The 144,179-nt window shown below is 32.5% G+C and overlaps 5 long non-coding RNA genes across 16 annotated transcripts; 1 reads left to right on the top strand and 4 right to left on the bottom strand.

Annotated features, from left to right (window-relative positions):
- Positions 1-727: 727 nt before the first annotated feature.
- On the bottom strand, positions 728-5,816 carry LOC148781235 (uncharacterized). 4 transcript variants are annotated; one of them, XR_016059141.1, is made up of 3 exons: positions 5,666-5,760; positions 5,260-5,598; positions 728-1,053 (listed from the first exon to the last, which is right to left on the bottom strand). It is a non-coding gene; the product is annotated as an uncharacterized LOC148781235 (long non-coding RNA). The 4 variants fall into 4 exon arrangements; XR_016059143.1 differs by lacking the exon at positions 728-1,053 and adding an exon at positions 2,838-3,992; XR_016059142.1 differs by lacking the exon at positions 728-1,053 and adding an exon at positions 4,012-4,116.
- Positions 5,817-25,472: 19,656 nt separating this feature from the next.
- Positions 25,473-28,451, bottom strand: LOC148781236 (uncharacterized). 4 transcript variants are annotated; one of them, XR_016058756.1, is made up of 3 exons: positions 28,301-28,395; positions 27,895-28,233; positions 25,473-26,627 (listed from the first exon to the last, which is right to left on the bottom strand). It is a non-coding gene; the product is annotated as an uncharacterized LOC148781236 (long non-coding RNA). The 4 variants fall into 4 exon arrangements; XR_016058757.1 differs by lacking the exon at positions 25,473-26,627 and adding an exon at positions 26,637-26,751; XR_016058758.1 differs by lacking the exon at positions 25,473-26,627 and having other exon boundaries at positions 27,235-27,959; positions 28,037-28,233.
- A 6,290-nt stretch (positions 28,452-34,741) lies between these two features.
- On the bottom strand, positions 34,742-88,457 carry LOC148781237 (uncharacterized). Of its 5 annotated transcripts, none has more exons than XR_016059148.1 (3): positions 88,363-88,457; positions 87,957-88,295; positions 34,742-35,160 (listed from the first exon to the last, which is right to left on the bottom strand). It is a non-coding gene; the product is annotated as an uncharacterized LOC148781237 (long non-coding RNA). The 5 variants fall into 5 exon arrangements; XR_016059144.1 differs by lacking the exon at positions 34,742-35,160 and adding an exon at positions 83,280-83,605; XR_016059145.1 differs by lacking the exon at positions 34,742-35,160 and adding an exon at positions 84,363-86,086.
- LOC148781238 (uncharacterized) lies at positions 69,336-71,084 on the top strand. Its single transcript, XR_016059749.1, has 2 exons — positions 69,336-69,415; positions 70,842-71,084. It is a non-coding gene; the product is annotated as an uncharacterized LOC148781238 (long non-coding RNA).
- A 17,557-nt stretch (positions 88,458-106,014) lies between the features above and the next one.
- On the bottom strand, positions 106,015-107,879 carry LOC148781239 (uncharacterized). Of its 2 annotated transcripts, XR_016058910.1 has the most exons (3): positions 107,729-107,823; positions 107,323-107,661; positions 106,015-106,179 (listed from the first exon to the last, which is right to left on the bottom strand). It is a non-coding gene; the product is annotated as an uncharacterized LOC148781239 (long non-coding RNA). The 2 variants fall into 2 exon arrangements; XR_016058909.1 differs by lacking the exon at positions 106,015-106,179 and having other exon boundaries at positions 106,910-107,661; positions 107,729-107,879.
- Between the last annotated feature and the right edge of the window lie 36,300 nt (positions 107,880-144,179).

The following is a 144,179-nucleotide window of genomic DNA, read 5'->3' on the forward strand; positions in this document are numbered from 1 at the left end:
AACACTAACTAATAGAGTTAGTCTCCTTTTTTAACACTAACTAATAGAGTTACTCTTAGTCGTGCATGAAATACGGTATACCATAGGAACCATTTTGTCTTTAGACGTTTGTCATCCGTGAGACCTGATATAGTAATATGTTTTTGAACAGAATAGAAGGAAAAAGTAATTAAAGAGAATTTTATAAGATTGAAAATGGTTGAGGTTTGTATCAGGTAACAACCTCAAACAACCAACATAAAGTGTCTCAAAGTCTAGTTGAATGTATCTCAAAGTCTAGTTGAAGGACAAATATGTAGTGTCAAAGACCTGCTTTAAAATCTATTTTCAACTCTAATTATGAAATTTAGAGCTCATAGAATAGCGTAGATCCAGTAGATTGATAAATATTTCAAATTTTGTAAAATGGAGTGCCTAAACAATTTTTGTAGGATACACATTTTTAGGACTTGAAATCTTTTTTTTTTTAAATCTATATATCGTGAGATTGAGATGATCAATTGTAAAGCTTTTCAACATCGAAACAACTTTTGTTTTTGGATTTTTGAATTGCACCTTACTTCTACACTCTAAAGTTGTTACCGAGCCCTTCACCCCATATTGTTTATGCTGATTTTGTGGTTACGGTCGCAGGATGGGGAATTGGAAAAGACAGCGGAAGCAGTGAAGTGTGTGTCCTGATACACATTATCATCAACTATCCAATCAAGCTGCATCTACAATACAATTTCAACAATACCGAGTTGCAATTCACATTCTCGGAAACATCTAATTACGACCGTCATGGACTATTCTTTATCACTGTAGTCCACACATTCTACCATTTTTGACATTAACAGATAGACGTAACTACTCATTGTTAACATCAGGTTCTTGGAACAGAGTTTATAACCAGCAGGTTGTTGCCTCACAGCTGGATCGAACAGTCCAAATATCTCGGAACAAAGTTTATTAGAACAAAGTCCATGACCGTACATTGTTGCCTCACCATTGGACCGAACAGTCCAGATATCTTAGAACATAGTTTATGATCAACAAGTTGTTGCCTCAATGCTGGACCATGTTATTTTGCCTTCTCACTGTGTTTCTTTTATATTTTGCCTTCTTATTTCATTATGATTATCACATATAATTTGTCTTTATTTTCTGTTTTTAACCATGTTATTTCCAAATATTTTAAATTTTGTTTATACACCTTCATGAATTTAAAGTACTGTTTGACATTTTGACATTGGAACACAAGCCATAACTTGAAGGTAGAACTTTTAGTTTGATTACTAGAAAGTGTGCTTCTCCATGGATCCTTGTGGAAGCACGAGCTTCCTACGAATTGAGAAGGCCGCATTTTGAAAATACCCCATGGATTTTAGGGCATATTTTTTGAATTACTTGTTATTTCCCTTTACTCCCTAAAATATAATTTTTAAATTGCCAATGAAAGAATTTATATATATATATATATATATATATATATATATATATTTCAAAGTACAACTTTCAAACCAGCCAAAATATATGTTTGGGCGTATCCAATGTCAAAAAATATATATATATATATATATATATATATTTCAAAAGTACAACTTTCAAACCAGCCAAAATATATGTTTGGGCGTATCCAATGTCGAAATTTCAAACGGTCTAAAATACCAAAGAATAAGAGAACAACAAAAAAAATGAAATGTTAAACATTAAAAAATTACAATTTTCAAGACTCCCAAATAACATTTGTTGGGTGTGCACTGTACCATAACTCCCTCAGCCATATCTGATGATTTAACAGTCGATAGAACTCCAATCAAGAGGAGGAAATTGGGGCAGCCGGTCCCCTAGTCTTAGTGTAAGATATTAAATAAGAAGAGTGATTTCATGCAACGGTGGTATAATAATGTAATGAAACGATTTCTGAAAACTTTGTTAGGGCTATTTATTTGTCTTTTTTAAATATACACTCATTTAATTTCAATGAACAATTACAAAAAAAGAAAATTCGAAAACACTCTCTAGGTGTTTTTTTAGCCCAATTAATATAAGCTATCCATTTTAATGAGATAATTAGATCTATGCCCTATAAAAACTTTTTTACTTTCAAAATTTTTTATAATTAGACAATCAATACTAAAAAAATTTGATTTTTAATTTGTAAAGGCCTGGATCTTGAAATTCATCAAATGGATGGTCAAGATTGATTAAAAAATACAGAACCAAGTTCAAGAATCAATGCTATTGAGCTAACCCACATCCTATAAGCTAGAACTTGAACAATCCAATTCCAAATTATAAGGCCATTTTGGAAGGAGTGCAATGCCACATCCGAAGGTTATGAACCCTGCCAAACTTATTCTGAGCCCTTTTTGATTAAAGCAGGTTTAAACTTTCACATATGAATGACCAAAAATTGGGAAAGGGGCTAAGGTGATGGTGCAGCACACCTCATACCTCAGTGGCACGTTCTTCCTTTGAATTCCATTAAAAGCTTAAAAAACCAATTATTTGAAGAAACGGGTAGGAACCTATCATTTATACTGAATTACCCTCAAAAAAAAAAAAGAAAAAAAAAAAGCAAAAAGACCAAAAAAAGTTCCAAAATAAGTTGCGGGCATTTAAGGACTAAATGAAAATGATTTTTGCTTTATCAATGCAATAATTCATAAGTTCTAACCTCTTCTATCCAAGTTCCTCATCACCCAATCCGCCATTTTTCTCTCTCTAGTTTCATTAATAACAAGGTTGATTATCAAAAAAAGAAAAGAAAAAGAAAGACAAACACATCTCTTGCAATTGTTCACCCCTAGTTTACCTAAATCATCTGCCTCCCTATTATGTTCCTAAAATACATAGGTAAGCGAGATTTTAATCCTTTCACATAAATCCATTACATAAAACCTACCAGACCTTAATTTCGTGGTTCGACACTGCTCTGCACTATATCTTGTATAAAGCCCACCATTTCTCCCTAGCCAAAGCTCAGCTATAAACTCCAATATTCCTCCTAAGCCAAAGCTCAGCCAGTAGGTCACGCCAACACCCTCCTTTCAGAAAATTAAGAATACAACCCGTTCTTGGTAGTTCTAAACAAAGTGGGACGAATTATTTTGTTTGTTCGACATTCATGACAAGGTATTATCATCTTACCAGTACATACCAATGGCATCGGTATTGTCATCTTACGTGTATATGTAGATAACATAGTGACTACTACTGACTCTTTCCTTCAACACATTAGGCAATTGCATAGGAAAGATATGCTGCAATTGATACCACAGTTACCAAGAGCTGGAGCGGGAACAATTCCGGTTCTGGGAGTGGAAGCATCGGAGCAATGTCTGCCCAAAGCTCTGGAGCTCGAGGAGTGCGTTCCAGTGAGGGTAAAAGTAGCAGATCGAGATCCCGTATGTACAGAGAGTGATTCCCAATACATCAGGATCGAGATCCTTATTTAATAGGAACGCTTTCCATGTCAAATGGGATCGTGTTCCCATATTCATTAGGATCATGCTCCCATCAACAATAGGATCGCGCCCCCATCTAAGAATGACCGCATTCCTATTTGGAAAGGATCGAGCTCCATTCAAGGAAGATCGCATTTTATGCATGATTAGTCCACTCCGAGCTCCCATCCCAGAACTTCACTTTTATGAAAATTTGGTTTAAAATATAATTATTTTATTTTAAAAATTAATTTTATTTAAGAAGCTTCTTTTAGGATGTTTTGGGAAAATAGGGATGGAGTTACAAATACGAATGGAGTTAAAAATATGTAGGGATGGCGCTCCTAAAATTCAGGGAGTGGGGATCTATTTTATTCAGGAACAAGATCCTAAAATTTTAGGAATGCGCTCCATGCAGTATCGGGAGCGAGCTCCATTGTGAATAGGATCGAGCATCCTAAAAATTGTAACGAGATCCCAAAAAGAAGGGAATAGGTTCCGAGTGAGATCTCGACTCCAGAACGCCGGAGCAAGATTCTGAAGCGAGAGTGCCATCCTAGCCTTGTACACAACAAAACAAACCCCATCTAATAAGTATCTTAATAAAAAAATGGAAGCTATTCCAATTAACTACATTCTCAATTACATATGAAATCAATGACAGGAAATACGTAGACATTTAACCCTGCCATGTTTAGATTCACAGGTAATATTAGCATTAAGCACTAAAAGTATAAAGGAAAACCAATTAAAAAAGGAGTGTGGTTTGCGTAAGGTTGCAACCTTAATAAATCCAATTAAGACGCACCTCAAAATTTTATCATAAATGTAATTTCGATATAAAATATTCTTAAGATGTCTCAAGAATCAATTTTCATCGCTAATTATAAAAGTTTAAACTCTAAAAATGGTTCAAATCAAGTAGATCTATAAACACATGAAAATCTTGAAAATAGACCGTCCAGATAACATGTTGCAAGATATGTTATTTCACATTATTTCACGGAGTTAGAAATCATTTTTTTCTTTTCATATTCATAATTCCAACATCCAAACAAACCTTTTATAATGGATTTTTGAGGTGCAATTCACTCTACATTTTAAGGTTAGAACTTATATAAACTTTTTTCTTTATAAATTAGAAACGAAAAGACCAGGGTAGGCTCAATTTGTTGAATGACAAAACAACATTACCGTTTATTTTCTTCTCTTAGTACTCAACTAAAATTTTCTAAAATTAGACATATTTCTTGCAGCAAGATATCACCTCACCCGTTACGTCTCTCTCTCTCCTTTATCAAAGATCAATTGATCCTCGAAAATTAAAACAAATGGAAATTGGTAAAAATGGCAGTAATCTCTCTTTCATAATTTATATGAATGAGAACCCAGTACCACTAGCCCTCCTATTTCCCTTTTTCAATGGTAAAAGACCACTGTCCCACCCTTCCGGTAACTCAGTGTCACGAGAATATTCCATATTCATGAGAAGTTTGGTAAAATTTTATTTTGGCGGCCTACCTAACACAACACATCTTCTTTTTTGGCGTTTGGGACGAGTGAAGAGAAACTCTAACTTTTTTTATTTTTTGTAACTTTTTCATTTTACTGGATTTTGTTCAATCCAATAAAATAAAAAAGTTAAAAAAAAGTAATAAATAAATAAATAAAATTAATGGATTAACAGGGAAATTCAAAGAAAAAAAAGTGCAAATTTTCAAATCATCTTAAAAATTATCACAATCATCGAAAAGCTTAATTCTAACTAATATAATAGTGTTCGCCATATTTGTTTTTATGTATTTTTCTGTTTTATAATATTTTTTACCTCAAAGCTCACAGCTGGCTGAGGAGGCTGAGTTACACGCGAGCTCAAGTAAACTTGGCCGAGTCCTGTACCATTGCACATCCATTACCACTTCATGGGGAACTGTAAAACCAATGAGGTAGTGGCACCACTGAGCAAATACCTTCAAATAATCAACCCGAAAAATAAGAACGGATGCCGTTCTTATGACATCGCCTTCGAACCCGCCATGCTGCGTTATGTTTGTTTTTATGATTTTTTTCATGTTTGTCCACAGCTTTCTTAAACCTGTTACTCGACATTGCTTCTCTGACAACCAACCTCGAAGAAGATCCGTATGAATACCATGTTCAAGAAAGCCTGTGGAAAGCATGAAAACATCAAACCTTCGATCGTCGTCTGAAATTTCTAAGTGAAAAACACTTACAATGTTGAGAACAAAAAGAGGGAGCAAGAGACGAGAATGGTGATATGGAGAGAGCACATGGAATCCCTTTTTCTAGAGGTCCGGGTTAGAGTTAACCACCCCACTTCTCACGGTTGACCCGGGCTACCTAACTGAATCATTCCAAGTCGGGCGGCATTTTTGCCAAGTGCCCAAACTAGTGTGGGAAAAGACGAGTCGGGCCGACTACTCCGCCCATGCCCTAACCACTCATCCGAATCTGAGTAATTGTAGTTAGAAAAAATTCAAAATAGAATTTTAAAAAACACAGCTAATTGTGGTTAAAAAATAGCAAAAACTAAATTTTAAAACATGAGTATGTGATTGGAAGAATTCTTAATTTTTTTTAAAAAGGGCGCAAGATATTTTAAATTAATTATTCACAGTCAAAATATTTTTCAATCTCCGACAAAATGATAGAAAACATAAATAAACATCTTACAACTATATTTTTTATTTTTTAAAATTTCTTTTTAAAATTTTTTTAAGATCTCCAAGTTGGACATCCAACTCGACACAACTCGGGCTTGGCAAGGGCCCGAGCCTGAGTAACTCGGCCAAGTAGAAACTAATGGATGGACTTTTCAAATGCTGACTCAAACTAACTGACGCTTTACAATCTCAACAATAGGAGAAGCGGTTATGATATAAGGAAATGTATATGATTAGACCATTTACTTTTAATACAAGGTCACAATTAATTGTCAACCATTGGATGTGAAATCAGATGGATGGTGATGTGTTAGACACAAAGCCTGAAATAAATTTTCTTGAAAGTTGTTAGTCTTTCAGTTTAAACAAGATTGAACAAAAAAGGAAATGGTGGAAGGTCGATTTTCAAATGGACATAGTTTGTTATTTTAACTTGAGATAGAAAACAATCGATTTCTCCCTCATTGTTTCATCTAGTGTTTTAAAAATCAAATCGGTAGGGCTGATCATTCACCCATAGATCCATGTCGGATAATTGGATCAGTGATCCCAGGTGTGGATTGATATATATATATATATATAAAAAGCTGACTAGCTCATATGAACATATGACCCCAACGACTCAAATTGAATCTGGGCCCACAATCACAGATGTCCTGTAGTGTTGAATTTTTTATTTTTTTTCTACAAATCCAAATCACTTGAAATTATAGACGTGTATTCATTAAAAACAGGAATATTCTAAACTTCACAACCCTTCAAATTACAAATGTTCAAGATAGATAGAGTTGTGAATGGTGGATTTATTAATTTTGTTGTCTATTTTTTAAAAAAAGTTACTTTTACAAGGAAAATTTGTAAATATTACTACAAAACAAAGGGTATTTTTGTTATCTCTATAAGGGGTAAAATTGAAGTTTTAACTAAAAGACAATGACACTCTACAAAATAAAGTTTAAGGACACTAACTTCCAAAATGCCATTGTATTTTTGTGAAAATTTCAAATTTGTCATTGCTTAATAGTAAAGTTACCTATTTAAATAAGTTTTTAATGAAAAAATAATGATTGTTTTGATAATATACTCATTACAACCCTTTTTAACTTGAACCTTTGTATTTTGAGGAGTTGTTAACTCAAGACAATCCCATATATATATATATATATATATATGAGTGTGTGTGTGTGTGTGAAAATGAACAATATTTTCGCCCATAGGCTCGGCACCGTTCGATTTTTTCAAACGGCATGGATTAAAAGATCACCATGGACATAGAGTGTTTTTAAGGCAAAACTGCAACCGCTTTACAAAAGCTGTTGCGGGGTGAAATACAATTCAAATTCGTCCATAAGCATTCGATCTTTCAATTCTTTTTTAAAGATTAGTTCCTTCGATCTTTGAATTCTTTTTGTTTGAAATTCTAAGAAATTGTCGCAAAGGTTGGCTTTTATATCCATTTTTTAAGAAAGTGCCTTCAATCTTTGAGTATTTTTTTTTTTTGAAGTTCCAAGAAAGTATCACAAAGGTTGGTTTTTGTATCATTTTTAAATTTTATATGAGGTCAGTGAAATATCCTATTAGTGATTTTGAAGTTTGGTTCGATTTGTGTAATAATATTTTTGGAATATTATAAGTACATTCATACATAGTTTAAATGTAGTAAAATGTATAGGATATATGACATTGGCAAATCTTTTACGTTGGCTTTTAATATGGAATTACATGCTTTTAATAGGATAAGATGTTGGAATAACATATTTTTATTATGATAAATTTTTATTTTTGCTCTTTTTTTTGGTAATATAAAAGCTTTTACAGTATCTCTATATAACTTTAAGCTAATTTGTGAGGCTAAATTAAAAAACTAGAGAAAAGCCAAAAGTTTGTTTAACGAAATATAAAGTTGGCTGATGGAACAAAATAGGTTAGAATATTGGAAGAGACTAAAGAGGTATATTAATTTTAAGTGATTTTTAAATTAGTATCATATTGTGTTTATCTTGTGTAGTTTTTTGTGTTTATTTTATTTATATTTATTTTTTATTTTTTATTTTAAATTAAAATTAATATTTTATAAAAGGATGCGGTTTCTATAAGGTTGCAACCTTAAACAATCCAATTAAGGCGCACTTCCAAATTTTATCATAACATGCAATTTTGTTGTAAAAAATTCATAGGGTTATCTTAAAACCTATTTTCATATCTAATTAGAAAATTATAAACTCTAAAAATAGTTAAAATCAAGGAGATCTATAAACATATGAAAATCTTAAAAATGGATAGCCTAGACAATGTGTTGCAAGATGCACTATTTCTAATACTCAAAATCTTTTTTTTTTATATTCATACATCTCGATGTCGAATGATCAAATAGAGGGTTTTTCAAAATTAAAATAACCTTTCCGATAGATTTTTAAGATGCATATGTAATTCTATATTTTAAGGGTGCAACCTTATATAAACTTTTCCCTTTATAAAAACTTTTTATGGTTAATATATTTAGGGAAAAGTTTTAATAAGGTTGGAACCTTAAAATGTAGAATCACAGATGCACCTCAAAAATCTATTAATATATTTAGGGAAAAGTTTTAATAAGGTTGGAACCTTAAAATGTAGAATCACAGATGCACCTCAAAAATCTATCGGAAATGTTGTTTTAATGTTGAAAAAACTCTCTAATCATCTTGACATCAAGATGTATGAATATGAAAAAAAAAAGAAAAAAAATTTGAGTCCCGAAAATAGTGCACCTTCTAACACATTATCTAGATAGTTCATTTTCAAGAGTTTCATATATTTATAAATCTACTTGATTTTAACTATTTTTGGATTTTAAAATTTTCTAATTAGGTATAAAAATAGATTTTAAGATAATACTAAGGATTTTTTACAATAAAATTACATATTATGATTACAATTTTAAGGTACACCATAATTGAATCGTTTAAGGTTGCAACTTTATAGAAACCGCTCCCATACATTTAATACATATTCAAAACACATGCACGCGATTAGCCTTCTTAAAGGCGAAATTCAAACGCTGCAATACCCCTTTTGTCTCCCCTTCTTAATCTACATCCATCTCTCCATTCCAATAACCTCAAACCCCTCCTCACTATCTTTGCAAAACTCTTTTCCTCTCTCTCCAATTTTATTTATTCTATTTCTCTAATTAATTTGATAAACTTCGAAACCCATTAAATATCCCTTCTCTTTCTCTAATTAATTTTATAAACTTCAAACCCATTAAAAAAACAAGGGTATAATCTGTATAAAGTTGTAACCTTAAACAATCAAATTAAGGTGAATCTCTAAATATTATCATAAATATAATTTTGGTATCAAAATTTTTTAGAATGGTTTGAGAATATATTTTCATCTCTAATTATAAATTTTAAACTCTAAACATGGTTCAACTCAAGTATAACTATAAATATTTAAAAATAGATAGTCCAATAATGTGTTGTAAAATACACAATTTTTAGGACTCGAAAGCTTTTTTTTCCTTTTCATATTAATACATCTCAACGCCTTGAGATGATCAATTAGAGGGTTTTCCAATATCAAATCAATAATTTTTAAAGTGCACTTTAATTTTACATTTTAAAATTACAAGTTTAGGTAAACCTTTTCCAATAAATAAAACAAATGTCCAAATCAAACCCCAAAATATCAACCGGGTATCCCTCTCTCACTCTACCTTCAAGCTCAACTATTTTCTGTACGCCATCGACAGTACAGCATCTAACGGATGAGCCAAGCTCCCTCTTTAAAGTCTTACTTCTCTTCCTACTCCGTTATCTCCCACTCAACCTCTCCCTCTCTCTCTCCTTCTACTTTTCTCTCTCTGATCGTTCTTATCGTCCTCCATATACAATCAGAGCACGACCTCTCTCTGTCTTCCCTTTTTTTAGTCTAGGTTCGTCACGTATCATTTATGAAGCTTAAAACTTTATAAATAAATATAAAATTATATTTTAATGCTATCACAAAGATTTTCAATATTGAAACCACATTTCTCGACACTATTTGAAAGTAGGTTAAAAATTGATTGTTTAGAGCCTCGGCTCTATACAAACCACTCCCTTATATTTAAATCTATTTTAGTTGAAATATTCTTTATAGCATGCGTTTTTGTGGCAAAGAAGAGATTATTTGATTATGATCAGTATTTGCGGGACTAGGCCACGAAATTAGGGTCTAGGCCGGGCTCGGCCTAGTTAGCTTTTCTTATTTTTCCTTTTTCTTAATATGTCAGGCACGCTTAGTCAGCTTTCCTTATTTTAGTTTTTTTCTTTATCTACTATGCCCTTTCCTGACCAGGCTAGGGATCTAGGCCAAGTCCCCTTTTGGCCCGGATTTATAACAACAATGGCAAAGTCCAAGCCCAGCTATAGCTTATGTTGCCCGACATTTTTTAATCACTTAGACGGTTATAATTTATGTTGGTCCTATGATTTTGTCCTTTAAGACATAGTAAGCAAAAGGATAACAAGGGAAAAAATAAGTAAAAGGATAACATTTCTTAAGAAAGGGGATTAATTAAAAATAAATTGCTAAAATTAGCATTTACAGTGAAAATATTATATGTTATCTATAAAAAAAGGGAAAACTTTCTATATGCCACTAAGCATAGGGAATTCATATATGCCACTATCCTCCCGTTGTTAGATTTGAATGAATAATTGGGATACCTTCAGCCATAATGTCATAAGTACGCCTTTCACCGCTTATTTTATTGTAAATTTATTGTTTATTATTATTATTATTATTATTATTATTAACAAACCACGTTAATGTGAAATTTGGCAGTGTCATTACGTCAATGGGGCACACCTAAAAAAATAAAAATAAATTCAAAAAATTAACGACTAGATTGCCCCTAAAACTTTTAGGGATATTTTTGCTATTTTATTTTATCATAAATATTTTTAATAGTTTTCATAGGTGCGACATATGAAAGGATGATATACCCAAAATTTAGTTGTTAATATGATTTGTAAAAAAAATAAAAAAAATAAAAAAGTGCAACATTTTTATTTTTAAGTCACCAAAATTTAATTATGCGCTCATATTCTTCTCTAATAAAGTTAATTATACGCTTAGATTCTTTTCTTTTTCGTTTCGAGTAACATTGTTCTTAATCAAGTGTTTTTGAAAGATAAACTTCGGAAAAGGAAGTTGAGATGGTGCAGAGTGAAGATGAGAATAAAGGGCAAGGTCACCTAGTTTGGCTTCTCTCTAAATTCATATTATGCCTGATTTGCTTTTCCCGAGTAGTCATGGATGGCGAGATTTAAAATGCTTTCTTTTTATTATTGTGTCAAAATCTACACTTCATTGTCCAACTTAGATTGAGCTCATAGTAATCAAAATTAGAGGATGACTCGGTTTCGCATGTGCTATAGTTAAGTCGTGTCCAAAGTGAAAACTAAATTTGCTTGAAAAATTTACCTGAGCCAATGTTTGAGTAGTTTTAACTGGTTGGATCTACTGGTTTCGAGAATCGTGCTTGCTTATTTATTTGCCCAAATTTAACCGCTTTCATTGATTTTGCCTAAATTTAATAGCATTCATCGATTCTGAACAGTGAGGGTGGTGCTTGCTTATTTATTTGCCCAAATTTAACAGCATTCATCGATTCTGAATAGTACTCACCCTACTTATGTATTATGGGAATTTGCCTATGCCAAAACCAGCGAAGTCGTTAAAAACTAGTAATAAGAATATTAAGTAATAAGAAGATTCAAAACTAGCGAAAAACCTAGAATTGTTTTGAGACATGCATCCTATGAGGAATAAAACTTATTTTGATGAATATGAAGAGCCACAATTCGTACAAGCTTTCTCTCAATTCAAGTTCAGCTCCCAAGAGAGAAACTTGGCATTTTTTTGAAAGTTTGAGACAGGCATTTTTTTAAAGCATAGTGTATATAGTTTTTAATTTTTTTAATATTAACTGAATAGAACACTTATAATAGTTCAAATACAATTAATCAACTAAATAATGAACAAAAAAACAATTATAAAAAGGTTTTCACTTGCTGCCACTAACAAAACTTCTCGTGTTCCATCAACAAAAAATCACATAATACATATGCACAAGAAGAATCTACCTGCCCTCTTTCTATACCCACCCTCTCTCTATTCGTCTCTCTGTCAATAGCTAAACACTCTCTGTCTATCTCTCGCTAAACACTCTTTGTCTATGAGTTTGTTTCTCTGTCAATGGCTAAACACTCTTTTCTGTCCTAATAAGATTATCTCATATCAAGAACTCACGAGTCTTTAGAGTAATCGGTATTTGTCAAGACTAACCAGACATTATCCATCCCACTTTTCAAGCTTTCATCAATAATATTGGCTGCATTAGAGGAAATGTTCTCCTTCTCTTTGACTGTATGGAAATCCTTGTTGACATGCACATTTTTCCTGCAATAATCCTTGTTGTCACGTATATCAGTATTTTTTGTTCATGCCTAGGGTGTATAATTGTTGTTTAAAAGACAAACGATTGGCGAGAGAGTTTGTGATACATCGTGATAAGACCCATACGAATAAGGGAGTGAGGACAACAAAATTATAACATGATCCTCATCATCTATCTTAACACCAATGCTCAATAATTTATAAATAATTTTATTACATTGATTCAGATGCTCATGAATATTCACACCTTCATACATGCGCAAGGTGTATAGTTGTTGTTTCAAAAATAGTTGATTTTGAGGGACTTTGTTATTTACAGACTCCCATGCTTTGACAAAAGATGTTGTTGAATCCTCATTGATGATGTTCAACAACACTTCACTTGATATGAATAATCGAATAGTGCTTATAGCCCTCATATGGACTATTTATCCTTGAAATATTGGAGTAATCCCTCAACACCTAGTGGGTTTCTTGGTGGGCATGTCTTTAATGCACCGTCCGTCAATAATTCCATTAATTTGGGGCAATCCCTCAACACCTAGTCGGTTTCTTGGTGGGTATGTACTTACTGCACTGTCCTTCAAGAATTCTATTAATTTAATGAATATAACCATTAGTTTTGTTGTTAGCTCGCGCTTTCTTCCACCATCAATATTCATGCATTTAATTGTTTGGAAAAAGTTTATCTAAGGATGCAACTTTAAAATGTAGAATTACATATGCATCTCAAAAATCAACCTTATAGAAACTGCACCCTTTATGTTTTAGCGTATGCTTTCTCTCATCATCACCGTGAGAGAAATGTTGAAGCTTAGATGGATAACCATGGCTAGGACTCAGAAGCCCATTGATGCCATTCCTACTTTGCACATGCATGCTATAAATGGAGTTTTCATATTGTGTGATGGGAAAGTGTTGGGTTTGGTGATAGCTAAATCACCATGCTCATATTTTCTTCTAAAGATTAGGGTATTATGGAAAATAAAAATTTGACTTTTTTGAGAAGCAAGAAAGTGATATTTTTATAAGAGAGTGAATGATGACATAGTACCCCTCCTTTGAGAGTCACCCCTCTGGGGGTTACGGGAATGGATCTCCAATATGAAGATGGGTCTTCAAGAGAGAGAGAGACATAGCCTTTGGGAAAGAAGCAGTATTCCTATGAGTTTTGAGTTGGTTAACTTCAACTTCTAGAGAGAGAAAATCTTTATGTTGATCGCTAAGTTATCTTTTCAGTAGCGGTATTGTGGTGGGAAAGAGGATGTTGATCGATGGTGTTGCTCGGTCGTAAGAGCGGGTTTAGAAAGAAAGATCAGTGATGGTTTTTTACCGATGTTTAAAAATAGGTATTATCTCTTGTAACCCAAAACTGTAATCTTCATTGTGATAGTGAATTTCTAGTGGTCGAAGCTGTGGATGTAGCCTTATGGGGTCGTGTCTTGTTGCGGTGTGCTTTTTATGTTTGCTTTATTTCTTGCACTCGATTTATAATTCTAGTCATCTACTTCGCGTGATCTTGGGTCGAATCCTGGTGTTTGGGATTCCCCGTTTCGCAATATAAGGGATTCTCGAGAACCTTATAATTGGTATCAGAGCATAAAGTGTTTACGGGGGGCTAAGGCTTGCATTAAAAAAATGATGAATGGTGGAGTTTGATGGATACATGGTTTGAGGTGAAGAAATATAGAGGGAAAGTGTTTGTTAAAATTGAACAATGGAGGTAAGTGAGAAGAAATCAAGATATATCCATGATTTGAGGTAGAGAAATATGAAGGGAAAGTGTTTGTCAAAATTCCACAATAGAGGCCAGTATGAAGAAATCAAGAACTCTATTCAATAAAGATTGTCAAGGAAATTATGATGATTTTGCTATCAAGGTGAAGATTGTTGGGTTTGATGATAGCTAAATCACCATACACATATTTCTTCTAAAGATTAGGGTATTATGGAAAAGAGAAATTTGACTTTCTTGATAAGCAAGAAAGTGATATCTTTATAAGAGAGTGAATGAGAACATAATAACCATCCTTTGAGGGTCACCCCTTTGGGGGTTATAGGAATGGATCTCCAATACGGAGACGAGTCTTTAAGAAAGAGAGACATGGCCTCCGATAGAGAGACAATATTCCCATGAGTTTTGGGTTGGTTAACTTCCATTTCTAGCTAGAGAAAATCTCTATGTTATTCTCGAGGTTATCTTTTCAGTAGCGGTATTGCGGTAGGAAAGAAGATGTTGATTGACAGTGTTACGTGGTCGGGAGAGTGAGTTTAGAAGGGAAGATCGGTGATGGTCTTTTATTGATGTTTACATATAGGTATTATATCTTGTAACCTAAAACTGTAATTTTCATTGTAATAGTAGATTTCTAGTTGCCGAGGCCGTAGATGTAGCCCTACGGGGTGAACCATGTAAATCGTGTGTTGTTGTAGTGTGTTTTTTATGTTTGTTTTATTTTTCCCAGTCGATTTATAGTTGTATTTATCTGCTTCACGTTTAGTCAATCATGTACACGATCTTAGTTGGGATCCCGATGTTGGGATTTCGGTTTCGCAATATAAGGGATTCTCGAGAACCCTACATAAAGGTTGCAATATTTAGATCTATATCTAACGTGTCAAAGTTTTTTTTATTTTTAATATTTTTCTACAAACTATATGAATATGAAATTTAGTAAATGCCATCATCTCAATGGACACACGTAAGAAAAAATAGTAAAAAAAATATTTTCGATAACATACAATGATCAAAATACCTTTGAAACTTTCAAGAGCATTTTAATTATTTTATTTTGTTGACAATAATTTTTTTTTATATTTTTTACAATTACGAGTTAAGAGAGGAGTGACCCCTAAAAGTTCGTGCCAAAATAATTTGTAAAAAAAATTAAAAATAAAATGATTTAGAGATGTGACATTGTAATTGGGACCATCTCAACTGTCCATTATGAACTGTTGGATAGAGGCAAATATATAAGTTTTATGCAAAGCTTGCCCTTGTGGGATACAGGCAACTCCGTCTGCCTGCATGATAAGTTTTTTAAAGCCACTATACCTGCACTAAAATGAGGGAGAGCAATGCCAAAGATGTCCTCCTCACCTATGCAATAAGGTTGGTTACATTATAAGTACCAGCGAGGGACACCTGCTACACCATGCATTGAGTATGTTCTTTAGATATTATAAGTTGGAAAAAAGTTTATATAAAGTTGCAATCTTAAAATGTAAAATTAAAGATGCATCTCAAAAATCCGTCGAAAAAAGTTGTTTTAATGTTAAAAACCCTCTAATTGATCATCTCAATATCGAGATATGAATACAAAAACAAAAATTGAGTCCCATAAATAGTGCATCTTGCAACAAATTATCTAGGCTGTTTATTTTCAAGATTTTCATATGTTAATAGATCTATTATTGTGAGGCCCCAATTTTGGACTGGAAGGGACACTAAAGAGAACTTCCTTCTGCCCTTCAATCCCTTGGATAGATAGAAAGGTACTTGATTACAACTATTTTTTTAATTTAAAATTTTATAATTTGATGTGAAAATAGATTTTCAGATGATCATAAGAAGTTTTCACATTTCACACTAAAATTGCATGTCATGATAAAATTTGGAAATGCATCTCAATTGGATTGTATATGGTTGCAACCTCATATAAACCACACCCTTTGAGTTTTCATGTTTAACATTATGTGATGCATTCATATACACCATATTATATAAGAAATGTTGTAGTAGGAATTTTAGTCCATTTCATATGAACTTTGCAATTTGTAATTTTAATTGTGTGTTCCTACAAGTTTACAATGTACAATTGCCTACTCAAATAAACAACATATTTATACAATGAGTATAGTTGAAATGAGGATGTTGAGATGGATGAGTGGTAAAACAATAAAGAATATAATTCAAATAAAATACATTTGAGACATGATCGCTCATGTTACAATACCCTGCTAAGATGTTGGTAGATTTTGAATCTTTTTTTAATAGCATTTTTTGGTATAATTTGGAGTGTCCCCTCGTTTTATTGGCATGCACCTAGAAAAAATAAAATTGGTTACGATGAAAATAAGTGATTAAAAAGCTCCTTCATGTTTCAAGGATATTTTAATATTTTTCATCATCAAACCTATTGGTTATTATTTTTATCGTGCACATTCCCATGAGATGTGTAGATGCACTAAATAGTGAAAGCTAAAAATAAAATACTTTGAGCCGTTTAATAAACATCTAACATTTAGGGGTTGTTTGGATACCTGGAAATATATTGTTTATAAAATATATTACTGACATAATACATTACTGCATGATGCATTACTTTAAATGGATTGTTATTGTTTAGGTAGCATTTAGATGCAACCTGGCAAATACATTGTTATTGTTTGGCTATGTCTGGAGGAAATATAGAAAATGCATTACTAACATTTTACCAGCACGTGCTTGTAAACTATCATTTCTTTCTTTTTTGTCACAAAATTCCTCTAAAATACATAATTTTCAGTTCCTTCTTTTTTGTCACAAAATTCCACTAAAATACTGAATTAAAATCATCATCACACGATTTCAAAAAGATTTCTAATAAAAACATTATCACCATTTCAAAAAGATTTTCCAATAATAACTTGTATCATTTTACAGTTATGACACTATTTCCTACTTATTTTAAGTGCCTTGGTAAATCACATGTTTTCGAACATGACAGTGGTTTCAACATGATAAGTCATTGGAACAATATAATTGGAATAACTTGATTTTATTATGATAAGCCATATTTTTATTTATTTTTTATAGAAGTCTTTCAAATGTCTCTCTGTATAATTTCAAATAAACAATAAATTTATGATACTAAATTCAAAATTTGTAGGGTACGAGTTAAAAAATGGGAAGAAGTTTGATTAGTAAACTAGAAGGTTTGGTAATTGCAGTATAAAATTTTGAGGTATTGGAGAAGGCTAAAGCGGTATGTTATTTCAATTGAGATTTTAGTAATCTCTTATGAGGATGGTGTTGTGTGAAATTTTTTATTATGATTGTGTTGTGTAATTTATCATTGATTATTGATTTTTATTTTTATTACTTTTGTTTTTATATGACATTGATGCCAGGGGAGGAGCTTAAAAAGGGAGGGCTAACATTATGCTATGTGAAACGTTTTATTATAATTGTGTTGTGTAATTTATCATTAATTACTGATTTTTATTTTTATTATTTTTGTTTTTATATGACAGCTAATCCCTTCAAATAATGGGACGAGCTTAAAAAGGGATCACCTAGTTATTATGAAGAGAGAGGGAGAGAAGATTTTTTTAACCGTGTAATCTCTTTCCATTTCGTTAGGATTAAGTGTACCTTCTTTACTATAAAGTGCACCCAAAATTTTTCTAGGTACCTAAACGGCCCCTTAAGAGCCAAATTATGACATTGTGACTCAAGTCATCCCAAAGCAGGGTCACATATGCTTTATAGTTTGAGTGGCGCCGCATATAAAACTACCCCTTAAAAAAATTGGTAATTAAACGCACATGCATAATTTACTTTTTCTAAATTTTATCAAAGAATTTTCATTTCTAACTTAATACTGTTTTCACAAAAAAATTTAAAAAATCAAATTGCCCATATTTTTGGATCTTTAAGATGAAAATATTATATTATCATATTTTATTTGTTAATTAAAATTTTAGATTTTCAAAGCCCACAAATCTGAAAAATTAGGTTTCACCTTTTCGGGATATTAAAAATTCAAAATTTAAAATTAGGTTATTCAAAATATTAATTAATTATATGACTCAATCATAATTTTTTATTTCTAATTATAAATTTAGTTTCACTTTGTTTTATTACTTTTTTTATCAATTTAGTCTCAATTTTTTTATTTATTACTTTTTTATGAATTTGATCGTTTAAAATTATGCTTATAGAATAGACCGATCGAAATTTAGTTGGAGAATTAATGTTTTGAGATGGATATTTGGACTTAATTTTTAAGCATATATAATCTCTAAAATGAAGATCATGAATATGTATAAATAAATAAAATTTTAAAACTAGAAATAATAATTTCATTAAGAAAATATTGGAACATCAGATTCCATTGTTTTTTGATGGACCACGTACTTACTTTCATCGTTAAGATGGATGCTTTACACTACTTGACAGCATATGTAAAAATGTGGTCCAACCCGTGTGAAACAAAGGAAATTATTAAAAAAATTAGCATATAAAACTAAGAAATGCACCGAACTTTCATGCGGAATTCTATTTGTTTGAAACGTGAGTTTGGAAGGAAACTGACGCTATACTTATTGAAGATATGCTTCTCTCACACCGTTGTGATCTGGAGGACTTTGCAATTTATTACCGAGCATTGAGGTTAGGTACACCAAGAAATCCATGAGTTATTGTTTGAGTCACCGGTAATAGTTTTCATCTTTAGTTTCACTAAAATAAAGTAGTACATAAACAAACCCCCCTCTCTCTCTCTCTTTTTATTGTATGAAGATAGATCTCTCTTCTTTCTCTCTCTCCCTCTCTCTCTCATAATAAAACTCTCTCTTGTATGAAGATGGATCTCTCTCCCCCTCATTATAAAACTAAAATGGAATTGTATACAATGAGACTATCTTTATTATAAGGAAGCCACAATCACTCATACTCATTAGATGTCAAATTTGATGGCTTAGGGCTAGTCAGAGGATTTTTTTTTTTTTTATTTTAAGTCATTTCAATGATACTCTTACAGCCTCCTATTTTGAAATCCAAAGATTAAAAATGCTTGTGACTTTCTTGTACAAAAAGTAAATAATTATTTTGTATATTTGCTCAAACTAAATAATTGATGATGAGACAAGTGTGGGGTCTCTCTCTGTTTTTCCAAAGTAGCACATAAGAACATGCTCCTTTTATGGGCGAGCATGCTTAAATCATAGGTGGGAAGTCTAGTAATAATAATATGTCGGCAAACTAACATATCATTAATAAATTGATTTTGCAAAAACAAAAAGTCAGAAACAAGGATTGGAAAAATTTAGGTAAGTCAAAGTATAATGAATATTTCAAATTTTATTAAAAAAGACAGAGAAACAATCAGATATGTGAAGATAATATAGGATAAGATTACATTCTTCTTTGATGTATTAAAACTATTGAATAATAATTTTATCTCCTTACCTAATATCATAAGGGTAATACTCAACAATTTTGTCTGAATTTTCAATAAATACATGAACAATACTTACTCTATTGTCATGACACAAAAACATAAGATAGATCTATTGCGAGCACATAATGAATCAACAATACTAGCACAAGAACTGTAATCCAATGCATATTATTATTGTTAGAAGTAAAAAAAAAAACAAAAGACCCTTAGTATATGATTGTAGTTAAAAAAAACCAGTACAAAAGCTCAAAAATTAAAATAGTGGTCCATCCAAAAAAAAATTTGATTCATGCGGCCTGGACCACATTTCCACATATGTGGTACAGAAAGGGCAAAGCATCCATCTTAAAGATGGATGCAAGTAGGTATTCTCATATAAAAACAATGAAAACTAACGTTTCAAATGTTTTCTTACTAGAATTATTATTTTTAATTTTTAAAACTATATATTTTTTCATATTCATGATCTCCATGTTAGAGATTACATGTCCTTAAAAATTAAGTCTTAAAATCTATCTCAAAAATAGATTTATTAAGAGGCCCACATTTTTACATATGAGCCGCATAGAAACCGGGTCCCATCCAAAATGCTTTGTTTTATATCAATGAAGCAATAAAAAAATTTCAAAAAGTAAAACTAATCAAACTTCTGTATTTAAAAGCAACAAAATGCTTAAGTAGATCCAATAATCGAATCTCACCCTGAATTTTTAACTACCTAAACTTTTAGCTGTCGATAATCTCCCCTACTCTTTATATGGATGATTTGTGTTAGAGAAAAAGAGATTTTTCACTGCTCCTCAAACTCTACCTATATTTTAAGATATGAGGTTGATAGATTATCTTTTTCGGAATGTATTGCTCTTGTCTTTTTAATAAGCAAATTTTTATGGAAATCCCTAAACCAAAATTTAAGACATTAAATCAATGCAGAAAATAAAAATTTCGATAAAGATATGTTGAAGTAGAATTTTTAATTTTTTTTTTTAATTATAGATTTATATCGAATCAAATTAAAAATTCAATTTTTTGAAGATCTTCTGCAAAAACTAGGAGCTCTTTAGGTGATTTAAAAAAATTAAAGATCGTTTGAAATCTTGGTCAGTTTGAAAGGATTTGCGCATGGCCGACTAAATACTAGTGTTGGAGACTCAGACAAGTGAGAACCTTTAAAGGTTTGTGCATTTTCTTCGTTCAAATGTGGTCGGTATACCTTTCCAATAAATGGAGCAGGCAGCTCATTAACACAACTAGTACGGGGTACGATATCATGGAGAGGAGGGACCATGTTATCAACTCATACTATTTTTGTAGGACTCTTTTGTTCTTTTCTTTTTTTTTTTGGGTGAATAAGTGGGGATGTCGGCCCCCTACCCGTTTTATTAAAGAATCAAAAGATATTACATGAACAGTTCTTATACAATCATTGGCATAAGAACACTAGCAGATAAAATGAAAAACATTACAAAATGAGGAAGAAGAATTAAAAGAGATATTACATGAATAGTTCTTATACATCGTTGGCATAAGAACACTAGCAGATAAAATAAAAAGTACTACAAAATTAGGAAGACAAGCGCACCATACAGTAGTTTCATTCAGCTGTATGGTGTGCTTGCCCTCTATGCTTAGGAGTAATATATAAATAATGTCGAAATTTGACATGGAGAAAGAAAGAATAGATGCTTATAGACATTATTCGTGCATCTCTCAAGATATTATATAGGATATTTCTCTCATGCTCTTGCATAAAAAAATTACTAAAATCAGTTGTGTTTGGAGCTAATCCTTTTTGTAGCTCCTTCTCTGTCTCCTAGTAAGAAGTTGATCTGAATTCTCTTATGCATAAGAAAATTTCTAAAATCAGTTGTGTTGGAGTCAATTCTTTTGATAGTTTTTTCTTTGTCTCCTCACACACTAGTAAAAAGTTGATCTGAATTCTCTTAAAACAAAGGTTCTCTCTCTCCCCGAATAGTTGCAGCTTACAAGTTATGGGGTGGACATATATTGCAAGAATCAAGGCAGACCCTATTCTTATAATGGTTGTAGGTACATGAATTTTAAGTAAAGTAGTTCAAAGTATCTAGCTCTCTTTTTATTTCTCTATCTCCATTTCCTTTTGTTTTTTTATTTGGCTTTTGCATATAGAATATTAGATCGACATGTCAATATTTCTTCCCACATTTAAGTGAGATATTTTAAATTAGATAAAGATTCTTGGAAATATTTTAGGTTAAATATTATAAAAAGTAATTTTGAAGTTAGATAAATGTTGTAAGAAATTGAAAGGAAGGGAGAGGGAGTGAGAGAGAGGAAGAGAAAATCTTTCTACTTTGGTTATTATCACCCTCAACCCATCCTCTTTCATTTCATGATTTCTCTCTTCTTCTTCTTTTTTCTAATGAACATTTTCAGACTCTAATTCATACATTGGAGTCTCTCCCTCTATGCTTAGAAATTTTATTAATAATAAATATTTAAGAAATTCAACATGGAGAAAGAAAGAAGAGATGCTTACAAATATGAACACCTCTTAAGATCTTATATAGGCTGCTTCTCTCAAGCATTTGCATAAATTTTGATGATGTAACCTCCTTTATGTAACCCTTTTTCTTTTAATAAAATTACATAACTTTGTCAAAAAAAAAAAAAAAACCAAATTTAGCTACATTGGAGTTATCTCTTCTTTTGATGTCCACCTTATCTAAACGCCAGAAGTTGATTTGAATTCTCTTAAAAAGAGTATACTCATTATGTGTATATGTGTGAGTGTGTATATGTGTGGGGGTATGTGTATTCAAATAATTGCATGCTAGAGTTAACTCTCATTTTAGTTCCTTCTTTGTCTGTCCACCCTCTGTAGAAGCCAGAAGTAGATTTGAATTCTCTTGAAAAGGGTATACTATGTGTGCGCGTGCGCATGCTGGCGTTGAAATAATGCATACTGACAAGTTTATAATAGGTTATAGACCGTTCAAAAAAAAAGTTTATAATAGATTAACACTAATTAATAGAGTTAGTCTCCTTTTTTAACACTAACTAATAGAGTTACTCTTAGTCGTGCATGAAATACGGTATACCATAGGAACCATTTTGTCTTTAGACGTTTGTCATCCGTGAGACCTGATATAGTAATATGTTTTTGAACAGAATAGAAGGAAAAAGTAATTAAAGAGAATCTTATAAGATTGAAAATGGTTGAGGTTTGTATCAGGTAACAACCTCAAACAACCAACATAAAGTGTCTCAAAGTCTAGTTGAATGTATCTCAAAGTCTAGTTGAAGGACAAATATGTAGTGTCAAAGACCTGCTTTAAAATCTATTTTCAACTCTAATTATGAAATTTAGAGCTCATAGAATAGCGTAGATCCAGTAGATTGATAAATATTTCAAATTTTGTAAAATGGAGTGCCTAAACAATTTTTGTAGGATACACATTTTTAGGACTTGAAATCTTTTTTTTTTTAAATCTATATATCGTGAGATTGAGATGATCAATTGTAAAGCTTTTCAACATCGAAACAACTTTTGTTTTTGGATTTTTGAATTGCACCTTACTTCTACACTCTAAAGTTGTTACCGAGCCCTTCACCCCATATTGTTTATGCTGATTTTGTGGTTACGGTCGCAGGATGGGGAATTGGAAAAGACAGCGGAAGCAGTGAAGTGTGTGTCCTGATACACATTATCATCAACTATCCAATCAAGCTGCATCTACAATACAATTTCAACAATACCGAGTTGCAATTCACATTCTCGGAAACATCTAATTACGACCGTCATGGACTATTCTTTATCACTGTAGTCCACACATTCTACCATTTTTGACATTAACAGATAGACGTAACTACTCATTGTTAACATCAGGTTCTTGGAACAGAGTTTATAACCAGCAGGTTGTTGCCTCACAGCTGGATCGAACAGTCCAAATATCTCGGAACAAAGTTTATTAGAACAAAGTCCATGACCGTACATTGTTGCCTCACCATTGGACCGAACAGTCCAGATATCTTAGAACATAGTTTATGATCAACAAGTTGTTGCCTCAATGCTGGACCATGTTATTTTGCCTTCTCACTGTGTTTCTTTTATATTTTGCCTTCTTATTTCATTATGATTATCACATATAATTTGTCTTTATTTTCTGTTTTTAACCATGTTATTTCCAAATATTTTAAATTTTGTTTATACACCTTCATGAATTTAAAGTACTGTTTGACATTTTGACATTGGAACACAAGCCATAACTTGAAGGTAGAACTTTTACTTTGATTACTAGAAAGTGTGCTTCTCCATGGATCCTTGTGGAAGCACGAGCTTCCTACGAATTGAGAAGGCCGCATTTTGAAAATACCCCATGGATTTTAGGGCATATTTTTTGAATTACTTGTTATTCCCCTTTACTCCCTAAAATATAATTTTTAAATTGCTAATGAAAGAATTTATATATATATATATATATATATATATATATATATATATATATATATATATTTCAAAAGTACAACTTTCAAACCAGCCAAAATATATGTTTGGGCGTATCCAATGTCAAAATTTCAAACGGTCTAAAATACCAAAGAATAAGCGAACAACAAAAAAAATGAAATGTTAAACATTCAAAAAATACAATTTTCAAGACTCCCAAATAACATTTGTTGGGTGTGCCTTGTACCATAACTCCCTCAGCCATATCTGATGATTTAACAGTCGATAGAACTCCAATCAAGAGGAGGAAATTGGGGCAGCCGGTCCCCTAGTCTTAGTGTAAGATATTAAATAAGAAGAGTGATTTCATGCAACGGTGGTATAATAATGTAATGAAACGATTTCTAAAAACTATGTTAGGGCTATTTATTTGTCTTTTTTAAATATACACTCATTTAATTTCAATGAACAATTACAAAAAAAGAAAATTCGAAAACACTCTCTAGTTGTTTTTTTAGCCCAATTAATATAAGCTATCCATTTTAATGAGATAATTAGATCTATGCCCTATAAAAACTTTTTTACTTTCAAAAATTTTTATAATTAGACAATCAATACTAAAAAAATTTGATTTTGAATTTGTAAAGGCCTGGATCTTGAAATTCATCAAATGGATGGTCAAGATTGATTAAAAAATACAGAACCAAGTTCAAGAATCAATGCTATTGAGCTAACCCACATCCTATAAGCTAGAACTTGAACAATCCAATTCCAAATTATAAGGCCATTTTGGAAGGAGTGCAATGCCACATCCGAAGGTTATGAACCCTGCCAAACTTATTCTGAGCCCTTTTTGATTAAAGCAGGTTTAAACTTTCACATATGAATGACCAAAAATTGGGAAAGGGGCTGAGGTGATGGTGCAGCACACCTCGTACCTCAGTGGCACGTTCTTCCTTTGAATTCCATTAAAAGCTTAAAAAACCAATTATTTGAAGAAACGGGTAGGAACCTATCATTTATACTGAATTACCCTCAAAAAAAAAAAAGAAAAAAAAAAAGCAAAAAGACCAAAAAAAGTTCCAAAATAAGTTGCGGGCATTTAAGGACTAAATGAAAATGATTTTTGCTTTATCAATGCAATAATTCATAAGTTCTAACCTCTTCTATCCAAGTTCCTCATCACCCAATCCGCCATTTTTCTCTCTCTAGTTTCATTAATAACAAGGTTGATTATCAAAAAAAGAAAAGAAAAAGAAAGACAAACACATCTCTTGCAATTGTTCACCCCTAGTTTACCTAAATCATCTGCCTCCCTATTATGTTCCTAAAATACATAGGTAAGCGAGATTTTAATCCTTTCACATAAATCCATTACATAAAACCTACCAGACCTTAATTTCGTGGTTCGACACTGCTCTGCACTATATCTTGTATAAAGCCCACCATTTCTCCCTAGCCAAAGCTCAGCTATAAACTCCAATATTCCTCCTAAGCCAAAGCTCAGCCAGTAGGTCACGCCAACACCCTCCTTTCAGAAAATTAAGAATACAACCCGTTCTTGGTAGTTCTAAACAAAGTGGGACGAATTATTTTGTTTGTTCGACATTCATGACAAGGTATTATCATCTTACCAGTACATACCAATGGCATCGGTATTGTCATCTTACGTGTATATGTAGATAACATAGTGACTACTACTGACTCTTTCCTTCAACACATTAGGCAATTGCATAGGAAAGATATGCTGCAATTGATACCACAGTTACCAAGAGCTGGAGCGGGAACAATTCCGGTTCTGGGAGTGGAAGCATCGGAGCAATGTCTGCCCAAAGCTCTGGAGCTCGAGGAGTGCGTTCCAGTGAGGGTAAAAGTAGCAGATCGAGATCCCGTATGTACAGAGAGTGATTCCCAATACATCAGGATCGAGATCCTTATTTAATAGGAACGCTTTCCATGTCAAATGGGATCGTGTTCCCATATTCATTAGGATCATGCTCCCATCAACAATAGGATCGCGCCCCCATCTAAGAATGACCGCATTCCTATTTGGAAAGGATCGAGCTCCATTCAAGGAAGATCGCATTTTATGCATGATTAGTCCACTCCGAGCTCCCATCCCAGAACTTCACTTTTATGAAAATTTGGTTTAAAATATAATAATTTTATTTTAAAAATTAATTTTATTTAAGAAGCTTCTTTTAGGATGTTTTGGGAAAATAGGGATGGAGTTACAAATACGAATGGAGTTAAAAATATGTAGGGATGGCGCTCCTAAAATTCAGGGAGTGGGGATCTATTTTATTCAAGAACAAGATCCTAAAATTTTAGGAATGCGCTCCATGCAGTATCGGGAGCGAGCTCCATTGTGAATAGGATCGAGCATCCTAAAAATTGTAACGAGATCCCAAAAAGAAGGGAATAGGTTCCGAGTGAGATCTCGACTCCAGAACGCCGGAGCAAGATTCTGAAGCGAGAGTGCCATCCTAGCCTTGTACACAACAAAACAAACCCCATCTAATAAGTATCTTAATAAAAAAATGGAAGCTATTCCAATTAACTACATTCTCAATTACATATGAAATCAATGACAGGAAATACGTAGACATTTAACCCTGCCATGTTTAGATTCACAGGTAATATTAGCATTAAGCACTAAAAGTATAAAGGAAAACCAATTAAAAAAGGAGTGTGGTTTGCGTAAGGTTGCAACCTTAATAAATCCAATTAAGACGCACCTCAAAATTTTATCATAAATGTAATTTCGATATAAAATATTCTTAAGATGTCTCAAGAATCAATTTTCATCGCTAATTATAAAAGTTTAAACTCTAAAAATGGTTCAAATCAAGTAGATCTATAAACACATGAAAATCTTGAAAATAGACCGTCCAGATAACATGTTGCAAGATATGTTATTTCACATTATTTCACGGAGTTAGAAATCATTTTTTTCTTTTCATATTCATAATTCCAACATCCAAACAAACCTTTTATAATGGATTTTTGAGGTGCAATTCACTCTACATTTTAAGGTTAGAACTTATATAAACTTTTTTCTTTATAAATTAGAAACGAAAAGACCAGGGTAGGCTCAATTTGTTGAATGACAAAACAACATTACCGTTTATTTTCTTCTCTTAGTACTCAACTAAAATTTTCTAAAATTAGACATATTTCTTGCAGCAAGATATCACCTCACCCGTTACGTCTCTCTCTCTCCTTTATCAAAGATCAATTGATCCTCGAAAATTAAAACAAATGGAAATTGGTAAAAATGGCAGTAATCTCTCTTTCATAATTTATATGAATGAGAACCCAGTGCCACTAGCCCTCCTATTTCCCTTTTTCAATGGTAAAAGACCACTGTCCCACCCTTCCGGTAACTCAGTGTCACGAGAATATTCCATATTCATGAGAAGTTTGGTAAAATTTTATTTTGGCGGCCTACCTAACACAACACATCTTCTTTTTTGGCATTTGGGCCGAGTGAAGGGAAACTCTAACTTTTTTTATTTTTTGTAACTTTTTCATTTTACTGGATTTTGTTCAATCCAATAAAATAAAAAAGTTAAAAAAAAGTAATAAATAAATAAATAAAATTAATGGATTAACAGGGAAATTCAAAGAAAAAAAAGTGCAAATTTTCAAATCATCTTAAAAATTATCACAATCATCGAAAAGCTTAATTCTAACTAATATAATAGTGTTCTCCATATTTGTTTTTATGTATTTTTCTGTTTTATATTATTTTTTACCTCAAAACCCACAGCTGGCTGAAGAGGCTGAGTTACACGCGAGCTCAAGTAAACTTGGCCGAGTCCTGTACCATTGCACATCCATTACCACTTCATGGGGAACTGTAAAACCAATGAGGTAGTGGCACCACTGAGCAAATACCTTCAAATAATCAACCCGAAAAATAAGAACGGATGCCATTCTTATGACATCGCCTTCGAACCCGCCATGCTGCGTTATGTTTGTTTTTATGATTTTTTTCATGTTTGTCCACAGCTTTCTTAAACCTGTTACTCGACATTGCTTCTCTGACAACCAACCTCGAAGAAGATCCGTATGAATACCATGTTCAAGAAAGCCTGTGGAAAGCATGAAAACATCAAACCTTCGATCGTCGTCTGAAATTTCTAAGTGAAAAACACTTACAATGTTGAGAACAAAAAGAGGGAGCAAGAGACGAGAATGGTGATATGGAGAGAGCACATGGAATCCCTTTTTCTAGAGGTCCGGGTTAGAGTTAACCACCCCACTTCTCACGGTTGACCCGGGCTACCTAACTGAATCATTCCAAGTCGGGCGGCATTTTTGCCAAGTGCCCAAACTAGTGTGGGAAAAGACGAGTCGGGCCGACTACTCCGCCCATGCCCTAACCACTCATCCGAATCTGAGTAATTGTAGTTAGAAAAAATTCAAAATAGAATTTTAAAAAACACAGCTAATTGTGGTTAAAAAATAGCAAAAACTAAATTTTAAAACATGAGTATGTGATTGGAAGAATTCTTAATTTTTTTTAAAAAGGGCGCAAGATATTTTAAATTAATTATTCACAGTCAAAGTATTTTTCAATCTCCGACAAAATGATAGAAAACATAAATAAACATCCTACAACTATATTTTTTATTTTTTAAAATTTCTTTTTAAAATTTTTTTAAGATCTCCAAGTTGGACATCCAACTCGACACAACTCGGGCTTGGCAAGGGCCCGAGCCTGAGTAACTCGGCCAAGTAGAAACTAATGGATGGACTTTTCAAATGCTGACTCAAACTAACTGACGCTTTACAATCTCAACAATAGGAGAAGCGGTTATGATATAAGGAAATGTATATGATTAGACCATTTACTTTTAATACAAGGTCACAATTAATTGTCAACCATTGGATGTGAAATCAGATGGATGGTGATGTGTTAGACACAAAGCCTGAAATAAATTTTCTTGAAAGTTGTTAGTCTTTCAGTTTAAACAAGATTGAACAAAAAAGGAAATGGTGGAAGGTCGATTTTCAAATGGACATAGTTTGTTATTTTAACTTGAGATAGAAAACAATCGATTTCTCCCTCATTGTTTCATCTAGTGTTTTAAAAATCAAATCGGTAGGGCTGATCATTCACCCATAGATCCATGTCGGATAATTGGATCAGTGATCCCAGGTGTGGATTGATATATATATATATATATATAAAGCTGACTAGCTCATATGAACATATGACCCCAACGACTCAAATTGAATCTGGGCCCACAATCACAGATGTCCTGTAGTGTTGAATTTTTTTTTTTTTTTTCTACAAATCCAAATCACTTGAAATTATAGACGTGTATTCATTAAAAATAGGGATATTCTAAACTTCACAACCCTTCAAATTACAAATGTTCAAGATAGATAGAGCTGTGAATGGTGGATTTATTAATTTTGTTGTCTATTTTTTTAAAAAAGTTACTTTTGCAGAGAAAATTTGTAAATATTACTAAAAAATAAAGGGTATTTTTGTTATCTCTATAAGGGGTAAAATTGAAGTTTTAACTAAAAGACAATGACACTCTACAAAATAAAGTTTAAGGACACTAACTTCCAAAATGCCATTGTATTTTTGTGAAAATTTCAAATTTGTCATTGCTTAATAGTAAAGTTACCTATTTAAATAAGTTTTTAATGAAAAAATAATGATTGTTTTGATAATATACTTATTACAACCCTTTTTAACTTGAACCTTTGTATTTTGAGGAGTTGTTAACTCAAGACAATCCCATATATATATATATATATATATATATATATACATATATATATATATATATATATATATATATATATATATATGAGTGTGTGTCTGTGTGTGAAAATGAACAATATTTTCGCCCATAGGCTCGGCACCGTTCGATTTTTTCAAACGGCATGGATTAAAAGACCACCATGGACATAACGTGTTTTTAAGGCAAAACTGCAACCGCTTTACAAAAGTTGTTGCGGGGTGAAACACAATTCAAATTCGTCCATAAGCATTCGATCTTTCAATTCTTTTTTAAAGATTAGTTCCTACGATCTTTGAATTCTTTTTGTTTGAAATTCTAAGAAAGTGTCGCAAAGGTTGGCTTTTATATCCATTTTTTAAGAAAGTGCCTTCAATCTTTGAGTATTTTTTTTTTTTGAAGTTCCAAGAAAGTATCACAAAGGTTGGTTTTTGTATCATTTTTAAATTTTATATGAGGTCAGTGAAATATCCTATTAGTGATTTTGAAGTTTGGTTCGATTTGTGTAGTAATATTTTTGGAATATTATAACTACATTCATACATAGTTTAAATGTAGTAAAATGTATAGGATATATGACATTGGCAAATTTTTTACGTTGGCTTTTAATATGGAATTACATGCTTTTAATAGAATAAGATGTTCGAATAACATATTTTTATTATGATAAATTTTTATTTTTGCTCTTTTTTTTGGTAATATAAAAGCTTTTACAGTATCTCTATATAACTTTAAGCTAATTTGTGAGGCTAAATTAAAAAACTAGAGAAAAGCCAAAAGTTTGTTTAACGAAATATAAAGTTGGCTGATGGAACAAAATAGGTTAGAATATTGGAAGAGACTAAAGAGGTATATTAATTTTAAGTGATTTTTAAATTAGTATCATATTGTGTTTATCTTGTGTAGTTTTTTGTGTTTATTTTATTTATAATTATTTTTTATTTTTTATTTTAAATTAAAATTAATATTTTATAAAAGGATGCGGTTTCTATAAGGTTGCAACCTTAAACAATCCAATTAAGGCGCACTTCCAAATTTTATCATAACATGCAATTTTGTTGGAAAAAATTCATAGGGTTATCTTAAAACCTATTTTCATATCTAATTAGAAAATTATAAACTCTAAAAATAGTTAAAATCAAGGAGATCTATAAACATATGAAAATCTTAAAAATGGATAGCCTAGACAATGTGTTGCAAGATGCACTATTTCTAATACTCAAAATCTTTTTTTTTTATATTCATACATCTCGATGTCGAATGATCAAATAGAGGGTTTTTCAAAATTAAAATAACCTTTCCGATAGATTTTTAAGATGCATATGTAATTCTATATTTTAAGGGTGCAACTTTATATAAACTTTTCCCTTTATAAAAACTTTTTATGGTTAATATATTTAGGGAAAAGTTTTAATAAGGTTGGAACCTTAAAATGTAGAATCACAGATGCACCTCAAAAATCTATCGGAAATGTTGTTTTAATGTTGAAAAAACTCTCTAATCATCTTGACATCAAGATGTATGAATATGAAAAAAAAAAGAAAAAAAATTTGAGTCCCGAAAATAGTGCACCTTCTAACACATTATCTAGATAGTTCATCTTCAAGAGTTTCATATATTTATAAATCTACTTGATTTTAACTATTTTTGGATTTTAAAATTTTCTAATTAGGTATAAAAATAGATTTTAAGATAATACTAAGCATTTTTTACAATAAAGTTACATATTATGATTACAATTTTAAGGTACACCATAATTGAATCGTTTAAGGTTGCAACTTTATAGAAACCGCTCCCATACATTTAATACATATTCAAAACACATGCACGCGATTAGCCTTCTTAAAGGCGAAATTCAAACGCTGCAGTACCCCTTTTGTCTCCCCTTCTTAATCTACATCCATCTCTCCATTCCAATAACCTCAAACCCCTCCTCACTATCTTTGCAAAACTCTTTTCCTCTCTCTCCAATTTTATTTATTCTATTTCTCTAATTAATTTGATAAACTTCGAAACCCATTAAATATCCCTTCTCTTTCTCTAATTAATTTTATAAACTTCAAACCCATTAAAAAAACAAGGGTATAATCTGTATAAAGTTGCAACCTTAAACAATCAAATTAAGGTGAATCTCTAAATATTATCATAAATATAATTTTGGTATCAAAATTTTTTAGAATGGTTTGAGAATATATTTTCATCTCTAATTATAAATTTTAAACTCTAAACATGGTTCAACTCAAGTATAACTATAAATATTTAAAAATAGATAGTCCAATAATGTGTTGTAAAATACACAATTTTTAGGACTCGAAAGCTTTTTTTTCCTTTTCATATTAATACATCTCAACGCCTTGAGATGATCAATTAGAGGGTTTTCCAATATCAAATCAATAATTTTTAAAGTGCACTTTAATTTTACATTTTAAAATTACAACTTTAGGTAAACCTTTTCCAATAAATAAAACAAATGTCCAAATCAAACCCCAAAATATCAACCGGGTATCCCTCCCTCACTCTACCTTCAAGCTCAACTATTTTCTGTACGCCATCGACAGTACAGCATCTAACGGATGAGCCAAGCTCCCTCTTTAAAGTCTTACTTCTCTTCCTACTCCGTTATCTCCCACTCAACCTCTCCCTCTCTCTCTCCTTCTACTTTTCTCTCTCTGATCGTTCTTATCGTCCTCCATATACAATCAGAGCACGACCTCTCTCTGTCTTCCCTTTTTTTAGTCTAGGTTCGTCACGTATCATTTATGAAGCTTAAAACTTTATAAATAAATATAAAAGTATATTTTAATGCTATCACAAAGATTTTCAATATTAAAACCACATTTCTCGACACTATTTGAAAGTAGGTTAAAAATTGATTGTTTAGAGCCTCGGCTCTATACAAACCACTCCCTTATATTTAAATCTATTTTAGTTGAAATATTCTTTATAGCATGCGTTTTTGTGGCAAAGAAGAGATTATTTGATTATGATCAGTATTTGCGGGACTAGGCCACGAAATTAGGGTCTAGGCCGGGCTCGGCCTAGTTAGCTTTTCTTATTTTTCCTTTTGCTTAATATGTCAGGCACGCTTAGTCAGCTTTCCTTATTTTAGTTTTTTTCTTTATCTACTATGCCCTTTCCTGACCAGGCTAGGGATCTAGGCCAAGTCCCCTTTTGGCCCGGATTTATAACAACAATGGCAAAGTCCAAGCCCAGCTATAGCTTATGTTGCCCGACATTTTTTAATCACTTAGACGGTTATAATTTATGTTGGTCCTATGATTTTGTCCTTTAAGACATAGTAAGCAAAAGGATAACAAGGGAAAAAATAAGTAAAAGGATAACATTTCTTAAGAAAGGGGATTAATTAAAAATAAATTGCTAAAATTAGCATTTACAGTGAAAATATTATATGTTATCTATAAAAAAAGGGAAAACTTTCTATATGCCACTAAGCATAGGGAATTCATATATGCCACTATCCTCCCGTTGTTAGATTTGAATGAATAATTGGGATACCTTCAGCCATAATGTCATAAGTACGCCTTTCACCGCTTATTTTATTGTAAATTTATTGTTATTATTATTATTATTATTATTATTATTATTATTAACAAACCACGTTAATGTGAAATTTGGCAGTGTCATTACGTCAATGGGGCACACCTAAAAAAATAAAAATAAATTCAAAAAATTAACGACTAGATTGCCCCTAAAACTTTTAGGGATATTTTTGCTATTTTATTTTATCATAAATATTTTTTATAGTTTTCATAGGTGCGACATATGAAAGGATGATATGCCCAAAATTTAGTTGTTAATATGATTTGTAAAAAAAATAAAAAAAATAAAAAAGTGCAACATTTTTATTTTTAAGTCACCAAAATTTAATTATGCGCTCATATTCTTCTCTAATAAAGTTAATTATACGCTTAGATTCTTTTCTTTTTCGTTTCGAGTAACATTGTTCTTAATCAAGTGTTTTTGAAAGATAAACTTCGGAAAAGGAAGTTGAGATGGTGCAGAGTGAAGATGAGAATAAAGGGCAAGGTCACCTAGTTTGGCTTCTCTCTAAATTCATATTATGCCTGATTTGCTTTTCCCGAGTAGTCATGGATGGCGAGATTTAAAATGCTTTCTTTTTATTATTGTGTCAAAATCTACACTTCATTGTCCAACTTAGATTGAGCTCATAGTAATCAAAATTAGAGGATGACTCGGTTTCGCATGTGCTATAGTTAAGTCGTGTCCAAAGTGAAAACTAAATTTGCTTGAAAAATTTACCTGAGCCAATGTTTGAGTAGTTTTAACTGGTTGGATCTACTGGTTTCGAGAATCGTGCTTGCTTATTTATTTGCCCAAATTTAACCGCTTTCATTGATTTTGCCTAAATTTAATAGCATTCATCGATTCTGAACAGTGAGGGTGGTGCTTGCTTATTTATTTGCCCAAATTTAACAGCATTCATCGATTCTGAATAGTACTCACCCTACTTATGTATTATGGGAATTTGCCTATGCCAAAACCAGCGAAGTCGTTAAAAACTAGTAATAAGAATATTAAGTAATAAGAAGATTCAAAACTAGCGAAAAACCTAGAATTGTTTTGAGACATGCATCCTATGAGGAATAAAACTTATTTTGATGAATATGAAGAGCCACAATTCGTACAAGCTTTCTCTCAATTCAAGTTCAGCTCCCAAGAGAGAAACTTGGCATTTTTTTGAAAGTTTGAGACAGGCATTTTTTTAAAGCATAGTGTATATAGTTTTTAATTTTTTTAATATTAACTGAATAGAACACTTATAATAGTTCAAATACAATTAATCAACTAAATAATGAACAAAAAAACAATTATAAAAAGGTTTTCACTTGCTGCCACTAACAAAACTTCTCGTGTTCCATCAACAAAAAATCACATAATACATATGCACAAGAAGAATCTACCTGCCCTCTTTCTATACCCACCCTCTCTCTATTCGTCTCTCTGTCAATAGCTAAACACTCTCTGTCTATCTCTCGCTAAACACTCTTTGTCTATGAGTTTGTTTCTCTGTCAATGGCTAAACACTCTTTTCTGTCCTAATAAGATTATCTCATATCAAGAACTCACGAGTCTTTAGAGTAATCGGTATTTGTCAAGACTAACCAGACATTATCCATCCCACTTTTCAAGCTTTCATCAATAATATTGGCTGCATTAGAGGAAATGTTCTCCTTCTCTTTGACTGTATGGAAATCCTTGTTGACATGCACATTTTTCCTGCAATAATCCTTGTTGTCACGTATATCAGTATTTTTTGTTCATGCCTAGGGTGTATAATTGTTGTTTAAAAGACAAACGATTGGTGAGAGAGTTTGTGATACATCGTGATAAGACCCATACGAATAAGGGAGTGAGGACAACAAAATTATAACATGATCCTCATCATCTATCTTAACACCAATGCTCAATAATTTATAAATAATTTTATTACATTGATTCAGATGCTCATGAATATTCACACCTTCATACATGCGCAAGGTGTATAGTTGTTGTTTCAAAAATAGTTGATTTTGAGGGACTTTGTTATTTACAGACTCCCATGCTTTGACAAAAGATGTTGTTGAATCCTCATTGATGATGTTCAACAACACTTCACTTGATATGAATAATCGAATAGTGCTTATAGCCCTCATATGGACTATTTATCCTTGAAATATTGGAGTAATCCCTCAACACCTAGTGGGTTTCTTGGTGGGCATGTCTTTAATGCACCGTCCGTCAATAATTCCATTAATTTGGGGCAATCCCTCAACACCTAGTCGGTTTCTTGGTGGGTATGTACTTACTGCACTGTCCTTCAAGAATTCTATTAATTTAATGAATATAACCATTAGTTTTGTTGTTAGCTCGCGCTTTCTTCCACCATCAATATTCATGCATTTAATTGTTTGGAAAAAGTTTATCTAAGGATGCAACTTTAAAATGTAGAATTACATATGCATCTCAAAAATCAACCTTATAGAAACTGCACCCTTTATGTTTTAGCGTATGCTTTCTCTCATCATCACCGTGAGAGAAATGTTGAAGCTTAGATGGATAACCATGGCTAGGACTCAGAAGCCCATTGATGCCATTCCTACTTTGCACATGCATGCTATAAATGGAGTTTTCATATTGTGTGATGGGAAAGTGTTGGGTTTGGTGATAGCTAAATCACCATGCTCATATTTTCTTCTAAAGATTAGGGTATTATGGAAAATAAAAATTTGACTTTTTTGAGAAGCAAGAAAGTGATATTTTTATAAGAGAGTGAATGATGACATAGTACCCCTCCTTTGAGAGTCACCCCTCTGGGGGTTACGGGAATGGATCTCCAATATGAAGATGGGTCTTCAAGAGAGAGAGAGACATAGCCTTTGGGAAAGAAGCAGTATTCCTATGAGTTTTGAGTTGGTTAACTTCAACTTCTAGAGAGAGAAAATCTTTATGTTGATCGCTAAGTTATCTTTTCAGTAGCGGTATTGTGGTGGGAAAGAGGATGTTGATCGATGGTGTTGCTCGGTCGTAAGAGCGGGTTTAGAAAGAAAGATCAGTGATGGTTTTTTACCGATGTTTAAAAATAGGTATTATCTCTTGTAACCCAAAACTGTAATCTTCATTGTGATAGTGAATTTCTAGTGGTCGAAGCTGTGGATGTAGCCCTATGGGGTCGTGTCTTGTTGCGGTGTGCTTTTTATGTTTGCTTTATTTCTTGCACTCGATTTATAATTGTAGTCATCTACTTCGCGTGATCTTGGGTCGAATCCTGGTGTTTGGGATTCCCCGTTTCGCAATATAAGGGATTCTCGAGAACCTTATAATTGGTATCAGAGCATAAAGTGTTTACGGGGGGCTAAGGCTTGCATTAAAAAAATGATGAATGGTGGAGTTTGATGGATACATGGTTTGAGGTGAAGAAATATAGAGGGAAAGTGTTTGTTAAAATTGAACAATGGAGGTAAGTGAGAAGAAATCAAGATATATCCATGATTTGAGGTAGAGAAATATGAAGGGAAAGTGTTTGTCAAAATTCCACAATAGAGGCCAGTATGAAGAAATCAAGAACTCTATTCAATAAAGATTGTCAAGGAAATTATGATGATTTTGCTATCAAGGTGAAGATTGTTGGGTTTGATGATAGCTAAATCACCATACACATATTTCTTCTAAAGATTAGGGTATTATGGAAAAGAGAAATTTGACTTTCTTGATAAGCAAGAAAGTGATATCTTTATAAGAGAGTGAATGAGAACATAATAACCATCCTTTGAGGGTCACCCCTTTGGGGGTTATAGGAATGGATCTCCAATACGGAGACGAGTCTTTAAGAAAGAGAGACATGGCCTCCGATAGAGAGACAATATTCCCATGAGTTTTGGGTTGGTTAACTTCCATTTCTAGCTAGAGAAAATCTCTATGTTATTCTCGAGGTTATCTTTTCAGTAGCGGTATTGCGGTAGGAAAGAAGATGTTGATTGACAGTGTTACGTGGTCGGGAGAGTGAGTTTAGAAGGGAAGATCGGTGATGGTCTTTTATTGATGTTTACATATAGGTATTATATCTTGTGACCTAAAACTGTAATTTTCATTGTAATAGTAGATTTCTAGTTGCCGAGGCCGTAGATGTAGCCCTACGGGGTGAACAATGTAAATCGTGTGTTGTTGTAGTGTGTTTTTTATGTTTGTTTTATTTTTCCCACTCGATTTATAGTTGTATTTATCTGCTTCACGTTTAGTCAATCATGTACACGATCTTAGTTGGGATCCCGATGTTGGGATTTCGGTTCCGCAATATAAGGGATTCTCGAGAACCCTACATAAAGGTTGCAATATTTAGATCTATATCTAACGTGTCAAAGTTTTTTTTATTTTTAATATTTTTCTACAAACTATATGAATATGAAATTTAGTAAATGCCATCATCTCAATGGACACACGTAAGAAAAAATAGTAAAAAAAATATTTTCGATAACATACAATGATCAAAATACCTTTGAAACTTTCAAGAGCATTTTAATTATTTTATTTTGTTGACAATAATTTTTTTTTATATTTTTTACAATTACGAGTTAAGAGAGGAGTGACCCCTAAAAGTTTGTGCCAAAATAATTTGTAAAAAAAATTAAAAATAAAATGATTTAGAGATGTGACATTGTAATTGGGACCATCTCAACTGTCCATTATGAACGGTTGGATAGAGGCAAATATATAAGTTTTATGCAAAGCTTGCCCTTGTGGGATACAGGCAACTCCGTCTGCCTGCATGATAAGTTTTTTAAAGCCACTATACCTGCACTAAAATGAGGGAGAGCAATGCCAAAGATGTCCTCCTCACCTATGCAATAAGGTTGGTTACATTATAAGTACCAGCGAGGGACACCTGCTACACCATGCATTGAGTATGCTCTTTAGATATTATAAGTTGGAAAAAAGTTTATATAAAGTTGCAATCTTAAAATGTAAAATTAAAGATGCATCTCAAAAATCCGTCGAAAAAAGTTGTTTTAATGTTAAAAACCCTCTAATTGATCATCTAAATATCGAGATATGAATACAAAAACAAAAATTGAGTCCCATAAATAGTGCATCTTGCAACAAATTATCTAGGCTGTTTATTTTCAAGATTTTCACATGTTAATAGATCTATTATTGTGAGGCCCCAATTTTGGACTGGAAGGGACACTAAAGAGAACTTCCTTCTGCCCTTCAATCCCTTGGATAGATAGAAAGGTACTTGATTACAACTATTTTTTTAATTTAAAATTTTATAATTTGATGTGAAAATAGATTTTCAGATGATCATAAGAAGTTTTCACATTTCACACTAAAATTGCATGTCATGATAAAATTTGGAAATGCATCTCAATTGGATTGTATATGGTTGCAACCTCATATAAACCACACCCTTTGAGTTTTCATGTTTAACATTATGTGATGCATTCATATACACCATATTATATAAGAAATGTTGTAGTAGGAATTTTAGTCCATTTCATATGAACTTTGCAATTTGTAATTTTAATTGTGTGTTCCTACAAGTTTACAATGTACAATTGCCTACTCAAATAAACAACATATTTATACAATGAGTATAGTTGAAATGAGGATGTTGAGATGGATGAGTGGTAAAACAATAAAGAATATAATTCAAATAAAATACATTTGAGACATGATTGCTCATGTTACAATACCCTGCTAAGATGTTGGTAGATTTTGAATCTTTTTTTAATAGCATTTTTTGGTATAATTTGGAGTGTCCCCTCGTTTTATTGGCATGCACCTAGAAAAAATAAAATTGGTTACGATGAAAATAAGTGATTAAAAAGCTCCTTCATGTTTCAAGGATATTTTAATATTTTTCATCATCAAACCTATTGGTTATTATTTTTATCGTGCACATTCCCATGAGATGTGTAGATGCACTAAATAGTGAAAGCTAAAAATAAAATACTTTGAGCCGTTTAATAAACATCTAACATTTAGGGGTTGTTTGGATACCTGGAAATATATTGTCTATAAAATATATTACTGACATAATACATTACTGCATAATACATTACTTTAAATGGATTGTTATTGTTTAGGTAGCATTTAGATGCAACCTGGCAAATACATTGTTATTGTTTGGCTATGTCTGGAAGAAATATAGAAAATGCATTACTAACATTTTACCAGCACGTGCTTGTAAACTATCATTTCTTTCTTTTTTGTCACAAAATTCCTCTAAAATACATAATTTTCAGTTCCTTCTTTTTTGTCACAAAATTCCACTAAAATACTGAATTAAAATCATCATCACACGATTTCAAAAAGATTTCTAATAAAAACATTATCACCATTTCAAAAAGATTTTCCAATAATAACTTGTATCATTTTACAGTTATGACACTATTTCCTACTTATTTTAAGTGCCTTGGTAAATCACATGTTTTCGAACATGACAGTGGTTTCAACATGATAAGTCATTGGAACAATATAATTGGAATAACTTGATTTTATTATGATAAGCCATATTTTTATTTATTTTTTATAGAAGTCTTTCAAATGTCTCTCTGTATAATTTCAAATAAACAATAAATTTATGATACTAAATTCAAAATTTGTAGGGTACGAGTTAAAAAATGGGAAGAAGTTTGATTAGTAAACTAGAAGGTTTGGTAATTGCAGTATAAAATTTTGAGGTATTGGAGAAGGCTAAAGAGGTATGTTATTTCAATTGAGATTTTAGTAATCTCTTATGAGGATGGTGTTGTGTGAAATTTTTTATTATGATTGTGTTGTGTAATTTATCATTGATTATTGATTTTTATTTTTATTACTTTTGTTTTTATATGACATTGATGCCAGGGGAGGAGCTCAAAAAGGGAGGGATGACATTATGCTATGTGAAACGTTTTATTATAATTGTGTTGTGTAATTTATCATTAATTACTGATTTTTATTTTTATTATTTTTGTTTTTATATGACAGCTAATCCCTTCAAATAATGGGACGAGCTTAAAAAGGGATCACCTAGTTATTATGAAGAGAGAGGGAGAGAAGATTTTTTTAACCGTGTAATCTCTTTCCATTTCGTTAGGATTAAGTGTACCTTCTTTACTATAAAGTGCACCCAAACAATTTCTAGGTACCTAAACGGCCCCTTAAGAGCCAAATTATGACATTGTGACTCAAGTCATCCCAAAGCAGGGTCACATATGCTTTATAGTTTGAGTGGCGCCGCATATAAAACTACCCCTTAAAAAAATTGGTAATTAAACACACATGCATAATTTACTTTTTCTAAATTTTATCAAAGAATTTTCATTTCTAACTTAATACTGTTTTCACAAAAAAATTTAAAAAATCAAATTGCCCATATTTTTGGATCTTTAAGATGAAAATATTATATTATCATATTTTATTTGTTAATTAAAATTTTAGATTTTCAAAGCCCACAAATCTGAAAAATTAGGTTTCACCTTTTCGGGATATTAAAAATTCAAAATTTAAAATTAGGTTATTCAAAATATTAATTAATTATATGACTCAATCATAATTTTTTATTTCTAATTATAAATTTAGTTTCACTTTGTTTTATTACTTTTTTTATCAATTTAGTCTCAATTTTTTTATTTATTACTTTTTTATGAATTTGATCGTTTAAAATTATGCTTATAGAATAGACCGATCGAAATTTAGTTGGAGAATTAATGTTTTGAGATGGATATTTGGACTTAATTTTTAAGCATATATAATCTCTAAAATGAAGATCATGAATATGTATAAATAAATAAAATTTTAAAACTAGAAATAATAATTTCATTAAGAAAATATTGGAACATCAGATTCCATTGTTTTTTGATGGACCACGTACTTACTTTCATCGTTAAGATGGATGCTTTACACTACTTGACAGCATATGTAAAAATGTGGTCCAACCCGTGTGAAACAAAGGAAATTATTAAAAAAATTAGCATATAAAACTAAGAAATGCACCGAACCTTCATGCGGAATTCTATTTGTTTGAAACGTGAGTTTGGAAGGAAACTGACGCTATACTTATTGAAGATATGCTTCTCTCACACCGTTGTGATCTGGAGGACTTTGCAATTTATTACCGAGCATTGAGGTTAGGTACACCAAGAAATCCATGAGTTATTGTTTGAGTCACCGGTAATAGTTTTCATCTTTAGTTTCACTAAAATAAAGTAGTACATAAACAAACCCCCCTCTCTCTCTCTCTTTTTATTGTATGAAGATAGATCTCTCTTCTTTCTCTCTCTCCCTCTCTCTCTCGTAATAAAACTCTCTCTTGTATGAAGATGGATCTCTCTCCCCCTCATTATAAAACTAAAATGGAATTGTATACAATGAGACTATCTTTATTATAAGGAAGCCACAATCACTCATACTCATTAGATGTCAAATTTGATGGCTTAGGGCTAGTCAGAGGATTTTTTTTTTTTTAATTTTAAGTCATTTCAATGATACTCTTACAGCCGCCTATTTTGAAATCCAAAGATTAAAAATGCTTGTGACTTTCTTGTACAAAAAGTAAATAATTATTTTGTATATTTGCTCAAACTAAATAATTGATGATGAGACAAGTGTGGGGTCTCTCTCTGTTTTTCCAAAGTAGCACATAAGAACATGCTCCTTTTATGGGCGAGCATGCTTAAATCATAGGTGGGAAGTCTAGTAATAATAATATGTCGGCAAACTAACATATCATTAATAAATTGATTTTGCAAAAACAAAAAGTCAGAAACAAGGATTGGAAAAATTTAGGTAAGTCAAAGTATAATGAATATTTCAAATTTTATTAAAAAAGACAGAGAAACAATCAGATATGTGAAGATAATATAGGATAAGATTACATTCTTCTTTGATGTATTAAAACTATTGAATAATAATTTTATCTCCTTACCTAATATCATAAGGGTAATACTCAACAATTTTGTCTGAATTTTCAATAAATACATGAACAATACTTACTCTATTGTCATGACACAAAAACATAAGATAGATCTATTGCGAGCACATAATGAATCAACAATACTAGCACAAGAACTGTAATCCAATGCATATTATTATTGTTAGAAGTAAAAAAAAAAACAAAAGACCCTTAGTATATGATTGTAGTTAAAAAAAACCAGTACAAAAGCTCAAAAATTAAAATAGTGGTCCATCCAAAAAAAAATTTGATTCATGCGGCCTGGACCACATTTCCACATATGTGGTACAGAAAGGGCAAAGCATCCATCTTAAAGATGGATGCAAGTAGGTATTCTCATATAAAAACAATGAAAACTAACGTTTCAAATGTTTTCTTACTAGAATTATTATTTTTAATTTTTAAAACTATATATTTTTTCATATTCATGATCTCCATGTTAGAGATTACATGTCCTTAAAAATTAAGTCTTAAAATCTATCTCAAAAATAGATTTATTAAGAGGCCCACATTTTTACATATGAGCCGCATAGAAACCGGGTCCCATCCAAAATGCTTTGTTTTATATCAATGAAGCAATAAAAAAATTTCAAAAAGTAAAACTAATCAAACTTCTGTATTTAAAAGCAACAAAATGCTTAAGTAGATCCAATAATCGAATCTCACCCTGAATTTTTAACTACCTAAACTTTTAGCTGTCGATAATCTCCCCTACTCTTTATATGGATGATTTGTGTTAGAGAAAAAGAGATTTTTCACTGCTCCTCAAACTCTACCTATATTTTAAGATATGAGGTTGATAGATTATCTTTTTCGGAATGTATTGCTCTTGTCTTTTTAATAAGCAAATTTTTATGGAAATCCCTAAACCAAAATTTAAGACATTAAATCAATGCAGAAAATAAAAATTTCGATAAAGATATGTTGAAGTAGAATTTTTAATTTTTTTTTTTAATTATAGATTTATATCGAATCAAATTAAAAATTCAATTTTTTGAAGATCTTCTGCAAAAACTAGGAGCTCTTTAGGTGATTTAAAAAAATTAAAGATCGTTTGAAATCTTGGTCAGTTTGAAAGGATTTGCGCATGGCCGACTAAATACTAGTGTTGGAGACTCAGACAAGTGAGAACCTTTAAAGGTTTGTGCATTTTCTTCGTTCAAATGTGGTCGGTATACCTTTCCAATAAATGGAGCAGGCAGCTCATTAACACAACTAGTACGGGGTACGATATCATGGAGAGGAGGGACCATGTTATCAACTCATACTATTTTTGTAGGACTCTTTTGTTCTTTTCTTTTTTTTTTTGGGTGAATAAGTGGGGATGTCGGCCCCCTACCCGTTTTATTAAAGAATCAAAAGATATTACATGAACAGTTCTTATACAATCATTGGCATAAGAACACTAGCAGATAAAATGAAAAACATTACAAAATGAGGAAGAAGAATTAAAAGAGATATTACATGAATAGTTCTTATACATCGTTGGCATAAGAACACTAGCAGATAAAATAAAAAGTACTACAAAATTAGGAAGACAAGCGCACCATACAGTAGTTTCATTCAGCTGTATGGTGTGCTTGCCCTCTATGCTTAGGAGTAATATATAAATAATGTCGAAATTTGACATGGAGAAAGAAAGAATAGATGCTTATAGACATTATTCGTGCATCTCTCAAGATATTATATAGGATATTTCTCTCATGCTCTTGCATAAAAAAATTAGTAAAATCAGTTGTGTTTGGAGCTAATCCTTTTTGTAGCTCCTTCTCTGTCTCCTAGTAAGAAGTTGATCTGAATTCTCTTATGCATAAGAAAATTTCTAAAATCAGTTGTGTTGGAGTCAATTCTTTTGATAGTTTTTTCTTTGTCTCCTCACACACTAGTAAAAAGTTGATCTGAATTCTCTTAAAACAAAGGTTCTCTCTCTCCCCGAATAGTTGCAGCTTACAAGTTATGGGGTGGACATATATTGCAAGAATCAAGGCAGACCCTATTCTTATAATGGTTGTAGGTACATGAATTTTAAGTAAAGTAGTTCAAAGTATCTAGCTCTCTTTTTATTTCTCTATCTCCATTTCCTTTTGTTTTTTTATTTGGCTTTTGCATATAGAATATTAGATCGACATGTCAATATTTCTTCCCACATTTAAGTGAGATATTTTAAATTAGATAAAGATTCTTGGAAATATTTTAGGTTAAATATTATAAAAAGTAATTTTGAAGTTAGATAAATGTTGTAAGAAATTGAAAGGAAGGGAGAGGGAGTGAGAGAGAGGAAGAGAAAATCTTTCTACTTTGGTTATTATCACCCTCAACCCATCCTCTTTCATTTCATGATTTCTCTCTTCTTCTTCTTTTTTCTAATGAACATTTTCAGACTCTAATTCATACATTGGAGTCTCTCCCTCTATGCTTAGAAATTTTATTAATAATAAATATTTAAGAAATTCAACATGGAGAAAGAAAGAAGAGATGCTTACAAATATGAACACCTCTTAAGATCTTATATAGGCTGCTTCTCTCAAGCATTTGCATAAATTTTGATGATGTAACCTCCTTTATGTAACCCTTTTTCTTTTAATAAAATTACATAACTTTGTCAAAAAAAAAAAAAAAAACCAAATTTAGCTACATTGGAGTTATCTCTTCTTTTGATGTCCACCTTATCTAAAAGCCAGAAGTTGATTTGAATTCTCTTAAAAAGAGTATACTCATTATGTGTATGTGTGTGAGTGTGTATATGTGTGGGGGTATGTGTATTCAAATAATTGCATGCTAGAGTTAACTCTCATTTTAGTTCCTTCTTTGTCTGTCCACCCTCTGTAGAAGCCAGAAGTAGATTTGAATTCTCTTGAAAAGGGTATACTATGTGTGCGCGTGCGCATGCGGGCGTTGAAATAATGCATACTGACAAGTTTATAATAGGTTATAGACCGTTCAAAAAAAAGTTTATAATAGATTAACACTAATTAATAGAGTTAGTCTCCTTTTTTAACACTAACTAATAGAGTTACTCTTAGTCGTGCATGAAATACGGTATACCATAGGAACCATTTTGTCTTTAGACGTTTGTCATCCGTGAGACCTGATATAGTAATATGTTTTTGAACAGAATAGAAGGAAAAAGTAATTAAAGAGAATCTTATAAGATTGAAAATGGTTGAGGTTTGTATCAGGTAACAACCTCAAACAACCAACATAAAGTGTCTCAAAGTCTAGTTGAATGTATCTCAAAGTCTAGTTGAAGGACAAATATGTAGTGTCAAAGACCTGCTTTAAAATCTATTTTCAACTCTAATTATGAAATTTAGAGCTCATAGAATAGCGTAGATCCAGTAGATTGATAAATATTTCAAATTTTGTAAAATGGAGTGCCTAAACAATTTTTGTAGGATACACATTTTTAGGACTTGAAATCTTTTTTTTTTTAAATCTATATATCGTGAGATTGAGATGATCAATTGTAAAGCTTTTCAACATCGAAACAACTTTTGTTTTTGGATTTTTGAATTGCACCTTACTTCTACACTCTAAAGTTGTTACCGAGCCCTTCACCCCATATTGTTTATGCTGATTTTGTGGTTACGGTCGCAGGATGGGGAATTGGAAAAGACAGCGGAAGCAGTGAAGTGTGTGTCCTGATACACATTATCATCAACTATCCAATCAAGCTGCATCTACAATACAATTTCAACAATACCGAGTTGCAATTCACATTCTCGGAAACATCTAATTACGACCGTCATGGACTATTCTTTATCACTGTAGTCCACACATTCTACCATTTTTGACATTAACAGATAGACGTAACTACTCATTGTTAACATCAGGTTCTTGGAACAGAGTTTATAACCAGCAGGTTGTTGCCTCACAGCTGGATCGAACAGTCCAAATATCTCGGAACAAAGTTTATTAGAACAAAGTCCATGACCGTACATTGTTGCCTCACCATTGGACCGAACAGTCCAGATATCTTAGAACATAGTTTATGATCAACAAGTTGTTGCCTCAATGCTGGACCATGTTATTTTGCCTTCTCACTGTGTTTCTTTTATATTTTGCCTTCTTATTTCATTATGATTATCACATATAATTTGTCTTTATTTTCTGTTTTTAACCATGTTATTTCCAAATATTTTAAATTTTGTTTATACACCTTCATGAATTTAAAGTACTGTTTGACATTTTGACATTGGAACACAAGCCATAACTTGAAGGTAGAACTTTTAGTTTGATTACTAGAAAGTGTGCTTCTCCATGGATCCTTGTGGAAGCACGAGCTTCCTACGAATTGAGAAGGCCGCATTTTGAAAATACCCCATGGATTTTAGGGCATATTTTTTGAATTACTTGTTATTCCCCTTTACTCCCTAAAATATAATTTTTAAATTGCTAATGAAAGAATTTATATATATATATATATATATATATATATATATATATATATATATATATATATATTTCAAAAGTACAACTTTCAAACCAGCCAAAATATATGTTTGGGCATATCCAATGTCAAAATTTCAAACGGTCTAAAATACCAAAGAATAAGCGAACAACAAAAAAAATGAAATGTTAAACATTCAAAAAATACAATTTTCAAGACTCCCAAATAACATTTGTTGGGTGTGCACTGTACCATAACTCCCTCAGCCATATCTGATGATTTAACAGTCGATAGAACTCCAATCAAGAGGAGGAAATTGGGGCAGCCGGTCCCCTAGTCTTAGTGTAAGATATTAAATAAGAAGAGTGATTTCATGCAACGGTGGTATAATAATGTAATGAAACGATTTCTGAACCGATGTTAGGGCTATTTATTTGTCTTTTTTAAATATACACTCATTTAATTTCAATGAACAATTACAAAAAAAGAAAATTCGAAAACACTCTCTAGGTGTTTTTTTAGCCCAATTAATATAAGCTATCCATTTTAATGAGATAATTAGATCTATGCCCTATAAAAACTTTTTTACTTTCAAAATTTTTTATAATTAGACAATCAATACTAAAAAAATTTGATTTTGAATTTGTAAAGGCCTGGATCTTGAAATTCATCAAATGGATGGTCAAGATTGATTAAAAAATACAGAACCAAGTTCAAGAATCAATGCTATTGAGCTAACCCACATCCTATAAGCTAGAACTTGAACAATCCAATTCCAAATTATAAGGCCATTTTGGAAGGAGTGCAATGCCACATCCGAAGGTTATGAACCCTGCCAAACTTATTCTGAGCCCTTTTTGATTAAAGCAGGTTTAAACTTTCACATATGAATGACCAAAAATTGGGAAAGGGGCTGAGGTGATGGTGCAGCACACCTCATACCTCAGTGGCACGTTCTTCCTTTGAATTCCATTAAAAGCTTAAAAAACCAATTATTTGAAGAAACGGGTAGGAACCTATCATTCATACTGAATTACCCTCAAAAAAAAAAGAAAAAAAAAAAGCAAAAAGACCAAAAAAAGATCCAAAATAAGTTGCGGGCATTTAAGGACTAAATGAAAATGATTTTTGCTTTATCAATGCAATAATTCATAGGTTCTAACCTCTTCTATCCAAGTTCCTCATCACCCAATCCGCCATTTTTCTCTCTCTAGTTTCATTAATAACAAGGTTGATTATCAAAAAATGAAAAGAAAAAGAAAGACAAACACATCTCTTGCAATTGTTCACCCCTAGTTTACCTAAATCATCTGCCTCCCTATTATGTTCCTAAAATACATAGGTAAGCGAGATTTTAATCCTTTCACATAAATCCATTACATAAAACCTACCAGACCTTAATTTCGTGGTTCGACACTGCTCTACACTATATCTTGTATAAAGCCCACCATTTCTCCCTAGCCAAAGCTCAGCTATAAACTCCAATATTCCTCCTAAGCCAAAGCTCAGCCAGTAGGTCACGCCAACACCCTCCTTTCAGAAAATTAAGAATACAACCCGTTCTTGGTAGTTCTAAACAAAGTGGGACGAATTATTTTGTTTGTTCGACATTCATGACAAGGTATTATCATCTTACCAGTACATACCAATGGCATCGGTATTGTCATCTTACGTGTATATGTAGATAACATTGTGACTACTACTGACTCTTTCCTTCAACACATTAGGCAATTGCATAGGAAAGATATGCTGCAATTGATACCACAGTTACCAAGAGCTGGAGCGGGAACAATTCCGGTTCTGGGAGTGGAAGCATCGGAGCAATGTCTGCCCAAAGCTCTGGAGCTCGAGGAGTGCGTTCCAGTGAGGGTAAAAGTAGCAGATCGAGATCCCGTATGAACAGAGAGTGATTCCCAATACATCAGGATCGAGATCCTTATTTAATAGGAACGCTTTCCATGTCAAATGGGATCGTGTTCCCATATTCATTAGGATCATGCTCCCATCAACAATAGGATCGCGCCCCCATCTAAGAATGACCGCATTCCTATTTGGAAAGGATCGAGCTCCATTCAAGGAAGGATCGCATTTTATGCATGATTAGTCCACTCCGCGCTCCCATCCCAGAACTTCACTTTTATGAAAATTTGGTTTAAAATATAATTATTTTATTTTAAAAATTAATTTTATTTAAGAAGCTTCTTTTAGGATGTTTTGGGAAAATAGGGATGGAGTTACAAATACGAATGGAGTTAAAAATATGTAGGGATGGCGCTCCTAAAATTCAGGGAGTGGGGATCTATTTTATTCAGGAACAAGATCCTAAAATTTTAGGAATGCGCTCCATGCAGTATCGGGAGCGAGCTCCATTGTGAATAGGATCGAGCATCTTAAAAATTGTAACGAGATCCCAAAAAAAAGGAAATAGGTTCCGAGTGAGATCTCGACTCCAGAACGCCGGAGCAAGATTCTGGAGCGAGAGTGCCATCCTAGCCTTGTACACAACAAAGTAATGGATAGCGCATTTGAATTGAATGTTAATTTTCCCGAACTGACACCCAGTGAGACCTCAAATCACTTAATATACAAAAATTAAATGTGCCAATTAATTGAGAAAAAGTCAATATTTAATACACTCTTTCACCCTAAGGTGTCGTCTTCTCGTGACTTCTTCCTATGTTGATGGGTTGAATGTGTTGATGCTCCATATAGACTAACTGGATATAAAACGGGCAAGGGCCTGTCCTCCCCACTAATTCACCCAAAAATAAATAAAATAAAAGGCAATGCCACCACTAACAAAAACACCTTAAAATCATCAACCCAAAAATTAAGAACGGAGTTCTTTTAAAATAGCCTTCGAACCAGCGATGGACTGTTATGTTTGTTTTTATGATTGTTTCCATGTTTGTCCACAGCTTTTTTAAACCTGTTACTCAACATTGCTTCTCCGGCAACCAAACTAGAAGAAGATCCGTGTGAATACCATGTTCAAGAAAGCCTGTGGAAAGCATGAATACATCAAATCTTCGATCTTCTGAAATTTCAAGCGAAAAAAACTTATAACGGTGAGAGCAAAAAGTCCCAACAAGACATACAAGGAAAAAAAAAGACAAAAAAAAAAAAAAAACAATGAGAACAAAAAGAGGGGAGAAAGAGATGCGAATGGTTATATGGAGAGAGCACATGAAATCCCTTTTTATAGAGGTCCAGGTTCGAGTTAACCACCCCACTTCTCACGGATGACCCGGGCTACCTAACTGAATAGTTCCCATTCGGCCAAATTAACTGCCTCTTTACGACTATGATAATATGAGATGATATAACACAAGTCTTTTTAGAGCAAGTTCGTTTGGTCGTGAGGATTACCCGGAATACTAAGGGGATAGCCATAACACATATGGATGCTTGTTTATAATACACGGCCCCACTCTACTTGCTATTAACCTTTAAGTTTAAACAACATTGAAGAGAATTGCAAATGGTGGGAAGGTTAATTTCGTATGGGTATGGTTTATATAGCGTCAACCTTAAACAATCCAATTAAGACCCACCTCTAAATTATGCCCAATTAAGACCCACCTCTAAATTATACTAAAGGATGTAATTTTGGTGCCATAGAACTTTTTAATCGCTTAAAAAAAACCATTGCATCCTAATCGTGAAATTTAAAGTTCTAAAAATGATGTAGATTGAGTAGATCTATAATACTTGAAAAGTTTGAATATGGACGAACTATAAAAATGATGTAAATTGAGTAGATCTATAAACACTTGAAAAGTTTGAATATGGACAAACCAAAATATGCTTTACAAGATCAAATATTTTCAAGACTTCAAATAAATTTCTTTTCCATATAGTTTAAATTTATAAGTATATAAGGCATATGAACTTGAAAAATCTTTTACGTGTCTTTGACTCTTGATAAAGAATCACATGTGTTTAATAGGATAAGACTTTGCAATAACGTATTTTTATTGTGATAAGTTTTTTTTTTTTTTCATTTTTTCATGCTATAAAAGCCCTTCAAGCATCTCTTTATATAACTTCCAGCTAACTTCCAACGAATTTGATTTAGAGCGAAAATTTGTCTAGTGAAATAGAAAGCTTGGTGATCTACATTGTGGAACAAAATATATTAGAATATTGGAGGAGACTAAAAAAATATAATAATTTTTAAGTGAATTTAAATTAGTACCATGTTTAGCTTATATAGCTTTTTGTATTTATCATTTATAATTTTTATTTTGAATATATTATATTATTTATTGTTGAATATTATTATATTTCTTTGCTCTGCTGTTTAAGTGAATTTAAAGTTAGCGAAGATATATATTTAAAGAGAAATCACAAATTTAATTTTTTGAAATCAATTTACGTTATCATATTTTATCACATCATCACGGAGCAAAACCAAGGCTAATTAGACATGGCGAACTAACAACCATAAGGCAGAAACCTGGTAAGTATTTCATCGACATAGTCGCCTCAACTTCTCATCTCATCAAGTGTCCATTCTTTGATCTGCAATTGTCATAAAAAATGCCACCTCCAAGTATAAGCTCTTTTTAGCCAAATCCTCGTTCTAAACCAAGATAACAGTGGTAGAGTCCTCATTTTCATTATCAAACCTTTTTCCCAACTAATTGGGGTCGGTTTGAGAGTAATAGAGCCCTCTAAATCCAAAATGGATCCCAGCTCCCAACTCATGCCCTGCACTAGGCATCCAAGTAGAGCAACACCCCTAGTCAAACAAAGGGTAGGACACACACATTTTTTTTTTTTTTTTTTTTGAAAATTAACTACGAATTTCATTATCTCAAGGGTAGATTACAAAAAGGATGAGATCGCCAACAATGATTGATGCACTCACCCTTGTGCATTGAGAACATAAAATAGAGCTTCGATCAAAGAACGGCAAAACCCACAAATATCTTGCTCGTCTTCTTTTGTTTTCATCGATTGCATGTTTTAAGACTTCTACTTTCTTTCAGATTATTTTATATTGAATTTAATGAAACCTAGTCTTCATCGATTGCATGTTTTAAGACTTCTACTTTCTTTCAGATTATTTTATATTGAATTTAATGAATCCTAGATGAGGCGATTAGTAGTTCATGGAAATGAGGTCTTGTAGACGGATTTTATGGGAACCATAATTTGAGGAAACCCCATTTTTTATAATTCATTTTTAAACTAAATTTATTTAGGCACAAACCATAGCAGAGATGTATGTATTCCCTCCCAATTTTGCCTCTAAATAGAGGTGGACTCTATACAAATTATTTAAAAAGTTAAAATAAAATCATATGATCAAGATACCCTTGAAATAATTAGAGTATTTTGGTGAATTTTTTATTTAAAATATCCTTTTTAATTCAAATTTTTTATTTGAATTTTTTTTAGATTTTTATCAAGTATAGTACACCTCATTTTGATAACTATAGAGCTCAAATTTCATGTGGATGAAATTTAAATTAGAATACAATGCAGGTCACCCAGTGAGGCAATTTCAATTTGGGACATTGGGTGGTCTACCTCATGTTTCTGAGTTGTTTGGGTTAGGTTTGAAGTTCTTGGAATGGATATCTTTGAAAGAGCTTTTTGTGGTGTTTACTTGGGGTCATGGATAGTTGGTGTTGTAGGATCCTCTGAGAGTAGTAGGATACACGAGTTATTTCCAAATGCATAAATTCATGGAATCATTTTTTTCGATCTTGAGTGACCAATTCCTTTATAGATCCTTAGCAGCATTGGCTAATCTTTTGAGTCAAAACAATGATTTATAGAGTAATCCAGTGAAAATAAACTAGAAAAAAAAGAAAGCATACATGAGCCTGGCTGATTGGCTCAGGACGCCTGAAACCCAGAGTCAGGGGGCGTATCAGACTGCGGGTTGATTCGCTCCTTTTGCTTTATCTTTTATTAAGAGAATTTACTTATATTATCCATTGGAATTGCGGCATAAAGTGGATTAGGAAGTTAGGGATTTCTAGGTTTTTTTTGGCTCCTAGGCTTAGAATTCGGATATGCCCCAATGGTCATCGAAGTTTGTGATTCAAAGGCCCCATGCTAGAAGTTTTTCTTCCAAAATAGGGTTTTGTGATGTCTCTCTATGATACCTCTAAGGATTCTGAAAATTACCAAATCTCTCTGAATCTTCTTAATTATCTAACGGCCTGTTTAGCTCATTGGATTCATATATCCAATATTCAATTTTTTGAGAAAAGCTGGGCAAATCGTATTTGGTTCACTTAGAATTGACACTTTCGTTGGAATTGAGATTTTCATAGGATTCTTGAATACTCTTTTTAAGCCTAAATTTCGGGAATCTCAATTCCATCAAAATAAGTGGAATTGACATGTCATGGAAAGGATCCATTTTGATGCTGAAGAAGAAAAAAATATTAAAATTTTAGAGAGAGAAACTATATCAAATTTTAAAAGAGAGAAAAAATATTAAATTTTAGAGACGGAAACTAAATCAAATTTTAGAGAGAGAAAGTACATGAATTTTTTAGAGAGATAAAATATACAAAAAAAAATAGTGAGAAAAACTATCCCATATTTTTAAAGAGAAAAACTATCTCAAGATTTAAGTTTTAGAAAGAGAAAGCACCTTAAAATTTTAGACAGAGTAACTATATCAAATTTTAGAGTGGGAAAGTACCTAAAATTTCTTAGAAAGCGAAACTATCTTAAAATTTTTAGAAAGAGACTATCTCAAATTTTAAGTTTTAGATAGAGAAAGTACTTTAAAATTTTTGAGAGAGAAACTATATCATATTTTAGAGAAAAAAACTATATGAACTTGTTCAGAAAGAGAAACTATCTGAAATTGTTTAGAGAGAGAAAACTATCTCAAGTTTTTTTATAGAGAGAAATTATTTCAAATTTTAAGTTTTAGAGAGAAAAGTATCTCAAAAGTTTAGAGAGAGAGAAACTATATCAAATTTTAGAGAGAGAACGTATATAAAATTTTTAGAGAGAGAAACTACCTCAAAATTTTTAAATAGGAACTATTTCAAATTTTAAGCTTTTAAATAATGTAATAAATTTTTAGTGAGAAACTATCTCAAAATTTTTAGAGAAAGAGAATTTATATTTCCAAAAAAAAGATATTCCAGACAAGCTAAACAGAGAATTTGCATTTTTTTTTTTCTACCAGATGTGATACAAACAGGGAATTGATATTTCCACAAAATCTCAATTCCAAGAAATCTCAATTCTAAAATTAACTTTTCCCAAGATTAAAAAAATCCAAACGGGGCTCTACAACTATCTGACATTCTCAATTATGCTTTTGGACACTGACTAGGCTCTACAACATAGACTTCTTTAGAAGTCCCAACTTTGATAGAACACCTTGAAACTGGACGACTTTTTACATGTTGTCAATGTGGTTGCTCCTCATTTTGCCCACCACATGTCATAAGATCATGCCCCAGATTGAATTCAATTATGTTTTGAGTTTTGAACAGATCCAAATTGAGCGAAGTTGAACAGATTCCAAATAATCCTCATAGCCTTTGGATTCGTATCGACCATCTCCTAAGGTCTTGTAGAAGGTTTTGGGCTACGGTTTTGTACTGTCTATTGCACTAGTATGGTCCCTAATAATCTACTAGGCCTATTTTCCTAGAAACCTTAAGAATTTAAGAGTTTTTGCAATGCGTTTATTTTTTCATCTCTGCACTTTGAAAAGTTTTTCTTGTTTTAATTATGGATTGCCGTTGAACACAAATTGCTAACTAGAAATGAAGACCGATAGCTTCATGCTTTGAGAGTGGGAGAGAGAGCATTTCCTCGTGAGAGTGAGAGAGCATTTCCTCGGGGGAGAAGTTCAGAACTGCTTTTTATTTATTTTGAAGTTAAGAGTTAAGACTAAAGGTATTCAATTAGTCACCATGGGTACCATCTCTCACCATGCAACATGTTAGAATGGAAAACGATTTGTTATACATTTTTTAATGATATTGTATATAACGAGACTGTTTATCTTTAGTACAAGAGGTCACCATTTCTTACAACTATTTGATGTGAAATCTGATAGCTTGGGTATGTCACAAAGTTCGAAAAAACTTCTTTCAAACTTTAAGTAACCGCTCAATTTCATATCCATTAGTCAAGATTAATAGTAACCAATTATACAAAAGGTAAATGATCTTATTATATACTTTTTGTACATGAAATATGGTAAACCATAGAAACCAATTTATCTTCAAACGTTTGTCTTAGAGACTCGAAAAATTAATATGTTTTGATACATAATAGAAGATGAGCTACAATATGTTTATATTGTACACTTATTCCCCTGGATGAAAAGAGTTATTTGATGAGGATTTTATAATTTTAAAAATAGGTGAGGTTTGTATTAGGTGTCAACCTCAAATAATCAAACTAAGGTGTACGTCGAAGTCTAGTTAAAGGAGACAGATCTAGTGCCGAAACCCACATGATGGCCTTAAAATCTATTTTCAGCTCCAATTATGAAATTTAGAACTCAAAAAATAGCCTAGATCTAGTAGATTGCATAACACTGGAAATTTTGAAAAATGGATGGACTAAAAATTATTAGAAGATGCATTATTTTTAAGAGTTGAAATATGTTTTATTTATGTCTATACATCGCAAGGTTGAAATGAAGGCTTTGCAACATCCGAACAACTTTCTTAAGTGGATTTTTGAGAAGCACTTTACATTTACATTATTATAAAGTTGATGCCGTATATGAACTACTCTTTCCTTAAAATTTTGGGTAGCTAATTATTTTTAAATAAAATAAGTTTGGAGTATGAATAGCTCAACACTACTGTCAGTCCTCCCCTACTTCGTTCTCTCCCGGTCAACCTAAAATCGACCTCTCTCTCCTTCTGCCTTTCTCTCTCAGCGTTCTTATAGTTCTCCATATATAATCAGAGCACTACCTATCTCTCCCCCCTTTGTCTAAATTGTTCCATTAAAACCCCATCTCCGCATCCTGGCTTTCATTCGTATAATATCTGGCTATCTCTGTTAAAAACTCGAATGCTGTCTCTCTAAATCAAGAATGAAGAACAAGACTTCCATTTAAAAAAGCCTGGAGCCTTAATCTCCTATGGAGTATCTGGGACAGCCGAACAATGAAGGACGTCTCCTCATTCACAGTGATGGACTGGTTCTGTTTATACACATTGTCAATGGACTACTCAATTGACATGGAAAACTTGAAGACAATTTCAGCTCTCCTACACATGGTAATCCACATGTATTTATGTTTTGGTGGGTGGCCGAAAATAGTTTAGTTTTGTTGTGGGAGAGTAGTTGTTCACGTTCGTAGGCTCTACTAACCCATCACTCAATCGAATCCCAATGGTTCTGGCTCGTTAGGGATCCATAATTGGTCGCATCGACATCTTTACTTCTCTATTGATATTTGGTGGCTACATCTTTGATTCTTTATCGAGTTCTTACTTCTCTATTGATATTTGGTGGCTACATCTTTGATTCTTTATCGAGTTCTTACTTGCAACAGTATCTGTGACGGTCGCATCAATATCTTCGACTTTAAGAAGATAAGTGAGCATCGAGTAGAAAGAAAAATGAGCGGTCCGGTTCACTCACTCATTCGAGGAGATATCAAACGTACACTGTTGCGATTATGTTTTTCATTTTTATTTCATGTTGGGTATCGAATATTCTTAGCTGTGATTTATGTTTGCATTCTTATTTCATTTCTTGTTGAGTATCGAATGATACGTAAAAATTCATTTCATATTTATAGTCATATAGGAGCTTCAGGACTTGAATATAAAGATAATTTTAGTCTTTGTTTCCTGTTTTGGACATATTATTTCTAATTTTTTTCTACACCCTCATGAATTTAAAGTAATATTTCACTTTTTGATATTGAGACAAAAGCTAAAGCTTCAAGGTAGGACTTGTATTTTTTTTTTTGGTAATTCACTGGAGATGCCGAGTTCTTACCCCATTATTGTTTTTTTATAATTTGGAGACGACGAGCCTCTACCCATTTTTGAAATTGCTGGTAGTTTTTTTTTAATGCGTTAGGTAAAAATCCATTTTTGAAATTGCTAGTAGTTTTTTTTTAATGCGTTAAGTGAAAATATAAACCTAAACCTTAGGTGGGGTATAAATAATGCTACCACCACGACCCCAACCCATTCTGACCCCAACCCATTCTCACTTGTACTTTGATTTCTAGGAAGTGCGCGCTTCCATGGATCCATGTAAAAGCACGAGATTCTGTAGAAGGCCCCACTTCAAAATTCACCCAAAATTTGTATAACCTCCTATGTTTGTGCGGTTGAAATGTCAAACTGCTCAAAACATGGAAAAGTGCAGTGGTTCAAAGCCAACTTTGTAAAACACCAAAAGATAAGAAACACCGACCAAAAAACCGAAAAGGTTATACATTCAACCAGTTAAATTTGTGGGGCATGTATAGTGTAATCTACTAGAGCACGTTGGATAGAACTCCCTCAGCCATGTCTGATGATTTAACTCCCTCAGCCATGTCCGATGATTTAACAGTAGATAGAACTCCGATTGAGAGCGGATAATTGGGGCTGTCGGTCCCCTAATCCGAATGTAAGATATTAAATAAAAAAATCAGTGGAAGAACATGATCGAACACCCATCCTCTCTCTTGTGACTTTTTTTTTGCACCTTCTTGTTTATCTCTCTCTCTTTTGTGACTTTTTTCTTTGCATCTTCTTGTTTGTCTCTCTCATCAAATTCAGTGTCATCAACTTAGGACGCAGAACAATATTCAATCAGAACTGTTGAGCTAGTCCATCCAAAAGCAATATACAAGCTATGGTACTAACCAGAACTTGAACCATCCAGTTCCAAATAAAAGGGCCATTTCACAAAGAGGCCATTAATTTTTATTTGTACATAGAGTATTACACGAAGTTTTCAAAAAAAAAAAAAAATCTTAGACTTCGTGATTCATCCCAAGCCATCCAATTTAATATTAATAAGTGATAATGATTACGATTTCCATGTATAATAGATAAATTATCTTTTTGTAGATAATCCCATTAAAAAAAAATGGATAAGGCCAATCATCTCAACTAAATTATCAAAAAAACAAAAATGACCCAGTTGCAAGCATATAAAATGATTTTCGCTTTATCAATGCAATAATTCCTAGGTCTCAAACTCTTCTATCCAAGTTTGAAAGCCAAAACGAAGACGTGAGCGGTAAAAATTTGTATTCTGTCAACTTACCACTCAAATATTTACACTCGAATATTTATAGATAAAGAAACCCAAGTCTTTAAGAGGGGTCGTCAACACCGACCTAATCCGCCTGCCTCTCTCTCAAGTTTCATTTACACCTGCCAAAAAAAAATGACTGGCGTTCAAACTTTGGTTGTACTTACAATTGGAGCGTCATCATATAGATTGAAGAATGATTTTATTTGAGGACATTTAGAAGGTATATGCTTTCCCTCCCATCTAACTATTCAATTTAGATCAAATGAGCCCTTTAGATCAAGTGAGTCCTTCACTATTTGATCTTAATCTGACACTTCGAAGTATTTTATTTTTAATTTTTTTTTTTTTCTACAAATAGTATGAATATGACACTTTGAAGTATTTTATTTTTAATTTTTTTTTTACATTTTTTCTACAAATAGTATGAATATGAAATTTGGTATGTATCATCTTCTCAATAGAGTGCATCTAATAAAAAATGTTTTAATTTTTTTGCGATAAAATATAATGACCAAATTACCTCTAAAAAAATTCAGGAGTATTTTAGCCATTTTAGTTTTTTGTAGATATTTGTTTTATATTTTTTTTACCAATTTAAGGCCCAAAATTTGGTGCAAAAATAATTTTTTAAAAAAAATTTAAAATAAAATTGTATAGAAACATGACATTGTGATTAGAACCATCTTAACCATCCATTCAGAATGGAATGTTGGATAAGAAGAAGTAAATAAGTCTTATGCAGCATGGGAAACAAGAAAGCTTGCCCAGATAGACGGGGAAGTATACATGTCGACTCTAGCTACAAGGCTTCAACGAAATCCATGGCGCATAAACCTTATAAAGCTCTATATCGTCTCAACCAAGCTCAAGAAGCTTGATTGGAAAGCTTTTAGAACACGAGAGAGGCAGTAGCTTTAAACAAAGTGGGACAAATTATTCTGTGTTTGATCGATAGTCATGACAAAGTATTATTATCTTTTTTTTTGTAAGTAAAGTGGTATATCGATGGGGATTTGGGTCACGCCCTTTGGTGAGAATGGAATCGAAGACTTCCCTATAGAATTCGGTAATACTACTAAAGTATTATCATCTTACTAAAGTATTATCATCTTACCGGTACAAATTGACGACATCGCTATTGTCATCTTATGAGTATATGTAGATGACACTGTGACTACTACTTATATGAGACCATTTCCTTCAACATACTAGTCAATTGCATATTAAAGATATGCTACAGTTGATACTGCCTTTGCATTAAAATAGCATGCAACTCAACAGCACATTTCATATGCTAGCCTTATGCACAACAAAATAATGGAGAGTGCATTTGAATCGAATGTTAAGTTACCCGAACCGACACTCCACCAATAATTAATGGAAAAGACTCGTATATTCTTCACTGTAGTGAAACCTCATACCACTCATGCTGTCAACACAGATAGTCTATAACAAATGCACAAAATCTATACGTGCAAGTCACTATTTGATACATTCTTTCACCCCGAAGTCGTCGTCTTTCATGACTTCTCAAACTCCCCTTAAATTAGTGGCTTCTTCGTAGTTTGATTGGGTTGAACATGTTGACACTCTATATAGACAACTGGTTATAAAACGGGTAAGATCCTATCCTCCCTACTGATTCACCCTTCAAAAAAAAAAATATAAAAGGTGGTGGCACCACTAAAAAAATACCTTCAAATCATCAACCCCCAACTGGTTATAAAACGGGTAAGATCCTATCCTCCCCACTGATTCACCCTTCAAAAAAAAGAAGATAAAAGGTGGTCGCACCACTAAAAAAATACCTTCAATTCATCAACCCCAAAATTAAGAACGGATGCCATTCTTATAAAATCACCTTCGAACCAGCAATGCAGCACTATGTTTGTTGTTATGATTATTTCCATATTTGTCCACAGCTTTCTGAAACCTGTTACTCAACATTGCTTCTCCGACAACCAAACTCAAAGAAGATCCGTGTGAATATCATGTTCAAGAAAGCCTGTGGAAAGCATGAAAACATCAAATCTTCGATCTTCTACAATATCAAGTGAAAAAATCTCACGACTTTGAGAACAAAAAGAGGAAGAAAGAGATATGAATGGTTATATGCAGAGAGCACATGGAATACCTTTTTATAGAGATCTAGTTTAGAGTTAACCACCCCACTTCTGACGGATGACCCGGGCTACCTAATTGAATCATTCCTATTCGTGGGGCAGTTTTGCCAAGTACCCAAATTAACTACCTCTTTACGGTTATGAAAATATGAGAAGTGGTTATGATATAATACAAGTCTTTTTAGAGCATGTTTGTTTGGTCGTAAGGATTAGCCGGAATATTAAGGGGATAATCGTAAAATATAGATGGCAGTTTACAATACAGGCCCCCACTCTACTTGCTATAAGTCTTTAAATTTAAACAACATTGAAGAGAAATTGTAATAAATAGATAAAAACATTGAAGAGAATTGAAAATGGTGGGAAGGTTAATTTTCGTATGGGTATGGTTTGTGTAACGTTAACCTTAAACAATCCAACTAAGACCGACCTCTAAATTATGGCCTAAAAGCTTTGGTGCCATCAAACTTTGTCATGGCCAAAAAAATAATTGCATCTCTAGTTGTGAAATTTAAAGTTCCAAGAATGGTTTAGATTGAGTAGATCTATAAACACTAGAATAGCTTGAATATGGATGAACCAAAATCTGCTTTATAAGATATAATACTTTCAAGACTTCAAATGAATTTCTTTTCCATATTCATACATATGGAAGTCAAGATGATCAAAAGGAGGTTTTTGCAGTGTCAGAACGATCTGTTTTGGTGGGTTTTGGAAGTGTGTCTTATGTTTACAGTATGAGGTTGATACCTTACAGAAAAAAAAATTTTAAAAAAAACAAAAAATTGAATTTTTTGGGTCAATTAGTGGGGATGACGAACCCCTACCCAGTTTGTTTTTGTTAATAATCACAAGAGAAAGGTTACATTGTGCAGAGAACATCTACAAGAATGTAAACATCCCTTTCATGGGGACATTGACATGTTCGCGCGAAATGAAGGGAGTGACAAAATCAAGGGGACAAGCCCATCAAAACTGTGGCCTAAGCCATGAATACCGCCTGCTTAGCCAGGCAATCGGCAGTCAAATTCTCCTCCTAGAAAACATGTAATATCTATCACTATAATTTGCAAAGAAGGAGAGCTATGCCCTACCATTAAAAAAGAGGATGCGAAGCCTCCAAGGGGAGAGTTGTGGTGAGCAAGTAAGTCAACTAGAACATGGAGTCACTCTAAATTATCAGACAATAGTATTCCATCTCATGTGCAAAGGAGAAGCCTCGATCCAACACGTAGAACTCAGCAGCAATATTGGAATTGGTATCAAGAGGGACGGCAAAGGTTACTACAAAGGCACCTGTGTCATTTCTGATGATCCCCATCCCGTGGTGCCTAGGTTGTAAAAAGATGCGCCATCGATTGATTACAATTCGTGGGGTTTGAATCTTGTCCTACTATAAAATTAACTGTGGAGCTAACTTTTGTTCTTTGGTTGAATCAACGTTTAAAAAAATAACCGAGCCCTCGAAGAAGTAGGCAATTAAAATTTTTTTGCAAAAAAAAAGCGAAAATGTACCATTTTCAATGTTTCTTCAAATTGGTCCGAAATGGAGCCCTCATTGCCATATATACATAATACAACCATTTTATCAAATAGAAAGCAAAATAGAAGAGGTCGGGAATACAAATTCCTCAAGTTTTTTGAACTTAGAGAGAAAAAACCATTGATCTCTGTCTCATTGTTTCATCAGTTGTTTTAAAAACCAAAGCAGTGGGGTTGATCGTTCACCCACGTATCTGTATCGGATCATTAGATCAATCATACCAATCGGGTTTGAATCGATCCGAATTTGTGATCTTATATATTAAAAGGAAAAGGTTTACATAAGGTTGCAACCTTAAAATACAGAATTAAAGGTGCACCTCAAAAATCCAGGTTGTTTTGATGTTGAAAAACCCTGTATTTGATCATCTCAATATCGAGATGTATGAATATGCAAAGAAAAAAAAAAGATTTCGAGTCCACAAGAGAGTGTCCCTTGCAACACATTATCTAGACCATCCATTTTCAAGATTTTGGTGTTTATAAATATTCTTATTTGAGCATTTTTGGAGTTTAAAACTTTATAATTAGAGATGAAAATCAATTCTCAACCATCCTAAGGATTTTTTATATCAAAATTATATTTATAATAAAATTTAAAGGTGCTTTAATTGGATTGTTTAAGGCTGCAAACCACGTCCATATTATAAATAAATAAAATAAAATAAAATTGGGGTTTATGGGATACGAATTTAGAGGGGACCTAAGGAAACATTGGATACAATTTAAATAGGAAAAAATATATAATTGGGGGTTTTATTGGGGAACTGGCTCTGGGCCATACCATCCCAAAACTGGTTCGGTCCCAACAAATTCCCATCTGTATCAGCAATCCGGATAGAAAATAAAGCGGCTTTAAAATATCAGTTTCATCAAATTCATTCACATTTATCCAAAAATGTTCCAATACATCGATCTACAATATCAACTTTCTTTTCTTTTCTTTTTTTCTTTTTTTTTTTTTTTTGGTCATTTCAATATATTCTTATATATCTTTTTCTCTCTAGATCTCATGATTTTGATCTTTTTAACTCTACATGATCTACATTGTTTTTTGGATAAATAGCTCCTATGAGATGGAATTCAAAGATGACAACTCAGTGTTCTTTTCCATTTTGAGGTTTATTTTATTGGTTTATTTTCAATTTTATTTATAGCTCATACATATGACAAATATTTGATTTTGTGTTATTTTTCCTCCATTAAATTTTACTTTTTTTTCCTTTTTTAATACCACGAACTGCCGATCGGGATCATCGAATCAGTCTGTGTAACTTGGAACAGGTGGGTAACCGATCTAACCCTCTGGTTCAGTGTTTTAAACACTAGGTTGCACCATGCTTGTTTGTCATATGACAATAGATACACCATGCTTTATTTGTTATATTTTGTTAACATGTAAAAATCCTAACATAACAAGCGGGCGATGGCTAACAAAGCTCGTAACGTTTTTTTGTACGCATGGATAAATCTTGCAAACTTTAATTCTTGCTACTCTTTTGAAAACCAGAGATAAAAGAGATTTTATGCTCCTCTCGTGAGAAGTGTATACATTTCTATCGGTCTCTCAATTAATTTATAACTATCAGAGAAGAGGCTGGCAATGGGCTAGGCTCGCAGAAAGCTAGCCTTGGCCCCAGCCGTGCCATAGTGACCATGGCGGTAGCCCGACCCTAGACCAGGCCAAAGAGGCCCTAGCCCTGGCCTATTAGAGTCAGGCTGAAGAAAAACAAAAAGAAACAAAGAAAAAAGGATGGGGCTGGGGCCTTAGCCTAGGCTTGGCCCAGCCCTTAGGTCGTAGTGGCCCGGTCCTGGACGTCACAAAAATAAAAGCGGTCTCTTTTCTTAAGGGTGTCTATGACTTTTAAATAAAGTTCATGGCAATATTTCAAAATGTGGATCGTTGGGGCATATAATTCACCCATAAATCTGTCTTGGATCACTGGATCGGTAATCTAGATTAGGTCTAGATCAATTTGAGTCAATGATCCAAATAATATTAAAAATAAATTAAATAAAATAAAAATCAAATAGGGGTTTATGAGGTGGAGATCTGAAAGGGATCTAAGACAATACTAGATAATGGAAAAAGTTTATAGAACGTCGCAATCTTAAAATGTAGAATTTCATATGCACCTCAAAAATCCATCGGAAAAGGTTGTTCTAATGTTGAAAAACCCTCTAATTGATCATCTCGACATCGAGATGTACGAATATGAAAATAACCAAATTACATGTTATGATAAAATTTGGAGGTGTGCCTTAATTGGATTGTTTAAAGTGTTAAACTTATAGAAAACACACTCTTAGATAATCTTAATAATAATTAATAAATAAATAACAAATAGAAGCATTTTTGGGGGAGCAAGAGTGAAAACCATAAATAAATAACAAATGTAAAACTTTGCCCAAACTTTTCATGAATCATGAATCTACATTATCTACTTTTGCTAGGGTGTATGGTTGGAAGTAGTGAGATGGAAGTAGTGAGAAAAACAATTGCGACTTATAGCCTCACTAAGGGCATGGCCTTTAATAGAGCAAAATGGCGGTTCAGGATTCGTATAGTCGACCTCAAATAGTTGATAAACCAATGTTGATGATGAAATATTCTTAAAAATCTTTTGGGTTAAAGATGTTAAATTCTATTATATTAGATAAATATTTTAGGAATTTTGTAGGAAGAGATAGGACGTAAGAGAAAAAGACAATTTCTAATTTGGTTTTACTCGCGGTAAGAGAAAAAAACATATTTTCTAATTTGGTTTTACTCGTTGTAAACCTATGCTCCTTGAAATCAAGGGTTTCTCTCTTTTTTGGCCATTTAATGTACGTATAAAGATTCATGTATGGGAGTCTCTCCCTCTATGCTTAGGAATCTTATATAAATAAATATTTGGAAATTCGATATGGAGAAGGAAAGAAGATATACATATAAATAATATTCATGCATCTCTCCAGATCTTATTGTTAGAACCTCATAATACAGCAGAGAACTTTCTGTATATTAAATTTGATTGATAAAGAAGATACAAGAAGTCATATAAATATACGATAAGTAACAGTTAAAGATAAATACCAACAGTTATGGATAAATACCACCTATTCTTATTAAACTATATGTATCCATACAGATGCATATTCGTATAGATATGTATCCATATGATACATATCTATATTCGTATTGATATGTATCCATATCCATATGTTGACACTCTCTTGCTTTGACACAAAGTAGTATCCATATCCATATGTTAACACCCTCCTGTTTTGACACAAAGTAGTTGGAGTTTGAACAATAGGTTGTATAAACGAACGAGTTAGATCTTCAAGCATATGGCGTGACAGATAGATGCAATGGTCTCCATACTTAGATTGCTTGAATAACAAGCAAGCACACAACAAGTACATATTGTTTGAAAAACAAGCACAGATTGTTTGAACAATAAGCAAAAAAAGTAGTGGCGGATCAACAAGCCTCATTTGAACAATAAGCATATGGCGTGGCTGATAGATGCAATGGTCTCCATACTTAGATTGCTTGAATAACAAGCAAGCACACAACAAGCACATATTGTTTGAAAAACAAGCACAGATTGTTTGAACCATAAGTAAAGAAAGTAGTGGCAGATCAACAAGCCTCATTTGAACAATAAGCAAAGAAAGCAGTGGCGGATCAACAAGCCTCAGGAACAACAGACTTGAGCCATCAAACAAAAAACTTCAGATCTTCACCGGAGACAAAAAAACAGTCGAGACAGCTGAGAAAACAAAATGGCACTTGGAAGAGCCAACAAAACTCGGTTTGGATCCGATACCGATTCAGCAGTTCGTAAACCAGAACAAACATGATCGAGTTACAAAAACTCGATCAAAAAAGATTATTTCAGATGGGTGTATTTAGGTTCACATAGAGGGTCAATGACAGTATCAGTTCAGAGTGGCTCGTGAGATTTCAGACGGATCTAGATCCTAAGATCAAGATCCAAAGGCAAAAGGAGAGGAGCAACCGACTCTCTCTCCATAAATGGAGATCTTGATAGGCATCAGCAACTTGCACGATCCAAAACTTTTGCACCGTTAAAAGCTTGCACTAGGAAGGGGAGTTGAAGTGGTCCAAGAACTTGCAAACTTGCCCATCTGAAGCAAACTTGTTGCTTTGCACATTAAACAAAACTTGTTGAGACAGTTGTTGCTTTGCAAACTTGCACCATCAAAAGTAAATTTGTTGCTTTGCAAATTTATAGAGCAGGTAGAAAACTTGCACCATGATAAGCAAACAGAGCAAAGTCAGAAGCAAATTTTTTCACGGGATTTGCCGAGAAAAATTGGGAACTAGAGCTTTTCAACAATCTAATAGTAAGGTACTAAAATTCCCGACCTTAGATCTGAGGTTAGGGTACTAAAATTCCCCGACCTCAGATCTAAGGAACAAAAAACCTCAGGAACAAATGACCTCACGAATAGAGTAGGCTCTAGCAATCAGATAAAAAATTTTAGATCTTCACTGGGGACAGAAAAGCAGTCAAAACATAAACAAAACGACACTTGAAAGAGCCAACAGAACTCGGATTTGGACCTTGAGATCAAGATCCAAAGGAAATAACAGACAGAGGGATGACGATTTTCGAATGGGGCAGATTGACCGTTTTCAGAGACCCATTTTTCAACGATAGATTTAGAGGCATTAGAGAGAATGGTTTCTTCTTCTTTTACCACCCTCATCATTCCTTGGAGATTAGAGATAGGAATGGGAACACCAGCAAGGAATGGGAACAAAAGCAACATTTGGGAGAGAGAGAAGATAGGTCAAATTCCAAGTGATATATGGGACAACATTTGGGAGAGAGAGAAGATAGGTCAAATTCCAAGTGATATATGGGACAACATTTGGGAGAGAGAGAAGATAGGTCAAATTCCAAGTGATATATGGGACGTTGTTCCTCGTAAAACATCGACCCATTGACCTGTTTAACTTCCTTTCCATGATCTGCACCACTACTAGAAGTCCAAACAACAACTTTACTCAAACCCCTAGAGTCTTGACTCTTTCTCTAGACCCCATTAATTGTAAAGACCCATATCCCCAGAGAAATCTAGTTAATGTAGTTTTGGTAATATTACGTCAAGGTATAGATAGGTAGGTGAGAAGCAAATGGGTGAGGCAAGGAAGGGGGTGTGTGCTCCGAGATAGGCCCACGAGCAATGTAGTGTTCAGGCTTCGAACAAGTGACTTCTATTGCCACTCCCACGTCTTGACCGCCAAGTCCACCCACTTTGCGGACCGGTTTCGAAATGCTTGGCCCTCTTGCCAAATCCTTAACTCTCTACTTTGCATATAGGATTCCAGATGCTTGGCCCTCTTGCTAAATCCTTGACTCTCAAAATTTCTAGAACGAATGAAACCGAGGCCCCGATGCAGACACGTTTCCTTGACTCTCAAAATTTCTAGAACCAATGAATACGAGGCCCCGATGCAGACAGGTTTCCTTTGACTCTCAAAATTTCTAGAACGAATGAAACCGAGGCCCCGATGCAGACAGGTTTCCAGATGCTTGGCCCTCTTGCCAAATCCTTAACTCTCAAAATTTCTAGAACAAATGAATCCAATGCCTCTACAGAGAGCTTAGATCTAAGGTGCAAGCTCAGATCTAAAGTTGAGGAGTCTATGACGTTGATACCATATTAGAATCTCAGAATACGGTAGAGAACTTTATGTATATTGAATTTGATTGATAAAGAATATACAAGACCTCTTATAAACCAGTAAATAAATACCAACGGTTATAGATAAGCACCACTTAGTCTTATTAAGAGCTATGTATCTATACAGATGCATATCTGTATGTCAATATTTGTATGTCCATATGATACATATCCATATGTTAACACGTATACGGGCTGTCTTTCTCAAGCTCTTGCATAAAAGAATTTCTAAAATCATGTGCGTTGGAGTTATTTCTTTTTAGCTCATTCTTTGTCTCTTCACCCTATGTAGGAGTAAGAAGTTGATACGAATTCTCTTAATAAACGGCGATCTCTCTCTCTCTCTCTGTTTGAATAATTGGTTGCTCACAAGTTAACCGGTTGACACATGTTCAGAATATTTGCATGCTCAGAATGGTTATAGACTACAGGAACTTTAAGTAAAATAGTTCAAAGATTACAGACAGTTTCTTAGAAATATTTTGGTTAAAGATTATAGGAATTTGTTTTGAAGTTAGAGAGATATTATAAGAATTTTATTGGAAGCAATAACGAGTGAGAGAAAAGAAGAGATAGACTTTCTAATTTGGTTATTGTCTCCCTAAACCCATCCTCCTCTATTTAAGGGTTTCTTTTTTTTTTATGAACATTTCAGGCTCTAATTCATGCATTGGAGTCTCTCCCTATGTGCTTGGGAATTTTACTTAAATAAATATTTACAAAATTGAACATGGAGAAAGAAAGTATAGATACTTATAAATAAGAGCGTCTCTTAAGATCTTATATAGGCTGTCTATCTCAATTTTTTGCAAAAAAAAAGAAAAAAAATCAAAATTAGCTGCATTAGAGTTAACTCTTTTGGTAGTTTCTTCTTATAGAAGTTTGAAGTTGATTTGAGTTCTCTTGGAAAGTGTACCATCTCTCTCTCTCTGTATGTATGAGTTAAATAATTGCAGGCTCACACTTTTAATATAGTTTATAATTGTCAATAGTGTAGTAATATGGTGCAAAGTTGAACACCTTATACCTGTTGGTTTTATCAAATATAGTTATAGGATGGATATGGTGGCAATAAATCATGAGTTTCATGGTAAAAGCAATAATCGTAGCCAGTGTTCAAAACCTAGATCGGTAGGACATACCATGGCTTCTATAATTTATAACTTCGGAAGAGTGATACACACCCTAAATTTTAATATAAGAATTAGTTAACTATAGGAAAACCAAAATAGAAAGAGAAAGAGAGGGACATGGGGATAAAAAACATTGTTTCTATGATTTTTTGAATAATAGACATCTGAAATCTTAGAAATTCAAATATTTTCGCCCCTCTAATGGATCATCGAAGTGAACAAAAAAACCTTCCTCTCTCAAGAAATAATAGCCCTCTTTGATGAATCTTACTCTCTTTACTTCAGCATCAGAGGCATCGACAATGGCTTCATTCTCTGCTCGATCGTGTGTAAAGGTTCTCATTCAATGTATAAACCATCTTCACATGTAAGCCCTTTTAATTCCCAGCGCCTTAGATCTTTGAATTCGTTTTGTTTGAAATTATAGTTTTTCTTAACTCTCAGTGCCTTCGATCTTTGAATTCTTTTTGTTTGAAATTCTAGTTTCTTTCATCATTCTCTAATCTATGGTTTGGTTGGAAAAACTGTGCATATTTGATGTACACGAAAGTAAGAAAGTGTTGCAAAGGTTGGTTTCTGTATCAATTTGCTAGCTTAAATTTGAGGTCAATGAAATATCATATTAGTGATTTTGTGTAATAATATTTTTTTGTAACATTATAATTACACTAATATATAGTGTAAATTTATAAGTGCAAAGGGCATATGAACTAGGCAAACTTTTTACGTGCGACTCTTGATATGGAATAACATGCATGTAATATGCCAAGACTTTGGAATATCGTATTTGTATCATGAATTCTTTTTCCTGTGTTATAAAAGCCTTTCGAGCATCTATCTATGTAACTTTCAATGGAGAAAAAGTTTGTTTACCGAAATAGAAAGCTTGATGATTTGTAAAACAAAATATATTAGAACATTGGAGGAGACTAAAAAGGTATGTTAATTTTATTTTTTGTTTTTGTATTTATCTTGTGTTATTTTTATTTTGATTATATTATTATAATTGAATATAATTCTATTTTTTTTCTTTAGTAGTTTATTTTTAATATATTATATTATTTGTCATTGAATGTTATTCTATTTCTTTCCTGGATGCATAAACAAATTTAAAGTTAGCTAATATTTATGTCTAAACAAAAAATAATAACTTAATTTTTTTCAAAATTGCTTTACACTGTTGTATTTTATAGCTTTGAAAAATAATGTTTTAATAAAAAAATTATAAATTTAATGAGAAAAAAATTTTCTAAAAAAATTATTTGGAATCTCATCTATTTTCTTGATCACATTGTGTTCAACCCATAGTTATTTGTTATTCTTTTATTTTAAATTAAAATTAAATTATTATAAATCATTTTTATGCTTAATACATTTAAGATTTGTACGTCTAGTATTCTCAAAATCCAAAGATTTTGTACGTCTAATATTCTCAAAATCCAAAGAAAGATGTATATTCAAAAGCCAGTATTCTCAAAATCCAAAGAAAAATGCATATTAAAAAAAAAAAGCCAAGAATAGCTGCATAATACGTAAGAAAGAAAACAAATATTCGAATCAAACTTAAAAAAAACCAAATATTCGAATCAAACTCTAAAAAACCAGCCCCGTCACTCTCTTTCCAAAGCCCATCCAATTTCACAACAAAATGTTCTCTTTGTAAAGAATTCCTAGTCTACCTTCATTTTTCGATTCTAACAATATAACCCGTCCTCATCACCTTTTAAAAATTCTCATCTCTTTCTTTATTCAATGTTGTAAACTTCGAAACCATTAAATGAATAAAATAAATGCTCAAATCAAACCATAGAAATTCAACCGGCTCTCTCTCTCTACAATCTTAAATTACAGCCCGTGCCTCCCTTTTAAACTTAAAATCAACCCCTCTCTCTCTCCTCTTCTTCTCTCTCTAAGCGCTGTTATGTCTTTATGTTCTTGTTGCATTTCCATTTCCAACCAACCGTCCTCACAGCACAACCCCATTCTCTTCCCATCTGTTCCCCACGTCTCCTTTGATCTAGACTTATCACATTCCATTAACACATTCCATTAACCTCCCACTTCCTAATTCTGTCTTTTTCACTCGAATAACCTCAGATTGCTTCATCTCTCTCTCACTATTTCTTTAAAACTCCATTGCTACTTCTCTTTCTCATTAACCGGTGTAAAATTCCTTTGCTATTTCTCTTTCTCATCAACTGGTGAGTGAATCAAGAATCAAGAAAAGGACTACCATTAAAGGAGATTAAATTGTGACCAATGTCATATTGTTTTTAAATTGTGAACAATGCTATATTGCTTCTAAATGGTAAACAATGCTATATTTTTTCATGTTTGACAGTGATTTTTCTTGCAAAAAGCAGAAATGGTGAAAACACTTTTGTTGTACGAAGTAGAAATAGTGAAGACAGTGATGTGATGACAACAAGCTCTCAAGAAAGAAAGACAGTGATGTGATGACAACAAACTCTCGAGAGAGGAAATGAAGACAGTGATGTAATGTGACGTGATGATGATGTAATGTGATGTGATGAAGATAGTCTGCTCATACATGAGATTTTGAGAGTAGTCTCACAAACATGAATTTGATTGAGAGATTTTTAACGTTTTTGAGAGTAAATTCACAGTAGCTATATTTAGCAGCAATTTTGAAAGGTAAACTCACAGTAGCTACTTTTAACTACTTTATCACTATGTTCTATCCAAATGTGAAAAAAATATTTATTTCCGCTCTAGTATATCAGATGTCAAATATATACAATCATAAACCTTTAAAAAATTTATAAAGAGTGATAATTCTAAACATATCTACTAACTTTAAAAATTTATTACAAACACATTCAATAAAAGAAAATTAAAAAAAATTATGTTGGATTGCATTTCTACAATAAGCCGTCCAAAAGGTATAAAGCCTTATAAAGCATCCATATGCCAAAAGGTGGTAGATCTAAAAACGTGTAACTAACGGTACAAATATTTTCTTAATACAATTACTATTTTTAGTTTTAAATTTATTTATTTTTTTCTATGAAAGAAGTGAAACACAGAGATCCACGTTTTGAGATAACAGATGCAAGGGTCCAATCATCTAAATAAACATACTCAAAATTATTTTTTGTGGTATGTTCCAATGTATGAAACTACACCCTACATTGCTACCATGAACAAAGTGCTCACAAGACCAACTTATACTTCGTTAAGCCACTGATCAATTAACATTTACTCAACTCCACTAAAGCACTCTCACTCATGTGGCCTAGCGGCATATGATACAATTAAGTCAAGTTACAATTGTTGCTCTATCTCTGATAGTATTCCCAATCAGCAAATATAAATTTGATCCAATATTTCTGCCTTTAATCACATTTAGGGTGCCCATTAGAACTTTTAGGTTTCCACATTCTCTAACTAATTTGCAGTCAAAGGAGTCTACGGCACCCAAAAATATAAAATACTTTTTTAGATGTGGAACTTGTCTTACATCAATCACAGTTTGAACGACTTCATCATAAATCTTGATAGCAATTGTCTCAATACCAGTGGTCTTACAAGCCACAACATTCCCCTTCAAAACATATCCATCATGAAGACTGAGTTTATGATAGCACAGTGTTTCTGTCCTAATAAGATTATCTCATATCAAGAACTCACGACTCTTTAGAGTAATCGGTATTTGTCAAGACTAACCACACATTATCCATCCCACTTTTCAAGCTTTCATCAATAATATTGGCCGCATTAGAGGAAAGTTTCTCCTTCTCTTTGACTGTATGGAAATCCTTGTTGGCATGCACATTTTTCTTACAATAATAGCAACGAAAATTACATTTTCCTGATATGGATTTGGATATGGACCCGCCCTGACTTTCACTTCCCTTTTGCACTTCTCTCAATAAATGTCCGTCTAGCACTAAACCATATGTATGTAGTTAAGCATTACCCTATCTCTTCTTCAAATCATTCAAGAGAAGAGTTGAAATCACGTCCTCCATCTTTATGGTATCTTTTACCTACGGTAATATCGTGATAAGACGCCCATACGAATAAGGGAGTGAGGACAACAAAATTTACAAGTAATTTTATTAAATTGATTTAGATTGTCACGTATATCAGTATTTTTTGTTCATGCTCAGGGTGTATAATTGTTGTTTAAAAGACAGACGATTGGTGAGAGAGTTTGTGATACATCGTGATAAGACCCATACGAATAAGGGAGTGAGGACAACAAAATTATAACATGATCCTCATCATCTATCTTAACACCAATGCTCAATAATTTATAAATAATTTTATTAAATTGATTCAGATGCTCATGAATATTCACACCTTCATACATGCGTAGGGTGTATAGTTGTTGCTTCAAAAATAGTTGATTGTGAGGGACTTTGTCATATACAGACTCCCATGCTTCGACAAAAGATGTTGTTGAATCCTCATTGATGATGTTCAACAACACTTCACTTGATATGAATAATCGAATAGTGCTTATAGCCCTCATATGGACTATTTATCCTTGAAATATTGGAGTAATCCCTCAACACCTAGTGGGTTTCTTGGTGGGCATGTCTTTAATGCACCGTCCGTCAATAATTCCATTAATTTGGGGCAATCCCTCAACACCTAGTCGGTTTCTTGGTGGGTATGTACTTACTGCACTGTCCTTCAAGAATTCTATTAATTTAATGAATATAACCATTATTTTCGTTGTTAGCTAGCGCTTTCTTCCACCATCAATATTCATGCATTTAATTGTTTGGAAAAAGTTTATCTAAGGATGCAACTTTAAAATGTAGAATTACATATGCATCTCAAAAATCAACCTTATAGAAACTGCACCCTTTATGTTTTAGCGTATGCTTTCTCTCATCATCACCGTGAGAGAAATGTTGAAGCTTAGATGGATAACCATGGCTCGGACTCAGAAGCCCATTGATGCCATTCCTACTTTGCACATGCATGGTATAAATGGAGTTTTCATATTGTGTGATGGGAAAGTGTTGGGTTTGGTGATAGCTAAATCACCATACTCATATTTTCTTCTAAAGATTTGGGTATTATGGGAAATAAAAATTTGATTTTTTTGAGAAGCAAGAAAGTGATATTTTTATAAGAGAGTGAATGATGACATAGTACCCCTCCTTTAAGAGTCACCCCTCTGGGGGTTATGGGAATGGATCTCCAATATGAAGATGGATCTTCAAGAGAGAGAGACATAGCCTCTGGGAGAGAAGCAGTATTCCTATGAGTTTTGGGTTGGTTAACTTCAACTTCTAGAGAGAGAAAATCTTTATGTTGATCGCTAAGTTATCTTTCCAGTAGCGGTATTGTGGTGGGAAAGAGGATGTTGATCGATGGTGTTGCTCTGTCGTAAGAGCGGGTTTAGAAGGAAAGATCAGTGATGGTTTTTTACCGATGTTTAAAAATAGGTATTATCTCTTGTAACCCTAAACTGTAATCTTCTTTCTGATAGTGAATTTCTAGTTGTCGAAGCCGAGGATGTAGCCCTATGGGGTCGTGTCATGTTGCGGTGTGCTTTTTATGTTTGCTTTATTTCTCGCACTCGATTTATAATTGTATTCATCTACTTCGCGTGATCTTGGGTCGGATCCTGGTGTTTGGGATTCCCCGTTTCGCAATATAAGGGAATCTCGAGAACCTTATAATTGGTATCAGAGCATAAAGTGTGTACGGGGGGCTAAGGCTTGCATTAAAAAAATGATGAATGGTGGAGTTTGATGGATACATGGTTTGAGGTGGATAAATATAGAGGCAAAGTGTTTGTTAAAATTGAACAATGGAGGTAAGTGAAAAGAAATAAAGATATATCCATGATTTGAGGTAGAGAAATATGAAGGGAAAGTATTTGTCAAAATTCCACAATAGAGGCAAGTATGAAGAAATCAAGAACTCTATGCAATAAAGATTGTCAAGGAAATTATGATGATTTTGCTATCAAGGTGGAGATTGTTGGGTTTGATGATAACTAAATCACCATACACATATTTCTTCTAAAGATTAAGGTATTATGGAAAATAGAAATTTGATTTTCTTGATAAGCAAGAAAGTGATATCTTTATAAGAGAGTGAATGAGAAAATAATACCCATCCTTTGAGGGTCACCCCTTTGGGGGTTATAGGAATGGATCTCCAATACGGAGACGAGTCTTTAAGAAAGAGAGACATGACCTTCGATAGAGAGACAATATTCCCATGAGTTTTGGGTTGGTGAACTTCCATTTCTAGCTAGAAAAAATCTCTATGTTATTCTCGAGGTTATCTTTTCAGTAGCGGTATTGCGGTAGGAAAGAAGATGTTGATTGACGGTGTTACTTGGTCGGGAGAGTGAGTTTAGAAGGGAAGATCGGTTATGGTCTTTTATTGATGTTTACATATAGGTATTATATCTTGTAACCTAAAACTGTAATTTTCATTGTAATAGTAGATTTCTAGTTGCCGAGGCCGTAGATGTAGCCCTACGGGTGAACCATGTAAATCGTGTGTTGTTGTAGTGTGTTTTTTATGTTTGTTTTATTTCTCCCACTCGATTTATAGTTGTATTTATCTACTCCATGTTTAGTCAATCATGTACACGATCTTGGTTGGGATCACGATGTTGGGATTCCGGTTCCGCAATATAAGGGATTCTCGAGAACCCTACATAAAGGTTGCAATATTTAGATCTATATCTAACGTGTCAAAGTTTTTTTTATTTTTAATATTTTTCTACAAATTATATGAATATGAAATTTAGTAAATGCCATCATCTCAATAGACGCACGTAAGAAAAATAGTAAAAAATATATTTTCGATAACATACAATGATCAAAATACCTTTGAAACTTTTAAGAGCATTCTAATTATTTTATTTTGTTGACAATAATTTGTTTTTATATTTTTTACAATTACGAGTTTAAGAGAGGAGTGACCCCTAAAAGTTTGTGCCAAAATAATTTGTAAAAAAAATTAAAAATAAAATGATTTTGAGATGTGACATTGTAATTGGGACCATCTCAACTGTCCATTATGAACGGTTGGATAGAGGCAAATATATTAGTTTAATGCAAAGCTTGCCCTTGTGGGATACATGCAACTAACATTAGTCCGTCTGCCTGCATGATAAGTTTGTTAAAGCCACTATACCTGCACTAAAATGAGGGAGAGCAATGCCAAAGATGTCCTCCTCACCTATGCAATAAGGTTGGTTACATTATAAGTACCAGCGAGGGACACCTGCTACACCATGCATTGAGTATGCTCTTTAGATATTATAAGTTGGAAAAAAGTTTATATAAAGTTGCAATCTTAAAATGTGAAATTAAAGATGCATCTCAAAAATCCGTCGGAAAAAGTTGTTTTAATGTTAAAAACCCTCTAATTGATCATCTCAATATCGAGATGTATGAATAAAAGAACAAAAATTGAGTCCCATAATTAGTGCATCTTGCAACAAATTATCTAGGCCGTTTATTTTCAAGATTTTCATATGTTAATAGATCTATTATTATGAGGCCCCAATTTTGGACTGGAAGGGACACCAAAGAGAACTTCCTTCTGCCCTTCAATCCCTTGGATAGATAGAAAGGTACTTGATTACAACTATTTTTTTAATTTAAAATTTTATAATTTGATGTGAAAATAGATTTTCAGATGATCATAAGAATTTTTCACATTTCACACTAAAATTGCATGTCATGATAAAATTTGGAAATGCATCTCAATTGGATTGTACATGGTTGCAACCTCATATAAACCACACCCTTTGAGTTTTCATGTTTAACATTATGTGATGCATTCATATACACCATAGTATATAAGAAATGTTGTAGTAGGAATTTTAGTCCATTTCATATGAACTTTGCAATTTGTATTTTTAATTGTGTGTTCCTACAAGTTTACAATGTACAATTGCCTACTCAAATAAACAACATATTTATACAATGAGTATAGTTGAAATGAGGATGTTGAGATGGATGAGTGGTAAAACAATGAAGAATATAATTCAAATAAAATACATTTGAGACATGATTGCTCATGTTACAATACCCTGCTAAAATGTTGGTAGATTTTGAATCTTTTTTTAATAGCATTTTTTGGTATAATTTGGAGTGTCCCCTCGTTTTATTGGCATGCACCTAGAAAAAATAAAATTGGTTACGATGAAAATAAGTGATTAAAAAGCTCCTTCATGTTTCAAGGATATTTAAATATTTTTCATCATCAAACCTATTGGTTATTATTTTTATCGTGCACATTCCCATGAGATGTGTAGATGCACTAAATAGTGAAAGCTAAAAATAAAATACTTTGAGCCGTTTAATAAACATCTAACATTTAGGGGTTGTTTGGATACCTGGAAATATATTGTCTATAAAATATATTACTGACATAATACATTACTGCATAATACATTACTTTAAATAGATTGTTATTGTTTAGGTAGCATTTAGATGCAACCTGGCAAATACATTGTTATTGTTTGGCTATGTCTGGAAGAAATATAGAAAATGCATTACTAACATTTTACCAGCACGTGCTTGTAAACTATCATTTCTTTCTTTTTTGTCATAAAATTCCTTTAAAATACATAATTTTCAGTTCCTTCTTTTTTGTCACAAAAATCCACTAAAATACTGAATTAAAATCACCATCACACGATTTCAAAAGATTTCTAATAAAAACATTATCACCATTTCAAAAAGATTTTCCAATAATAACTTGTATCATTTTATAGTTATGACACTATTTCCTACTTATTTTAAGTGCCTTGGTAAATCACATGTTTTCGAACATGATAAGCCATATTTTTATTTATTTTTTATAGAAGTCTTTCAAATGTCTCTCTGTATAATTTGAAATAAACAATAAATTTATGATACTAAATTAAATACTTGTAGGGCACGAGTTAAAAAATGGGAAGAAGTTTGATTAGTAAACTAGAAGGTTTGGTAATTGCAGTATAAAATTTTGAGGTATTGGAGAAGACTAAAGAGGTATGTTATTTCAATTGAGATTTTAGTAATCTCTTATGAGGATGATGTTGTGTGAAATTTTTTATTATGATTGTGTTGTGTAATTTATCATTGATTATTGATTTTTATTTTTATTATTTTTGTTTTTATATGACATTGATGCCAGGGGAGGAGCTTAAAAAGGGAGGGATGACATTATGCTATGTGAAACGTTTTATTATATTTGTGTCATGTAATTATCATTAATTATTGATTTTTATTTTTATTATTTTTGTTTTTATATGACAGCTAATCCCTTCAAATAATGGGACGAGCTTAAAAAGGGATCACCTAGTTACTATGAAGAGAGAGGGAGAAAAGATTTTTTTAACCGTGTAATCTCTTTCCATTTCGTTAGGATTAAGTGTACGTTCTTTACTGTTAAGTGCACCCAAACAATTTCTAGGTACCCAAACGGCCCCTTAAGAGCCAAATTATGACATTGTGACTCAAGTCATCCCAAAGCAGGGTCACATATGCTTTATAGTTTGAGTGGCGCCGCATATAAAACTACCCCTTAAAAAAATTGGTAATTAAACACACATGCATAATTTACTTTTTCTAAATTTTATCAAAGAATTTTCATTTCTAACTTAATACTGTTTTCACAAAAAAATTTAAAAAATCAAATTGCCCATATTTTTGGATCTTTAAGATGAAAATATTATATTATCATATTTTATTTGTTAATTAAAATTTTAGATTTTCAAAGCCCACAAATCTGAAAAATTAGGTTTCACCTTTTTGGGATATTAAAAATTCAAAATTTAAAATTAGGTTATTCAAAATATTAATTAATTATATGACTCAATCATAATTTTTTATTTCTAATTATGAACTTAGTTTCACTTTGTTTTATTCCTTTTTTTATCAATTTAGTCTCAATTTTTTTATTAATTACTTTTTTATGAATTTGATCGTTTAAAATTATGCTTATAGAATAGACCGATCGAAATTTAGTTGGAGAAATAATGTTTTGAGATGGATATTTGGACTTAATTTTTAAGCATATATAATATCAAAAATGAAGATCATGAATATGTATAAATAAATAAAATTTTAAAACTAGAAATAATAATTTCATTAAGAAAATAATGGAACATCAGTTTCCATTGTTTTTTGATGGACCACGTACTTACTTTCATCGTTAAGATGGATGCTTTACACTACTTGACAGCATATGTAAAAATGTGGTCCAACTCGTGTGAAACAAAGGAAATTATTAAAAAAATTAGCATATAAAACTAAGAAATTCACCAAACTTTCAATTGAGCATGCGGAATTCTATTTGTTTGAAACGTGAGTTTGGAAGGAAACTGACGCTACACTTATTGAAGATATGCTTCTCTCACACCGTTGTGATCTGGAGGACTTTGCAATTTATTACCGAGCATTGAGGTTAGGTACACCAAGAAATCCATGAGTTATTGTTTGAGTCACCGATAATAGTCTTCATCTTTAGTTTCACTAAAATAAAGTAGTACATAAACAAACCCCCCTCTCTCTCTCTCTTTTTATTGTATGAAGATAGATCTCTCTCCCTCTCTCTCTCATAATAAAACTCTCTCTTGTATGAAGATGGATCTCCCTCCCCTTCATTATAAAACTAAAATGGAATTATATACAATGAGACTATCTTTATTATAAGGAAGCCACAATCACTCATACTCATTAGATGTCAAATTTGATGGCTTACGGCTGGTCAGAGGAATTTTTTTTTAAAAATTTTAAGTCATTTTAATGATACTCTTACAGCCGCCTATTTTGAAATCCAAATATTAAAAGTGCTTGTGACTTTCTTGTACTAAAAGTAAATAATCATTTTGTATATTTGCTCAAACTAAATAATTGATGATGAGACAAGTGTGGGGTCTCTCTCTGTTTGTCCAAAGTAGCACATAAGAACATGCTCCTTTTATGGGCGAGCACGCTTAAATCATAGGTGGGAAGTCTAGTAATAATAATATGTCGGCAAACTAACATATCGTTAATAAATTGATTTTGCAAAAACAAAAAGTCACAAACAAGGATTGGAAAAATTTAGGTAAGTCAAAGTATAATGAATATTTCGAATTTTATTAAAAAAGACAGAGAAACAGTCAGATATGTGAAGATAATATAGGATAAGATTACATTCTTCTTTGATGTATTAAAACTATTGAATAATAATTTTATCTCCTTACCTAATATCATAAGGGTAATACTCAACAATTTTGTCTGAATTTTCAATAAATACATGAACAATACTTACTCTATTGTCATGACACAAAAACATAAGATAGACTTATTGCGAGCACATAATGAATCAACAATACTAGCACAAGAACTGTAATCTAATGCATATTATTATTGTTAGAAGTAAAAAAAAAAAACAAAAGACCCTTAGTATATGATTGTAGATAAGAAAAACCAGTACAAAAGCTCAAAAATTAAAATAGTGGTCCATCCAAAAAAAAATTTGATTCATGCGGCCTGGACCACATTTCTACATATGTGGTACAGAAACCGCAAAGCATCCATCTTAAAGATGGATGCCAGTAGGTATTCTCATATAAAAACAATGAAAACTAATGTTCCAAATGTTTTCTTACTAGAATTATTATTTCTAATTTTTAAAATTATTTATTTTTTCATATTCATGATCTCCATGTTAGAGATTACATGTCCTTAAAAATTAAGTCTTAAAATCTATCTCAAAAATAGATTGATTAAGAGACCCGCATTTTTACATATGAGCCGCATAGCAACCGGGTCCCATCCAAAATGCTTTGTTTTATATCAATGAAGCAATAAAAAAATTTCAAAAAGTAAAATTAATCAAACATCTGTATTTAAAAGCAACAAAATGCTTAAGTAGATCCAATAATCGAATCTCACCCTGAATTTCTAACTACCTAAACTTTTAGCTGTCGATAATCTCCCTTACTCTTGATATCGATGATTTGTGTTAGAGAAAAAGAGATTTTTCATTGCTCCTCAAACTCTACCTATATTTTAAGATATGAGGTTGATAGATTATCTTTTTCGGAATGTATTGCTCTTGTCTTTTTAATAAGTAAATTTTTATGGAAATCCCTAAACCAAAATTTAAGACATTAAATCAATGCAGAAAATAAAAATTTCGATAAAGATATGTTGAAGTAGAATTTTTAATTTTTTTTTTTTAATTATAGATTTATATCGAATCAAATTAAAAATTCAATTTTTTGAAGATCTTCTGCAAAAACTAGGAGCTCTTTAGGTGATTTAAAAAAATTAAAGAACGTTTAAGATCTTGGTCAGTTTGAAAAGATTTGGGCATGGCTGACTAAATACTAGTGTTGGAGACTCAGACAAGTGAGAACCTTTAAAGGTTTGGGCATTTTCTTCGTTCAAATGTGGTCGGTATACCTTTCCAATAAATGGAGCAGGCAGCTCATTAACACAACTAGTACGGGGTACGATATCATGGAGAGGAGGGACCATGTTATCAACTCATACTATTTTTGTAGGACTCTTTTTTTCTTTTCTTTTTTTTTTTGGGTGAATTAGTGGGGATGTCGGCCCCTACCCGTTTTATTGAAGAATCAACGGATATTACATGAACAGTTCTTATACAATCATTGGCATAAGAACACTAGCAGCATCAGATAAAATGAAAAACATTACAAAATTAGGACGAAGAATTAAAAGAGATATTACATGAATAGTTCTTATACATCATTGGCATAAGAACACTAGCAGATAAAATAAAAAGTATTACAAAATTAGGAAGACAAGCGCACCATACAGTAGTTTCATTCAGCTGTATGGTGTGCTTGCCCTCTATGCTTAGGAGTAATATATAAATAATGTCTGGAAATTTGACATGGAGAAAGAAAGAATAGATGCTTATAGACAATATTCGTGCATCTCTCAAGATATTATATAGGATATTTCTCTCATGCTCTTGTATAAAAAAATTACTAAAATCAGTTGTGTTTGGAGCTAATTCTTTTTGTAGCTCCTTCTCTGTCTCCTAGTAAGAAGTTGATCTGATTCTCTTAAAACAAAGGTTCTCTCTCTCGCCCCGAATAGTTGCAGCTTACAAGTTATGGGGTAGACATATGTTGCAAGAATCAAGGTAGACCCTATTCTCATAATGGTTGAAGGTACATGAATTTTAAGTAAAGTAGTTCAAAGTATCTAGCTCTCTTTTTATTTCTCTATCTCCATTTCCTTTTGTTTTTTTATTTGGCTTTTGCATATAGAATATTAGATCGGCATGTCAATATTTCTTCCCACATTTAAGTGAGATATTTTAAATTAGGTAAAGATTCTTGGAAATATTTTCGGTTAAATATTATAAAAATTAATTTTGAAGTTAGATAAATATTGTAAGAAACTGAAAGGAAGGGATAGGGAGTGAGAGAAAGGAAGAGAAAATCTTTCTACTTTGGTTATTATCATCCTCAACCCATCCTCTTTCATTTCATGATTTCTCTCTTCTTCTTCTTTTTTCTAATGAACATTTTCAGACTCTAATTCATACATTGGAGTCTCTCCCTCTATGCTTAGAAATTTTATTAATAATAAATATTTAAGAAATTCAACATGGAGAAAGAAAGAAGAGATGCTTACAAATATGAACACCTCTTAAGATCTTATATAGGCTGCTTCTCTCAAGCATTTGCATAAATTTTGATGATGTAACCTCCTTTATGTAACCTTTTTCTTTGAATAAAATTACATAACTTTGTCAAAAAAAAAAAAAAAAACCAAATTTAGCTACATTGGAGTTATCTCTTCTTTTGATGTCCACCTTATCTAAAAGCCAGAAGTTGATTTGAATTCTCTTAAAAAGAGTATACTCATTATGTGTATGTGTGTGAGTGTGTATATGTGTGTGGGTAATTGCATGCTAGAGTTAACTCTCATTTTAGTTCCTTCTTTGTCTGTCCACCCTCTGTAGAAGCCAGAAGTAGATTTGAATTCTCTTGAAAAGGGTATACTATGTGTGCGCGTGGGCATGCGGGCGTTGAAATAATGCATACTGACAAGTTTATAATAGGTTATAGACCGTTCAAAAAAAAAGTTTATAATAGATTAACACTAACCAATAGAGTTAGTCTCCTTCTTTAACACTAACTAATAGAGTTACTCTTAGTCGTGCATGAAATACGGTATACCATAGGAACCATTTTGTCTTTAGACGTTTGTCATCCGTGAGACCTGATATAGTAATATGTTTTTGAACAGAATAGAAGGAAAAAGTAATTAAAGAGAATTTTATAAATTTGAAAATGGTTGAGGTTTGTATCAGGTAACAACCTCAAACAACCAACATAAAGTGTCTCAAAGTCTAGTTGAATGTATCTCAAAGTCTAGTTGAAGGACAAATATGTAGTGTCAAAGACCTGCTTTAAAATCTATTTTCAACTCTAATTATGAAATTTAGAGCTCATAGAATAGCGTAGATCCAGTAGATTGATAAATATTTCAAATTTTGTAAAATGGAGTGCCTAAATAATTTTTGTAGGATACACATTTTTAGGATTTGAAATCTTTTTTTTTTTAAATCAATATATCGTGAGATTGAGATGATCAATTGTAAAGCTTTTCAACATCGAAACAACTTTTGTTTTTGGATTTTTGAATTGCGCCTTACTTCTACACTCTAATGTTGTTACCGAGCCCTTCACCCCATATTGTTTATGCTGATTTTGTGGTTACGGTCGCAGGATGGGGAATTGGAAAAGACAGCGGAAGCAGTGAAGTGTGTGTCCTGATACACATTATCATCAACTATCCAATCAAGCTGCATCTACAATACAATTTCAACAATACCGAGTTGCAATTCACATTCTCGGAAACATCTAATTACGACCGTCATGGACTATTCTTTATCACTGTAGTCCACACATTCTACCATTTTTGACATTAACAGATAGACGTAACTACTCATTGTTAACATCAGGTTCTTGGAACAGAGTTTATAACCAGCAGGTTGTTGCCTCACAGCTGGATCGAACAGTCCAAATATCTCGGAACAAAGTTTATTAGAACAAAGTCCATGACCGTACATTGTTGCCTCACCATTGGACCGAACAGTCCAGATATCTTAGAACATAGTTTATGATCAACAAGTTGTTGCCTCAATGCTGGACCACATATTCCAAAATTAAATATGAGATATATAGAGGGATAGAGCAATCACAATGATAAAGAAATATTCATTTTTTTAACACACATGTGAATAACCCTTTCTCGCTAGACCTCTGGACCGTACTAACCCACTTTAATAAAAATGGCTTTGTACTATCCTTCCCATCTTGAGCACCTTCTCACTCTGTGTCTCCTTTATGTTTTGCCTTCTCACTGTGTTTCTTTTATATTTTGCCTTCTCATTTCATTATGATTATCACATATAATTTGTCTTTATTTTCTGTTTTTAACCATGTTATTTCCAAATATTTTAAATTTTTTTTATACACCTTCATGAATTAAAAGTACTGTTTGACATTTTGACATTGGAACACAAGCCATAACTTGAAGGTAGAACTTTTACTTTGATTACTAGAAAGTGTGCTTCTCCATGGATCCTTGTGGAAGCACGAGCTTCCTACGAATTCTGGCCGCATTTTGAAAATACCCCATGGATTTTAGGGCCTATTTTTTGAATTACTTTTTATTCCCATTTACTCTCTAAAATATAATTTTTAAATTGCCAATGAAAGAATATATATATATATATATATATATAGTTTAAAAGTACAACTTTTAAACCAGCCAAAATATTTGTTTGGACGTATCCAATGTCAAAATTTCAAATAGCTCAAAGCATAGAAAAGTTCATCTATTTGGGTGGTTCAAAAATTCAACTTTCAAACGATCTAAAATACCAAAGAATAAGAGAACAACAAAAAAAATGAAATGTTAAACATTAAAAAATTACAATTTTCAAGACTCCCAAATAACATTTGTTGGGTGTGCACTGTACCATAACTCCCTCAGCCATATCTGATGATTTAACAGTCGATAGAACTCCAATCAAGAGGAGGAAATTGGGGCAGCCGGTCCCCTAGTCTTAGTGTAAGATATTAAATAAGAAGAGTGATTTCATGCAACGGCGGTATAATAATGTAATGAAACGATTTCTAAAAACTATGTTAGGGCTATTTATTTGTCTTTTTTAAATATACACTCATTTAATTTCAATGAACAATTACAAAAAAAGAAAATTCGAAAACACTCTCTAGGTGTTTTTTTAGCCCAATTAATATAAGCTATCCATTTTAATGAGATAATTAGATCTATGCCCTATAAAAACTTTTTTACTTTCAAAATTTTTTATAATTAGACAATCAATACTAAAAAAATTTGATTTTGAATTTGTAAAGGCCTGGATCTTGAAATTCATCAAATGGATGGTCAAGATTGATTAAAAAATACAGAACCAAGTTCAAGAATCAATGCTATTGAGCTAACCCACATCCTATAAGCTAGAACTTGAACAATCCAATTCCAAATTATAAGGCCATTTTGGAAGGAGTGCAATGCCACATCCTAAGGTTATGAACCCTGCCAAACTTATTCTGAGCCCTTTTTGATTAAAGCAGGTTTAAACTTTCACATATGAATGAGCAAAAATTGGGAAAGGGGCTGAGGTGATGGTGCAGCACACCTCGTACCTCAGTGGCACGTTCTTCCTTTGAATTCCATTAAAAGCTTAAAAAACCAATTATTTGAAGAAACGGGTAGGAACCTATCATTCATACTGAATTACCCTCAAAAAAAAAAAAGAAAAAAAAAAAGCAAAAAGACCAAAAAAAGATCCAAAATAAGTTGCGGGCATTTAAGGACTAAATGAAAATGATTTTTGCTTTATCAATGCAATAATACATAGGTTCTAACCTCTTCTATCCAAGTTCCTCATCACCCAATCCGCCATTTTTCTCTCTCTAGTTTCATTAATAACAAGGTTGATTATCAAAAAAAGAAAAGAAAAAGAAAGACAAACACATCTCTTGCAATTGTTCACCCCTAGTTTACCTAAATCATCTGCCTCCCTATTATGTTCCTAAAATACATAGGTAAGCGAGATTTTAATCCTTTCACATAAATCCATTACATAAAACCTACCAGACCTTAATTTCGTGGTTCGACACTGCTCTACACTATATCTTGTATAAAGCCCACCATTTCTCCCTAGCCAAAGCTCAGCTATAAACTCCAATATTCCTCCTAAGCCAAAGCTCAGCCAGTAGGTCACGCCAACACCCTCCTTTCAGAAAATTAAGAATACAACCCGTTCTTGGTAGTTCTAAACAAAGTGGGACGAATTATTTTGTTTGTTCGACATTCATGACAAGGTATTATCATCTTACCAGTACATACCAATGGCATCGGTATTGTCATCTTACGTGTATATGTAGATAACATTGTGACTACTACTGACTCTTTCCTTCAACACATTAGGCAATTGCATAGGAAAGATATGCTGCAATTGATACCACAGTTACCAAGAGCTGGAGCGGGAACAATTCCGGTTCTGGGAGTGGAAGCATCGGAGCAATGTCTGTCCAAAGCTCTGGAGCTCGAGGAGTGCGTTCCAGTGAGGATAAAAGTAGCAGATCGAGATCCTGTATGAACAGAGAGTGATTCCCAATACATCAGGATCGAGATCCTTATTTAATAGGAACCCTTTCCATGTCAAATGGGATCGTGTTCCCATATTCATTAGGATCATGCTCCCATCAACAATAGGATCGCGCCCCCATCTAAGAATGACCGCATTCCTATTTGGAAAGGATCGAGCTCCATTCAAGGAAGGATCGCATTTTATGCATGATTAGTCCACTCCGAGCTCCCATCCCAGAACTTCACTTTTATGAAAATTTGGTTTAAAATATAATAATTTTATTTTAAAAATTAATTTTATTTAAGAAGCTTCTTTTAGGATGTTTTGGGAAAATAGGGATGGAGTTACAAATACGAATGGAGTTAAAAATATGTAGGGATGGCGCTCCTAAAATTCAGGGGGTGGGGATCTATTTTATTCAGGAACAAGATCCTAAAATTTTAGGAATGCGCTCCATGCAGTATCGGGAGCGAGCTCCATTGTGAATAGGATCGAGCATCTTAAAAATTGTAACGAGATCCCAAAAAGAAGGGAATAGGTTCCGAGTGAGATCTCGACTCCAGAACGCCGGAGCAAGATTCTGAAGCGAGAGTGCCATCCTAGCCTTGTACACAACAAAGCAAACCCCATCTAATAAGTATCTTAATAAAAAAATGGAAGCTATTCCAATTAACTACATTCTCAATTACATATGAAATCAATGACAGGAAATACGTAGACATTTAACCCTGCCATGTTTAGATTCACAGGTAATATTAGCATTAAGCACTAAAAGTATAAAGGAAAACCAATTTAAAAAGGAGTGTGGTTTGCATAAGGTTGCAACCTTAATAAATCCAATTAAGACGCACCTCAAAATTTTATCATAAATGTAATTTCGATATAAAATATTCTTAAGATGTCTCAAGAATCAATTTTCATCGCTAATTATAAAAGTTTAAACTCTAAAAATGGTTCAAATCAAGTAGATCTATAAACACATGAAAATCTTGAAAATAGACCGTCCAGATAACATGTTGCAAGATATGTTATTTCACATTATTTCACGGAGTTAGAAATCATTTTTTTCTTTTCATATTCATAATTCCAACATCCAAACAAACCTTTTATAATGGATTTTTGAGGTGCAATTCACTCTACATTTTAAGGTTGGAACTTATATAAACTTTTTTCTTTATAAATTAGAAACGAAAAGACCAGGGTAGGCTCAATTTGTTGAATGACAAAACAACATTACCGTTTATTTTCTTCTCTTAGTACTCAACTAAAATTTTCTAAAATTAGACATATTTCTTGCAGCAAGATATCACCTCACCCGTTACGTCTCTCTCTCTCCTTTATCAAAGATCAATTGATCCTCGAAAATTAAAACAAATGGAAATTGGTAAAAATGGCAGTAATCTCTCTTTCATAATTTATATGAATGAGAACCCAGTGCCACTAGCCCTCCTATTTCCCTTTTTCAATGGTAAAAGACCACTGTCCCACCCTTCCGGTAACTCAGTGTCACGAGAATATTCCATATTCATGAGAAGTTTGGTAAAATTTTATTTTGGCGGCCTACCTAACACAACACATCTTCTTTTTTGGCGTTTGGGACGAGTGAAGGGAAACTCTAACTTTTTTTATTTTTTGTAACTTTTTCATTTTACTGGATTTTGTTCAATCCAATAAAATAAAAAAGTTAAAAAAAAGTAATAAATAAATAAATAAAATTAATGGATTAACAGGGAAATTCAAAGAAAAAAAAGTGCAAATTTTCAAATCATCTTAAAAATTATCACAATCATCGAAAAGCTTAATTCTAACTAATATAATAGTGTTCGCCATATTTTTTTTTATGTATTTTTCTGTTTTATAATATTTTTTACCTCAAAGCTCACAGCTGGCTGAGGAGGCTGAGTTACACGCGAGCTCAAGTAAACTTGGCCGAGTCCTGTACCATTGCACATCCATTACCACTTCATGGGGAACTGTAAAACCAATGAGGTAGTGGCACCACTGAGCAAATACCTTCAAATAATCAACCCGAAAAATAAGAACGGATGCCGTTCTTATGACATCGCCTTCGAACCCGCCATGCTGCGTTATGTTTGTTTTTATGATTTTTTTCATGTTTGTCCACAGCTTTCTTAAACCTGTTACTCGACATTGCTTCTCTGACAACCAACCTCGAAGAAGATCCGTATGAATACCATGTTCAAGAAAGCCTGTGGAAAGCATGAAAACATCAAACCTTCGATCGTCGTCTGAAATTTCTAAGTGAAAAACACTTACAATGTTGAGAACAAAAAGAGGGAGCAAGAGACGAGAATGGTGATATGGAGAGAGCACATGGAATCCCTTTTTCTAGAGGTCCGGGTTAGAGTTAACCACCCCACTTCTCACGGTTGACCCGGGCTACCTAACTGAATCATTCCAAGTCGGGCGGCATTTTTGCCAAGTGCCCAAACTAGTGTGGGAAAAGACGAGTCGGGCCGACTACTCCGCCCATGCCCTAACCACTCATCCGAATCTGAGTAATTGTAGTTAGAAAAAATTCAAAATAGAATTTTAAAAAACACAGCTAATTGTGGTTAAAAAATAGCAAAAACTAAATTTTAAAACATGAGTATGTGATTGGAAGAATTCTTAATTTTTTTTAAAAAGGGCGCAAGATATTTTAAATTAATTATTCACAGTCAAAATATTTTTCAATCTCCGACAAAATGATAGAAAACATAAATAAACATCTTACAACTATTTTTTTTATTTTTTAAAATTTCTTTTTAAAATTTTTTTAAGATCTCCAAGTTGGACATCCAACTCGACACAACTCGGGCTTGGCAAGGGCCCGAGCCTGAGTAACTCGGCCAAGTAGAAACTAATGGATGGACTTTTCAAATGCTGACTCAAACTAACTGACGCTTTACAATCTCAACAATAGGAGAAGCGGTTATGATATAAGGAAATGTATATGATTAGACCATTTACTTTTAATACAAGGTCACAATTAATTGTCAACCATTGGATGTGAAATCAGATGGATGGTGATGTGTTAGACACAAAGCCTGAAATAAATTTTCTTGAAAGTTGTTAGTCTTTCAGTTTAAACAAGATTGAACAAAAAAGGAAATGGTGGAAGGTCGATTTTCAAATGGACATAGTTTGTTATTTTAACTTGAGATAGAAAACAATCGATTTCTCCCTCACTGTTTCATCTAGTGTTTTAAAAATCAAATCGGTAGGGCTGATCATTCACCCATAGATCCATGTCGGATAATTGGATCAGTGATCCCAGGTGTGGATTGATATATATATATATATATATAAAGCTGACTAGCTCATATGAACATATGACCCCAACGACTCAAATTGAATCTGGGCCCACAATCACAGATGTCCTGTAGTGTTGAATTTTTTATTTTTTTTCTACAAATCCAAATCACTTGAAATTATAGACGTGTATTCATTAAAAATAGGAATATTCTAAACTTCACAACCCTTCAAATTACAAATGTTCAAGATAGATAGAGTTGTGAATGGTGGATTTATTAATTTTGTTGTCTATTTTTTAAAAAAAGTTACTTTTACAAGGAAAATTTGTAAATATTACTACAAAACAAAGGGGATTTTTGTTATCTCTATAAGGGGTAAAATTGAAGTTTTAACTAAAAGACAATGACACTCTACAAAATAAAGTTTAAGGACACTAACTTCCAAAATGCCATTGTATTTTTGTGAAAATTTCAAATTTGTCATTGCTTAATAGTAAAGTTACCTATTTAAATAAGTTTTTAAAGAAAAAATAATGATTGTTTTGATAATATACTCATTACAACCCTTTTTAACTTGAACCTTTGTATTTTGAGGAGTTGTTAACTCAAGACAATCCCATATATATATATATATATATATGAGTGTGTGTGTGTGTGTGAAAATGAACAATATTTTCGCCCATAGGCTCGGCACCGTTCGATTTTTTCAAACGGCATGGATTAAAAGATCACCATGGACATAGAGTGTTTTTAAGGCAAAACTGCAACCGCTTTACAAAAGCTGTTGCGGGGTGAAATACAATTCAAATTCGTCCATAAGCATTCGATCTTTCAATTCTTTTTTAAAGATTAGTTCCTTCGATCTTTGAATTCTTTTTGTTTGAAATTCTAAGAAATTGTCGCAAAGGTTGGCTTTTATATCCATTTTTTAAGAAAGTGCCTTCAATCTTTGAGTATTTTTTTTTTTTGAAGTTCCAAGAAAGTATCACAAAGGTTGGTTTTTGTATCATTTTTAAATTTTATATGAGGTCAGTGAAATATCCTATTAGTGATTTTGAAGTTTGGTTCGATTTGTGTAATAATATTTTTGGAATATTATAACTACATTCATACATAGTTTAAATGTAGTAAAATGTATAGGATATATGACATTGGCAAATCTTTTACGTTGGCTTTTAATATGGAATTACATGCTTTTAATAGGATAAGATGTTGGAATAACATATTTTTATTATGATAAATTTTTATTTTTGCTCTTTTTTTTGGTAATATAAAAGCTTTTACAGTATCTCTATATAACTTTAAGCTAATTTGTGAGGCTAAATTAAAAAACTAGAGAAAAGCCAAAAGTTTGTTTAACGAAATATAAAGTTGGCTGATGGAAGAAAATAGGTTAGAATATTGGAAGAGACTAAAGAGGTATATTAATTTTAAGTGATTTTTAAATTAGTAGCATATTGTGTTTATCTTGTGTAGTTTTTTGTGTTTATTTTATTTATATTTATTTTTTATTTTTTATTTTAAATTAAAATTAATATTTTATAAAAGGATGCGGTTTCTATAAGGTTGCAACCTTAAACAATCCAATTAAGGCGCACTTCCAAATTTTATCATAACATGCAATTTTGTTGGAAAAAATTCATAGGGTTATCTTAAAACCTATTTTCATATCTAATTAGACAATTATAAACTCTAAAAATAGTTAAAATCAAGGAGATCTATAAACATATGAAAATCTTAAAAATGGATAGCCTAGACAATGTGTTGCAAGATGCACTATTTCTAATACTCAAAATCTTTTTTTTTTATATTCATACATCTCGATGTCGAATGATCAAATAGAGGGTTTTTCAAAATTAAAATAACCTTTCCGATAGATTTTTAAGATTCATATGTAATTCTATATTTTAAGGGTGCAACCTTATATAAACTTTTTATGGTTAATATATTTAGGGAAAAGTTTTAATAAGGTTGGAACCTTAAAATGTAGAATCCCAGATGCACCTCAAAAATCTATCGGAAATGTTGTTTTAATGTTGAAAAAACTCTCTAATCATCTTGACATCAAGATGTATGAATATGAAAAAAAAAGAAAAAAAATTTGAGTCCCGAAAATAGTGCACCTTCTAACACATTATCTAGATAGTTCATTTTCAAGAGTTTCATATATTTCTAAATCTACTTGATTTTAACTATTTTTGGATTTTAAAATTTTCTAATTAGGCATAAAAATAGATTTTAAGATAATACTAAGAATTTTTTACAATAAAATTACATATTATGATTACAATTTTAAGGTACACCATAATTGAATCGTTTAAGGTTGCAACTTTATAGAAACCGCTCCCATACATTTAATACATATTCAAAACACATGCACGCGATTAGCCTTCTTAAAGGCGAAATTCAAACGCTGCAATACCCCTTTTGTCTCCCCTTCTTAATCTACATCCATCTCTCCATTCCAATAACCTCAAACCCCTCCTCACTATCTTTGCAAAACTCTTTTCCTCTCTCTCCAATTTTATTTATTCTATTTCTCTAATTAATTTGATAAACTTCGAAACCCATTAAATATCCCTTCTCTTTCTCTAATTAATTTTATAAACTTCAAACCCATTAAAAAAACAAGGGTATAATCTGTATAAAGTTGCAACCTTAAACAATCAAATTAAGGTGAATCTCTAAATATTATCATAAATATAATTTTGGTATCAAAATTTTTTAGAATGGTTTGAGAATATATTTTCATCTCTAATTATAAATTTTAAACTCTAAACATGGTTCAACTCAAGTATAACTATAAATATTTAAAAATAGATAGTCCAATAATGTGTTGTAAAATACACAATTTTTAGGACTCGAAAGCTTTTTTTTCCTTTTTATATTAATACATCTCAACGCCTTGAGATGATCAATTAAAGGGTTTTCCAATATCAAATCAATAATTTTTAAAGTGCACTTTAATTTTACATTTTAAAATTACAACTTTAGGTAAACCTTTTCCAATAAATAAAACAAATGTCCAAATCAAACCCCAAAATATCAACCGGGTATCCCTCCCTCACTCTACCTTCAAGCTCAACTATTTTCTGTACGCCATCGACAGTACAGCATCTAACGGATGAGCCAAGCTCCCTCTTTAAAGTCTTACTTCTCTTCCTACTCCGTTATCTCCCACTCAACCTCTCCCTCTCTCTCTCCTTCTACTTTTCTCTCTCTGATCGTTCTTATCGTCCTCCATATACAATCAGAGCACGACCTCTCTCTGTCTTCCCTTTTTTTAGTCTAGGTTCGTCACGTATCATTTATGAAGCTTAAAACTTTATAAATAAATATAAAATTATATTTTAATGCTATCACAAAGATTTTCAATATTGAAACCACATTTCTCGACACTATTTGAAAGTAGGTTAAAAATTGATTGTTTAGAGCCTCGGCTCTATACAAACCACTCCCTTATATTTAAATCTATTTTAGTTGAAATATTCTTTATAGCATGCGTTTTTGTGGCAAAGAAGAGATTATTTGATTATGATCAGTATTTGCGGGACTAGGCCACGAAATTAGGGTCTAGGCCGGGCTCGGCCTAGTTAGCTTTTCTTATTTTTCCTTTTTCTTAATATGTCAGGCACGCTTAGTCAGCTTTCCTTATTTTAGTTTTTTTCTTTATCTACTATGCCCTTTCCTGACCAGGCTAGGGATCTAGGCCAAGTCCCCTTTTGGCCCGGATTTATAACAACAATGGCAAAGTCCAAGCCCAGCTATAGCTTATGTTGCCCGACATTTTTTAATCACTTAGACGGTTATAATTTATGTTGGTCCTATGATTTTGTCCTTTAAGACATAGTAAGCAAAAGGATAACAAGGGAAAAAATAAGTAAAAGGATAACATTTCTTAAGAAAGGGGATTAATTAAAAATAAATTGCTAAAATTAGCATTTACAGTGAAAATATTATATGTTATCTATAAAAAAAGGGAAAACTTTCGATATGCCACTAAGCATAGGGAATTCATATATGCCACGATCCTCCCGTTGTTAGATTTGAATGAATAATTGGGATACCTTCAGCCATAATGTCATAAGTACGCCTTTCACCGCTTATTTTATTGTAAATTTATTGTTTATTATTATTATTATTATTATTATTATTATTATTATTAACAAACCACGTTAATGTGAAATTTGGCAGTGTTATTACGTCAATGGGGCACACCTAAAAAAATAAAAATAAATTCAAAAAATTAACGACTAGATTGCCTCTAAAACTTTTAGGGATATTTTTGCTATTTTATTTTATCATAAATATTTTTTATAGTTTTCATAGGTGCGACATATGAAAGGATGATATGCCCAAAATTTAGTTGTTAATATGATTTGTAAAAAAAATAAAAAAAATAAAAAAGTGCAACATTTTTATTTTTAAGTCACCAAAATTTAATTATGCGCTCATATTCTTCTCTAATAAAGTTAATTATACGCTTAGATTCTTTTCTTTTTCGTTTCGAGTAACATTGTTCTTAATCAAGTGTTTTTGAAAGATAAACTTCGGAAAAGGAAGTTGAGATGGTGCAGAGTGAAGATGAGAATAAAGGGCAAGGTCACCTAGTTTGGCTTCTCTCTAAATTCCTATTATGCCTGATTTGCTTTTCCCGAGTAGTCATGGATGGCGAGATTTAAAATGCTTTCTTTTTATTATTGTGTCAAAATCTACACTTCATTGTCCAACTTAGATTGAGCTCATAGTAATCAAAATTAGAGGATGACTCGGTTTCGCATGTGCTATAGTTAAGTCGTGTCCAAAGTGAAAACTAAATTTGCTTGAAAAATTTACCTGAGCCAATGTTTGAGTAGTTTTAACTGGTTGGATCTACTGGTTTCGAGAATCGTGCTTGCTTATTTATTTGCCCAAATTTAACCGCTTTCATTGATTTTGCCTAAATTTAATAGCATTCATCGATTCTGAACAGTGAGGGTGGTGCTTGCTTATTTATTTGCCCAAATTTAACAGCATTCATCGATTCTGAATAGTACTCACCCTACTTATGTATTATGGGAATTTGCCTATGCCAAAACCAGCGAAGTCGTTAAAAACTAGTAATAAGAATATTAAGTAATAAGAAGATTCAAAACTAGCGAAAAACCTAGAATTGTTTTGAGACATGCATCCTACGAGGAATAAAACTTATTTTGATGAATATGAAGAGCCACAATTCGTACAAGCTTTCTCTCAATTCAAGTTCAGCTCCCAAGAGAGAAACTTGGCATTTTCTTGAAAGTTTGAGACAGGCATTTTTTTAAAGCATAGTGTATATAGTTTTTAATTTTTTTAATATTCACTGAATAGAACACTTATAATAGTTCAAATACAATTAATCAACTAAATAATGAACAAAAAAACAATTATAAAAAGGTTTTCACTTGCTGCCACTAACAAAACTTCTCGTGTTCGATCAACAAAAAATCACATAATACATATGCACAAGAAAAATCTACCTGCCCTCTTTCTATACCCACCCTCTCTCTATTCCTCTTTCTGTCAATAGCTAAACACTCTCTGTCTATCTCTCGCTAAACACTCTTTGTCTATGAGTTTGTTTCTCTGTCAATGGCTAAACACTCTTTTCTGTCCTAATAAGATTATCTCATATCAAGAACTCACGAGTCTTTAGAGTAATCGGTATTTGTCAAGACTAACCAGACATTATCCATCCCACTTTTCAAGCTTTCATCGATAATATTGGCTGCATTAGAGGAAATTTTCTCTTTCTCTTTGACTGTATGGAAATCCTTGTTGACATGCACATTTTTCTTGCAATAATCCTTGTTGTCACGTATATCAGTATTTTTTGTTCATGCCTAGGGTGTATAATTGTTGTTTAAAAGACAAACGATTGGTGAGAGAGTTTGTGATACATCGTGATAAGACCCATACGAATAAGGGAGTGAGGACAACAAAATTATAACATGATCCTCATCATCTATCTTAACACCAATGCTCAATAATTTATAAATAATTTTATTACATTGATTCAGATGCTCATGAATATTCACACCTTCATACATGCGCAAGGTGTATACTTGTTGTTTCAAAAATAGTTGATTTTGAGGGACTTTGTTATTTACAGACTCCCATGCTTTGACAAAAGATGTTGTTGAATCCTCATTGATGATGTTCAACAACACTTCACTTGATATGAATAATCAAATAGTGCTTATAGCCCTCATATGGACTATTTATCCTTGAAATATTGGAGTAATCCCTCAACACCTAGTGGGTTTCTTGGTGGGCATGTCTTTAATGCACCGTCCGTCAATAATTCCATTAATTTGGGGCAATCCCTCAACACCTAGTCGGTTTCTTGGTGGGTATGTACTTACTGCACTGTCCTTCAAGAATTCTATTAATTTAATGAATATAACCATTAGTTTTGTTGTTAGCTCGCGCTTTCTTCCACCATCAATATTCATGCATTTAATTGTTTGGAAAAAGTTTATCTAAGGATGCAACTTTAAAATGTAGAATTACATATGCATCTCAAAAATCAACCTTATAGAAACTGCACCCTTTATGTTTTAGCGTATGCTTTCTCTCATCATCACCGTGAGAGAAATGTTGAAGCTTAGATGGATAACCATGGCTAGGACTCAGAAGCCCATTGATGCCATTCCTACTTTGCACATGCATGCTATAAATGGAGTTTTCATATTGTGTGATGGGAAAGTGTTGGGTTTGGTGATAGCTAAATCACCATGCTCATATTTTCTTCTAAAGATTAGGGTATTATGGAAAATAAAAATTTGACTTTTTTGAGAAGCAAGAAAGTGATATTTTTATAAGAGAGTGAATGATGACATAGTACCCCTCCTTTGAGAGTCACCCCTCTGGGGATTACGGGAATGGATCTCCAATATGAAGATGGGTCTTCAAGAGAGAGAGAGACATAGCCTTTGGGAAAGAAGCAGTATTCCTATGAGTTTTGAGTTGGTTAACTTCAACTTCTAGAGAGAGAAAATCTTTATGTTGATCGCTAAGTTATCTTTTCAGTAGCGGTGTTGTGGTGGGAAAGAGGATGTTGATCGATGGTGTTGCTCGGTCGTAAGAGCGGGTTTAGAAAGAAAGATCAGTGATGGTTTTTTACCGATGTTTAAAAATAGGTATTATCTCTTGTAACCCAAAACTGTAATCTTCATTGTGATAGTGAATTTCTAGTGGTCGAAGCTGTGGATGTAGCCCTATGGGGTCGTGTCTTGTTGCGGTGTGCTTTTTATGTTTGCTTTATTTCTTGCACTCGATTTATAATTGTAGTCATCTACTTCGCGTGATCTTGGGTCGAATCCTGGTGTTTGGGATTCCCCGTTTCGCAATATAAGGGATTCTCGAGAACCTTATAATTGGTATCAGAGCATAAAGTGTTTACGGGGGGCTAAGGCTTGCATTAAAAAAATGATGAATGGTGGAGTTTGATGGATACATGGTTTGAGGTGAAGAAATATAGAGGGAAAGTGTTTGTTAAAATTGAACAATGGAGGTAAGTGAGAAGAAATCAAGATATATCCATGATTTGAGGTAGAGAAATATGAAGGGAAAGTGTTTGTCAAAATTCCACAATAGAGGCCAGTATGAAGAAATCAAGAACTCTATTCAATAAAGATTGTCAAGGAAATTATGATGATTTTGCTATCAAGGTGAAGATTGTTGGGTTTGATGATAGCTAAATCACCATACACATATTTCTTCTAAAGATTAGGGTATTATGGAAAAGAGAAATTTGACTTTCTTGATAAGCAAGAAAGTGATATCTTTATAAGAGAGTGAATGAGAACATAATAACCATCCTTTGAGGGTCACCCCTTTGGGGGTTATAGAAATGGATCTCCAATACAGAGACGAGTCTTTAAGAAAGAGAGACATGGCCTCCGATAGAGAGACAATATTCCCATGAGTTTTGGGTTGGTTAACTTCCATTTCTAGCTAGAGAAAATCTCTATGTATTCTCGAGGTTATCTTTTCAGTAGCGGTATTGCGGTAGGAAAGAAGATGTTGATTGACGGTGTTACTTGGTCGGGAGAGTGAGTTTAGAAGGGAAGATCGGTGATGGTCTTTTATTGATGTTTACATATAGGTATTATATCTTGTGACCTAAAACTGTAATTTTCATTGTAATAGTAGATTTCTAGTTGCCGAGGCCGTAGATGTAGCCCTACGGGGTGAACCATGTAAATCGTGTGTTGTTGTAGTGTGTTTTTTATGTTTGTTTTATTTTTCCCACTCGATTTATAGTTGTATTTATCTGCTTCACGTTTAGTCAATCATGTACACGATCTTAGTTGGGATCCCGATGTTGGGATTTCGGTTCCGCAATATAAGGAATTCTCGAGAACCCTACATAAAGGTTGCAATATTTAGATCTATATCTAACGTGTCAAAGTTTTTTTTATTTTTAATATTTTTCTACAAACTATATGAATATGAAATTTAGTAAATGCCATCATCTCAATGGACACACGTAAGAAAAAATAGTAAAAAAAATATTTTCGATAACATACAATGATCAAAATACCTTTGAAACTTTCAAGAGCATTTTAATTATTTTATTTTGTTGACAATAATTTTTTTTTATATTTTTTACAATTACGAGTTAAGAGAGGAGTGACCCCTAAAAGTTTGTGCCAAAATAATTTGTAAAAAAAATTAAAAATAAAATGATTTAGAGATGTGACATTGTAATTGGGACCATCTCAACTGTCCATTATGAACGGTTGGATAGAGGCAAATATATAAGTTTTATGCAAAGCTTGCCCTTGTGGGATACAGGCAACTCCGTCTGCCTGCATGATAAGTTTTTTAAAGCCACTATACCTGCACTAAAATGAGGGAGAGCAATGCCAAAGATGTCCTCCTCACCTATGCAATAAGGTTGGTTACATTATAAGTACCAGCGAGGGACACCTGCTACACCATGCATTGAGTATGCTCTTTAGATATTATAAGTTGGAAAAAAGTTTATATAAAGTTGCAATCTTAAAGTGTAAAATTAAAGATGCATCTCAAAAATCCGTCGAAAAAAGTTGTTTTAATGTTAAAAACCCTCTAATTGATCATCTCAATATCGAGATATGAATACAAAAACAAAAAATTGAGTCCCATAAATAGTGCATCTTGCAACAAATTATCTAGGCTGTTTATTTTCAAGATTTTCATATGTTAATAGATCTATTATTGTGAGGCCCCAATTTTGAACTGGAAGGGACACTAAAGAGAACTTCCTTCTGCCCTTCAATCCCTTGGATAGATAGAAAGGTACTTGATTACAACTATTTTTTTAATTTAAAATTTTATAATTTGATGTGAAAATAGATTTTCAGATGATCATAAGAAGTTTTCACATTTCACACTAAAATTGCATGTCATGATAAAATTTGGAAATGCATCTCAATTGGATTGTATATGGTTGCAACCTCATATAAACCACACCCTTTGAGTTTTCATGTTTAACATTATGTGATGCATTCATATACACCATATTATATAAGAAATGTTGTAGTAGGAATTTTAGTCCATTTCATATGAACTTTGCAATTTGTAATTTTAATTGTGTGTTCCTACAAGTTTACAATGTACAATTGCCTACTCAAATAAACAACATATTTATACAATGAGTATAGTTGAAATGAGGATGTTGAGATGGATGAGTGATAAAACAATAAAGAATATAATTCAAATAAAATACATTTGAGACATGATTGCTCATGTTACAATACCGTGCTAAGATGTTGGTAGATTTTGAATCTTTTTTTAATAGCATTTTTTGGTATAATTTGGAGTGTCCCCTCGTTTTATTGGCATGCACCTAGAAAAAATAAAATTGGTTACGATGAAAATAAGTGATTAAAAAGCTCCTTCATGTTTCAAGGATATTTTAATATTTTTCATCATCAAACCTATTGGTTATTATTTTTATCGTGCACATTCCCATGAGATGTGTAGATGCACTAAATAGTGAAAGCTAAAAATAAAATACTTTGAGCCGTTTAATAAACATCTAACATTTAGGGGTTGTTTGGATACCTGGAAATATATTGTCTATAAAATATATTACTGACATAATACATTACTGCATAATACATTACTTTAAATGGATTGTTATTGTTTAGGTAGCATTTAGATGCAACCTGGCAAATACATTGTTATTGTTTGGCTATGTCTGGAAGAAATATAGAAAATGCATTACTAACATTTTACCAGCACGTGCTTGTAAACTATCATTTCTTTCTTTTTTGTCACAAAATTCCTCTAAAATACATAATTTTCAGTTCCTTCTTTTTTGTCACAAAATTCCACTAAAATACTGAATTAAAATCATCATCACACGATTTCAAAAAGATTTCTAATAAAAACATTATCACCATTTCAAAAAGATTTTCCAATAATAACTTGTATCATTTTACAGTTATGACACTATTTCCTACTTATTTTAAGTGCCTTGGTAAATCACATGTTTTCGAACATGACAGTGGTTTCAACATGATAAGTCATTGGAACAATATAATTGGAATAACTTGATTTTATTATGATAAGCCATATTTTTATTTATTTTTTATAGAAGTCTTTCAAATGTCTCTCTGTATAATTTCAAATAAACAATAAATTTATGATACTAAATTCAAAATTTGTAGGGTACGAGTTAAAAAATGGGAAGAAGTTTGATTAGTAAACTAGAAGGTTTGGTAATTGCAGTATAAAATTTTGAGGTATTGGAGAAGACTAAAGAGGTATGTTATTTCAATTGAGATTTTAGTAATCTCTTATGAGGATGGTGTTGTGTGAAATTTTTTATTATGATTGTGTTGTGTAATTTATCATTGATTATTGATTTTTATTTTTATTACTTTTGTTTTTATATGACATTGATGCCAGGGGAGGAGCTTAAAAAGGGAGGGATGACATTATGCTATGTGAAACGTTTTATTATAATTGTGTTGTGTAATTTATCATTAATTACTGATTTTTATTTTTATTATTTTTGTTTTTATATGACAGCTAATCCCTTCAAATAATGGGACGAGCTTAAAAAGGGATCACCTAGTTATTATGAAGAGAGAGGGAGAGAAGATTTTTTTAACCGTGTAATCTCTTTCCATTTCGTTAGGATTAAGTGTACCTTCTTTACTATAAAGTGCACCCAAACAATTTCTAGGTACCTAAACGGCCCCTTAAGAGCCAAATTATGACATTGTGACTCAAGTCATCCCAAAGCAGGGTCACATATGCTTTATAGTTTGAGTGGCGCCGCATATAAAACTACCCCTTAAAAAAATTGGTAATTAAACACACATGCATAATTTACTTTTTCTAAATTTTATCAAAGAATTTTCATTTCTAACTTAATATTGTTTTCACAAAAAAATTTAAAAAATCAAATTGCCCATATTTTTGGATCTTTAAGATGAAAATATTATATTATCATATTTTATTTGTTAATTAAAATTTTAGATTTTCAAAGCCCACAAATCTGAAAAATTAGGTTTCACCTTTTCGGGATATTAAAAATTCAAAATTTAAAATTAGGTTATTCAAAATATTAATTAATTATATGACTCAATCATAATTTTTTATTTCTAATTATAAATTTAGTTTCACTTTGTTTTATTACTTTTTTTATCAATTTAGTCTCAATTTTTTTATTAATTACTTTTTTATGAATTTGATCGTTTAAAATTATGCTTATAGAATAGACCGATCGAAATTTAGTTGGAGAATTAATGTTTTGAGATGGATATTTGGACTTAATTTTTAAGCATATATAATCTCTAAAATGAAGATCATGAATATGTATAAATAAATAAAATTTTAAAACTAGAAATAATAATTTCATTAAGAAAATATTGGAACATCAGATTCCATTGTTTTTTGATGGACCACGTACTTACTTTCATCGTTAAGATGGATGCTTTACACTACTTGACAGCATATGTAAAAATGTGGTCCAACCCGTGTGAAACAAAGGAAATTATTAAAAAAATTAGCATATAAAACTAAGAAATGCACCGAACCTTCATGCGGAATTCTATTTGTTTGAAACGTGAGTTTGGAAGGAAACTGACGCTATACTTATTGAAGATATGCTTCTCTCACACCGTTGTGATCTGGAGGACTTTGCAATTTATTACCGAGCATTGAGGTTAGGTACACCAAGAAATCCATGAGTTATTGTTTGAGTCACCGGTAATAGTTTTCATCTTTAGTTTCACTAAAATAAAGTAGTACATAAACAAACCCCCCTCTCTCTCTCTCTTTTTATTGTATGAAGATAGATCTCTCTTCTTTCTCTCTCTCCCTCTCTCTCTCATAATAAAACTCTCTCTTGTATGAAGATGGATCTCTCTCCCCCTCATTATAAAACTAAAATGGAATTGTATACAATGAGACTATCTTTATTATAAGGAAGCCACAATCACTCATACTCATTAGATGTCAAATTTGATGGCTTAGGGCTCGTCAGAGGATTTTTTTTTTTTTAATTTTAAGTCATTTCAATGATACTCTTACAGCCTCCTATTTTGAAATCCAAAGATTAAAAATGCTTGTGACTTTCTTGTACAAAAAGTAAATAATTATTTTGTATATTTGCTAAAACTAAATAATTGATGATGAGAAGAGTGTGGGGTCTCTCTCTGTTTTTCCAAAGTAGCACATAAGAACATGCTCCTTTTATGGGCGAGCATGCTTAAATCATAGGTGGGAAGTCTAGTAATAATAATATGTCGGCAAACTAACATATCATTAATAAATTGATTTTGCAAAAACAAAAAGTCAGAAACAAGGATTGGAAAAATTTAGGTAAGTCAAAGTATAATGAATATTTCAAATTTTATTAAAAAAGACAGAGAAACAATCAGATATGTGAAGATAATATAGGATAAGATTACATTCTTCTTTGATGTATTAAAACTATTGAATAATAATTTTATCTCCTTACCTAATATCATAAGGATAATACTCAACAATTTTGTCTGAATTTTCAATAAATACATGAACAATACTTACTCTATTGTCATGAGACATAATGAATCAACAATACTAGCACAAGAACTGTAATCCAATGCATATTATTATTGTTAGAAGTAAAAAAAAAAACAAAAGACCCTTAGTATATGATTGTAGTTAAAAAAAACCAGTACAAAAGCTCAAAAATTAAAATAGTGGTCCATCCAAAAAAAAAATTGATTCATGCGGCCTGGACCACATTTCCACATATGTGGTACGGAAAGGGCAAAGCATCCATCTTAAAGATGGATGCAAGTAGGTATTCTCATATAAAAACAATGAAAACTAACGTTTCAAATGTTTTCTTACTAGAATTATTATTTTTAATTTTTAAAACTATATATTTTTTCATATTCATGATCTCCATGTTAGAGATTACATGTCCTTAAAAATTAAGTCTTAAAATCTATCTCAAAAATAGATTTATTAAGAGGCCCACATTTTTACATATGAGCCGCATAGAAACCGGGTCCCATCCAAAATGCTTTGTTTTATATCAATGAAGCAATAAAAAAATTTCACAAAGTAAAACTAATCAAACTTCTGTATTTAAAAGCAACAAAATGCTTAAGTAGATCCAATAATCGAATCTCACCCTGAATTTTTAACTACCTAAACTTTTAGCTGTCGATAATCTCCCCTACTCTTTATATGGATGATTTGTGTTAGAGAAAAAGAGATTTTTCACTGCTCCTCAAACTCTACCTATATTTTAAGATATGAGGTTGATAGATTATCTTTTTCGGAATGTATTGCCCTTGTCTTTTTAATAAGCAAATTTTTATGGAAATCCCTAAACCAAAATTTAAGACATTAAATCAATGCAGAAAATAAAAATTTCGATAAAGATATGTTGAAGTAGAATTTTTAATTTTTTTTTTTAATTATAGATTTATATCGAATCAAATTAAAAATTCAATTTTTTGAAGATCTTCTGCAAAAACTAGGAGCTCTTTAGGTGATTTAAAAAAATTAAAGATCGTTTGAAATCTTGGTCAGTTTGAAAGGATTTGCGCATGGCCGACTAAATACTAGTGTTGGAGACTCAGACAAGTGAGAACCTTTAAAGGTTTGTGCATTTTCTTCGTTCAAATGTGGTCGGTATACCTTTCCAATAAATGGAGCAGGCAGCTCATTAACACAACTAGTACGGGGTACGATATCATGGAGAGGAGGGACCATGTTATCAACTCATACTATTTTTGTAGGACTCTTTTTTTCTTTTCTTTTTTTTTTTGGGTGAATAAGTGGGGATGTCGGCCCCCTACCCGTTTTATTAAAGAATCAAAAGATATTACATGAACAGTTCTTATACAATCATTGGCATAAGAACACTAGCAGTATAAGATAAAATGAAAAACATTACAAAATGAGGAAGAAGAATTAAAAGAGATATTACATGAATAGTTCTTATACATCGTTGGCATAAGAACACTAGCAGATAAAATAAAAAGTACTACAAAATTAGGAAGACAAGCGCACCATACAGTAGTTTCATTCAGCTGTATGGTGTGCTTGCCCTCTATGCTTAGGAGTAATATATAAATAATGTCTGGAAATTTGACATGGAGAAAGAAAGAATAGATGCTTATAGACATTATTCGTGCATCTCTCAAGATATTATATAGGATATTTCTCTCATGCTCTTGCATAAAAAAATTACTAAAATCAGTTGTGTTTGGAGCTAATCCTTTTTGTAGCTCCTTCTCTGTCTCCTAGTAAGAAGTTGATCTGAATTCTCTTATGCATAAGAAAATTTCTAAAATCAGTTGTGTTGGAGTCAATTCTTTTGATAGTTTTTTCTTTGTCTCCTCACACACTAGTAAAAAGTTGATCTGAATTCTCTTAAAACAAAGGTTCTCTCTCTCCCCGAATAGTTGCAGCTTACAAGTTATGGGGTGGACATATATTGCAAGAATCAAGGCAGACCCTATTCTTATAATGGTTGTAGGTACATGAATTTTAAGTAAAGTAGTTCAAAGTATCTAGCTCTCTTTTTATTTCTCTATCTCCATTTCCTTTTGTTTTTTTATTTGGCTTTTGCATATAGAATATTAGATCGACATGTCAATATTTCTTCCCACATTTAAGTGAGATATTTTAAATTAGATAAAGATTCTTGGAAATATTTTAGGTTAAATATTATAAAAAGTAATTTTGAAGTTAGATAAATGTTGTAAGAAATTGAAAGGAAGGGAGAGGGAGTGAGAGAGAGGAAGAGAAAATCTTTCTACTTTGGTTATTATCACCCTCAACCCATCCTCTTTCATTTCATGATTTCTCTCTTCTTCTTTTTTCTAATGAACATTTTCAGACTCTAATTCATACATTGGAGTCTCTCCCTCTATGCTTAGAAATTTTATTAATAATAAATATTTAAGAAATTCAACATGGAGAAAGAAAGAAGAGATGCTTACAAATATGAACACCTCTTAAGATCTTATATAGGCTGCTTCTCTCAAGCATTTGCATAAATTTTGATGATGTAACCTCCTTTATGTAACCCTTTTTCTTTTAATAAAATTACATAACTTTGTCAAAAAAAAAAAAAAAACCAAATTTAGCTACATTGGAGTTATCTCTTCTTTTGATGTCCACCTTATCTAAAAGCCAGAAGTTGATTTGAATTCTCTTAAAAAGAGTATACTCATTATGTGTATGTGTGTGAGTGTGTATATGGGTGGGGGTATGTGTATTCAAATAATTGCATGCTAGGGTTAACTCTCATTTTAGTTCCTTCTTTGTCTGTCCACCCTCTGTAGAAGCCAGAAGTAGATTTGAATTCTCTTGAAAAGGGTATACTATGTGTGCGCGTGCGCATGCGGGCGTTGAAATAATGCATACTGACAAGTTTATAATAGGTTATAGACCGTTCAAAAAAAAGTTTATAATAGATTAACACTAACTAATAGAGTTAGTCTCCTTTTTTAACACTAACTAATAGAGTTACTCTTAGTCGTGCATGAAATACGGTATACCATAGGAACCATTTTGTCTTTAGACGTTTGTCATCCGTGAGACCTGATATAGTAATATGTTTTTGAACAGAATAGAAGGAAAAAGTAATTAAAGAGAATTTTATAAGATTGAAAATGGTTGAGGTTTGTATCAGGTAACAACCTCAAACAACCAACATAAAGTGCCTCAAAGTCTAGTTGAATGTATCTCAAAGTCTAGTTGAAGGACAAATATGTAGTGTCAAAGACCTGCTTTAAACTCTATTTTCAACTCTAATTATGAAATTTAGACCTCATAGAATAGCGTAGATCCAGTAGATTGATAAATATTTCAAATTTTGTAAAATGGAGTGCCTAAACAATTTTTGTAGGATACACATTTTTAGGACTTGAAATCTTTTTTTTTTTAAATCTATATATCGTGATATTGAGATGATCAATTGTAAAGCTTTTCAACATCGAAACAACTTTTGTTTTTGGATTTTTGAATTGCACCTTACTTCTACACTCTAAAGTTGTTACCGAGCCCTTCACCCCATATTGTTTATGCTGATTTTGTGGTTACGGTCGCAGGATGGGGAATTGGAAAAGACAGCGGAAGCAGTGAAGTGTGTGTCCTGATACACATTATCATCAACTATCCAATCAAGCTGCATCTACAATACAATTTCAACAATACCGAGTTGCAATTCACATTCTAGCCTTGTACACAACAAAGCAAACCCCATCTAATAAGTATCTTAATAAAAAAAATGGAAGCTATTCCAATTAACTACATTCTCAATTACATATGAAATCAATGACAGGAAATACGTAGACATTTAACCCTGCCATGTTTAGATTCACAGGTAATATTAGCATTAAGCACTAAAAGTATAAAGGAAAACCAATTTAAAAAGGAGTGTGGTTTGCATAAGGTTGCAACCTTAATAAATCCAATTAAGACGCACCTCAAAATTTTATCATAAATGTAATTTCGATATAAAATATTCTTAAGATGTCTCAAGAATCAATTTTCATCGCTAACTATAAAAGTTTAAACTCTAAAAATGGTTCAAATCAAGTAGATCTATAAACACATGAAAATCTTGAAAATAGACCGTCCAGATAACATGTTGCAAGATATGTTATTTCACATTATTTCACGGAGTTAGAAATCATTTTTTTCTTTTCATATTCATAATTCCAACATCCAAACAAACCTTTTATAATGGATTTTTGAGGTGCAATTCACTCTACATTTTAAGGTTGGAACTTATATAAACTTTTTTCTTTATAAATTAGAAACGAAAAGACTAGGGTAGGCTCAATTTGTTGAATGACAAAACAACATTACCGTTTATTTTCTTCTCTTAGTACTCAACTAAAATTTTCTAAAATTAGACATATTTCTTGCAGCAAGATATCACCTCACCCGTTACGTCTCTCTCTCTCCTTTATCAAAGATCAATTGATCCTCGAAAATTAAAACAAATGGAAATTGGTAAAAATGGCAGTAATCTCTCTTTCATAATTTATATGAATGAGAACCCAGTGCCACTAGCCCTCCTATTTCCCTTTTTCAATGGTAAAAGACCACTGTCCCACCCTTCCGGTAACTCAGTGTCACGAGAATATTCCATATTCATGAGAAGTTTGGTAAAATTTTATTTTGGCGGCCTACCTAACACAACACATCTTCTTTTTTGGCGTTTGGGACGAGTGAAGGGAAACTCTAACTTTTTTTATTTTTTGTAACTTTTTCATTTTACTGGATTTTGTTCAATCCAATAAAATAAAAAAGTTAAAAAAAAGTAATAAATAAATAAATAAAATTAATGGATTAACAGGGAAATTCAAAGAAAAAAAAGTGCAAATTTTCAAATCATCTTAAAAATTATCACAATCATCGAAAAGCTTAATTCTAACTAATATAATAGTGTTCGCCATATTTTTTTTTATGTATTTTTCTGTTTTATAATATTTTTTACCTCAAAGCTCACAGCTGGCTGAGGAGGCTGAGTTACACGCGAGCTCAAGTAAACTTGGCCGAGTCCTGTACCATTGCACATCCATTACCACTTCATGGGGAACTGTAAAACCAATGAGGTAGTGGCACCACTGAGCAAATACCTTCAAATAATCAACCCGAAAAATAAGAACGGATGCCGTTCTTATGACATCGCCTTCGAACCCGCCATGCTGCGTTATGTTTGTTTTTATGATTTTTTTCATGTTTGTCCACAGCTTTCTTAAACCTGTTACTCGACATTGCTTCTCTGACAACCAACCTCGAAGAAGATCCGTATGAATACCATGTTCAAGAAAGCCTGTGGAAAGCATGAAAACATCAAACCTTCGATCGTCGTCTGAAATTTCTAAGTGAAAAACACTTACAATGTTGAGAACAAAAAGAGGGAGCAAGAGACGAGAATGGTGATATGGAGAGAGCACATGGAATCCCTTTTTCTAGAGGTCCGGGTTAGAGTTAACCACCCCACTTCTCACGGTTGACCCGGGCTACCTAACTGAATCATTCCAAGTCGGGCGGCATTTTTGCCAAGTGCCCAAACTAGTGTGGGAAAAGACGAGTCGGGCCGACTACTCCGCCCATGCCCTAACCACTCATCCGAATCTGAGTAATTGTAGTTAGAAAAAATTCAAAATAGAATTTTAAAAAACACAGCTAATTGTGGTTAAAAAATAGCAAAAACTAAATTTTAAAACATGAGTATGTGATTGGAAGAATTCTTAATTTTTTTTAAAAAGGGCGCAAGATATTTTAAATTAATTATTCACAGTCAAAATATTTTTCAATCTCCGACAAAATGATAGAAAACATAAATAAACATCTTACAACTATTTTTTTTATTTTTTAAAATTTCTTTTTAAAATTTTTTTAAGATCTCCAAGTTGGACATCCAACCCGACACAACTCGGGCTTGGCAAGGGCCCGAGCCTGAGTAACTCGGCCAAGTAGAAACTAATGGATGGACTTTTCAAATGCTGACTCAAACTAACTGACGCTTTACAATCTCAACAATAGGAGAAGCGGTTATGATATAAGGAAATGTATATGATTAGACCATTTACTTTTAATACAAGGTCACAATTAATTGTCAACCATTGGATGTGAAATCAGATGGATGGTGATGTGTTAGACACAAAGCCTGAAATAAATTTTCTTGAAAGTTGTTAGTCTTTCAGTTTAAACAAGATTGAACAAAAAAGGAAATGGTGGAAGGTCGATTTTCAAATGGACATAGTTTGTTATTTTAACTTGAGATAGAAAACAATCGATTTCTCCCTCATTGTTTCATCTAGTGTTTTAAAAATCAAATCGGTAGGGCTGATCATTCACCCATAGATCCATGTCGGATAATTGGATCAGTGATCCCAGGTGTGGATTGATATATATATATATATATATATATAAAGCTGACTAGCTCATATGAACATATGACCCCAACGACTCAAATTGAATCTGGGCCCACAATCACAGATATCCTGTAGTGTTGAATTTTTTTTTTTTTTTTCTACAAATCCAAATCACTTGAAATTATAGACGTGTATTCATTAAAAATAGGGATATTCTAAACTTCACAACCCTTCAAATTACAAATGTTCAAGATAGATAGAGCTGTGAATGGTGGATTTATTAATTTTGTTGTCTATTTTTTAAAAAAAGTTACTTTTGCAGGGAAAATTTGTAAATATTACTAAAAAACAAAGGGTATTTTTGTTATCTCTATAAGGGGTAAAATTGAAGTTTTAACTAAAAGACAATGACACTCTACAAAATAAAGTTTAAGGACACTAACTTCCAAAATGCCATTGTATTTTTGTGAAAATTTCAAATTTGTCATTGCTTAATAGTAAAGTTACCTATTTAAATAAGTTTTTAATGAAAAAATAAGGATTGTTTTGATAATATACTCATTACAACCCTTTTTAACTTGAACCTTTGTATTTTGAGGAGTTGTTAACTCAAGAAAATCCCATATATATATATATATATATATATATATATATATATATATATATATATATATATGAGTGTGTGTCTGTGTGTGAAAATGAATAATATTTTCGCCCATAGGCTCGGCACCGTTCGATTTTTTCAAACGGCATGGATTAAAAGACCACCATGGACATAACGTGTTTTTAAGGCAAAACTGCAACCGCTTTACAAAAGCTGTTGCGGGGTGAAACACAATTCAAATTCGTCCATAAGCATTCGATCTTTCAATTCAAATTCGTCCATAAGCATTCGATCTTTCAATTCTTTTTTAAAGATTAGTTCCTTCGATCTTTGAATTCTTTTTGTTTGAAATTCTAAGAAAGTGTCGCAAAGGTTGGCTTTTATATCCATTTTTTAAGAAAGTGCCTTCAATCTTTGAGTATTTTTTTTTTTTGAAGTTCCAAGAAAGTATCACAAAGGTTGGTTTTTGTATCATTTTTAAATTTTATATGAGGTCAGTGAAATATCCTATTAGTGATTTTGAAGTTTGGTTCGATTTGTGTAATAATATTTTTGGAATATTATAACTACATTCATACATAGTTTAAATGTAGTAAAATGTATAGGATATATGACATTGGCAAATTTTTTACGTTGGCTTTTAATATGGAATTACATGCTTTTAATAGAATAAGATGTTGGAATAACATATTTTTATTATGATAAATTTTTATTTTTGCTCTTTTTTTTGGTAATATAAAAGCTTTTACAGTATCTCTATATAACTTTAAGCTAATTTGTGAGGCTAAATTAAAAAACTAGAGAAAAGCCAAAAGTTTGTTTAACGAAATATAAAGTTGGCTGATGGAACAAAATAGGTTAGAATATTGGAAGAGACTAAAGAGGTATATTAATTTTAAGTGATTTTTAAATTAGTATCATATTGTGTTTATCTTGTGTAGTTTTTTGTGTTTATTTTATTTATAATTATTTTTTATTTTTTATTTTAAATTAAAATTAATATTTTATAAAAGGATGCGGTTTCTATAAGGATGCAACCTTAAACAATCCAATTAAGGCGCACTTCCAAATTTTATCATAACATGCAATTTTGTTGGAAAAAATTCATAGGGTTATCTTAAAACCTATTTTCATATCTAATTAGAAAATTATAAACTCTAAAAATAGTTAAAATCAAGGAGATCTATAAACATATGAAAATCTTAAAAATGGATAGCCTAGACAATGTGTTGCAAGATGCACTATTTCTAATGCTCAAAATCTTTTTTTTTTATATTCATACATCTCGATGTCGAATTGATCAAATAGAGGGTTTTTCAAAATTAAAATAACCTTTCCGATAGATTTTTAAGATGCATATGTAATTCTATATTTTAAGGGTGCAACTTTATATAAACTTTTCCCTTTATAAAAACTTTTTATGGTTAATATATTTAGGGAAAAGTTTTAATAAGGTTGGAACCTTAAAATGTAGAATCACAGATGCACCTCAAAAATCTATCGGAAATGTTGTTTTAATGTTGAAAAAACTCTCTAATCATCTTGACATCAAGATGTATGAATATGAAAAAAAAAAGAAAAAAAATTTGAGTCCCGAAAATAGTGCACCTTCTAACACATTATCTAGATAGTTCATTTTCAAGAGTTTCATATATTTATAAATCTACTTGATTTTAACTATTTTTGGATTTTAAAATTTTCTAATTAGGTATAAAAATAGATTTTAAGATAATACTAAGAATTTTTTACAATAAAGTTACATATTATGATTATAATTTTAAGGTACACCATAATTGAATCGTTTAAGGTTGCAACTTTATAGAAACCGCTCCCATACATTTAATACATATTCAAAACACATGCACGCGATTAGCCTTCTTAAAGGCGAAATTCAAACGCTGCAGTACCCCTTTTGTCTCCCCTTCTTAATCTACATCCATCTCTCCATTCCAATAACCTCAAACCCCTCCTCACTATCTTTGCAAAACTCTTTTCCTCTCTCTCCAATTTTATTTATTCTATTTCTCTAATTAATTTGATAAACTTCGAAACCCATTAAATATCCCTTCTCTTTCTCTAATTAATTTTATAAACTTCAAACCCATTAAAAAAACAAGGGTATACTCTGTATAAAGTTGCAACCTTAAACAATCAAATTAAGGTGAATCTCTAAATATTATCATAAATATAATTTTGGTATCAAAATTTTTTAGAATGGTTTGAGAATATATTTTCATCTCTAATTATAAATTTTAAACTCTAAACATGGTTCAACTCAAGTATAACTATAAATATTTAAAAATAGATAGTCCAATAATGTGTTGTAAAATACACAATTTTTAGGACTCGAAAGCTTTTTTTTCCTTTTCATATTAATACATCTCAACGCCTTGAGATGATCAATTAAAGGGTTTTCCAATATCAAATCAATAATTTTTAAAGTGCACTTTAATTTTACATTTTAAAATTACAACTTTAGGTAAACCTTTTCCAATAAATAAAACAAATGTCCAAATCAAACCCCAAAATATCAACCGGGTATCCCTCCCTCACTCTACCTTCAAGCTCAACTATTTTCTGTACGCCATCGACAGTACAGCATCTAACGGATGAGCCAAGCTCCCTCTTTAAAGTCTTACTTCTCTTCCTACTCCGTTATCTCCCACTCAACCTCTCCCTCTCTCTCTCCTTCTACTTTTCTCTCTCTGATCGTTCTTATCGTCCTCCATATACAATCAGAGCACGACCTCTCTCTGTCTTCCCTTTTTTTAGTCTAGGTTCGTCACGTATCATTTATGAAGCTTAAAACTTTATAAATAAATATAAAATTATATTTGAATGCTATCACAAAGATTTTCAATATTGAAACCACATTTCTCGACACTATTTGAAAGTAGGTTAAAAATTGATTGTTTAGAGCCTCGGCTCTATACAAACCACTCCCTTATATTTAAATCTATTTTAGTTGAAATATTCTTTATAGCATGCGTTTTTGTGGCAAAGAAGAGATTATTTGATTATGATCAGTATTTGCGGGACTAGGCCACGAAATTAGGGTCTAGGCCGGGCTCGGCCTAGTTAGCTTTTCTTATTTTTCCTTTTGCTTAATATGTCAGGCACGCTTAGTCAGCTTTCCTTATTTTAGTTTTTTTCTTTATCTACTATGCCCTTTCCTGACCAGGCTAGGGATCTAGGCCAAGTCCCCTTTTGGCCCGGATTTATAACAACAATGGCAAAGTCCAAGCCCAGCTATAGCTTATGTTGCCCGACATTTTTTAATCACTTAGACGGTTATAATTTATGTTGGTCCTATGATTTTGTCCTTTAAGACATAGTAAGCAAAAGGATAACAAGGGAAAAAATAAGTAAAAGGATAACATTTCTTAAGAAAGGGGATTAATTAAAAATAAATTGCTAAAATTAGCATTTACAGTGAAAATATTATATGTTATCTATAAAAAAAGGGAAAACTTTCTATATGCCACTAAGCATAGGGAATTCATATATGCCACTATCCTCCCGTTGTTAGATTTGAATGAATAATTGGGATACCTTCAGCCATAATGTCATAAGTACGCCTTTCACCGCTTATTTTATTGTAAATTTATTGTTTATTATTATTATTATTATTATTATTATTATTATTAAAAAACCACGTTAATGTGAAATTTGGCAGTGTCATTACGTCAATGGGGCACACCTAAAAAAATAAAAATAAATTCAAAAAATTAACGACTAGATTGCCCCTAAAACTTTTAGGGATATTTTTGCTATTTTATTTTATCATAAATATTTTTTATAGTTTTCATAGGTGCGACATATGAAAGGATGATATGCCCAAAATTTAGTTGTTAATATGATTTGTAAAAAAAATAAAAAAAATAAAAAAGTGCAACATTTTTATTTTTAAGTCACCAAAATTTAATTATGCGCTCATATTCTTCTCTAATAAAGTTAATTATACGCTTAGATTCTTTTCTTTTTCGTTTCGAGTAACATTGTTCTTAATCAAGTGTTTTTGAAAGATAAACTTCGGAAAAGGAAGTTGAGATGGTGCAGAGTGAAGATGAGAATAAAGGGCAAGGTCACCTAGTTTGGCTTCTCTCTAAATTCATATTATGCCTGATTTGCTTTTCCCGAGTAGTCATGGATGGCGAGATTTAAAATGCTTTCTTTTTATTATTGTGTCAAAATCTACACTTCATTGTCCAACTTAGATTGAGCTCATAGTAATCAAAATTAGAGGATGACTCGGTTTCGCATGTGCTATAGTTAAGTCGTGTCCAAAGTGAAAACTAAATTTGCTTGAAAAATTTACCTGAGCCAATGTTTGAGTAGTTTTAACTGGTTGGATCTACTGGTTTCGAGAATCGTGCTTGCTTATTTATTTGCCCAAATTTAACCGCTTTCATTGATTTTGCCTAAATTTAATAGCATTCATCGATTCTGAACAGTGAGGGTGGTGCTTGCTTATTTATTTGCCCAAATTTAACAGCATTCATCGATTCTGAATAGTACTCACCCTACTTAGGTATTATGGGAATTTGCCTATGCCAAAACCAGCGAAGTCGTTAAAAACTAGTAATAAGAATATTAAGTAATAAGAAGATTCAAAACTAGCGAAAAACCTAGAATTGTTTTGAGACATGCATCCTATGAGGAATAAAACTTATTTTGATGAATATGAAGAGCCACAATTCGTACAAGCTTTCTCTCAATTCAAGTTCAGCTCCCAAGAGAGAAACTTGGCATTTTTTTGAAAGTTTGAGACAGGCATTTTTTTAAAGCATAGTGTATATAGTTTTTAATTTTTTTAATATTAACTGAATAGAACACTTATAATAGTTCAAATACAATTAATCAACTAAATAATGAACAAAAAAACAATTATAAAAAGGTTTTCACTTGCTGCCACTAACAAAACTTCTCGTGTTCGATCAACAAAAAATCACATAATACATATGCACAAGAAAAATCTACCTGCCCTCTTTCTATACCCACCCTCTCTCTATTCCTCTTTCTGTCAATAGCTAAACACTCTCTGTCTATCTCTCGCTAAACACTCTTTGTCTATGAGTTTGTTTCTCTGTCAATGGCTAAACACTCTTTTCTGTCCTAATAAGATTATCTCATATCAAGAACTCACGAGTCTTTAGAGTAATCGGTATTTGTCAAGACTAACCAGACATTATCCATCCCACTTTTCAAGCTTTCATCGATAATATTGGCTGCATTAGAGGAAATTTTCTCTTTCTCTTTGACTGTATGGAAATCCTTGTTGACATGCACATTTTTCTTGCAATAATCCTTGTTGTCACGTATATCAGTATTTTTTGTTCATGCCTAGGGTGTATAATTGTTGTTTAAAAGACAAACGATTGGTGAGAGAGTTTGTGATACATCGTGATAAGACCCATACGAATAAGGGAGTGAGGACAACAAAATTATAACATGATCCTCATCATCTATCTTAACACCAATGCTCAATAATTTATAAATAATTTTATTACATTGATTCAGATGCTCATGAATATTCACACCTTCATACATGCGCAAGGTGTATACTTGTTGTTTCAAAAATAGTTGATTTTGAGGGACTTTGTTATTTACAGACTCCCATGCTTTGACAAAAGATGTTGTTGAATCCTCATTGATGATGTTCAACAACACTTCACTTGATATGAATAATCGAATAGTGCTTATAGCCCTCATATGGACTATTTATCCTTGAAATATTGGAGTAATCCCTCAACACCTAGTGGGTTTCTTGGTGGGCATGTCTTTAATGCACCGTCCGTCAATAATTCCATTAATTTGGGGCAATCCCTCAACACCTAGTCGGTTTCTTGGTGGGTATGTACTTACTGCACTGTCCTTCAAGAATTCTATTAATTTAATGAATATAACCATTAGTTTTGTTGTTAGCTCGCGCTTTCTTCCACCATCAATATTCATGCATTTAATTGTTTGGAAAAAGTTTATCTAAGGATGCAACTTTAAAATGTAGAATTACATATGCATCTCAAAAATCAACCGTATAGAAACTGCACCCTTTATGTTTTAGCGTATGCTTTCTCTCATCATCACCGTGAGAGAAATGTTGAAGCTTAGATGGATAACCATGGCTAGGACTCAGAAGCCCATTGATGCCATTCCTACTTTGCACATGCATGCTATAAATGGAGTTTTCATATTGTGTGATGGGAAAGTGTTGGGTTTGGTGATAGCTAAATCACCATGCTCATATTTTCTTCTAAAGATTAGGGTATTATGGAAAATAAAAATTTGACTTTTTTGAGAAGCAAGAAAGTGATATTTTTATAAGAGAGTGAATAATGACATAGTACCCCTCCTTTGAGAGTCACCCCTCTGGGGATTATGGGAATGGATCTCCAATATGAAGATGGGTCTTCAAGAGAGAGAGAGACATAGCCTTTGGGAAAGAAGCAGTATTCCTATGAGTTTTGAGTTGGTTAACTTCAACTTCTAGAGAGAGAAAATCTTTATGTTGATCGCTAAGTTATCTTTTCAGTAGCGGTGTTGTGGTGGGAAAGAGGATGTTGATCGATGGTGTTGCTCGGTCGTAAGAGCGGGTTTAGAAAGAAAGATCAGTGATGGTTTTTTACCGATGTTTAAAAATAGGTATTATCTCTTGTAACCCAAAACTGTAATCTTCATTGTGATAGTGAATTTCTAGTGGTCGAAGCTGTGGATGTAGCCCTATGGGGTCGTGTCTTGTTGCGGTGTGCTTTTTATGTTTGCTTTATTTCTCGCACTCGATTTATAATTGTAGTCATCTACTTCGCGTGATCTTGGGTCGAATCCTGGTGTTTGGGATTCCCCGTTTCGCAATATAAGGGATTCTCGAGAACCTTATAATTGGTATCAGAGCATAAAGTGTTTACGGGGGGCTAAGGCTTGCATTAAAAAAATGATGAATGGTGGAGTTTGATGGATACATGGTTTGAGGTGAAGAAATATAGAGGGAAAGTGTTTGTTAAAATTGAACAATGGAGGTAAGTGAGAAGAAATCAAGATATATCCATGATTTGAGGTAGAGAAATATGAAGGGAAAGTGTTTGTCAAAATTCCACAATAGAGGCCAGTATGAAGAAATCAAGAACTCTATTCAATAAAGATTGTCAAGGAAATTATGATGATTTTGCTATCAAGGTGAAGATTGTTGGGTTTGATGATAGCTAAATCACCATACACATATTTCTTCTAAAGATTAGGGTATTATGGAAAAGAGAAATTTGACTTTCTTGATAAGCAAGAAAGTGATATCTTTATAAGAGAGTGAATGAGAACATAATAACCATCCTTTGAGGGTCACCCCTTTGGGGGTTATAGAAATGGATCTCCAATACGGAGACGAGTCTTTAAGAAAGAGAGACATGGCCTCCGATAGAGAGACAATATTCCCATGAGTTTTGGGTTGGTTAACTTCCATTTCTAGCTAGAGAAAATCTCTATGTTATTCTCGAGGTTATCTTTTCAGTAGCGGTATTGCGGTAGGAAAGAAGATGTTGATTGACGGTGTTACTTGGTCGGGAGAGTGAGTTTAGAAGGGAAGATCGGTGATGGTCTTTTATTGATGTTTACATATAGGTATTATATCTTGTGACCTAAAACTGTAATTTTCATTGTAATAGTAGATTTCTAGTTGCCGAGGCCGTAGATGTAGCCCTACGGGGTGAACCATGTAAATCGTGTGTTGTTGTAGTGTGTTTTTTATGTTTGTTTTATTTTTCCCACTCGATTTATAGTTGTATTTATCTGCTTCACGTTTAGTCAATCATGTACACGATCTTAGTTGGGATCCCGATGTTGGGATTTCGGTTCCGCAATATAAGGAATTCTCGAGAACCCTACATAAAGGTTGCAATATTTAGATCTATATCTAACGTGTCAAAGTTTTTTTTATTTTTAATATTTTTCTACAAACTATATGAATATGAAATTTAGTAAATGCCATCATCTCAATGGACACACGTAAGAAAAAATAGTAAAAAAAATATTTTCGATAACATACAATGATCAAAATACCTTTGAAACTTTCAAGAGCATTTTAATTATTTTATTTTGTTGACAATAATTTTTTTTTATATTTTTTACAATTACGAGTTAAGAGAGGAGTGACCCCTAAAAGTTTGTGCCAAAATAATTTGTAAAAAAAATTAAAAATAAAATGATTTAGAGATGTGACATTGTAATTGGGACCATCTCAACTGTCCATTATGAACGGTTGGATAGAGGCAAATATATAAGTTTTATGCAAAGCTTGCCCTTGTGGGATACAGGCAACTCCGTCTGCCTGCATGATAAGTTTTTTAAAGCCACTATACCTGCACTAAAATGAGGGAGAGCAATGCCAAAGATGTCCTCCTCACCTATGCAATAAGGTTGGTTACATTATAAGTACCAGCGAGGGACACCTGCTACACCATGCATTGAGTATGCTCTTTAGATATTATAAGTTGGAAAAAAGTTTATATAAAGTTGCAATCTTAAAATGTAAAATTAAAGATGCATCTCAAAAATCCGTCGAAAAAAGTTGTTTTAATGTTAAAAACCCTCTAATTGATCATCTCAATATCGAGATATGAATACAAAAACAAAAATTGAGTCCCATAAATAGTGCATCTTGCAACAAATTATCTAGGCTGTTTATTTTCAAGATTTTCATATGTTAATAGATCTATTATTGTGAGGCCCCAATTTTGGACTGGAAGTGACACTAAAGAGAACTTCCTTCTGCCCTTCAATCCCTTGGATAGATAGAAAGGTACTTGATTACAACTATTTTTTTAATTTAAAATTTTATAATTTGATGTGAAAATAGATTTTCAGATGATCATAAGAAGTTTTCACATTTCACACTAAAATTGCATGTCATGATAAAATTTGGAAATGCATCTCAATTGGATTGTATATGGTTGCAACCTCATATAAACCACACCCTTTGAGTTTTCATGTTTAACATTATGTGATGCATTCATATACACCATATTATATAAGAAATGTTGTAGTAGGAATTTTAGTCCATTTCATATGAACTTTGCAATTTGTAATTTTAATTGTGTGTTCCTACAAGTTTACAATGTACAATTGCCTACTCAAATAAACAACATATTTATACAATGAGTATAGTTGAAATGAGGATGTTGAGATGGATGAGTGGTAAAACAATAAAGAATATAATTCAAATAAAATACATTTGAGACATGATTGCTCATGTTACAATACCGTGCTAAGATGTTGGTAGATTTTGAATCTTTTTTTAATAGCATTTTTTGGTATAATTTGGAGTGTCCCCTCGTTTTATTGGCATGCACCTAGAAAAAATAAAATTGGTTACGATGAAAATAAGTGATTAAAAAGCTCCTTCATGTTTCAAGGATATTTTAATATTTTTCATCATCAAACCTATTGGTTATTATTTTTATCGTGCACATTCCCATGAGATGTGTAGATGCACTAAATAGTGAAAGCTAAAAATAAAATACTTTGAGCCGTTTAATAAACATCTAACATTTAGGGGTTGTTTGGATACCTGGAAATATATTGTCTATAAAATATATTACTGACATAATACATTACTGCATAATACATTACTTTAAATGGATTGTTATTGTTTAGGTAGCATTTAGATGCAACCTGGCAAATACATTGTTATTGTTTGGCTATGTCTGGAAGAAATATAGAAAATGCATTACTAACATTTTACCAGCACGTGCTTGTAAACTATCATTTCTTTCTTTTTTGTCACAAAATTCCTCTAAAATACATAATTTTCAGTTCCTTCTTTTTTGTCACAAAATTCCACTAAAATACTGAATTAAAATCATCATCACACGATTTCAAAAAGATTTCTAATAAAAACATTATCACCATTTCAAAAAGATTTTCCAATAATAACTTGTATCATTTTACAGTTATGACACTATTTCCTACTTATTTTAAGTGCCTTGGTAAATCACATGTTTTCGAACATGACAGTGGTTTCAACATGATAAGTCATTGGAACAATATAATTGGAATAACTTGATTTTATTATGATAAGCCATATTTTTATTTATTTTTTATAGAAGTCTTTCAAATGTCTCTCTGTATAATTTCAAATAAACAATAAATTTATGATACTAAATTCAAAATTTGTAGGGTACGAGTTAAAAAATGGGAAGAAGTTTGATTAGTAAACTAGAAGGTTTGGTAATTGCAGTATAAAATTTTGAGGTATTGGAGAAGACTAAAGAGGTATGTTATTTCAATTGAGATTTTAGTAATCTCTTATGAGGATGGTGTTGTGTGAAATTTTTTATTATGATTGTGTTGTGTAATTTATCATTGATTATTGATTTTTATTTTTATTACTTTTGTTTTTATATGACATTGATGCCAGGGGAGGAGCTTAAAAAGGGAGGGATGACATTATGCTATGTGAAACGTTTTATTATAATTGTGTTGTGTAATTTATCATTAATTACTGATTTTTATTTTTATTATTTTTGTTTTTATATGACAGCTAATCCCTTCAAATAATGGGACGAGCTTAAAAAGGGATCACCTAGTTATTATGAAGAGAGAGGGAGAGAAGATTTTTTTAACCGTGTAATCTCTTTCCATTTCGTTAGGATTAAGTGTACCTTCTTTACTATAAAGTGCACCCAAACAATTTCTAGGTACCTAAACGGCCCCTTAAGAGCCAAATTATGACATTGTGACTCAAGTCATCCCAAAGCAGGGTCACATATGCTTTATAGTTTGAGTGGCGCCGCATATAAAACTACCCCTTAAAAAAATTGGTAATTAAACACACATGCATAATTTACTTTTTCTAAATTTTATCAAAGAATTTTCATTTCTAACTTAATACTGTTTTCACAAAAAAATTTAAAAAATCAAATTGCCCATATTTTTGGATCTTTAAGATGAAAATATTATATTATCATATTTTATTTGTTAATTAAAATTTTAGATTTTCAAAGCCCACAAATCTGAAAAATTAGGTTTCACCTTTTCGGGATATTAAAAATTCAAAATTTAAAATTAGGTTATTCAAAATATTAATTAATTATATGACTCAATCATAATTTTTTATTTCTAATTATAAATTTAGTTTCACTTTGTTTTATTACTTTTTTTATCAATTTAGTCTCAGTTTTTTTATTAATTACTTTTTTATGAATTTGATCGTTTAAAATTATGCTTATAGAATAGACCGATCGAAATTTAGTTGGAGAATTAATGTTTTGAGATGGATATTTGGACTTAATTTTTAAGCATATATAATCTCTAAAATGAAGATCATGAATATGTATAAATAAATAAAATTTTAAAACTAGAAATAATAATTTCATTAAGAAAATATTGGAACATCAGATTCCATTGTTTTTTGATGGACCACGTACTTACTTTCATCGTTAAGATGGATGCTTTACACTACTTGACAGCATATGTAAAAATGTGGTCCAACCCGTGTGAAACAAAGGAAATTATTAAAAAAATTAGCATATAAAACTAAGAAATGCACCGAACCTTCATGCGGAATTCTATTTGTTTGAAACGTGAGTTTGGAAGGAAACTGACGCTATACTTATTGAAGATATGCTTCTCTCACACCGTTGTGATCTGGAGGACTTTGCAATTTATTACCGAGCATTGAGGTTAGGTACACCAAGAAATCCATGAGTTATTGTTTGAGTCACCGGTAATAGTTTTCATCTTTAGTTTCACTAAAATAAAGTAGTACATAAACAAACCCCCCTCTCTCTCTCTCTTTTTATTGTATGAAGATAGATCTCTCTTCTTTCTCTCTCTCCCTCTCTCTCTCATAATAAAACTCTCTCTTGTATGAAGATGGATCTCTCTCCCCCTCATTATAAAACTAAAATGGAATTGTATACAATGAGACTATCTTTATTATAAGGAAGCCACAATCACTCATACTCATTAGATGTCAAATTTGATGGCTTAGGGCTAGTCAGAGGATTTTTTTTTTTTAAATTTTAAGTCATTTCAATGATACTCTTACAGCCGCCTATTTTGAAATCCAAAGATTAAAAATGCTTGTGACTTTCTTGTACAAAAAGTAAATAATTATTTTGTATATTTGCTCAAACTAAATAATTGATGATGAGACAAGTGTGGGGTCTCTCTCTGTTTTTCCAAAGTAGCACATAAGAACATGCTCCTTTTATGGGCGAGCATGCTTAAATCATAGGTGGGAAGTCTAGTAATAATAATATGTCGGCAAACTAACATATCATTAATAAATTGATTTTGCAAAAACAAAAAGTCAGAAACAAGGATTGGAAAAATTTAGGTAAGTCAAAGTATAATGAATATTTCAAATTTTATTAAAAAAGACAGAGAAACAATCAGATATGTGAAGATAATATAGGATAAGATTACATTCTTCTTTGATGTATTAAAACTATTGAATAATAATTTTATCTCCTTACCTAATATCATAAGGATAATACTCAACAATTTTGTCTGAATTTTCAATAAATACATGAACAATACTTACTCTATTGTCATGAGACATAATGAATCAACAATACTAGCACAAGAACTGTAATCCAATGCATATTATTATTGTTAGAAGTAAAAAAAAAAACAAAAGACCCTTAGTATATGATTGTAGTTAAAAAAAACCAGTACAAAAGCTCAAAAATTAAAATAGTGGTCCATCCAAAAAAAAAATTGATTCATGCGGCCTGGACCACATTTCCACATATGTGGTACAGAAAGGGCAAAGCATCCATCTTAAAGATGGATGCAAGTAGGTATTCTCATATAAAAACAATGAAAACTAACGTTTCAAATGTTTTCTTACTAGAATTATTATTTTTAATTTTTAAAACTATATATTTTTTCATATTCATGATCTCCATGTTAGAGATTACATGTCCTTAAAAATTAAGTCTTAAAATCTATCTCAAAAATAGATTTATTAAGAGGCCCACATTTTTACATATGAGCTGCATAAAAACCGGGTCCCATCCAAAATGCTTTGTTTTATATCAATGAAGCAATAAAAAAATTTCAAAAAGTAAAACTAATCAAACTTCTGTATTTAAAAGCAACAAAATGCTTAAGTAGATCCAATAATCGAATCTCACCCTGAATTTTTAACTACCTAAACTTTTAGCTGTCGATAATCTCCCCTACTCTTTATATGGATGATTTGTGTTAGAGAAAAAGAGATTTTTCACTGCTCCTCAAACTCTACCTATATTTTAAGATATGAGGTTGATAGATTATCTTTTTCGGAATGTATTGCCCTTGTCTTTTTAATAAGCAAATTTTTATGGAAATCCCTAAACCAAAATTTAAGACATTAAATCAATGCAGAAAATAAAAATTTCGATAAAGATATGTTGAAGTAGAATTTTTAATTTTTTTTTTTAATTATAGATTTATATCGAATCAAATTAAAAATTCAATTTTTTGAAGATCTTCTGCAAAAACTAGGAGCTCTTTAGGTGATTTAAAAAAATTAAAGATCGTTTGAAATCTTGGTCAGTTTGAAAAGATTTGCGCATGGCCGACTAAATACTAGTGTTGGAGACTCAGACAAGTGAGAACCTTTAAAGGTTTGTGCATTTTCTTCGTTCAAATGTGGTCGGTATACCTTTCCAATAAATGGAGCAGGCAGCTCATTAACACAACTAGTACGGCGTACGATATCATGGAGAGGAGGGACCATGTTATCAACTCATACTATTTTTGTAGGACTCTTTTGTTCTTTTCTTTTTTTTTTTGGGTGAATAAGTGGGGATGTCGGCCCCCTACCCGTTTTATTAAAGAATCAAAAGATATTACATGAACAGTTCTTATACAATCATTGGCATAAGAACACTAGCAGTATAAGATAAAATGAAAAACATTACAAAATGAGGAAGAAGAATTAAAAGAGATATTACATGAATAGTTCTTATACATCGTTGGCACAAGAACACTAGCAGATAAAATAAAAAGTACTACAATATTAGGAAGACAAGCGCACCATACAGTAGTTTCATTCAGCTGTATGGTGTGCTTGCCCTCTATGCTTAGGAGTAATATATAAATAATGTCTGGAAATTTGACATGGAGAAAGAAAGAATAGATGCTTGTAGACATTATTCGTGCATCTCTCAAGATATTATATAGGATATTTCTCTCATGCTCTTGCATAAAAAAATTAGTAAAATCAGTTGTGTTTGGAGCTAATCCTTTTTGTAGCTCCTTCTCTGTCTCCTAGTAAGAAGTTGATCTGAATTCTCTTATGCATAAGAAAATTTCTAAAATCAGTTGTGTTGGAGTCAATTCTTTTGATAGTTTTTTCTTTGTCTCCTCACACACTAGTAAAAAGTTGATCTGAATTCTCTTAAAACAAAGGTTCTCTCTCTCCCCGAATAGTTGCAGCTTACAAGTTATGGGGTGGACATATATTGCAAGAATCAAGGCAGACCCTATTCTTATAATGGTTGTAGGTACATGAATTTTAAGTAAAGTAGTTCAAAGTATCTAGCTCTCTTTTTATTTCTCTATCTCCATTTCCTTTTGTTTTTTTATTTGGCTTTTGCATATAGAATATTAGATCGACATGTCAATATTTCTTCCCACATTTAAGTGAGATATTTTAAATTAGATAAAGATTCTTGGAAATATTTTAGGTTAAATATTATAAAAAGTAATTTTGAAGTTAGATAAATGTTGTAAGAAATTGAAAGGAAGGGAGAGGGAGTGAGAGAGAGGAAGAGAAAATCTTTCTACTTTGGTTATTATCACCCTCAACCCATCCTCTTTCATTTCATGATTTCTCTCTTCTTCTTTTTTCTAATGAACATTTTCAGACTCTAATTCATACATTGGAGTCTCTCCCTCTATGCTTAGAAATTTTATTAATAATAAATATTTAAGAAATTCAACATGGAGAAAGAAAGAAGAGATGCTTACAAATATGAACACCTCTTAAGATCTTATATAGGCTGCTTCTCTCAAGCATTTGCATAAATTTTGATGATGTAACCTCCTTTATGTAACCCTTTTTCTTTTAATAAAATTACATAACTTTGTCAAAAAAAAAAAAAAAACCAAATTTAGCTACATTGGAGTTATCTCTTCTTTTGATGTCCACCTTATCTAAAAGCCAGAAGTTGATTTGAATTCTCTTAAAAAGAGTATACTCATTATGTGTATGTGTGTGAGTGTGTATATGTGTGGGGGTATGTGTATTCAAATAATTGCATGCTAGAGTTAACTCTCATTTTAGTTCCTTCTTTGTCTGTCCACCCTCTGTAGAAGCCAGAAGTAGATTTGAATTCTCTTGAAAAGGGTATACTATGTGTGCGCGTGCGCATGCGGGCGTTGAAATAATGCATACTGACAAGTTTATAATAGGTTATAGACCGTTCAAAAAAAAAGTTTATAATAGATTAACACTAACTAATAGAGTTAGTCTCCTTTTTTAACACTAACTAATAGAGTTACTCTTAGTCGTGCATGAAATACGGTATACCATAGGAACCATTTTGTCTTTAGACGTTTGTCATCCGTGAGACCTGATATAGTAATATGTTTTTGAACAGAATAGAAGGAAAAAGTAATTAAAGAGAATTTTATAAGATTGAAAATGGTTGAGGTTTGTATCAGGTAACAACCTCAAACAACCAACATAAAGTGCCTCAAAGTCTAGTTGAATGTATCTCAAAGTCTAGTTGAAGGACAAATATGTAGTGTCAAAGACCTGCTTTAAAATCTATTTTCAACTCTAATTATGAAATTTAGACCTCATAGAATAGCGTAGATCCAGTAGATTGATAAATATTTCAAATTTTGTAAAATGGAGTGCCTAAACAATTTTTGTAGGATACACATTTTTAGGACTTGAAATCTTTTTTTTTTTAAATCTATATATCGTGATATTGAGATGATCAATTGTAAAGCTTTTCAACATCGAAACAACTTTTGTTTTTGGATTTTTGAATTGCACCTTACTTCTACACTCTAAAGTTGTTACCGAGCCCTTCACCCCATATTGTTTATGCTGATTTTGTGGTTACGGTCGCAGGATGGGGAATTGGAAAAGACAGCGGAAGCAGTGAAGTGTGTGTCCTGATACACATTATCATCAACTATCCAATCAAGCTGCATCTACAATACAATTTCAACAATACCGAGTTGCAATTCACATTCTCGGAAACATCTAATTACGACCGTCATGGACTATTCTTTATCACTGTAGTCCACACATTCTACCATTTTTGACATTAACAGATAGACGTAACTACTCATTGTTAACATCAGGTTCTTGGAACAGAGTTTATAACCAGCAGGTTGTTGCCTCACAGCTGGATCGAACAGTCCAAATATCTCGGAACAAAGTTTATTAGAACAAAGTCCATGACCGTACATTGTTTCCTCACCATTGGACCGAACAGTCCAGATATCTTAGAACATAGTTTATGATCAACAAGTTGTTGCCTCAATGCTGGACCATGTTATTTTGCCTTCTCACTGTGTTTCTTTTATATTTTGCCTTCTTATTTCATTATGATTATCACATATAATTTGTCTTTATTTTCTGTTTTTAACCATGTTATTTCCAAATATTTTAAATTTTGTTTATACACCTTCATGAATTTAAAGTACTGTTTGACATTTTGACATTGGAACACAAGCCATAACTTGAAGGTAGAACTTTTACTTTGATTACTAGAAAGTGTGCTTCTCCATGGATCCTTGTGGAAGCACGAGCTTCCTACGAATTGAGAAGGCCGCATTTTGAAAATACCCCATGGATTTTAGGGCATATTTTTTGAATTACTTGTTATTCCCCTTTACTCCCTAAAATATAATTTTTAAATTGCTAATGAAAGAATTTATATATATATATATATATATTTCAAAAGTACAACTTTCAAACCAGCCAAAATATATGTTTGGGCGTATCCAATGTCAAAATTTCAAACGGTCTAAAATACCAAAGAATAAGCGAACAACAAAAAAAATGAAATGTTAAACATTCAAAAAATACAATTTTCAAGACTCCCAAATAACATTTGTTGGGTGTGCACTGTACCATAACTCCCTCAGCCATATCTGATGATTTAACAGTCGATAGAACTCCAATCAAGAGGAGGAAATTGGGGCGGCCGGTCCCCTAGTCTTAGTGTAAGATATTAAATAAGAAGAGTGATTTCATGCAACGGCGGTATAATAATGTAATGAAACGATTTCTAAAAACTATGTTAGGGCTATTTATTTGTCTTTTTTAAATATACACTCATTTAATTTCAATGAACAATTACAAAAAAAGAAAATTCGAAAACACTCTCTAGGTGTTTTTTTAGCCCAATTAATATAAGCTATCCATTTTAATGAGATAATTAGATCTATGCCCTATAAAAACTTTTTTACTTTCAAAATTTTTTATAATTAGACAATCAATACTAAAAAAATTTGATTTTGAATTTGTAAAGGCTTGGATCTTGAAATTCATCAAATGGATGGTCAAGATTGATTAAAAAATACAGAACCAAGTTCAAGAATCAATGCTATTGAGCTAACCCACATCCTATAAGCTAGAACTTGAACAATCCAATTCCAAATTATAAGGCCATTTTGGAAGGAGTGCAATGCCACATCCGAAGGTTATGAACCCTGCCAAACTTATTCTGAGCCCTTTTTGATTAAAGCAGGTTTAAACTTTCACATATGAATGAGCAAAAATTGGGAAAGGGGCTGAGGTGATGGTGCAGCACACCTCGTACCTCAGTGGCACGTTCTTCCTTTGAATTCCATTAAAAGCTTAAAAAACCAATTATTTGAAGAAACGGGTAGGAACCTATCATTCATACTGAATTACCCTCAAAAAAAAAAAAGAAAAAAAAAAAGCAAAAAGACCAAAAAAAGTTCCAAAATAAGTTGCGGGCATTTAAGGACTAAATGAAAATGATTTTTGCTTTATCAACGCAATAATACATAGGTTCTAACCTCTTCTATCCAAGTTCCTCATCACCCAATCCGCCATTTTTCTCTCTCTAGTTTCATTAATAACAAGGTTGATTATCAAAAAAAGAAAAGAAAAAGAAAGACAAACACATCTCTTGCAATTGTTCACCCCTAGTTTACCTAAATCATCTGCCTCCCTATTATGTTCCTAAAATACATAGGTAAGCGAGATTTTAATCCTTTCACATAAATCCATTACATAAAACCTACCAGACCTTAATTTCGTGGTTCGACACTGCTCTACACTATATCTTGTATAAAGCCCACCATTTCTCCCTAGCCAAAGCTCAGCTATAAACTCCAATATTCCGCCTAAGCCAAAGCTCAGCCAGTAGGTCACGCCAACACCCTCCTTTCAGAAAATTAAGAATACAACCCGTTCTTGGTAGTTCTAAACAAAGTGGGACGAATTATTTTGTTTGTTCGACATTCATGACAAGGTATTATCATCTTACCAGTACATACCAATGGCATCGGTATTGTCATCTTACGTGTATATGTAGATAACATTGTGACTACTACTGACTCTTTCCTTCAACACATTAGGCAATTGCATAGGAAAGATATGCTGCAATTGATACCACAGTTACCAAGAGCTGGAGCGGGAACAATTCCGGTTCTGGGAGTGGAAGCATCGGAGCAATGTCTGCCCAAAGCTCTGGAGCTCGAGGAGTGCGTTCCAGTGAGGGTAAAAGTAGCAGATCGAGATCCCGTATGAACAGAGAGTGATTCCCAATACATCAGGATCGAGATCCTTATTTAATAGGAACGCTTTCCATGTCAAATGGGATCGTGTTCCCATATTCATTAGGATCATGCTCCCATCAACAATAGGATCGCGCCCCCATCTAAGAATGACCGCATTCCTATTTGGAAAGGATCGAGCTCCATTCAAGGAAGGATCGCATTTTATGCATGATTAGTCCACTCCGCGCTCCCATCCCAGAACTTCACTTTTATGAAAATTTGGTTTAAAATATAATTATTTTATTTTAAAAATTAATTTTATTTAAGAAGCTTCTTTTAGGATGTTTTGGGAAAATAGGGATGGAGTTACAAATACGAATGGAGTTAAAAATATGTAGGGATGGCGCTCCTAAAATTCAGGGAGTGGGGATCTATTTTATTCAGGAACAAGATCCTAAAATTTTAGGAATGCGCTCCATGCAGTATCGGGAGCGAGCTCCATTGTGAATAGGATCGAGCATCTTAAAAATTGTAACGAGATCCCAAAAAAAAGGGAATAGGTTCCGAGTGAGATCTCGACTCCAGAACGCCGGAGCAAGATTCTGGAGCGAGAGTGCCATCCTAGCCTTGTACACAACAAAGTAATGGATAGCGCATTTGAATTGAATGTTAATTTTCCCGAACTGACCCCCAGTGAGACCTCAAATCACTTAATATACAAAAATTAAATGTGCCAATTAATTGAGAAAAAGTTATAACGATGATGACACAAAAACTATATTTGCAAGTCAATATTTAATACACTCTTTCACCCTAAGGTGTCGTCTTCTCGTGACTTCTTCCTATGTTGATGGGTTGAATGTGTTGATGCTCCATATAGACTAACTGGATATAAAACGGGCAAGGGCCTGTCCTCCCCACTAATTCACCCAAAAATAAATAAAATAAAAGGCAATGCCACCACTAACAAAAACACCTTAAAATCATCAACCCAAAAATTAAGAACGGAGTTCTTTTAAAATAGCCTTCGAACCAGCGATGCACTGTTATGTTTGTTTTTATGATTGTTTCCATGTTTGTCCACAGCTTTCTTAAACCTGTTACTCAACATTGCTTCTCCGGCAACCAAACTCGAAGAAGATCCGTGTGAATACCATGTTCAAGAAAGCCTGTGGAAAGCATGAATACATCAAATCTTCGATCTTCTGAAATTTCAAGCGAAAAAAACTTATAACGGTGAGAGCAAAAAGTCCCAACAAAGACATACAAGGAAAAAAAAAGACAAAAAAAAAAAAAAAAACGATGAGAACAAAAAGAGGGGAGAAAGAGATGCGAATGGTTATATGGAGAGAGCACATGAAATCCCTTTTTATAGAGGTCCAGGTTCGAGTTAACCACCCCACTTCTCACGGATGACCCGGGCTACCTAACTGAATAGTTCCCATTCGGCCAAATTAACTGCCTCTTTACGACTATGATAATATGAGATGATATAACACAAGTCTTTTTAGAGCAAGTTCGTTTGGTCGTGAGGATTACCCAGAATACTAAGGGGATAGCCATAACACACATGGATGCTTGTTTATAATACACGGCCCCACTCTACTTGCTATTAACCTTTAAGTTTAAACAACATTGAAGAGAATTGCAAATGGTGGGAAGGTTAATTTCGTATGGGTATGGTTTATATAGCGTCAACCTTAAACAATCCAATTAAGACCCACCTCTAAATTATGCCCAATTAAGACCCACCTCTAAATTATACTAAAGGATGTAATTTTGGTGCCATAGAACTTTTTAATCGCTTAAAAAAAACCATTGCATCCTAATCGTGAAATTTAAAGTTTTAAAAATGATGTAGATTGAGTAGATCTATAAATACTTGAAAAGTTTGAATATGGACGAACTATAAAAATGATGTAAATTGAGTAGATCTATAAACACTCGAAAAGTTTGAATATGGACAAACCAAAATATGCTTTACAAGATCAAATATTTTCAAGACTTCAAATAAATTTCTTTTCCATATAGTTTAAATTTATAAGTATATAAGGCATATGAACTTGAAAAATCTTTTACGTGTCTTTGACTCTTGATAAAGAATCACATGTGTCTAATAGGATAAGACTTTGGAATAACATATTTTTATTGTGATAAGTTTTTATTTTTTTTCATTTTTTCATGCTATAAAAGCCCTTCAACCATCTCTTTATATAACTTCCAGCTAACTTCCAACGAATTTGATTTAAAGCAAAAATTTGTCTAGTGAAATAGAAAGCTTGGTGATCTACATTGTGGAACAAAATATATTAGAATATTGGAGGAGACTAAAAAAATATAATAATTTTTAAGTGAATTTAAATTAGTACCATGTTTAGCTTATATAGCTTTTTGTATTTATCATTTATTATTTTTATTTTGAATATATTATATTATTTATTGTTGAATATTATTATATTTCTTTGCTCTGCTGTTTAAGTGAATTTAAAGTTAGCTAAGATATATATTTAAAGAGAAATCACAAATTTAATTTTTTGAAATCAATTTACGTTATCATATTTTATCACATCATCACGGAGCAAAACCAAAGCTAATTAGACATGGCGAACTAACAACCATAAGGCAGAAACCTGGTAAGTATTTCATCGACATAGTCGCCTCAACTTCTCATCTCATCAAGTGTCCATTCTTTGATCTGCAATTGTCATAAAAAATGCCACCTCCAAGTATAAGCTCTTTTTAGCCAAAGCCTCGTTCTAAACCAAGATAACAGTGGTAGAGTCCTCATTTTCATTATCAAACCTTTTTCCCAACTAATTGGGGTCGGTTTGAGAGTAATAGAGCCCTCTAAATCCAAAATGGATCCCAGCTCCCAACTCATGCCCTGCACTAGGCATCCAAGTAGAGCAACACCCCTAGTCAAACAAAGGGTAGGACACACACTTTTTTTTTTTTTTTTTTTTTGAAAATTAACTACGAATTTCATTATCTCAAGGGTAGATTACAAAAAGGATGAGATCGCCAACAATGATTGATGCACTCCCCCTTGTGCATTGAGAACATAAAATAGAGCTTCGATCAAAGAACGGCAAAACCCACAAATATCTTGCTCGTCTTCTTTTGTTTTCATCGATTGCATGTTTTAAGACTTCTACTTTCTTTCAGATTATTTTATATTGAATTTAATGAAACCTAGTCTTCATCGATTGCATGTTTTAAGACTTCTACTTTCTTTCAGATTATTTTATATTGAATTTAATGAATCCTAGATGAGGTGATTAGTAGTTCATGGAAATGAGGTCTTGTAGACGGATTTTATGGGAACCATAATTTGAGGAAACCCCATTTTTTATAATTCATTTTTAAACTAAATTTATTTAGGCACAAACCATAGCAGAGATGTATGTATTCCCTCCCAATTTTGCCTCTAAATAGAGGTGGACCCTATACAAATTATTTAAAAAGTTAAAATAAAATCATATGATCAAGATACCCTTGAAATAATTAGAGTATTTTGGTGAATTTTTTATTTAAAATATCCTTTTTAATTCAAATTTTTTATTTGAATTTTTTTTAGATCTTTATCAAGTATAGTACACTTCATTTTGATAACTATAGAGCTCAAATTTCATGTGGATGAAATTTAAATTAGAATACAATGCAGGTCACCCAGTGAGGCAATTTCAATTTGGGACATTGGGTGGTCTACCTCATGTTTCTGAGTTGTTTGGGTTAGGTTTAAAGTTCTTGGAATGGATATCTTTGAAAGAGCTTTTTGTGGTGTTTACTTGGGGTCATGGATAGTTGGTGTTGTAGAATCCTCTGAGAGTAGTAGGATACACGAGGTATTTCCAAATGCATAAATTCATGAAATCATTTTTTTCGATCTTGAGTGACCAATTCCTCTATAGATCCTTAGCAGCATTGGCTAATCTTTTGAGTCAAAACAATGATTTATAGAGTAATCCAGTGAAAATAAACTAGAAAAAAAAGAAAGCATACATGAGCCTGGCTGATTGGCTCAGGGCGCCTGAAACCTAGAGTCAGGGGGCGTATCAGACTGCAGGTTGATTCGCTCCTTTTGCTTTATCTTTTATTAAGAGAATTTACTTATATTATCCATTGGAATTGCGGCATAAAGTGGATTAGGAAGTTAGGGATTTCTAGGTTTTTTTTGGCTCCTAGGCTTAGAATTCGGATATGCCCCAATGGTCATCGAAGTTTGTGATTCAATTTTTTGAGAAAGCTGGGCAAATCGTATTTGGTTCACTTAGAATTAACATTTTTGTTGGAATTGAGATTTCCATAGGATTCTTGAATACTCGTTTTAAGCCTAAATTTCGGGAAAAGATCCATTTTGATGCTGAAGAAGAAAAAAATATTAAAATTTTAGAGAGAGAAACTATATCAAATTTTAAAAGAGAGAAAAAATATTAAATTTTAGAGACGGAAACTAAATCAAATTTTAGAGAGAGAAAGTACATGAATTTTTTTAGAGAGATAAAATATACAAAAAAAAATAGTGAGAGAAGCTATGCCATATTTTTAAAGAAAAAAACTATCTCAAGATTTAAGTTTTAGAGAGAGAAAGCATCTTGAAATTTTAGATAGAGTAACTATATCAAATTTTAGAGTGAGAAAGTACCTAAAATTTATTAGAGAGCGAAACTATCTTAAAATTTTTAGAAAGGGACTATCTCAAATTTTAAGTTTTAGATAGAGAAAGTACTTTAAAATTTTTGAGAGAGAAACTATATCATATTATAGAGAAAAAAACTATATGAACTTGTTCAGAAAGAGAAACTATCTGAAATTGTTTAGAGAGAGAAAACTATCTCAAGTTTTTTTATAGAGAGAAATTATTTCAAATTTTAAGTTTTAGAGAGAGAAAGTATCTCAAAAGTTTAGAGAGAGAGAAACTATATCAAATATAAGAGAGAGAACGTATATAAAATTTTTAGAGAGAGAAACTACCTCAAAATTTTTAGAGAGGAACTATTTCAAATTTTAAGCTTTTAAAAAAGTGTAATAAAATTTTAGTGAGAAACTATCTCAAAATTTTTAGAGAAAAAGAGAATTTATATTTCCAACACGTGGAACTCAGCAGCAATATTGGATTTGGTATCAAGAGGGACGGCAAAGGTGACCACCAGTGTTTAAAAAAACGTCGAGTCGAACCAGACTTGCTCAGTTCAACTCGAAAATCGCCATGGGGGGATCGAATCGGTTAAAAAAATGGGAATTGTCTGGTTCTAGAGAGAACCGGACAATTCTGCACAGTGATTCTCCGATTCACTGTACGGAATCGGCGAGTTCGTGAAGAACACGGGTTGCACAGTGTTCTTCATGGGATTCTTCGAAATTTGTCATTTTTTTATCATTTTTCTTGTTTTTTTTCGCATATGATCTAATTTGCAGGTTGTAAACAGCTTTATTCAGCTTTTACGAGGATTAAATGGTTGAAAAATTTGGTGTTTTTGGATCACGAAACTTGTATTTTTAGGGTTTCCGCCTTTCCTTGTGTTTCATGCCAAATAGGGCATGAATCTTTCAAAATTTGTAGGCATTTTGATCGTAAAGCTGTGCATCAAAACCTTTTGTTACTAATTTGTGATAATCGTTGAGAAAAACAGAGTTTTTTGGAGATTGAAGGCTTCGGTTCTCAAAATCAGGTAAGAAGTTTGGGTTTTTTTTTTTTTCTGCCATATGATTTATTTCACGACATATTTTGAAGATAATGAGTTCAATAATTAGGGTTTTTAATCTTTATTGTGTCTATTATGATATAAAATTTTCAATTTTATGTAATTTGATCAATTACAGCATGAAATTTGAGATGAACACAGAGTTGTCTGCGGAACCAAAATTCCGCTGTTTTTTTTTTTTTTTTTTGCCTTTTGATTTTTTTTTTCATGATATATTAGAAATAATGTGTTAAAAATTTAGGGTTTTGATTCTTTATATTGTTGTTTATCAGAAAATGTACTCAATTGGATGTAATTTATTCACTTAGAGGTGGATTGTTTAGTTAAAATGGCTTATGTAAAATGGCTCTGTGAAGAACGGATTTTTTTTTTTTTTTTTTTTTTTTTGTAATCCATGAACGAATGTTTTGTAATACTTAATCGATTTTTTTGTAATCCATGATCGAATTGTTTTTTTTTTTTTTGTAATCCATGATCGAATTTTTTGTTCTTTTTTTTTTTTTGTAACCCATGATAGAATTTTTTGTAATCCATGATCGAATTTTTTGTAATCCATGATCGAAATGTTTGTTTTTTTTTCTTGTAATCCATGATCGAATTTTTTGCTTTATTTTTTTTTTTGTAACCCATGATAGAATTTTTTGTAATCCATGATCGAATGTTTTGTAATCCATGATCGAAATGTTTGTCTTTTTTTTTGTAATCCATGATCGAAATGTTTGTTTTTTTTTTTGTAATCCATGATCGAATTTTTTGATTTTTGTTTTTTTTGTAACCCATGATAGAGTTTTTTGTAATCCATGATCGAATTGTTTTTTTCTTTTTTTGTAATCCACGATCAAATTTTTTGTTTTTTTTTTTTTTTTTTTTTTGTAATCCATGATCGAATTTTATGTAATCCATGATCGAATTTTTTGTAATCCATGATAGAATTTTCTGTAATCCATGATCGAATTTTTTGTAATCCATGATCGAAATATTTGTTTTTTTTTCTTGTAATCCATGATCGAATTTTTTGTTTTTTTTTTTTTTTTTGTAACTCATGATTGAATTTTTTGTAATCCATGATCGAATTGTTTTTTTCTGTTTTTGTAATCCACGATCAAAGTTTTTGCTTTTTTATGTTTTTTTTTTTTTTTGTAATCCATGATCGAATTTTATGTAATCCATGATCGAATTTTATGTAATCCATGATCGAATTTTTTGTAATCCATGATTGAATTTTTTGTAATCCATGATCGAATTTTTTGTAATCTATGATTGAATTTTTTGAAAATTTGTGATTTTTTTTTTTAATCCATGATCGAATTTTTTTTTGTAATCCATGATCAAATTTTTTGAAAATTTGTGATTTTTTTTTTTTAATCCATGATCGAACTTTTTGAAAATTTAATTTTTTTTTTTTTAATCCATGATCGACTTTTTTGAAAATTTGCTATACTTTTTTTTTTTTTATTTCTTTTTATCTCTGATCGAATTTTTTGAAAACTAATGATTTTCCGAAAAGATGTGAAAATCGCGATAAATTTTTTATTGTCATGATGTATTAAACCCAATTTTTAAATTTTATTGTTTGAGTTTGCTGTACTTTTTTTTTTTTTTTTTTCCATGATCGAATTTTTTGAAAAATGATGATTTTTCGAAAAGATGTGAAAATCGTGACAAGGTTTTAATTATCATGAGGTATTAAACCATATTTTTAATTTTTATTGTTAAAGTTTTTGTTGAAAAAATTGTATGTTGATAGATTATTTATTCAAAAAAATGCATGTTATTATATTTTTAATGCAAAACTGTATTTTTTTTATCTGTTGTTCATGGATTTTTTTGTTGGAATGACTGATGTTAGCTGGCTCTGTGAAGAATTGTTTTTATTATTAATTTTTTAATGCAAAAAATGTATGTTCTTGATAATTGAGTTGTAGCCATGTTTGGAGCTTGCATTTTGTATTATATTATCCTGAATGTTTGTAATTGATATGTACGAAAATATTATTGTCAATAAAGGTATTTTGCAATAACAAATAACAACAAATATGACTACATGAACTACCGCAACATATTATCACTACATATGGTGATTATTTTTCTTTTTGAACTGTCAGGTTAATTTTATACTTTTTACATCTTAAAACAGTTGAATCATGTCAAGATCTGCAGAAGACCTTGCATGGCAACATGGGGTCAGACTTGATCCCAACAAGAAAGACAAAATTATTTGTAATTACTGTCAAAGAGTGATAAGTAGTGGGCTACATAGGTTCAAGCAACACTTGGCAGGGGTTAAGGGAGAAGTTTCGGCATGCACTAGTGTCCCTCGTAATGTAAAAAAACAGATGGCGGCAATTCTTAATGCTAATAAAGGTAAAAAAATTGCCAAACATAGGATGAATGAGGAGATAGTTAGTTTATATACACCATCAAGCAGGAATGATACAGAAGAGCAATATAATAATGACCTAGAAGAGCAATATAACAATGAGCTGGACGTGGCCACAAGATTGAGTTTACATGAACAATATTAGAGGGAACGTGGGTTTAGAATGCCCGGTGGGTCTAGCTCAGACATACATAGTGGGCCTAGCTCAGATATACATGGTGGGCCTAGCTCAGATATGCATGACGGGCCCAGTTCGAGCATGTATGGCGGGCCAAGCTAAAATATGTATGGAGGGGTTGGTGGCAATATGTATCAAGGAGAATCAAGTGTTGAAGAAATTGTTTCTAGGTTACCTAGGAGTGCCAGTATTGCAGGTCATGATCGTAAAGACCCATTTATCTCAAAGCTTAAGTCACAACAGATGACCCTAAAAGGCATGGTTAACGGTACAAGAAACATGTTAGGGAGATATGTTGGTAAATGGTTCTACGATAAAGGGATTCCCTTTGATGCAGCCAATAGCCCATATTTTCCACCTATGGTCAGTGCAATCCAGAGAGTCGGGCCCTGGGTAAAACCCCCTCAGTGGGCCAATATTAGATGAAGAGGTGGAGGAAGTTAAAAAGTGGATTGAGGAATATAAACAGAGTTGGCCAAGGACAGGCATTACTCTCATGAATGATGGTTGGTTGAATAAAGTTAGCAAAAAGGAGTTTTTAAACTTCTTGACCTATTCCCCAAAAGGTACAGCTTTTTTGTCTAGCAAAGACGTATGAGGGACGAAGAAGGATGCAAACTTCTACGTACGACTATATGATCAGATAGTGGAGGAGGTGGGAGATAAGCATGTAGTCCAGTTTATTACGGATAATGTGTGTGCATGTGTTTCTACGGGCAGCAAGTTGATGGATAAGAGGAAGCATCTAGTATGGACCCCGTGTGCTGCACACAGCATTGATCTTATGTTAGAGGAGATCTGTGAGATCTAAATTGTGAAGGAGACTCTAGAGGAAGCAAGGTTGGTGTCGAGATTTATATACAACCACTCTAAAATTTTATTTCTGTTTAGAGAACACTCTAAGAAAAAAGAGATAATTAGGCCTGCCGTAACCCGCTTTGCGACCGATTACTTAGCTGTGGACTCCATTCGAGAATCTAAAGGTGCATTAAAGAGATTGTTTACTTGTGAAGAGTGGTTAAATTATCGCCTCTCGAAGTCCAGTACCGGTATAAAAGTGGACAACATAGTCTCAAATAGACAATTCTGGTCTCGATGTTTCAGTGTTGTACAGGCCACTGCCCCTTTGGTCACGGTGTTAAGAATGGTGGATGCTGACAAGAAAGCTACCATGGGTATCCTTTATGAAGGTATTGAGAGGGCGAAATCAGCTATTGGGGAGAAATGTAATTTTGCTAGCAAAGTGATCGAGATTATAGAAAGGAGGTGGAACACCAAATTTGGACGTCCAATTCAATATGCTAGTAAATATATATTTATATCAATGCAATGTTTCAGTTTAAATCATCTTTTTATGAAATTGTAAATGACATTTTTCTATCTATACATTTTTTAGGTTACTACTTCAACCCAATATTTTTCTATTTGACACCTGAACAACCCCACAAGATTATGGAAGTGGTCAGATACATTATTGCAAGGTTGGAGAGAAGCCATCGAACCAAGTAGCAGTAATACAAGAGGTATTATTTAATGTTTGGGTAAGAACTTCATTGAGTTGTTATATTTGTGAGGAATAATGCACTAAAAGGTAATATATTTGTTTTAGCTTGCTATGTATAGGGATGCTATAGGATCCTTCGGAACTAGACTTGCCAGAAATTCTCGAACTATGATGGATCCAGGTTATCCCCTCGCTAATATTTTGTTCATTCATATATTTAATCTTATGAATTGTTTTTGCCCTTACAATGCTTTTTGCATTTAATCCAGCTGAATGGTGGGAGATATATGGTACTGATGCGCCTCACCTAAAGAGGATAGCAATCAAGATGCTCTCCCAGACATGTTCTGCTACTGGCTGTGAGCGCAACTGGAGTACGTTCCAATGGTTGCACACTACTAGGAGAAATCGACTCGCTTCTAAGAAGCTTCATAAACTAGTCTACGTTCATTATAATTTAAACCTCAGAGAGCGACAAATAAGAAGGAAGCTTGAAGACTATGGGTCGATAGACTTAGACACAATATTTGTCACAGACACAGTAGACCAATGGGTAGTAGAAGAGGAGGAGCCAGTGTTGTACAAGAGAGCGTTCCTTGGTGCTATCGGTGATGAAGATCTTGAAGAAAGTGATGAGCAGCATGAAAGAGGAAGCAGCCAGCCAACGTATCCATAATTCGTCGGAGATGTCGGTGATATTGCACCTAATGAGGGAGAGTGGGAAGGGGGTTTAAGAGAAAATGAGAGAGATGATAATTCTGAGACCACCCTATCCCAGCCATATTATTCACATATCGAGTCCCAACAGCAACAGTGTAGGGATGAGCACGACAGTGCAGGTGAGCATGAAGGATGGACAAGCTTCGGGGATTTTGGATTGGGAACACAACAAAACACTAACACTCAAGGATTTGGGAATAGTCAGACGCCTGCTAATATCGATGATTCGTTTTTAGATCGAATCAATGAATTGTCAAACGAATTCAATCAATGGCACCATCGTGACCAAGAAGAACAACAACGTCGTCTATCATTTTATTTTCAGATCGTATGTTACTAATTTTAGGCTTTATTGTAGTCCATGTATGTTGATATACTTATTCCATGATAATTTTATGTTTATCCTTTTGTGTGATGTAAATTAAATGGTGAATGGCGGTTCATGCAGAGAAAGAACATATCAATATTCGCATATTCATTCAAAAACATTGAAAATGGTACATTTTTGTTTTTTTTTTGCAAAAAAATTTTAATTGCCTACTTCTTCGAGGGCTCGGTTATTTTTTTAAACGTTGATTCAACCAAAGAACAAAAGTTAGCTCCACAGTTAATTTTATAGTAGGACAAGATTCAAACCCCACGAATTGTAATCAATCGATGGTGCATCTCTCAAGATCTCATGATTTTGATCTTTTTAACTCTACATGATCTACATTGTTTTTTGGATAAACAGCTCATATGAGATGGAATTCAAAGATGAAAATTCAGTGTTCTTTTCCATTTTGAGGTTTATTTTATTGGTTTATTTTCAATTTTATTTATAGCTCATACTTATGACAACTATTTGATTTTGTGTTATTTTTCCTCCATTAAATTTTGCTTTTTTTTCTTTTTTTAATACCATGAACTGCCGATCGGGATCATCGAATCAGTCTGTAAAACTTGGAACTGGTGGGTAACCGATCTAACCCTCTGGTTCAGTGTTTTAAACACTAGGTTGCACCATGCTTGTTTGTCATATGACAATAGATGCACCATGCTTTATTTGTTATATTTTGCTAACATGTAAAAATCCTAACATAACAAGCGGGCGATGGCTAACAAAGCTCGTAAGGTTTTTTGTACGCATGGATAAATCTTGCAAACTTTAATTCTTGCTACTCATTTGAAAGCCATATCGTTAGATGAGATAAAAGAGATATTATGCTCCTCTCGTGAGAAGTGTATACATTTTTATCGGTCTCTCAATTAATTTATAACTATCAGAGAAGAGGCTGGCAATGGGCTAGGCCCGCAGAAGGCCAGCCTTGGCCCCAGCCGTGCCATGGTGACCATGGGGGTAGCGCGACCCTAGACCAGGCCAAAGAGGCCCTAGCCCTGGCCTATCAGAGTCAGGCTGAAGAAAAACAAAAAGAAACAAAGAAAAAAGGATGGGGCTGGGGCCTTAGCCTAGGCTTGGCCCAGCCCTTAGGCAGTAGTGGCCCGGTCCTGGACGTCACAAAAATAAAAGCAGACTCTTTTCTTAAGGGTGTCTATGACTTTTAAATAAAGTTCGTGGCAATATTTCAAAACGTGGATCATTGGGGCATATAATTCACCCATAAATCTGTCTTGGATCACTGGATCGGTAATCTAGATTAGGTCTAGATCAATTTGAGTCAACGATCTAAATAATATTAAAAATAAATTAAATAAAATAAAAATCAAATAGGGGTTTATGAGGTGGAGATTTGAAAGGGATCTAAGACATTACTAGATAATGGAAAAAGTTTATAGAAGGTTGTAATCTTAAAATGTGGAATTACATATGCACCTCAAAAATCCATTAGAAAAGGTTGTTCTAATGTTGAAAAACCCTCTAATTGATCATCTCGACATAGAGATGTATGAATAGGAAAATAAGCAATTTATATGTTATGATAAAATTTGGAGGTGTGCCTTAATTGGATTGTTTAAAGTTGTAAACTTATAGAAAACACACCCTTAGATAATCTTAATAATAACTAATAAATAAATAACAAATAGAAGCATTTTTGGGGGAGCAAGAGTGAAAACCATAAATAAATAACAACTATAAAACTTTGCCCAAACTTTTCATGAATCATGAATCTATATTATCTACTTTTGTTAGGGTGTATGGTTGGAAGTAGTGAGATGGAAGTAGTGAAAAAAACAATCGCGACTTATAGCCTCACTAAGGGCATGGCCTTTAATAGAGCAAAATGGCGGTTCAGGATTTGTATAGTCGACCTCAAATAGTTGGTAAACCAATGTTGATGATGAAATATTCTTAAAAATCTTTTGGGTGAAAGATGTTAAATTCTATGATATTAGATAAATATTTTAGGAATTTTGTAGGAAGAGATAGGATGTAAGAGAAAAAGACAATTTCTAATTTGGTTTTACGCGCGGTAAGAGAAAAAAACATATTTTCTAATTTGGTTTTACTCGTTGTAAACCTATGCTCCTTGACATCAAGGGTTTCTCTCTTTTTTGGCCATTTAATGTACGTATAAAGATTCATGTATGGGAGTCTCTCCCTCTATGCTTAGGAATCTTATATAAATAAATATTTGGAAATTCGATATAGAGAAGGAAAGAAGATATACATATAAATAATATTCATGCATCTCTCAAGATCTTATTGTTAGAATCTCATAATACAGTAGAGAACTTTCTGTATATTAAATTTGATTGATAAAGAAGATACAGGAACTCATATAAATATACGATAAGTAACAGTTAAAGATAAATACCAACAGTTATGGATAGATACCACCTAATCTTATTAAACTATATGTATCTATACATATGCATATTCGTATTGATATGTATCCATATGATACATATCTATATTTATTTGATATGTATCCATATCCATATATTAACACTCTCCTACTTTGACATGAAGTAGTATCCATATCCATATGTTAACACCCTCCTGCTTTGATACAAAGTAGCTGGAGTTTGAACAATAAGTTGCATAAATGAACGACTTTGAACAATAAGTTGCATAAACGAACGAGTTGGATCTTCAAGCATATGGCGTGACAGATAGATGCAATGGTCTCCATACTTAGATTTCTTGAATAACAAGCAAGCACACAACACGCACATATTGTTTGAAAAACAAGCACAGATTGTTTGAACAATAAGCAAAGAAAGTAGTGGCGGATCAACAAGCCTCATTTGAACAATAAGCAAAGAAAGCAGTGGCGGATCAACAAGCCTCAGGAACAACAGACTTGAGCCATCAAACAAAAAACTTCAGATCTTCACCGGAGACAAAAAAACAGTCGAGAAAGCTGAGAAAACAAAATGGCACTTGGAAGAGCCAACAAAACTCGGTTTGGATCCGATACCGATTCAGCAGTTCGTAAACCAGAACAAACATGATCGAGTTACAAAAACTCGATCAAAAAAGATTATTCCAGATGGGTGTTTTTAGGTTCACATAGAGGGTCAATGACAGTATCAGCTCAGAGTGGCTCGTGAGATTTCAGATGGATCTAGATCCTAAGATCAAGATCCAAAGGTAAAAGAAAGAGAGAAGCAACCAACTCTCTCTCCATAAATGGAGATCTTGATAGGCATCAACAACTTGCATGATCCAAAACTTTTGCACCGTTAAAAGCTTGCACTAGGAAGGGGAGTTGAAGTGGTCCAAGAACTTGCAAACTTACACCATCTGAAGCAAACTTGTTGCTTTGCACATTAAACAAAACTTGTTGAGACACTTGTTGCTTTGCAAACTTGCACCATCAAAAGTAAATTTGTTGCTTTGCAAATTTATAGAGCAGGTAGAAAACTTGCACCATGAGAAGCAAACAGAGCAAAGTCAGAAGCAAATTTTTTCACGGGATTTGTTGAGCAAAGTTGGGAACCGGAGCTTTCGAACAATCTAATAGTAAGGTACTAAAATTCCCGACCTTAGATCTGAGGTTAGGGTACTAAAATTCCCCAACTTCAGATCTAAGGAACAAAAAACCTCAGGAACAAACGACCTCAGGAATAGAGTAGGCTCTAGCAATCAAATAAAAAATTTCAAATCTCCACTGAGGACAGAAAAGCAGTCAAAACATAAACAAAACGGCACTTGAAAGAGCCAACAGAACTCGGATCTAGACCTTGAAATCAAGATCCAGAGGCAATAATAGACAGAGGGATGACGGTTTTCGAATGGGGCAGATTGACCGTTTTTAGAGACCCATTTTTCAACGATGGATTTAGAGGCATTAGAGAGAATGGTTCTTCTTCTTTTACCACCCTCATCATTCCTTGGAGATTAGAGATAGGAATGGGAACACCAGCAAGGAATGGGAACAAAAGCAACATTTGGGAGAGAGAGAAGATAGGTCAAATTCCAAGTGATATGTGGGACAACATTTGGGAGAGAGAGAAGATAGGTCAAATTCCAAGTGATATATGAGACGTTGTTCCTCGCAAAACATTGACCCATTGACCTATTTAACTTCCTTTCCATGATCTGCACCGCTACTAGAAGTCCAAACAACAACTTTACTCAAACCCCTAGAGTCTTGACTCTTTCTCTAGACCCCATTAATTGTAAAGACCCATATCCCCAGAGAAATCTAGTCAATGTAGTTTGGTAATATTACGTCAAGGTAAAGGTAGGTAGGTGAGAAGCAAATGCGTGAGGCAAGGAAGGAGGTGTGTGCTCCGAGATAGGCCCACGAGCAATGTAGTGTTCAGGCTCCGAACAAGTGACTTCTATTGCCACTCCCACATCTTGACCGCCAAGTCCACCCACTTTGCGGACCGGTTTCCAAATGCTTGGCCCTCTTGCCAAATCCTTAACTCTCTACTTTGCAGATAGGTTTCCAGATGCTTGTCCCTCTTGCTAAATCCTTGACTCTCAAAATTTCTAGAACGAATGAAACTGAGGCCCCGATGCAGACAGGTTTCCTTGACTCTCAAAATTTCTAGAACCAATGAAACCGAGGCCCCGATGCAGACAGGTTTCCTTTGACTCTCAAAATTTCTAGAACGAATGAAACCGAGGCCCCGATGCAGACAGGTTTCCAGATGCTTGGCCCTCTTGCCAAATCCTTAACTCTCAAAATTTCTAGAACAAATGAATCCAATGCCTCTACAGCGAGCTTAGATCTGAAGTGCAAGCTCAGATCTAAAGTTGAGGAGTCTATGACGCTGATACCATATTAGAATCTCAGAATACGGTAGAGAACTTTATGTATATTGAATTTGATTGATAAAGAATATACAAGACCTTATTTAAACCAGTAAATAAATATCGACGGTTATAGATAAGCACCACTTAGTCTTATTAAGAGCTATGTATCTATACAGATGCATATCTGTATGTCAATATCTGTATGTCCATATGATACATATCCATATGTTAACACGTATACGGGCTGTCTTTCTCAAGCTCTTGCATAAAAGAATTTCTAAAATCATGTGCGTTGGAGTTATTTCTTTTTAGCTCATTCTTTGTCTCTTCACCCTATGTAGGAGTAAGAAGTTGATACGAATTCTCTTAATAAACGGCAATCTCTCTCTCTCTCTCTCTGTTTGAATAATTGCATGCTCACAAGTTAACCGATAGACATATGTTCAGAATATTTACATGCTCAGAATGGTTATAGACTACAGGAATTTTAAGTAAAATAGTTCAAAGATTACAGACAGTTTCTTAGAAATA

This window comes from Amborella trichopoda, chromosome 7 (assembly GCF_054954075.1).
Source record: "Amborella trichopoda isolate Santa Cruz 75 chromosome 7, AtrichopodaSantaCruz75HAP2 v2.0, whole genome shotgun sequence".
In the NCBI taxonomy this organism is placed as follows: Eukaryota; Viridiplantae; Streptophyta; class Magnoliopsida; order Amborellales; family Amborellaceae; genus Amborella; species Amborella trichopoda.